This window comes from Acanthochromis polyacanthus, chromosome 2 (genome assembly GCF_021347895.1).
Source record: "Acanthochromis polyacanthus isolate Apoly-LR-REF ecotype Palm Island chromosome 2, KAUST_Apoly_ChrSc, whole genome shotgun sequence".
NCBI lineage: Eukaryota > Metazoa > Chordata > Actinopteri > Pomacentridae > Acanthochromis > Acanthochromis polyacanthus.
The window spans coordinates 47,523,865-47,668,043 of NC_067114.1; the positions used below are offsets into that span (position 1 = coordinate 47,523,865).

General features: G+C 40.5%; 5 protein-coding genes and 2 long non-coding RNA genes across 13 annotated transcripts; 2 read left to right on the top strand and 5 right to left on the bottom strand.

The window, feature by feature from the left end:
* Nucleotides 1–21,341: 21,341 nt before the first annotated feature.
* On the bottom strand, nt 21,342–39,600 carry katnb1 (katanin p80 (WD repeat containing) subunit B 1). Its single transcript, XM_051938807.1, has 20 exons — nt 39,459–39,600; nt 37,294–37,455; nt 36,011–36,141; nt 34,525–34,642; nt 34,348–34,448; nt 34,205–34,246; nt 32,332–32,415; nt 30,895–31,010; nt 29,855–29,926; nt 29,587–29,737; nt 28,951–29,135; nt 28,553–28,701; nt 26,623–26,673; nt 26,450–26,514; nt 26,010–26,219; nt 25,793–25,942; nt 25,365–25,441; nt 25,155–25,229; nt 23,470–23,586; nt 21,342–22,484 (listed from the first exon to the last, which is right to left on the bottom strand). Exons 2-20 carry the CDS (start codon nt 37,331–37,333, stop codon nt 22,343–22,345), a joined length of 2,076 nt encoding a protein of 691 aa, XP_051794767.1. The 5' UTR covers nt 37,334–37,455; nt 39,459–39,600; the 3' UTR covers nt 21,342–22,342.
* A 1,288-nt stretch (nt 39,601–40,888) lies between these two features.
* Nucleotides 40,889–44,242, top strand: cog8 (component of oligomeric golgi complex 8). Its single transcript, XM_022221745.2, has 5 exons — nt 40,889–41,373; nt 41,628–41,835; nt 42,110–42,928; nt 42,999–43,167; nt 43,749–44,242. Exons 1-5 carry the CDS (start codon nt 41,045–41,047, stop codon nt 44,000–44,002), a joined length of 1,779 nt encoding a protein of 592 aa, XP_022077437.2. The 5' UTR covers nt 40,889–41,044; the 3' UTR covers nt 44,003–44,242.
* Nucleotides 44,243–44,792: 550 nt separating this feature from the next.
* Nucleotides 44,793–52,015, bottom strand: nob1 (NIN1 (RPN12) binding protein 1 homolog). The gene is made up of 10 exons (XM_051943281.1): nt 51,900–52,015; nt 51,187–51,319; nt 50,759–50,892; nt 50,611–50,682; nt 50,306–50,422; nt 49,783–49,914; nt 49,013–49,255; nt 47,614–47,711; nt 47,145–47,289; nt 44,793–45,515 (listed from the first exon to the last, which is right to left on the bottom strand). The coding sequence occupies exons 1-10, from the start codon at nt 51,966–51,968 to the stop codon at nt 45,246–45,248; spliced, it is 1,413 nt and encodes a 470-aa protein (XP_051799241.1). The 5' UTR covers nt 51,969–52,015; the 3' UTR covers nt 44,793–45,245.
* Nucleotides 52,016–52,927: 912 nt separating this feature from the next.
* Nucleotides 52,928–76,048, top strand: wdr59 (WD repeat domain 59). Of its 3 annotated transcripts, none has more exons than XM_051941422.1 (27): nt 52,928–53,032; nt 54,609–54,658; nt 55,546–55,681; nt 55,860–55,945; nt 56,198–56,278; nt 56,460–56,497; nt 56,912–57,000; nt 57,170–57,286; nt 57,469–57,546; nt 57,812–57,968; nt 58,093–58,172; nt 58,249–58,378; nt 59,227–59,321; nt 59,522–59,686; nt 60,002–60,097; nt 60,277–60,381; nt 60,462–60,583; nt 61,921–62,074; nt 64,095–64,151; nt 68,170–68,303; nt 69,990–70,071; nt 70,523–70,635; nt 70,810–70,960; nt 73,439–73,520; nt 73,611–73,731; nt 73,822–73,964; nt 75,281–76,048. In XM_051941422.1, the coding sequence occupies exons 1-27, from the start codon at nt 52,979–52,981 to the stop codon at nt 75,514–75,516; spliced, it is 2,952 nt and encodes a 983-aa protein (XP_051797382.1). In that variant the 5' UTR covers nt 52,928–52,978; the 3' UTR covers nt 75,517–76,048. The 3 variants fall into 3 exon arrangements, with proteins under 3 accessions (XP_051797382.1, XP_051797384.1, XP_051797387.1); XM_051941424.1 differs by having other exon boundaries at nt 64,098–64,151; XM_051941427.1 differs by lacking the exon at nt 64,095–64,151 and having other exon boundaries at nt 52,929–53,032.
* LOC127531663 (uncharacterized) lies at nt 55,627–56,452 on the bottom strand. Its single transcript, XR_007938806.1, has 3 exons — nt 56,157–56,452; nt 55,780–55,951; nt 55,627–55,739 (listed from the first exon to the last, which is right to left on the bottom strand). It is a non-coding gene; the product is annotated as an uncharacterized LOC127531663 (long non-coding RNA).
* LOC127531660 (uncharacterized) lies at nt 64,953–67,436 on the bottom strand. Of its 5 annotated transcripts, none has more exons than XR_007938800.1 (3): nt 67,201–67,436; nt 65,721–66,005; nt 64,953–65,074 (listed from the first exon to the last, which is right to left on the bottom strand). It is a non-coding gene; the product is annotated as an uncharacterized LOC127531660 (long non-coding RNA). The 5 variants fall into 5 exon arrangements; XR_007938803.1 differs by lacking the exons at nt 65,721–66,005; nt 67,201–67,436 and adding exons at nt 66,006–66,100; nt 66,158–66,570; XR_007938801.1 differs by lacking the exon at nt 64,953–65,074 and adding an exon at nt 65,608–65,720 and having other exon boundaries at nt 65,759–66,005.
* Nucleotides 76,049–80,164: 4,116 nt separating the features above from the next.
* On the bottom strand, nt 80,165–103,433 carry gpatch1 (G patch domain containing 1). The gene is given in 21 exon segments (XM_051944143.1): nt 80,165–80,307; nt 81,956–82,080; nt 82,152–82,258; nt 82,842–82,916; nt 83,009–83,309; nt 84,553–84,728; nt 84,966–85,054; nt 85,225–85,352; nt 85,797–85,975; nt 86,842–87,183; nt 88,316–88,532; nt 88,613–88,692; nt 92,483–92,548; nt 92,551–92,632; nt 93,024–93,266; nt 98,838–98,896; nt 99,628–99,725; nt 100,237–100,397; nt 100,487–100,572; nt 101,015–101,149; nt 103,295–103,433. Coding segments are annotated over 21 exon segments (2,853 nt in total). The 5' UTR covers nt 103,365–103,433; the 3' UTR covers nt 80,165–80,273.
* Nucleotides 103,434–144,179: the final 40,746 nt, after the last annotated feature.

Genomic DNA, 144,179 nt, shown 5'->3' on the forward strand with positions numbered 1-144,179 from the left:
CAAAATTCCTGATGATTGTTTTGTTCCATTTTCAGCTTTTTTTAGATACTTGTAGTGAAGGCAGACATAAAACAGGGTGAAGAGTAAAGAGAAGACATGCAGCAAAGGACCGCAAGCAGGAATCAAACCCGGGCTGCTGTGTCTGAGACCCACCCCCATACATGGGTCACCCGCTTAACCTGATGAGCTGTACGGGGGGCCCATGATGACTTTTTTTTTCAAAGAAAACTGCTCTATAGTGTTTTTCAGGGCCGACTTTACATTATTTCATCATATGGCATGTTTTTAAGACATGTTGAAAAAGTCACATTTTTTTCGACATACCTATGGCGTTTTTTGGACAAAATTCATGATGATTTTTTTTCAAAGAAAACTGTTCTGTAGTATTTTAAACAGCCTATTTTACATTATTTCATCATGTGGCATGTTTTTATGACATGTTGAAAAAATCCCATTTTTTTCGACTTTTTTTCCACATTTTTTCTGTGGCGTATTTTTTAGACAAAATTCACGATGATTTCTTTTTTCAAAGAAAACTGCTCTATAGTGTTTTTCACGGCCTACTTCACATTATTTCATCATATGGCATGTTTTTACGATATGTTGAAAAAACGGCATTTTTTCGACATAGTTAAATATGGCATATTTTTGGACAAAATTCCTGATGATTGTTTTGTTCCATTTTCAGCTTTTTTTAGATACTTGTAGTGAAGGCAGACATAAAACAGGGTGAAGAGTAAAGAGAAGACATGCAGCAAAGGACCGCAAGCAGGAATCAAACCCGGGCTGCTGTGTCTGAGACCCACCCCCATACATGGGTCACCCGCTTAACCTGATGAGCTGTACGGGGGGCCCATGATGACTTTTTTTTTCAAAGAAAACTGCTCTATAGTGTTTTTCAGGGCCGACTTTACATTATTTCATCATATGGCATGTTTTTAAGACATGTTGAAAAAGTCACATTTTTTTCGACATGCTATACTATGGCGTTTTTTTGGACAAAATTCATGATGATTTTTTTTTAAAGAAAACTGTTCTGTAGTATTTTAAACGGCCTATTTTACATTATTTCATCATATGGCATGTTTTTACCACATGTTGAAAAAATCCCATTTTTTTCGACATTTTTTTCGACATTTTTTTCTAAGGCTTTATTTTGGACAAAATTCATGATGACTTTTTTTCAAAAAAAACTGCTCTATAGTGTTTTTCACCGCCTACTTTACATTATTTCATCATATGGCATGTTTTCACGACATGTTGAAAAAATCCCATTTTTTTCGACTTAGTACTATGGCGTTTTTTTGGACAAATTTCATGATGATTTTTTTTCAAAGAAAACTGTTCTGTAGTATTTTAAACAGCCTATTTTACATTATTTCATCATATGGCATGTTTTTATGACATGTTGAAAAAATCCCATTTTTTTCGACATTTTTTTCTAAGGCATTTTTTTGGACAAAATTCATGATGACTTTTTTTCAAAGAAAACTGCTCTATAGTGTTTTTCACGGCCTACTTTACATTATTTCATCATATGGCATGTTTTCACGACATGTTGAAAAAATCCCATTTTTTTCGACTTAGTACTATGGCGTTTTTTTGGACAAAATTCATGATGATTTTTTTTCAAAGAAAACTGCTCTATAGTATTTTAAACAGCCTATTTTACATTATTTCATCATATGGCATGTTTTCACGACATGTTGAAAAAATCTCATTTTTTTCGACTTTTTTTCCACATTTTTTCTGTGGCGTATTTTTTGAACAAAATTCATGATGATTTCTTTTTTCAAAGAAAACTGCTCTATAGTGTTTTTCACGGCCTACTTCACATTATTTCATCATATGGCATGTTTTTACGATATGTTGAAAAAACGGCATTTTGTCAACATAGTTAAATATGTCGTATTTTTGGACAAAATTCCTGATGATTGTTTTGTTCCATTTTCAGCTTTTTTTAGATACTTGTAGTGAAGGCAGACATAAAACAGGGTGAAGAGTAAAGAGAAGACATGCAGCAAAGGACCGCAAGCAGGAATCAAACCCGGGCTGCTGTGTCTGAGACCCACCCCCATACATGGGTCACCCGCTTAACCTGTTGAGCTGTACGGGGGGCCCATGATGACTTTTTTTTTCAAAGAAAACTGCTCTATAGTGTTTTTCACCGCCTACTTTACATTATTTCATCATATGGCATGTTTTTAAGACATGTTGAAAAAGTCACATTTTTTTCGACATGCTATACTATGGCGTTTTTTTGGACAAAATTCATGATGATTTTTTTTTAAAGAAAACTGTTCTGTAGTATTTTAAACGGCCTATTTTACATTATTTCATCATATGGCATGTTTTTACCACATGTTGAAAAAATCCCATTTTTTTCGACATTTTTTTCGACATTTTTTTCTAAGGCTTTTTTTTGGACAAAATTCATGATGACTTGTTTTCAAAGAAAACTGCTCTATAGTGTTTTTCACCGCCTACTTTACATTATTTCATCATATGGCATGTTTTCACGACATGTTGAAAAAATCCCATTTTTTTCGACTTAGTACTATGGCGTTTTTTGGACAAAATTCATGATGATTTTTTTTCAAAGAAAACTGCTCTATAGTATTTTAAACAGCCTATTTTACATTATTTCATCATATGGCATGTTTTTATGACATGTTGAAAAAATCCCATTTTTTTTACTTTTTTTCCACATTTTTTCTGTGGCGTATTTTTTGAACAAAATTCATGATGATTTCTTTTTTCAAAGAAAACTGCTCTATAGTGTTTTTCACGGCCTACTTCACATTATTTCATCATATGGCATGTTTTTACGATATGTTGAAAAAACGGCATTTTTTCGCATTAGTTAAATATGGCATATTTTTGGACAAAATTCCTGATGATTGTTTTGTTCCATTTTCAGCTTTTTTTAGATACTTGTAGTGAAGGCAGACATAAAACAGGGTGAAGAGTAAAGAGAAGACATGCAGCAAAGGACCGCAAGCAGGAATCAAACCCGGGCTGCTGTGTCTGAGACCCACCCCCATACATGGGTCACCCGCTTAACCTGATGAGCTGTACGGGGGGCCCATGATGACTTTTTTTTTCAAAGAAAACTGCTCTATAGTGTTTTTCAGGGCCGACTTTACATTATTTCATCATATGGCATGTTTTTACCACATGTTGAAAAAGTCACATTTTTTTCGACATACCTATGGCGTTTTTTGGACAAAATTCATGATGATTTTTTTTCAAAGAAAACTGCTCTATAGTATTTTAAACAGCCTATTTTACATTATTTCATCATATGGCATGTTTTTATGACATGTTGAAAAAATCCCATTTTTTTCGACTTTTTTTCCACATTTTTTCTGTGGCGTATTTTTTAGACAAAATTCACGATGATTTCTTTTTTCAAAGAAAACTGCTCTATAGTGTTTTTCACGGCCTACTTCACATTATTTCATCATATGGCATGTTTTTACGATATGTTGAAAAAACGGCATTTTTTCGACATAGTTAAATATGGCATATTTTTGGACAAAATTCCTGATGATTGTTTTGTTCCATTTTCAGCTTTTTTTAGATACTTGTAGTGAAGGCAGACATAAAACAGGGTGAAGAGTAAAGAGAAGACATGCAGCAAAGGACCGCAAGCAGGAATCAAACCCGGGCTGCTGTGTCTGAGACCCACCCCCATACATGGGTCACCCGCTTAACCTGTTGAGCTGTACGGGGGGCCCATGATGACTTTTTTTTCAAAGAAAACTGCTCTATAGTGTTTTTCACGGACGACTTTACATTATTTCTTCATATGGCATGTTTTTAAGACATGTTGAAAAAGTCACATTTTTTTCGACATGCTATACTATGGCGTTTTTTTGGACAAAATTCATGATGATTTTTTTTTTAAAGAAAACTGTTCTGTAGTATTTTAAACAGCCTATTTTACATTATTTCATCATATGGCATGTTTTTACCACATGTTGAAAAAATCCCATTTTTTTCGACATTTTTTTCTAAGGCATTTTTTTTGGACAAAATTCATGATGACTTTTTTTCAAAGAAAACTGCTCTATAGTGTTTTTCACCGCCTACTTTACATTATTTCATCATATGGCATGTTTTCACGACATGTTGAAAAAATCCCATTTTTTTCGACTTAGTACTATGGCGTTTTTTGGACAAAATTCATGATGATTTTTTTTCAAAGAAAACTGTTCTGTAGTATTTTAAACAGCCTATTTTACATTATTTCATCATATGGCATGTTTTTATGACATGTTGAAAAAATCCCATTTTTTTCGACTTAGTACTATGGCGTTTTTTTGGACAAATTTCATGATGATTTTTTTTCAAAGAAAACTGTTCTGTAGTATTTTAAACAGCCTATTTTACATTATTTCATCATATGGCATGTTTTTATGACATGTTGAAAAAATCCCATTTTTTTCGACTTAGTACTATGGCGTTTTTTTGGACAAAATTCATGATGATTTTTTTTTTAAAGAAAACTGTTCTGTAGTATTTTAAACAGCCTATTTTACATTATTTCATCATATGGCATGTTTTTACCACATGTTGAAAAAATCCCATTTTTTTCGACATTTTTTTCTAAGGCATTTTTTTTGGACAAAATTCATGATGACTTTTTTTCAAAGAAAACTGCTCTATAGTGTTTTTCACCGCCTACTTTACATTATTTCATCATATGGCATGTTTTCACGACATGTTGAAAAAATCCCATTTTTTTCGACTTAGTACTATGGCGTTTTTTTGGACAAAATTCATGATGATTTTTTTCAAAGAAAACTGCTCTATAGTATTTTAAGCAGCCTATTTTACATTATTTCATCATATGGCATGTTTTTATGACATGTTGAAAAAAATCCCATTTTTTTTCTTTTTTTCCACATTTTTTCTGTGGCGTATTTTTTGGACAAAATTCATGATGATTTCTTTTTTCAAAGAAAACTGCTCTATAGTGTTTTTCACGGCCTACTTCACATTATTTCATCATATGGCATGTTTTTACGATATGTTGAAAAAACGGCATTTTGTCAACATAGTTAAATATGTCGTATTTTTGGACAAAATTCCAGATGATTGTTTTGTTCCATTTTCAGCTTTTTTTAGATACTTGTAGTGAAGGCAGACATAAAACAGGGTGAAGAGTAAAGAGAAGACATGCAGCAAAGGACCGCAAGCAGGAATCAAACCCGGGCTGCTGTGTCTGAGACCCACCCCCATACATGGGTCACCCGCTTAACCTGATGAGCTGTACGGGGGGCCCATGATGACTTTTTTTTTCAAAGAAAACTGCTCTATAGTGTTTTTCAGGGCCGACTTTACATTATTTCATCATATGGCATGTTTTTACCACATGTTGAAAAAGTCACATTTTTTTCGACATACCTATGGCGTTTTTTGGACAAAATTCATGATGATTTTTTTTCAAAGAAAACTGTTCTGTAGTATTTTAAACGGCCTATTTTACATTATTTCATCATATGGCATGTTTTTACCACATGTTGAAAAAGTCACATTTTTTTCCACATTTTTTTCTAAGGCATTTTTTTGGACAAAATTCATGATGACTTTTTTTCAAAAAAACCTGCTCTATAGTGTTTTTCACCGCCTGCTTTACATTATTTCATCATATGGCATGTTTTCACGACATGTTGAAAAAATCCCATTTTTTTCGACTTAGTACTATGGCGTTTTTTTGGACAAAATTCATGATGATTTTTTTTCAAAGAAAACTGCTCTATAGTATTTTAAACAGCCTATTTTACATTATTTCATCATATGGCATGTTTTTATGACATGTTGAAAAAATCCCATTTTTTTTCTTTTTTTCCACATTTTTTTCTAAGGCTTTTTTTTGGACAAAATTTATGATGACTTTTATTCAAAGAAAACTGCTCTATAGTGTTTTTCACCGCCTACTTCACATTATTTCTTCATATGGCATGTTTTTAAGACATGTTGAAAAAGTCATATACTATGGCGTTTTTTTGGACAAAATTCATGATGATTTTTTTTCAAAGAAAACTGTTCTGTAGTATTTTAAACGGCCTATTTTAGATCATTTCATCATATGGCATGTTTTTACCACATGTTGAAAAAATCCCATTTTTTTCGACTTAGTACTATGGCGTTTTTTGGACAAAATTCAAGATAATTTTTTTTCAAAGAAAACTGTTCTGTAGTATTTTAAGCAGCCTATTTTACATTATTTGATCATATGGCATGTTTTTACCACATGTTGAAAAAATCCCATTTTTTTCGACATGTTTTTCTAAGGCATTTTTTTGGACAAAATTCATGATGATTTTTTTTCAAAGAAAACTGCTCTATAGTATTTTAAACAGCCTATTTTACATTATTTCATCATGTGGCATGTTTTTATGACATGTTGAAAAAGTCACATTTTTTTCGACATACTCATCTATGGCGTTTTTTGGACAAAATTCATGATGACTTTTTTTCAAAGAAAACTGCTCTATAGTGTTTTCACCGCCGACTTTACATTATTTCATCATATGCCATGTTTTCACGACATGTTGAAAAAATCCCATTTTTTTCGACTTAGTACTATGGCGTTTTTTTGGACAAAATTCATGATGACTTTTTTTCAAAGAAAACTGCTCTATAGTATTTCAAACAGCCTATTTTACATTATTTCATCATATGGCATGTTTTTATGACATGTTGATAAAATCCCATTTTTTTCGACTTTTTGTCCACATTTTTTCTGTGGCTTATTTTTTGGACAAAATTCATGATGATTTCTTTTTTCAAAGAAAACTGCTCTATAGTATTTTAAACAGCCTATTTTACATTATTTCATCATATGGCATGTTTTTATGACATGTTGAAAAAGTCACATTTTTTTCGACATACTCATCTATGGCGTTTTTGGACAAAATTCATGATGATTTTTTTTCAAAGAAAACTGCTCTATAGTATTTTAAGCAGCCTATTTTACATTATTTCATCATATGGCATGTTTTTATGACATGTTGAAAAAATCCCATTTTTTTCGACTTAGTACTATGGCGTTTTTTTGGACAAATTTCATGATGATTTTTTTTCAAAGAAAACTGTTCTGTAGTATTTTAAACAGCCTATTTTACATTATTTCATCATATGGCATGTTTTTATGACATGTTGAAAAAATCCCATTTTTTTTACTTTTTTTCCACATTTTTTCTGTGGCGTATTTTTTGAACAAAATTCATGATGATTTCTTTTTTCAAAGAAAACTGCTCTATAGTGTTTTTCACGGCCTACTTCACATTATTTCATCATATGGCATGTTTTTACGATATGTTGAAAAAACGGCATTTTTTCGCATTAGTTAAATATGGCATATTTTTGGACAAAATTCCAGATGATTGTTTTGTTCCATTTTCAGCTTTTTTTAGATACTTGTAGTGAAGGCAGACATAAAACAGGGTGAAGAGTAAAGAGAAGACATGCAGCAAAGGACCGCAAGCAGGAATCAAACCCGGGCTGCTGTGTCTGAGACCCACCCCCATACATGGGTCACCCGCTTAACCTGTTGAGCTGTACGGGGGGCCCATGATGACTTTTTTTTTCAAAGAAAACTGCTCTATAGTGTTTTTCAGGGCCGACTTTACATTATTTCATCATATGGCATGTTTTTACCACATGTTGAAAAAGTCACATTTTTTTCGACATACCTATGGCGTTTTTTGGACAAAATTCATGATGATTTTTTTTCAAAGAAAACTGTTCTGTAGTATGTCAAACGGCCTATTTTACATTATTTCATCATATGGCATGTTTTTACCACATGTTGAAAAAATCCCATTTTTTTCGACATTTTTTCTAAGGCATTTTTTTGGACAAAATTCATGATGACTTTTTTTCAAAGAAAACTGCTCTATAGTGTTTTTCACCGCCTACTTTACATTATTTCATCATATGCCATGTTTTCACGACATGTTGAAAAAATCCCATTTTTTTCGACTTAGTACTATGGCGTTTTTTGGACAAAATTCATGATGACTTTTTTTCAAAGAAAACTGCTCTATAGTATTTCAAACAGCCTATTTTACATTATTTCATCATATGGCATGTTTTTATGACATGTTGAAAAAATCCCATTTTTTTCGACTTTTTTTCCACATTTTTTTCTATGGCGTATTTTTTGGACAAAATTCATGATGATTTCTTTTTTCAAAGAAAACTGCTCTATAGTGTTTTTCACGGCCGACTTTACATTATTTCTTCATATGGCATGTTTTTACCACATGTTGAAAAAGTCACATTTTTTTCGACATACCTATGGCGTTTTTTGGACAAAATTCATGATGATTTTTTTTCAAAGAAAACTGTTCTGTAGTATGTCAAACGGCCTATTTTACATTATTTCATCATATGGCATGTTTTTACCACATGTTGAAAAAATCCCATTTTTTTCGACATTTTTTTCTAAGGCATTTTTTTGGACAAAATTCATGATGACTTTTTTTCAAAGAAAACTGCTCTATAGTGTTTTTCACTGCCGACTTTACATTATTTCATCATATGCCATGTTTTCACGACATGTTGAAAAAATCCCATTTTTTTCGACTTAGTACTATGGCGTTTTTTTGGACAAAATTCATGATGACTTTTTTTCAAAGAAAACTGCTCTATAGTATTTCAAACAGCCTATTTTACATTATTTCATCATATGGCATGTTTTTATGACATGTTGAAAAAATCCCATTTTTTTCGACTTTTTTTCCACATTTTTTTCTATGGCGTATTTTTTGGACAAAATTCATGATGATTTCTTTTTTCAAAGAAAACTGCTCTATAGTGTTTTTCACGGCCGACTTTACATTATTTCTTCATATGGCATGTTTTTAAGACATGTTGAAAAAGTCACATTTTTTTCGACATACTCATCTATGGCGTTTTTTTGGACAAAATTCATGATGATTTTTTTTCAAAGAAAACTGTTCTGTAGTATTTTAAACGGCCTATTTTACATTATTTGATCATATGGCATGTTTTTACCACATGTTGAAAAAATCCCATTTTTTTCCACATTTTTTTCTAAGGCATTTTTTTGGACAAAATTCATGATGACTTTTTTTCAAAAAAACCTGCTCTATAGTGTTTTTCACCGCCTGCTTTACATTATTTCATCATATGGCATGTTTTCACGACATGTTGAAAAAATCCCATTTTTTTCGACTTAGTACTATGGCGTTTTTTTGGACAAAATTCATGATGATTTTTTTTCAAAGAAAACTGCTCTATAGTATTTTAAACAGCCTATTTTACATTATTTCATCATATGGCATGTTTTTATGACATGTTGAAAAAATCCCATTTTTTTTCTTTTTTTCCACATTTTTTTCTAAGGCTTTTTTTTGGACAAAATTTATGATGACTTTTATTCAAAGAAAACTGCTCTATAGTGTTTTTCACCGCCTACTTCACATTATTTCTTCATATGGCATGTTTTTAAGACATGTTGAAAAAGTCATATACTATGGCGTTTTTTTGGACAAAATTCATGATGATTTTTTTTCAAAGAAAACTGTTCTGTAGTATTTTAAACGGCCTATTTTAGATTATTTCATCATATGGCATGTTTTTACCACATGTTGAAAAAATCCCATTTTTTTCGACATTTTTTCTAAGGCATTTTTTTGGACAAAATTCATGATGACTTTTTTTCAAAGAAAACTGCTCTATAGTGTTTTTCACTGCCGACTTTACATTATTTCATCATATGCCATGTTTTCACGACATGTTGAAAAAATCCCATTTTTTTCGACTTAGTACTATGGCGTTTTTTTGGACAAAATTCATGATGACTTTTTTTCAAAGAAAACTGCTCTATAGTATTTCAAACAGCCTATTTTACATTATTTCATCATATGGCATGTTTTTATGACATGTTGAAAAAATCCCATTTTTTTCGACTTTTTTTCCACATTTTTTTCTATGGCGTATTTTTTGGACAAAATTCATGATGATTTCTTTTTTCAAAGAAAACTGCTCTATAGTGTTTTTCACGGCCGACTTTACATTATTTCTTCATATGGCATGTTTTTAAGACATGTTGAAAAAGTCACATTTTTTTCGACATACTCATCTATGGCGTTTTTTTGGACAAAATTCATGATGATTTTTTTCAAAGAAAACTGTTCTGTAGTATTTTAAACGGCCTATTTTACATTATTTGATCATATGGCATGTTTTTACCACATGTTGAAAAAATCCCATTTTTTTCCACATTTTTTTCTAAGGCATTTTTTTGGACAAAATTCATGATGACTTTTTTTCAAAAAAACCTGCTCTATAGTGTTTTTCACCGCCTGCTTTACATTATTTCATCATATGGCATGTTTTCACGACATGTTGAAAAATCCCATTTTTTTCGACTTAGTACTATGGCGTTTTTTTGGACAAAATTCATGATGATTTTTTTTCAAAGAAAACTGCTCTATAGTATTTTAAACAGCCTATTTTACATTATTTCATCATATGGCATGTTTTTATGACATGTTGAAAAAATCCCATTTTTTTTCTTTTTTTCCACATTTTTTTCTAAGGCTTTTTTTTGGACAAAATTTATGATGACTTTTATTCAAAGAAAACTGCTCTATAGTGTTTTTCACCGCCTACTTCACATTATTTCTTCATATGGCATGTTTTTAAGACATGTTGAAAAAGTCATATACTATGGCGTTTTTTTGGACAAAATTCATGATGATTTTTTTTCAAAGAAAACTGTTCTGTAGTATTTTAAACGGCCTATTTTAGATTATTTCATCATATGGCATGTTTTTACCACATGTTGAAAAATCCCATTTTTTTCGACATTTTTTTCTAAGGCATTTTTTTGGACAAAATTCATGATGACTTTTTTTCAAAGAAAACTGCTCTATAGTGTTTTTCACCGCCTACTTTACATTATTTCATCATATGGCATGTTTTCACGACATGTTGAAAAAATCCCATTTTTTTCGACTTAGTACTATGGCGTTTTTTGGACAAAATTCAAGATGATTTTTTTTCAAAGAAAACTGTTCTGTAGTATTTTAAACAGCCTATTTTACATTATTTGATCATATGGCATGTTTTTTCCACATGTTGAAAAAATCCCATTTTTTTCGACATTTTTTTCTAAGGCATTTTTTTGGACAAAATTCATGATGATTTTTTTTCAAAGAAAACTGCTCTATAGTATTTTAAACAGCCTATTTTACATTATTTCATCATGTGGCATGTTTTTATGACATGTTGAAAAAATCCCATTTTTTTCGACTTTTTTTCCACATTTTTTCTGTGGCTTATTTTTTGAACAAAATTCATGATGATTTCTTTTTTCAAAGAAAACTGCTCTATAGTATTTTAAACAGCCTATTTTACATTATTTCATCATATGGCATGTTTTTACCACATGTTGAAAAAAATCCCATTTTTTTCGACATTTTTTTCTAAGGCATTTTTTTGGACAAAATTCATGATGACTTTTTTTCAAAGAAAACTGCTCTATAGTGTTTTTCACCACCTACTTTACATTATTTCATCATATGGCATGTTTTCACGACATGTTGAAAAAATCCCATTTTTTTCGACTTAGTACTATGGCGTTTTTTTGGACAAAATTCAAGATGATTTTTTTCAAAGAAAACTGCTCTATAGTGTTTTAAACAGCCTATTTTACATTATTTCATCATATGGCATGTTTTTATGACATGTTGAAAAAATCCCATTTTTTTACTTTTTTTCCACATTTTTTCTGTGGCGTATTTTTTGAACAAAATTCATGATGATTTCTTTTTTCAAAGAAAACTGCTCTATAGTGTTTTTCACGGCCTACTTCACATTATTTCATCATATGGCATGTTTTTACGATATGTTGAAAAAACGGCATTTTTTCGCATTAGTTAAATATGGCATATTTTTGGACAAAATTCCAGATGATTGTTTTGTTCCATTTTCAGCTTTTTTTAGATACTTGTAGTGAAGGCAGACATAAAACAGGGTGAAGAGTAAAGAGAAGACATGCAGCAAAGGACCGCAAGCAGGAATCAAACCCGGGCTGCTGTGTCTGAGACCCACCCCCATACATGGGTCACCCGCTTAACCTGATGAGCTGTACGGGGGGCCCATGATGACTTTTTTTTTCAAAGAAAACTGCTCTATAGTGTTTTTCAGGGCCGACTTTACATTATTTCATCATATGGCATGTTTTTACCACATGTTGAAAAAGTCACATTTTTTTCGACATACTATACTATGGCGTTTTTTTGGACAAAATTCATGATGATTTTTTTCAAAGAAAACTGTTCTGTAGTATGTCAAACGGCCTATTTTACATTATTTCATCATATGGCATGTTTTTACCACATGTTGAAAAAATCCCATTTTTTTCGACATTTTTTTCTAAGGCATTTTTTTGGACAAAATTCATGATGACTTTTTTTCAAAGAAAACTGCTCTATAGTGTTTTTCACCGCCTACTTTACATTATTTCATCACATGCCATGTTTTCACGACATGTTGAAAAAATCCCATTTTTTTCGACTTAGTACTATGGCGTTTTTTTGGACAAAATTCATGATGACTTTTTTTCAAAGAAAACTGCTCTATAGTATTTCAAACAGCCTATTTTACATTATTTCATCATATGGCATGTTTTTATGACATGTTGAAAAATCCCATTTTTTTCGACTTTGTACTATGGCGTTTTTTTGGACAAAATTCATGATGATTTTTTTTCAAAGAAAACTGCTCTATAGTATTTTAAACAGCCTATTTTACATTATTTCATCATATGGCATGTTTTTATGACATGTTGAAAAAATCCCATTTTTTTCGACTTTGTACTATGGCGTTTTTTTGGACAAAATTCATGATGATTTTTTTTCAAAGAAAACTGTTCTGTAGCATTTTAAGCAGCCTATTTTACATTATTTCATCATATGGCATGTTTTTATGACATGTTGAAAAAATCCCATTTTTTTCGACTTTTTTTCCACATTTTTTTCTATGGCGTATTTTTTGGACAAAATTCATGATGATTTCTTTTTTCAAAGAAAACTGCTCTATAGTGTTTTTCACGGCCGACTTTACATTATTTCTTCATATGGCATGTTTTTAAGACATGTTGAAAAAGTCACATTTTTTTCGACATACTCATCTATGGCGTTTTTTTGGACAAAATTCATGATGATTTTTTTTCAAAGAAAACTGTTCTGTAGTATTTTAAACAGCCTATTTTACATTATTTGATCATATGGCATGTTTTTACCACATGTTGAAAAAATCCCATTTTTTTCGACATTTTTTTCTAAGGCATTTTTTTGGACAAAATTCATGATGACTTTTTTTCAAAAAAACCTGCTCTATAGTGTTTTTCACCGCCTGCTTTACATTATTTCATCATATGGCATGTTTTCACGACATGTTGAAAAAATCCCATTTTTTTCGACTTAGTACTATGGCGTTTTTTGGACAAAATTCATGATGATTTTTTTTCAAAGAAAACTGCTCTATAGTATTTTAAACAGCCTATTTTACATTATTTCATCATATGGCATGTTTTTATGACATGTTGAAAAAATCCCATTTTTTTCTTTTTTCCACATTTTTTTCTAAGGCTTTTTTTTGGACAAAATTTATGATGACTTTTCTTCAAAGAAAACTGCTCTATAGTGTTTTTCACCGCCTACTTCACATTATTTCTTCATATGGCATGTTTTTAAGACATGTTGAAAAAGTCATATACTATGGTGTTTTTTTGGACAAAATTCATGATGATTTTTTTTCAAAGAAAACTGTTCTGTAGTATTTTAAACGGCCTATTTTAGATTATTTCATCATATGGCATGTTTTTACCACATGTTGAAAAAATCCCATTTTTTTCGACATTTTTTCTAAGGCATTTTTTTGGACAAAATTCATGATGACTTTTTTTCAAAGAAAACTGCTCTATAGTGTTTTTCACCGCCTACTTTACATTATTTCATCATATGCCATGTTTTCACGACATGTTGAAAAAATCCCATTTTTTTCGACTTTTTTTCCACATTTTTTCTGTGGCTTATTTTTTGGACAAAATTCATGATGATTTCTTTTTTCAAAGAAAACTGCTCTATAGTATTTCAAACAGCCTATTTTACATTATTTCATCATATGGCATGTTTTTATGACATGTTGAAAAAATCCCATTTTTTTCGACTTTTTTTCCACATTTTTTTCTATGGCGTATTTTTTGGACAAAATTCATGATGATTTCTTTTTTCAAAGAAAACTGCTCTATAGTGTTTTTCACGGCCTACTTTACATTATTTCTTCATATGGCATGTTTTTAAGACATGTTGAAAAAGTCACATTTTTTTCGACATACTCATCTATGGCGTTTTTTGGACAAAATTCATGATGTTTTTTTTCAAAGAAAACTGTTCTGTAGTATTTTAAACGGCCGACTTTACATTATTTCATCATATGGCATGTTTTCACGACATGTTGAAAAAATCCCATTTTTTTCGACTTAGTACTATGGCGTTTTTTGGACAAAATTCAAGATGATTTTTTTTCAAAGAAAACTGTTCTGTAGTATGTCAAACGGCCTATTTTACATTATTTGATCATATGGCATGTTTTTACCACATGTTGAAAAAATCCCATTTTTTTCGACATTTTTTTCTAAGGCATTTTTTTGGACAAAATTCATGATGACTTTTTTTCAAATAAAACTGCTCTATAGTGTTTTTCACCGCCTGCTTTACATTATTTCATCATATGGCATGTTTTCACGACATGTTGAAAAAATCCCATGTTTTTCGACTTAGTACTATGGCGTTTTTTTGGACAAAATTCATGATGATTTTTTTTCAAAGAAAACTGCTCTATAGTATTTTAAACAGCCTATTTTACATTATTTCATCATATGGCATGTTTTTATGACATGTTGAAAAAATCCCATTTTTTTTCGACTTTTTTTCCACATTTTTTTCTAAGGCTTTTTTTTGGACAAAATTTATGATGACTTTTATTCAAAGAAAACTGCTCTATAGTGTTTTTCACCGCCTACTTCACATTATTTCTTCATATGGCATGTTTTTAAGACATGTTGAAAAAGTCACATTTTTTTCGACATACTATACTATGGCGTTTTTTTGGACAAAATTCATGATGATTTTTTTTCAAAGAAAACTGTTCTGTAGTATTTTAAACGGCCTATTTTACATTATTTCATCATATGGCATGTTTTTACCACATGTTGAAAAAATCCCATTTTTTTCGACATTTTTTTCTAAGGCATTTTTTTGGACAAAATTCATGATGACTTTTTTTCAAAGAAAACTGCTCTATAGTGTTTTTCACCGCCTACTTTACATTATTTCATCATATGGCATGTTTTCACAACATGTTGAAAAAATCCCATTTTTTCGAGTTAGTACTATGGCGTTTTTTGGACAAAATTCAAGATGATTTTTTTTCAAAGAAAACTGTTCTGTAGTGTTTTAAACAGCCTATTTTACATTATTTCATCATATGGCATGTTTTTAAGACATGTTGAAAAAATCCCATTTTTTTCGACTTTTTTTCCACATTTTTTCTGTGGCTTATTTTTTGGACAAAATTCATGATGATTTCTTTTTTCAAAGAAAACTGCTCTATAGTATTTTAAACAGCCTATTTTACATTATTTCATCATATGGCATGTTTTTATGACATGTTGAAAAAATCCCATTTTTTTTTCTTTTTTTCCACATTTTTTTCTAAGGCTTTTTTTTGGACAAAATTTATGATGACTTTTATTCAAAGAAAACTGCTCTATAGTGTTTTTCACCGCCTACTTCACATTATTTCTTCATATGGCATGTTTTTAAGACATGTTGAAAAAGTCACATTTTTTTCGACATACTATACTATGGCGTTTTTTTGGACAAAATTCATGATGATTTTTTTTCAAAGAAAACTGTTCTGTAGTATTTTAAACGGCCTATTTTACATTATTTCATCATATGGCATGTTTTTACCACATGTTGAAAAAATCCCATTTTTTTCGACATTTTTTTCTAAGGCATTTTTTTGGACAAAATTCATGATGATTTTTTTTCAAAGAAAACTGCTCTATAGTATTTTAAACAGCCTATTTTACATTATTTCATCATATGGCATGTTTTTATGACATGTTGAAAAAATCCAATTTTTTTCGACATTTTTTTCTAAGGCATTTTTTTGGACAAAATTCATGATGATTTTTTTTCAAAGAAAACTGCTCTATAGTATTTTAAACAGCCTATTTTACATTATTTCATCATGTGGCATGTTTTTATGACATGTTGAAAAAATCCCATTTTTTTCGACTTTTTTTCCACATTTTTTCTGTGGCGTATTTTTTAGACAAAATTCACGATGATTTCTTTTTTCAAAGAAAACTGCTCTATAGTGTTTTTCACGGCCTACTTCACATTATTTCATCATATGGCATGTTTTTACGATATGTTGAAAAAACGGCATTTTTTCGACATAGTTAAATATGGCATATTTTTGGACAAAATTCCTGATGATTGTTTTGTTCCATTTTCAGCTTTTTTTAGATACTTGTAGTGAAGGCAGACATAAAACAGGGTGAAGAGTAAAGAGAAGACATGCAGCAAAGGACCGCAAGCAGGAATCAAACCCGGGCTGCTGTGTCTGAGACCCACCCCCATACATGGGTCACCCGCTTAACCTGTTGAGCTGTACGGGGGGCCCATGATGACTTTTTTTTCAAAGAAAACTGCTCTATAGTGTTTTTCACGGACGACTTTACATTATTTCTTCATATGGCATGTTTTTAAGACATGTTGAAAAAGTCACATTTTTTTCGACATGCTATACTATGGCGTTTTTTTGGACAAAATTCATGATGATTTTTTTTTAAAGAAAACTGTTCTGTAGTATTTTAAACGGCCTATTTTACATTATTTCATCATATGGCATGTTTTTACCACATGTTGAAAAAATCCCATTTTTTCAACATTTTTTTCGACATTTTTTTCTAAGGCTTTATTTTGGACAAAATTCATGATGACTTTTTTTCAAAAAAAACTGCTCTATAGTGTTTTTCACCGCCTACTTTACATTATTTCATCATATGGCATGTTTTCACGACATGTTGAAAAAATCCCATTTTTTTCGACTTAGTACTATGGCGTTTTTTGGACAAAATTCATGATGATTTTTTTTCAAAGAAAACTGTTCTGTAGTATTTTAAACAGCCTATTTTACATTATTTCATCATATGGCATGTTTTTATGACATGTTGAAAAAATCCCATTTTTTTCGACTTAGTACTATGGCGTTTTTTTGGACAAATTTCATGATGATTTTTTTTCAAAGAAAACTGTTCTGTAGTATTTTAAACAGCCTATTTTACATTATTTCATCATATGGCATGTTTTTATGACATGTTGAAAAAATCCCATTTTTTTCGACTTAGTACTATGGCGTTTTTTTGGACAAAATTCATGATGATTTTTTTTTTAAAGAAAACTGTTCTGTAGTATTTTAAACAGCCTATTTTACATTATTTCATCATATGGCATGTTTTTACCACATGTTGAAAAAATCCCATTTTTTTCGACATTTTTTTCTAAGGCATTTTTTTGGACAAAATTCATGATGACTTTTTTTCAAAGAAAACTGCTCTATAGTGTTTTTCACCGCCTACTTTACATTATTTCATCATATGGCATGTTTTCACGACATGTTGAAAAAATCCCATTTTTTTCGACTTAGTACTATGGCGTTTTTTTGGACAAAATTCATGATGATTTTTTTTCAAAGAAAACTGCTCTATAGTATTTTAAGCAGCCTATTTTACATTATTTCATCATATGGCATGTTTTTATGACATGTTGAAAAAAATCCCATTTTTTTTTCTTTTTTTCCACATTTTTTCTGTGGCGTATTTTTTGGACAAAATTCATGATGATTTCTTTTTTCAAAGAAAACTGCTCTATAGTGTTTTTCACGGCCTACTTCACATTATTTCATCATATGGCATGTTTTTACGATATGTTGAAAAAACGGCATTTTGTCAACATAGTTAAATATGTCGTATTTTTGGACAAAATTCCAGATGATTGTTTTGTTCCATTTTCAGCTTTTTTTAGATACTTGTAGTGAAGGCAGACATAAAACAGGGTGAAGAGTAAAGAGAAGACATGCAGCAAAGGACCGTAAGCAGGAATCAAACCCGGGCTGCTGTGTCTGAGACCCACCCCCATACATGGGTCACCCGCTTAACCTGTTGAGCTGTACGGGGGGCCCATGATGACTTTTTTTTTCAAAGAAAACTGCTCTATAGTGTTTTTCACCGCCTACTTTACATTATTTCATCATATGGCATGTTTTTAAGACATGTTGAAAAAGTCACATTTTTTTCGACATACTATACTATGGCGTTTTTTTGGACAAAGTTCATGATGATTTTTTTTCAAAGAAAACTGTTCTGTAGTATTTTAAACGGCCTATTTTACATTATTTCATCATATGGCATGTTTTTACCACATGTTGAAAAAATCCCATTTTTTTCGACATTTTTTTCTAAGGCTTTTTTTTGGACAAAATTCATGATGACTTTTTTTCAAAGAAAACTGCTCTATAGTGTTTTTCACCGCCTACTTTACATTATTTCATCATATGGCATGTTTTCACGACATGTTGAAAAAATCCCATTTTTTTCGACTTAGTACTATGGCGTTTTTTTGGACAAAATTCATGATGATTTTTTTTCAAAGAAAACTGCTCTATAGTATTTTAAACAGCCTATTTTACATTATTTCATCATATGGCATGTTTTTATGACATGTTGAAAAAATCCCATTTTTTTTAACTTTTTTTCCACATTTTTTCTGTGGCGTATTTTTTGGACAAAATTCACGATGATTTCTTTTTTCAAAGAAAACTGCTCTATAGTGTTTTTCACGGCCTACTTCACATTATTTCATCATATGGCATGTTTTAACGATATGTTGAAAAAACGGCATTTTTTCGCATTAGTTAAATATGGCATATTTTTGGACAAAATTCCAGATGATTGTTTTGTTCCATTTTCAGCTTTTTTTAGATACTTGTAGTGAAGGCAGACATAAAACAGGGTGAAGAGTAAAGAGAAGACATGCAGCAAAGGACCGCAAGCAGGAATCAAACCCGGGCTGCTGTGTCTGAGACCCACCCATATTGGACGCGCATCGCGAGGTGTATTTCCTTTAAAACGACCGATTCGTGGATTATATACCGACTTCAAGACATGTTTTGGACAAAATAGTTTACTGGCTTGTGTCATCTGGATGTCCATGGTTGGATTATGGCCGTTTTTTGTGGAATATTTTTTTGTGTGTGTAATAATGAATCCGGAAATGTGAGTCGCGCTGTGTACGTTGAAGCCATGTACAGAGAAAGGATGGATGAATATTTGTTGTTTGTCGGACAAATGTGTTTATATCACCCGCTGTGGTAATCGCATCTGAAAGTGGTTTATACCGGCGGATTCATGAGAATCTAAGCTTTCCATCGGCGTATAATGTTTATATATTCGCGTTTGCAGTCTTCGGACATTCTTTAAATTCCTATGCAAATTAGTAAGTGTACCGCCGGCAGTACACTGAAGTTTAACGGGTTAAAAACGCTCGAGTTTGCGCTGCAAACTCCCAGTGCAAACTCTATACTCCCAGTCCCGCTTGACTTCTCGCTCAGCTTTTGCCTCCAGCATAAGCCCCACACACAAAAAACGTCACAATGTCTGTAAACAAATAAAGGGTCTATTGTCCCCATCAGACGCCATGGTCTCTCCGACGGGCAGCTTCACTCTTCAGCCCAATGACACGGTGAAGTATAACGCTGTGCGGACGCGTTCATATGATTGGCTGAACAGTACACCCACCCCCACGTGGGGTGAGTTTTTGTGATTGGCTGAAAGGAGGGAGACATCTGATTGGCTACATAAACTTCCGTGTTGAAAAAAATGCATTTGTGGATCGAGCTGACGGCAGAGCAGTCTCAAAAGAGATTCACACACAAAAGCAGTTTGTGAATGCAGAAACACATTTGTGAACTTTCTTAATTTATTTGTGGATTGCAGTTTAATTTGTGAACCCCAGTTCACATGTGTGAATTCTTCTGTGTGCATTTGTGGATTGCAGTTTACATTTGTGAATTCTTCTGTGTGCATTTGTGAATTATGAGACTGTTCTAACTCCATACAGCAACCACCATCTGGTGAAACCACACGGAATGACCCTCCCGCTTGCTCCCGTTCCAAGATGGCAGCGCACTGACACAAGGCTCATTGGCCGGTGAGGCATCTCGTTTCTATTTATATCTATGGCTGCTTCGGCTTTTAAAGGTCAGAGGCCCTGGGGGCGGAGCCAGAGGCAGAGGAAGCGAAATCCGCCCAGCAACAAGGATTCCCCTGTTTCACAGAGGAGGGGGCAGAGAGCTGAAATCATCAAGAATCTGTTAAAAATATAGTCTTAAATGCGCAAAACGCGATCTGTCTATTCCTTCACCATAATCCATTTAAGTAGACGTGACCACATGTTCCTAAATGTGCAGGTTAATACATATGGGCATCTTATGTGAATTATTATACATGTTTGTTCTGGATAAACTAAAAATATGTCACAGTGAAAATATGATAACATGTCATACATCTGGTCACGAATAAACAAGAATTCATCCTTTCAACCTAAATAGGAAGAGGGAAAATTCAGAGATTATTAATGGAATTCATTCCAAATCATTGTATCCTTTGGAAGAAATTGAATTAACATCATATTTTAATATCTGCACTTCAGTAATAGATAGAACCGTCAGATTTGGATATGCTTCCGTCAACAGATTTTCAGTAACTTTGGTAAACCTGTAAGAACAAAATAAATCTCAGAAATATGAATTTTGAAGAGGTTCTGGCTCCTTAAAGAAAGTCTCTCTGTGTTCATGTGCTCCAGCAGGTCATAAAAGTTTTTATGGCTCCCAGAGACAGGCAGAGATGTCTCCAGTGAGCATTCCAGGGGGGAGGAAGGGTTTGGTTAGAGCAGAGATAAGGTGTCTTTACAACAAAGCATTTAAGCATAAAGTGATAGTTATTGTCGCTCAAAAAGGGTTCTTCCAGGTGTATAATGTTCAGCAGGGACTCCATCTCTCTGTGAATGAAAACACACAGAAATACAAATGTCCCAATCTTCCTGTAGGGAGACAGGTCAGTGCTGGAGACAGAGCTAACGGTATGTCATAAAAACATCAAAATGTCATAGTATGTCGTAGTATATTCTGAAATACTGCTTTAAACAGACTCCAGGTGAATTCCATCATTGAGTTCTTTATTTAAATAAACAGTAACTGTACATTTACAGTGAATAAGAGTGGAAAGTAGAAAAGTGAAAACTTGTGCACATCAGAAAGTGTTTCTGAGTTTTTCTGGTTTCCTCCTCAGAGACGACCAGAGTTCATCGTTAACCAGAGACACCCTGAACATCATGAACATCCCAGATCCTCCAGAGGTTCTACAGCGTCCATAGATAGATCTGTAGGTACTGACTGGTCTCTACCATCAGCAGCTTAGCTTAGCTTAGCTTAGCATCCAGACAGAAACAGCCTTTGTCCAACAGGAACTAAATCCTCCTAGGAGCTGCTTTAAACTACTGAGTGTGATGGAGTTTTAATTCCACAGAAACTACAGGCCAAGCTGTTGGACTAAAACTGAAGCGTTTCCAGTTGGGCTGTTTGCTCAGTAAACGTTGACTAATGTGGATGTTTTCCTCAGATGTCCTGTTTCATCCAAAGATCTTCAGTTTAGGAAAGAAACCAGAAAATACTCACATTGAAGGAGCTAAAATAAAAGAATTTAGACAGTTCTTTTTATCAGATTATTACTTAAACTGATTAAAGTCATTGATTAATCATTGCAGCTTTCAGTCTGAAGGTGGACTTTATGGACTTTGTGGACTTCTGGACATCGAAGCTCCTGGTTTGTCTTCAGTGTTTAGATGTTGTCTGACTTCAGTCGTATTTCAGAGCTCCTGTTGTGTCTTTTGGTTCCGTTGATTGTCTGACGGCAGGTCATTGTGTTTTAGGATCAACAGGAAACAATCTAGAACTTTCAGGTGTTTCTGACTCGACATCTCAGCAGGATTCTGGTTCTTCTGGTGCCAGCAGGTTGTTCAGGTGGAGATCACACTCCTCCTCTGATTCTGAGGGAGATGAAGGACTTCCTGGCAGCAGATCAACATCTTTCTCAATGTTTCTTCTTCTGTGAGCAGAAGCCTCGAGGTTCTTCAGAGCAGGAACCCGTCTGAAGACCTCAGAGCGAATCGTCGAGTGGCGCCATCAGCAGCTGCAGCTCTCTGAAGGTGCTGCCGTGGCGACCGACCTGGGCCGCCTTGTTCTTCACAATGTTGCTGAGGTTCTTCAGCTGCTTGCAGCACAATCTGCACTTCTGGTGTCTGAAAGGAGACGAGGAACATCAGCAGTAGACCAGAACATCTCAGACATGAAGAGCTGAACAGAACCTGTGAACGGACGGTGGGTCCAGGTGTTGGACGGATGCCAGAACCGTAAGAACCTGATCAGTGGTGCCGTACACCAGCTTTCAGTCTTCTCCGTCCAGATGTGTCCACTGGTGTCCTCCAGATGTTGGTGGACGTTGAGTTCTGACCTGATCAGTTGGTGGTGGACGTGAACACAGATGTTTGTTGGGTTCTTCAGAACCTTCTGGAACATCAGGAACATCAGTGTCCCTCATGGTTCTCGGTCTTTGTGTGGTTCTGACAAAGATCCAGTTTGTTCCTGAGAGCCTGGATCACAGGAAGCTGGATCATCTGGGACACGGAGGAGGAATCAGACAGGAAGCACAGATGAATATTTCCTGTCTGATTCACTGGAGGTCATCAGAACCGACACCATCGGGTCAGAGAAAGAACTAAACCGTCAGAGAAGCTCCTAGAAGGTGATGTTCCCCAAACTGGATCTTTGTCAGATCCACACAAACCAGAACCATGAGGGACACTGATGTTCCTGATGTTCCAGAATGTTCCAAAGAACCCAACAAGCATCTGTGTTCACGTCCACCACCAACAGATTGGGTCAGAACTCAGCATCCACCAACATCGGGAGGACACCAGTGGACACATCTGGACAGAGAGGAGTGAAGGAAGCGACACCAGTTATCAGGTTCTTATGGTTCAGTTCTGAGATCCTCCACTCAGGTGAATATGAGCTTCAGCACCTGGAACGGATCAGAACCGAAACATCAACTAACTAAACAAGGTTTTAGTCCTGAGATCCTCCACAGACCTGGGATGTCTTCACCGAAGATCTACAAGAACCGGTTCTACATGAAAAGACTTCTGATGTGATGCTACTAGTCTAAACTGGTTCTACCTGCTGGTTCTGGTTCTACCCGCTGGTTCTGGTTCTGGTTCTACTCACCGCTCCTCTCTGCTGATGTCCACTCCTACAGACGGCGTGGCCTTCAGCGTGTCTGAGATCAGGACCCAGAAATGTTTCATGATGAGCTTCACAGATGTGCAGCCGGTCTGCATGTAGCTATGGAAACAGAGAGCAGGAAGCTGATTGGATGCATGTAGCTATGGAAACAGAGAGCAGGAAGCTGATTGGATGCTTCAACATCTCTACAGGAACCAGAGCAGCTCCACAGCAGGAACTGAGAGGATCTAAAGTCTGTTATTTGATCCTTTATTTCTGATAACAGACTCCATGGAGGAACCAGAGGACCTGTTTCTGCTCAGATCTTCTGTTTTATTTGTACATCGTTCTGATAACTACTAAAGTTATTGTACTGGTAACTAATTCTTCACCCCCTGGTGAGCCCAAACATGGATCCCCTGCAGTTTGCGTAACCTGGCATTGGGACGATGACGCCGTCCTCTACCTGCTGCAGAGATCACTGTCTCACCTGGAGGACACTAGAAACACCGTGAGGATCATGTTCTTTGACTTCTCCAGTGCCTTCAATACAATCCAACCCTCACTGCTGAGGGTGAAGATGGAGAGGATGGGGGTCAGAGACCATCTGGCTGCATGGACCATGGACTACCTCACAGACAGACAGCAGTATGTGAGGCTACAGGACTGTCTGATGTGGAGGTCGAGGAGCCCCCCAGGGTACCGTACTCTCACCTTTCCTCTTCACCCTCTATACATCAGACTTCTGCTACTCCACAGATAGTCGTCATCTCCAGAGGTTCTCTGATGACACTGCCATCATAGGATGTCAGAGGGGAACGACTGTGAGTACAGGAAGGTCATCATGGACTTTGTCTGCTGGTGTGAGCAGAACCACCTCCAAATGAATGCCAGCAAGACAAAGGAGATGGTGATGGATTACCACAGGAAACTCTCCACCGCTGAACATCCAGGGACTTGGCATTGAGAGAGTGAGGACCTACAAGTACCTGCTGTTCACCTAAACAACAAACTGGAGTGGACAGATCACACTGACTCTCTGTATAAGAAGGATCCGTGTCGTTTATACCTGCTGAGGAGACTCATCATTTGGTGTGAGCAGACCACTGAGGACCTTCTATGACACTGTGGGGACATCCATGGTCTTCTATGCAGTGGTGTGCTGGGGAGGGGGGGTGCTCTGAGAGTGATAAAAACAGACTAAACAGACTGATAAAAAGATCAGCTCAGTCTGTGGCTGATCCTGGACTCCATGGAGGTGGTGGAGTGTTCTATCATGAAAACTCCTCCCACCCTCTGCATCAGACTGAACTCCTTAAAAAGCTCCTTCAGCAACAGACTGGTCCACCCTAAGTGTAAGGAATGTTTCTGCAGGTCATTCATGCCAACATCAGTCAGACTTTATAACTCCTCCGTATAAACCGGTCTACCTCTGTCACTGCTGCACTTTTCTCCCTCACTTATGTGCAATAACTGTTATTTTTCAACCTCATGTAAACAGTCTTCTTTAAAACAAATCTTCTCTGTATATAATGTTCTCTGTGTTTTTGCACTGTGTGTTTCTATTCATTCTGTACTTAAACTACTTTCTCTCATTTGGAGCTGCTGTAACGGTGAACTTTCCCCACTGTGGGATCCTTATCAAATAAAGTTATTGTATTGATAACTGCAGTAATAACTAAACTCACCTCTCATATTTACTCTGCAGCAGTTTGTCGATCTGAGGAAGGACGGTGGTACACAGATCCAACTTCCATAGAGAGCTGAAACAGTAGAAACACAGTAGAGATGGCAGAGTATAGATTATGTGTGTGTTTTAGAGCGTTTCAGTGTGTTACAGTGTGTTATATTGTGTTACAGTGTGTTATATTGTGTGTGTTTCGTTGTGTTTTCCTCACGGCTGCAGGTTGATGATGTTCAGGATGTCCACCACTATGGACAGGTCGTTGATGGAGACAGCAGTATCCAGAGCGCTCTGCAGAGAAACAGCTCATCTATAAACACTGATTCACCCATTAATCAGCAGAATCAATCAGATGATTGATTACTGATCAGCTCCAAGAATTCATCAACATTTAAGTCACAGTTGTGTCGGTTCTCTGCAGCTTTATGGAGGAATAAATAAAGTAACACTCTCCATATTGTAGACATCCTTTCTGCCTCCAGCTCAGAGATCCACTGTTTATGTATCTGTGTTCTTTGCTACTTTGTAAAGTGTCCTGAAAAGGGCTCCATATTATTATTATTATTGGATCAGGAGTGTCTACGGTGAGCAGCTGATGCAGATGTGCTGATCCAGATGTGCTGCAGGTGAGCTGAGCCTCACCTTGATGTCCTCTCGGACCCACACGGCTCGGACCGTCTCCAGGTTCTTGTGTCGGCTGCTCAGCATCACACACATGGTGTCATGGCCCTTCTTGATCTGGGTCACGGCCTCGTCGTCGCTCAGAGCTCCTGGTCTGTGATTGGCTGGAGACTGAAACCAGACAGGAAGTTAAACAGGACCGACAGGAAGTTAAACAGAACCTCAGAGCTCCACTCACAGGCAGGAAGTCGGACACGTTGAGCCCGATGGGTTCGTTCCTGGTGCTCAGGATGATCTTGGGTTGTGGTTTCTGTTTGGCCGTGATGACCGGAGGCTGAGGGGGGTTCTGGCTGGAGGACGGGGGTCCGACTACCGAAGGACGCTTCACGTTAGAGACCACGGTGGGTTCCACCCTCTGGACCGGAGTGGAGGTGACCGGCTGAGCCGCCTGCAGCAGAAGAACAGGAAGAACTGGAGAAAGCTCAGAGCAGATGTTCTGGTTCTAGTTCACCACAGGAAGACTTTAAAGTCAAACACATCGTTAATAAAAGTCAAAGAGGCACAAAATGACCACAAAGAGACAAACTATCTGTGTGTCCTTATTTTCTCTGCTTTATAAATAAAAACAAAGACTATAAAATCAGAAGCTTCTCTACTGAAGCTGATGCATTCACTGACCTGCAGTTTGTCAGGAAAAGGAGACACCAGGTCCTTCAGCTGATGGCCGATGGCCAGAACAGTCTCTGAGGACGAAACACAATAAAACCAAGCAGACACGACGGTTTAACAGAGAACACGGTGGATATTTATTTACATTTCTGGTTAAATGGTGTGTCTACTGTGGGACTCACCGTCCTCTGGAGGAGCAGGGAACGGTTCGGACATCCTGGGAGGAGTACGAGCTGGAAGAGACCAGAACGGAGTCGGTACCGAGCAGATCAACCTCTCATTAACAGAACAAACAACACAGAACTGGGCCTGAAACACCCAAATAACAGGAAGCTTCTGGTCTGTCTTCATGTCCCTCTAGGACAAAAGAACATGAAGTAAAAATTAAATATTTTACAAATCTTTGCAGTAAAACACCTGTACAGAGTTGAAGCATCACACAGGTGAGTAGAACTCTGTCAGGTCCAACTGAATGCTTTCATTAGTCAGCATTTAGCAGGTCTGTCAGAGTGCAGGTAGAAAAACTCACCTGGTTTCAGGTAAATGTGACGTCAGAGCAGCTTATTTAAACTAATGTTTGTCTCTGAGCTGCTGCAGGAACTGACGGAGACTAGTGAGGCGTTCAGGGAACATCTGGAACCTACAGTTTCTACTGATGACTGTGAGGTGTTCAGGGAACATCAGTATATTTAAGCTGTCCCCAACTAATTCTCATTAAGAAACAATCTTTATTTCTGAAAAAATACACAAGGTAAATTTTCTTGAACACACAAATTCATTATTTTTAAAATCAAAAATTATGAAAGCTTATGAAATTGAAGAATTTCAAACTGCACAATTTTTTTTCAAGGTTGTTGCTAGAGGTACGGACCCGTACCCGTAGCCTGTGGACTACGGATACGGCACTTTCCATTTGCCAATCAGATACGCGGGATCTGGTCACATGACTCCCGGTAGACGCTAGCGGTACGGACCCGTAGCATCGGTACTACAGGTAGGGACCCTAAACCTGACCCTAACACTAACCCTAACCTTAACCTTTGCTTACCTTTCAACAGTTTGCAGTGGTTAGCAGCTTCTTGACTCGCGAGACTCGCGTACGGGTCCGTATCTGTCTGGCAAATGGCTACGGATACGGGTCCGTATCTGTAGACACTACCTTTTTTCAAAGTGAGGAAAAAATTGTTACCACGCCAAATGTAGAGTAAATTTCAGGAATGTGTTGGTGGTTCTGCACTAAGAGAAGAATTAAATTTTAGGATACCAAAATATGGAACAACAGGAAAGGTTTTAGTCCTACAGTAAACGGGGTATGGCTCTGGAATAATCTTGAGGTGGAACTGAAACTCCAAGCATCAACCACTTCAAATAGAACTAGACGAGCCCTCAGTAGAGGGCAGAACCACGCCCTCTACTGGTGAAAACCCTGTCCTCCCTATACAACTGATGCGATATGTATCAATTTTGATCATCCTACGTATCTCCCTCCCTACTTGATCTGCTGACCTGTAACTCCACAACTGAGCAGGGGACCTTAGACTGATCTTCAGTGCCAAGTTTGATTATCCTGACTTCAGCACCTGCAGATATATCGGACCGGACATAGTCACATACATACATACATACATACTTACCCAGCCAGATACCACACCGAACGCAATAACCCCGCCGATGTACCCGTCGGCCGTGGTTAAATACAATCTTTGGGAGGCATTGTGAAGACGAACATTATGACCACTAGGGGTGACAGTGGTACTGACTTTAAATTAACTGATGTATAGTGATGATGTGATTTGTCCTTTTGCCGAAGCAAAACTGTTGGTGGTGAATTTGTTTTTTCATTGCATATTTTATGGCATTGACTGTAATGGGTGAATGAATTTAGGGGTGGGATTAAATAGGATTTAACTTCTTCCCACTCCCTTTGGAACATGTTGAAGTTCTTTTTGTCTGATTTCCTCTTATTCTCCTTGTATGAGAAGCATGGTGGACTATTTTTGTTGTTTTGTGAATCATTTTTGATTGTTATTAATGACATGTTCGAAATAAATAAATAAATGAAATGGGTGGGGGGTAAACATATAAAAGGTGTGATGGCAGCGCTCCACCTACAGATGGCGTTCTTTGGCTGGAAGATCTCCCTGTAGTCCTCTGCGTTGTGGATCTCTGCTGACGACAGCTTCTCGTCTGCTTCCTCCTCGCTGGGGCTCCGCCTCTCTCCTTCGGGGCTCCGCCTATCAGCATCTGCGCGCTGCTTCAATCTGATGACATCACAGCGCGACTCAGTGACATCACAACATGTGGTCGAGAAAGTCAGTTTTCTGGTAGAAGTTTTCACCCCAGATCTATCTGATGAACGTTAACTCCATCATCTGTTTTAGCTCCAGGTGAGGTTCTGCTGTCAGAGCGCGACAGGTGAACTCTCCTTCCTTCCTGCTACAGGTGAGCTCTCCTTCCTTCCTGCTACAGGTGAGCTCTCCTTCCTTCCTGCTACAGGTGAACTCTCCTACCTGCTACAGGTGGTCGTCGGTCTCTCGTAGCTCCTTCGTATCGTGGCTCCTTTGGGATCCTTGGGCTCTGTGAGCGGCTGGTTGTGCTGGATGATTCCCTGGATCACGGAGCCGCCGCTCTTCTTCACCCGCTTCAGGTCGACCACGTAGGACGACACAATAGACAGGTGGTGGGACGCCGCGATCTGACGGAGACCAGACAGAAATCAGCAGGTCTGAGGCATCCAGGTGGAACCGTAGCCTGGTAGCTGGATCATTAGACTGTCATGAAACTATCAGGGTTTCTGGGAAACGTTTAGGGAACATCTAGAAAATGTAGCTTCAACTGATGCCTGTGAGACATTTAGGGACCACCAGATGCTGCGGTTTCCAGATGTTCCATAATCACCTCACAGTCATCAGTAGATGACATCTGGAAACTGTAGCTTCTACTGAGGACTGTCAGCCTTGAGGGATCACCAGATGCTGCAGAGGCCATGTGATGCATCATCACATCTACTGATGACTGTGGGGCGTTTAGGGAACATCTGGAAACTGCTGCATCTGAAAATGTTGGGCATGAACATTCCATTTATAAAACCTGCGTAGTATCTACAGCTGCAGTGCTGCTAGTGTCCTGCAGGCGGCGCTACACACCAGCTGCTGGTTGCAGATGGCCAGGTCGGACACCTTCCCCCAACCCACCGACACCATGTCGAAGCAGCGGTCTGGTTCCCAACCAAACACACGGAGACAATCTGTAGCTCCACTGTAGAGACAGCAGCCGTCCGGACTGAACAACATGCACCTGAAAGCACAGGGAGAGATCATCAGAGGTCACCAAAGGTCATCAGAGGTCACGACAGGTCATCAGAGGTCACCACAGGTCATCAGAGGTCACCACAGGTCATATGATGAAACTCACCTGACTGGAGTCGTGTTTCCCTCCAACGAGCCGATCATCGTAAATTTCTCCAGATCCCACAACTTGATGGTTCTGCAGGAAACATCAAGACAACGTAACAGTTACACAACAAACACACAAACAAACACTTCAGCAGGATGCTAAAATATATCAACCAGCCCCATAAAATACTCCAAACACGAACCAAAGTACCTCAAAACTCAGTGACAACCCCAAAGAGGCACAAAACAACCACAAAGAGACACAAAACAACCACAAAGAGACACAAAACAACCACAAAGAGACACAAAACAACAAATAGACACAAAACAACCCCAAAGAGGCACAAAACAACCACAAAGAGACACAAAACAACAACAAAGAGACACAAAACAACCACAAAGAGACACAAAACAACCACAAAGAGACACAAAACAACCACAAAGAGGCACAAAACAACCACAAAGAGACACAAAACAACCCCAAAGAAACACAAAACAACCCCAAAGAGACACAAAACAACCACAAAGAGACACAAAACAACCACAAAGAGACACAAAACAACCACAAAGAGACACAAAACAACAACAAAGAGACACAAAACAACCACAAAGAGACACAAAACAACAACAAAGAGACACAAAACAACCACAAAGAGACACAAAACAACAAAGAGACACAAAACAACCACAAACAGACACAAAACAACCACAAAGAGACACAAAACAACCACAAACCGACACAAAACTCTGTTGAGCGTCTCCCATTTCCACCAAACTTTCCAGTCTTATTTCTGTCTGTTAATTTTACTGAAAGTTTTCTTCACACATTCACAGCCTGATTCACAGAACACGCTTTTCCTTCTTTCAGGAAATCGTGAAGAACAGTTTTTCCTTTCTGGTTGTTGACAGACTTTTATGTTGTATGGAGTGATAAAACTTTGACTCTAACGTGCAGATAAAACCAAACCAGAAGTGTGAATGTGACTGATCCAACGTTCTGGGTTCTTCTCTGGACATTAGCGTCCTTCAGTGGATATTTAAATGTGACAGAGAGCGCACCTGTCGGAGCTGCCGGACGCCAGCAGGTACTCGTTGGGGTGGAACTGGACGGTGTTGACGGCTGCAGCGTGAGATCTGAACTCTTTGATGACTTTCCCCTGAGCCAAGTCCCACAGCTGAGACAGAAGAGACACATTACAGACACAGAGGACAGCAGGACGAGAATGAAACATGGGCGTTAGAGGACGAGTCTTCCTCGGGCTGAATCCTGTCTCCAGATGATCCTGGTTTCTCCTTCCATCGTCTCTACTAGTTCTGACCACCTACCAACATGCTGATCTGAGCCTTAAAGTTCACCCACAATGACCTTTGTAAACTTTCCTCCAGCCCCATATAATAATACTTCCACCTCCATGCTTCACTGTGGTAGTCAGACTCACATCCAGGGAACCACGGATTGTTTCCAGGACTCTAAACTGTTCACATTAGGATACATCCCATAATACTTAAGATCACAGCTGGTCCTAAAATTAAACTGACTGGATGTTTTTTTTTAATTTTCTAAATATTTTAGGACAGTTTTTGAGTTATTGTGAGCACTTCTTTACTTTATTATTTTTTAACCAGTTCAGGAAACATTTTGAATAATTCTGAACATGTTTTTGTCGTTTTAGTCAAATTTTGAGTCATTTTGGAGACATTTTGAACGGGTTTTTAGTATTTGGGGCAAATCTGTTCTCATGTTGGGAAGCTTCTGAGGCGACGTGCAGAAGTTGGAGGTGTTTTGGTAAATTCCTGGCTCAGTTTGGACATTTTTCAGGTGACTGTGGACACTTTTAGAAGTCATTCAGGAAAAGCTTTTGTCATTTCAGACAAACTGAGTCTTGTTGGACCATTTTCAAATGATTTTAAAGAGCCACTTTTTAAAGGTTCCTCTGGTGAACTATCAGAAACAGAAACACATCCAGGTTTCTAGAACTCTTCAGAGGCTGTAGAAAGTTTTTCTCTCTCTCTGGAAATGTTCCATGTTTGTTGTTTTTAACACTGAAGCATGGCTCATTTCATTTCATTTGTTTTATTAGATGAATTTCCTAAATGCCACTCTTTACGGAGACGTTTGGAGGCTCTGGATGTTTTATTTATTATAACTCAGAAACTAATACTGGAAACAGCTCTGACTGTTTTCTAAATAACTTCTGTGATAAATTCATAATATTCCACTGCTGTAATCGGCTGGTTTTATGGGTTCTCCTGCTTCCATCGGCTTGGACTTTTAAAGGCTTTAATGGAGATGAGAGCCTCTTTTTAAAAAAGCACTTTATTATGAAGGAATTATCTGAAAAACAAACTAATCCTTTAAAAACTGAGCTTCACAAACAGCAGACATCTGGCTGATAACATTTAATATCAGAGGCATTCATCGTTTCATCCTGGCCTCTACAGACACGTGTATTGATCCGTATCAGCAGCAGATCAATAGTTCTGATCGGTTCCTACCTTCACAGAGCAGTCGTCGCTGGCTGAGGCCAACCACTTCCCATCAGGACTGAAGGCCAAACTCCTGACGGCCTCAGAGTGACCCTGGAACAGCAGAAGAGAACGTTTTCTGAAGTCAAAGGGACAGTCAGACGTCAGAAAAACTAAAGCTAACGACTGTGAAGGAGCTTTTCTACTTCCTGCTTCAAACTCGTCACACAAACAGCTTTAACGCATTATCTGACTCCACTAAATCAGCCCAACATTGTGGGTCCTTTTCTGCCATTTTTTTAAGCATTTAAACAACCTTTTGTGTTATTTTAGCATTGTTTTGTGTCTCTGTCATTTTAGTGTTAAATTTGGCTTCATTTTTTTGTCATTTTTCTGTTATTTAAGCATCCTTTTGTTATTTTTGTTTCTTTTTTGAAGCACTGTTTTGTGTCTTCTGTTGTTTTTATGTTACATTTTGTGTCATTTTTTCATTTTTTTTAGTCATTCAGCCATCTTTTTTTCTTTTCCTGTCTTTTTGTGTCATTTTCTTGTTATTGTAGCATCCTTTTGTGGGATTTTTGTGTGTTTTTATACAATTTTTAGTTATTCTAGCATCATTTTGTATCTTCTGTCATTTTTGTCTTAAATAAGGCATCCTTTTGTGTCTTTTGTTGTCATATTTGTGTCATTTTCTGGTTATTTAAGCATCCTCTTGTGGGATTTTTGTGTCATTTTTGCATCCTTTTGTGTCTTTTTTTAGTTATTTCAGCAATGTTTTGTGTCTGCTATTTTAATGTTAAATTTGGCTTTATTTTTGTCATTTCTGTGCCTTTTTTTAGTTATTTTACCAGTGTTTTCTGTCTTTTTTGTCATCTTTATCGTTGTCTAAGAATCCTTTTGTGTCTTTTTGTTTCGTTTTTTAAAATTTTCTAAGGATCTTTTCTGTCATTGTTGTGTTATTTAAGCATTGTTTTACTTTTTTGTTATTTTGGTGTTATTTTGTGTTAATCTGGCATCTTTCCTCGTCATTTTTGTGTCTTTTTGTGTGAACAGGTTGTTTTAATGGAGAACATAAACATTTGTGACGGTAAAAAGCTGCTGCTGTCAGACTGGTAGAAAACTGTTGAACGTGTTGATGGGTTTATTTTAATGATCAAAGCAGCTCATTACTGATTACAGATTTAAATGTTCCAGTCCAGCAGTCAGTGTTTAGATGCTGGAGCAGAACCTGGACAGACGTTCATCCATCACATTTAGATTCATATTTAACTCGTTTCCTTTCACTCAAATATGATTGATCATTATTTTAGAGAATTAATTAACTTTATCTGTTATGTTTCTATTAAACCTTTTAGCACAATATTCAAGTATTTTTTCTAATTTATCATCAGTTTAGTGAAATATTCCAACTTGTTTTTTATCGATACATCACTACTAAACCTGAAGTCTATAAATCTGTTTGAAGGCCAGAAGCTGAATATCCATCATACTTAGTTGAATATTTAAATCTTCTTGCATTTACCTCGTTTAGAAGACTTTCAGCTTTGTTTACTTGTTACTATGAAAGTCGTTTTGGAATCACTTTTATTGTCCTAAATAATCCATAAACTAACGTATTCTGAGCGTTTATCTGCTGCTTCCAGCTGACTGAGTCTGAACATGACTTTTCTGTTTTAATGTTAAACAGTTTTCATGCCTCAGTGCAGTTTTGTTTTAACCAAGAATCAGAGTTTGTATTTATTTTTAAACAGGTGAAGAGAAAGGCTGAGACATTCTGACGCTGGTGAACGTTTTTCACTCAGACTGCCGCTATTAGTTTGGACTGAATGGACTCTGAAGCAGACTAGAATCCTCCTCATCGTGTCTTCATGCAAACATCTAAAACCATCCACAGAGTTCTTACAGAGAAACTGAAGATGTATCCTTTCCTCCGAACGTCCCACAGCTGACGGCAGGAACAGAAACAAACAGGAAAAACAAAGAGAAAGTCAATAAATGCAGATTTCTTTCATCACTAAACACAGTCCTCCTGGAACCCACGGCTACCTTGATGTTCATGTCCATGGAGCTGGAGGCGATGTATTCTCCAAACGGGTGGCAGCTCAGACTGGTGATGCTGCTTCTGTGTCCCGTCAGAGTCCTGAGAACTGCAGACAGAAGCACACTGAAGGACTGATTAATTAAAACACCTCGTTAACGAACACAACGGCTAACGGGTCTTACTCTTGGCCGCCTCCAGGTCCCAGACTCGGACCGAACCGGACTGAGATCCGGTGACGACCTGCTCGTCGGTCGAGTTGATCTCAACGCACTCCACCGGGTTCTTGTGACCCGTCAGACTCTGAGGACGAATCAGCAGCAAAGACGAGAATAAACAGAGAGAACCCGAAAGGTTCTTTACGAAAATCAGAGAGAACACTCCTTTAAAGATGCTTCTTCTAATATAAAAAAATAAAGTTTTAATGTTCATTATGATCATGTCTGTACAAATTCCATCATTATTTATTATGGAAACAATCACTTCTTAATAAAAAGGACTGAATATCACTAAAATATCATCTAAAAAAAGTCTGAATTTAACACCAACCACCTTCTAATGAGCTAAACAATAAACGAGCTGATCCACAAACAGTTTGGATTGGGTTCTTTTACTAAGCTGAGATAGTCAGGACAGATATTTCTTTTTTTGGTAATATGTCACATTTTACATGGAAAATAAGTTAAATAGCTTTCAGTAACCCGTTATAAAAACACCTCTCCAGAAGTGTTATTCTTCATTCTGATTCTCTGTGCTCACTTTAAGTCCGTTTTATGGTCACTTTGTGCATTTTTGTGGCCGTTTTCAGTCTGTTTGTGACCATTTTACGTGTTTTTTGTGGTCATGTTGGAGTCTCTCCTCATTTTGTGTGTTTGTATGATAATTATCTGTCTCTCAGTCATTTTGTGCCTTTTTGAGCCCTTTTTGGTCATGAAGTGTTTCTTTGTCAGTTTGTGTCTCTGTGGTCAGTTTTGGTCCTTATCGGTCTGTTTGTGGTCGTTTTGTCTCTTTTTATGACAATGCTGTCTCACTGACTCATTCTGTGTTTTTCTGTGGTCATTTTGTATCATTTTTTTGGTCATGTTCTGTGTGTTTGTCGTCATGTTGTGTCTTTTTGTGGTTGTTTTGTGTGACTTTGTGCTCATGTTGTTTCTTTTTGGTCATTTTCAGACCGTTTTGTGGATATTTCAGGTGCTTTTATGGTCATTTTGCGTCCCTTTGTGGCAGTTTTCAGTCTGTTTGTGGTAGTTTTAGGTTTTCTGTGATCATTTTGCTACTTTCTGTACTTATTTTGTGTTTTATGTGATAATTCTGTGTCTCATTGAGTCATTTTGATGTCATTTCCTCCTGAAGAAAAGACTGGTAGACTTTCTGACTTATTTAGTATAAAGCAGTCAACAGGTTTGCTACAATATCTTTAGAAATAGCTTTACATTTTACTCAGTTGTATTTAGAAGAATCTTTCTGTAAAATGCCGTGTGGTGTTTGGTTGATTTTAGGCCTGAAAACAGCAAAAATGTCCGCTATGATCCAAAGAGTCCTGCAGTTATATATTGACCCTGTTACTAAAGACACAGATGGTCGGTTGGTCGGTCGGTCGGTCGGTCGGTCGGTCGGTCGGTTGGTTGATTGACTGACTGATTGACTGATTGACGGCCCTGATCTTCTCACCATGATGCAGTTGGCCTTGCTGATGCTCCAGATGTTGACGCTGCAGTCTTCTCCTCCGGTGGCCAGCAGGCGGCCCGAGTGTTTGGCCAGAGCCAGGCAGGAAACCGTCTTGGAATGAGCCTCGAACTCGCCTGTACGGCAACACAGGAGGGACAAACTCAGGGTCACCTCAGCCTCTTTGTCCTTCCTTCCGCTGTCTGTGTTTTACTGCTTTCTGAGCTACGTGGAACGAAAACTACGACCTCTGAGCAGCAGCAGAAACACCGACGATCTAAAGTACTGCAGAGGACCTGGATCATAGAGACGCACCACCTCTGGTATTTGTTATGGATTATTGATTTTAATTACAGGGTTTCCCTCATTTAGACAAGTTTAGAGTCAATTTGAACACATTTGGAGTCAAGAAGTTTGGAGTCACTTCTGATAAAAATATGAGTCATTTTGGATGAGCGTCGACATGTTTTTAGTTTGTCACAACTTCAACAATTCTACGAAATCATGAAAACATTTTGAGGGTTTTAGACAAATTTTGAGTCTTTCTTGAACGGTCTGAAGACTTTTTGGTCGAGTTTTTGAGTTCCCCTCTTCCTGTTTAATCCTGTAGAGACCAGAGGAGGCGTCACTCAGACTACAGTCAAAGCAGAGAGCATTGTGGGAGTTTAGCAGCATCGGGCACCATGACAAAGACTAATGAGGAGGTTCATGACCTCTGATCAGAGTTTATGTTCTAAAGACATGATTCTAGTAGAGCTGAGATCTGCTGGTTGATGGAAACGAGACATTTCATCAGTTTTTATGCCACATTAAATGTTAAAATCTCATCACTGAGTGGTCAGGGATCAGTCAGAATCACATCTATTACTATAGAATGTCCATGAACCTTTTCTACTACCTGTCAAAGCCACTCTTATCAATAGATTCACTTTCATTTTTAGACTTCTGTGCTTACAAATGTGTAAATACTGTAGATTGAATTTTAATTTCACTTAGTACTCTGTTGATCTTAAAATTAGAAGAGTTGTACACACTAACCTCTTTGCTAATGCTAACTGCCTTTTGTTATTTATGTTGCTGTATGTACGCTGCTAAACATTTAAATTTCCCTCGGAATGAATAAAGTATCCGTCTATCTATCAAAATAACTGTCAGTATTTAGAATAACATCTGCTGCACTTCATTAATATTAACTATTGATTACTCATTGATGCCAACTATAAGTAAAAACTCTGATTAAATCTGCATCTCTGCAGTCTTCTGTGTTAGTGAACAATGTTTGGACTCACTGAGTCTCCATGAGATCTTGGTGGTGCTGGCAGCAGCCATACTGGTCCCACTGGTCCTACTGGTCCCACTGGTCCCTCTGTCTGAACAACGGACCAGCGCTGAGTTAATTCATGAGGACAGACATCAGTCTGTCATTCACTGTCGGCTCTGAGCTTCTTCACCTGAAACACAGAGCAGATAATCCGTTAGAAGAGTCAGAAAACACTGCAGAATGATCTTCCTACTGATCTGGAGCTCACACAACCACACGGAAACTAATCTGCTCTTTCTTCTTAGAAAAATTTCTCAGAAAAACTTCTCAGAAAAATCTTCAAAGAGCAGCAACGTCTAACTTACAACCCTCTGAGGCACAGAAACACTGATGTGAGATTTTACAGCTGATTTCATGAAAACCTTTCCTCAAACTTATCAGACAAACCGACAGAATCATGAACTCTGTTACGGTAAGTCTATGTGATGCTGTCCTTTTATTGTTAATCAGGTTTTTACTTCTTATTCTGGTGCTTATTTAACTTTGTCCTGTTATTTTCTGGGCCTTTGCTTTGCCTCTGAACACATTGTGTAAAATCTGCTTTTAAAGGATCTACATAGGTGGAGTTTTATTAAAGCTGCTGCTGCTTGGCTGTAAATCACAGGATGTTTGTTCATCTTTATAAAAACCATGATGGAACCTGACACCAGTTTATCAGCTATTGTTCACTGATCTGATTTACTGTCTAGTTTTCCTTCTTCAAATGTGCAGATGTATTAATACTGTAGCAGCTCACACTTTGTCCATTGTCCTTTAATTAATCCTAAACCGTCTGAGATTTTTTTGCTAAAACAACCAGCAGCTGATTGTCAGGAAATTATAGGTAATTTGTCCAAGAAACTATCATTAAAATACAGAACCTTTAAAATAAAGTGTTACCAATGCAGTGAAAACGGAGTACAAACACTACACAACAAGGAAAAGTGTGTATTGAAAATATTAATGAAGTAAACGACACAAGCACCCGATTTAAAACACAGCTGAAAAGAAAAACACAAATAATTATTCTCAGACAACATAACAAAATATAATACTTTCCTAGAACTGCAACAACTAGTAAACTAATCGATTAGCTGATCAACAGACAACGAAGCAAAAACTACTTCAGTATTTTGGTTTTACATCCCTAAACAACATTCATTTGTTTGTTTCTGGACTTCAGGGCTGCAACAAACTGTTATTTTCATTTTAGATTAATGTGTAGATTTATTTTTAGATTAATCGATCGCTTGTTTGGTTCTAAAATGTCAGAAAATTGCAAAAAATATGGATCAGAGTTTCCTCAAATGTCTTGTTTTGTCCAAAGATCTTCAGTCTACTGTCACAGAGGAAAGAAACCAGACAATATTCACATTAATTTAGACTAATTTATTAACTTCATGTACTTCGAATATCAGGACAACGTCGTCAGATTGAGATTCTGCTTCTCTGGATACTGAATATTAAATGACTGGAATCAGGCTGTGGTTTGTCGTCTCCTTAATTAATCGAATTTTTAAACCTTCAGACCTGTTAAGAGCACCGAGGAACCAGATGTTCTCAGATCCAGGATCTAAAGCAGATTTGATGGATTCTTCACAGCAGCTTCTCCTGATCTCTGGACAGTTTTAGGAACTTTAGAATGTGGATTTAAACAGAGCTCCACCCTGATTTCACCTTTTTACTGCCATTTCTGCTTTATTTTGTTGTGTTTCTACTCAGTTGTATTTTAGTCATTGTGTTTACTGTGTATGATAAGTTATTTTTGTGCTTATTATACAGTTGTAGTTGTTTAAAACGTGTTTTATGAATGGATCTGGCCTGACTTGTGATGATTTGATGCTAACTGCGGCTAACTGAGAGCTAAGTTCGTGTGTACTGATCTAATTAATTAACTCTTTGAGCAGCAGATTAACTCACGACTGAACTTAAAAGCCTCACATTAAACCACTGATGACCTGAGTCCGTTTACTGAGTCAAACTGCCGCTAACTGAGACGAACTAGTTCCCTGGACTACTAGCCGCAGGTGTTGAGCTAACTACCCAACTTAACGAGCACTAGCTACCGTTAGCTTATTAGCGCCGCCGGTTAGCAGCTAATTAGCCCCCGGTGCGGGCTCCGGTCCGCTCTCAGGCAGCTGTCCGTCGGTTTACCTCTGTGCGGCGGCTGCGGTGGGTCATGTGAACCGGAGCCCAGGTGACGGTTGAACCGTTAAACCGGTTGACTGGATAATAACGACCTGTTGACGGTCCGCTGCAGCTTAGCAACTGAAACACGTCACTGCCGCTTAGGTCACCCAGGTTGTCTGTTTTTACGCCAACTTTATTAACAAAAACAAACAGACACACACAACAAGAGAAAATGTATTGTTTTTGTTGGATTTAAAAGTCGTCTTTTTTAAAAAAAAAAAATCGGATTTCTTTAAAATCCTCATGACTTAAAGAATCCTATTTTATGTGGCTGAAGCACTTTATAAATTTTGGAAAGCTCACTAAAAAATGTGATTATGATTTTTATTATTGTTATTATTGTCGTTGTTATTTTTGTTATTATTATTATCATTGTTGTTATTATTACTGATATTATTATTACTATTTTTTATCATTATTATTGTTATTATTTTTGTTATATGCTAATCCTTCCAAATGAATCTAAATCTGTCTACTTTACATTCGTAAAAGGACAGCAGCTAAATTCATTCATATTCCTGCACATTTATTACATGTGAGGATGAAAATAAGAAAACTCTGCAAAGAAAGAAAAACTCTGAAAAAACAGTGATGGAAAAATCACAAATGTATATGATTATATAAACATTTAGAAATATTTATATAAGTAGAAGGGATTTTTTGCAAATAGCAGGACAGATTTGTTAATATTTATATAAATATTTGGAATTGATCACAAATATTTACAGATAAACAAGCCAAACAAGAAAATTATATAAAATAAACTATCTGGAAACATCAATAAATATTTAAAAATATTTATGAACATTTAATAAAGGTCTGGAATAACTGTAGATATCTGACTGAATGGCTGTAAATGTTTGTAAATAATTATCTAAATATGTTCATATTTGTGAGTGCTTGTGTTAAATATTAACCCTCCTGTTGTCCTCATTTACGGCACTAAAAAATATCGTTCCTTGCCCGAAAAAACAATCCAAAAATTCAGCACAACATTTGTCAAATTTATAAAACTTTGCAAAATCTTCAGGAAGAAAATTCTTTAAAAGAATCCTCAACAGTTCTTTTTAATCCCCAATTTGACAAGAAATAAAAATGTAAAAACATGTAAAAAATGTAAATATTTTCAAAAATAAATAAAAAAAATTCCAAAAAAATCCCCAAAATATCTAAAATGATTCCATATATGTCAAAAAAGTTCGAATATTTTTAAACAATATATATATATATATATATATATATATATATATATACACACACACATATAAATTTTTCCCCCACATTTTCAAACTTTAAACGGGTCCATTTGACCCAGGACGATAAGTGTGTTTACTCTGCAGTTCTGCTTCCATCCTTGCAGGGGACGATAACCAACATCAGCGTGTTTGTTTCCGGTAAACAGAAGAAGGAGAAGAAGAAGAAGAGGAACCAGGAAGTGGTTGTCAACAGTCCGGTTGGCAGCTCCGGTTCTCCGGTTCTGTTCCTCCAGACATCAGATTGAACGGCTCCGGTTCGGTTTCCGTGTAAATAAATAATCGGAAACCGGAAATATGGCGGCGGTGGACGTGGAGGATGAGAGCATCCTGGCGTCCATCTTCAAGGACAGCTTCCCGGACAGCTGGAGGGACAACCCGGACTTCGCGGCCTACTTGTCAGAGCTGAGCTCCTTCGGGGTGGAGAAGCTGAGCCGGGAGCCGGAGCGGCTGGCGGAGGAGCGGGCTCAGATCCTGCAGCAGACCCGGGAGCTGGCCTTCTCCAACTACCAGACCTTCATCCGCACCGCTGACTGCACCGAGCACATCTACCGGGACTTCGGCCGGGTGGAGAGCAGCGTGTCCCGGCTGCTGGACAAGCTGCCCGGCTTCGGAGAGAAGTGCAGGTCGGTGGTTCGGAGGCGGTTCTACGGGACTAAATACTGCAGTAGTAGTAGTAGTAGTAGTAGTAGTCTATGGGACAGTGAATATGTACTTAAAGTTTAAAAATAAGGTTTTATGGTAGTTTTACAACCGTCTCCTAAATATTTAATGTGTTTTTATTTACAACTAAATGAACTGCATCAGATGTTTAAATTCCAACTTCACTAAACGTGTGCTGAGTTAATAACGGGTCATTAATAACTGGCGGTGCGTTCAGGGGCTTCATGAAGGAGGCCGAGGACATCGGAGCGAGTCGTCGGATGAACAGCCTCACGCTGAACCGACACACGGAGATCCTGGAGATCCTGGAGATCCCTCAGCTCATGGACACCTGCGTCCGCAACGGATACTACGAGGAGGCGCTGGAGCTGGCGGCCTACGTCAAGAGGCTGGAGAAGAAACACTCCTCACTTCCTGTCATCCAGGTGAGGCAGACCAGAACTCACCTGAGAGGTTCGGACGGTTTGAGTCTGTAGATCAGATTAAAGTGTTCTCCATAAAATCAACCAAATCTAAGCACGTTCTGGGATCTTTTGTTCTGATCAGCTGACCTGAAATCTGCAGACGACCAGAGATAAACGTTTTACCAACATTTAGAGTTTGATGATAAAATAAGACGTGATCAGAAACGTCTCCTGGATCAGATGTATAAAGTTTATTTGAGAACTTTTCTAACCTCCAGGCTGTTTTCTGTTTTAGGGAATCGTGCGTGAAGTCCGTCAGTCGACTCAGCTGATGCTCAACCAGCTCCTTCAGCAGCTTCGCAGCAACTCTCAGCTTCCTGTCTGCCTGCGTGTGATTGGCTACCTGCGGCGGATGGACGTGTTCACGGAGGCGGAGCTTCGGGTGAAGTTCCTGCAGGCTCGAGGTACCTGGCTGAGCTCCATCCTGGCCGCCATCCCCGAGGACGACGCCTACTTCCACATCACTAAAACTATCGAGGCGTGCCGGGTCCACCTGTTCGACATCATCACACAGTACCGGGCCATCTTCTCCGACGAGGACCCGCTGGTGCCCCCTGCAGGCGGCCAGGTGAATGAGGGCGCCATCTTCCACGGCTGGGTGGTCCAGAAGGTGGCCGAGTTCCTGCAGACGTTGGAGCGGGACCTCCAGCGCGGCGTCGGCAGCCGCCTGGACTCCCTGCTGGGTCAGTGCATGTACTTCGGTCTGTCCTTCAGCCGGGTCGGCGCCGACTTCCGCGGCCAGCTGGCGCCGATGTTCCAGCGGGTGGCGGCGGAGACGTTCCGCCGGGCGGTGCAGGAGGCCGTGGACAAGTTCCAGGAGGACATGAACCTGTACACGCTGATCGCACTGCCCTCGGTTCTGGGCGGAACCATCCCCCCCGTGGCGCCGAGCGCTCAGCCCGGAACCCTGCAGCCTCCCATGGCGCTGCTGGACTTCCAGCCGCTCGCCTGCTTCCTCAACAACGTCCTGACCGCCTTCAACGACCTGCGGCTCTGCTGCCCCGTCGGACTGGCCAGGGACGTGTCCCGCTGTCTGGAGGACGCCCTGAAGACGGTGAGCGGTTCAGAGTCATGTGACCCGGCGGGTCGGAACCGTGTGCTGAGGTGGTGTTGTGTTTTATCAGGTGACCCGGCAGATCCTGGTGTTCCACCGAGCCGAGGAGTCGGCCTTCAGCAGCAGAGAAAAGGAGCTCTTCATCCAGTTCTGCTGCTGCTACGCTGAAGATCTGCTGCCATTCCTCAACCGCTGCCTGCAGGTTCTGTTTCCTCCGGCGCAGCTCGCCCTGATTCTGGGTGAGGATCCTCTGGTTCTGGTTCTGCTGGTTTAACTGAATGTAAAGGAGTTTAAGTGAAACTAAACTTTAGTTTAACGTCTCCATCCAAACTCTTCATCCATTAATCAAAGAACTAAACTGATTAATAGAATATCAAAAATCGCTCTGAGACAAGCTCCTCCTCATTACCAACAAAAACCTGAACATGTTTGATTCATCTTCAGGTGTTATTGTTCTAGATTAGGGGGTGTAGTGATGGACTGCAGCCTGTAGGGGTTTGGTTTTTCCCCTCTACACTCAAGTATCCTGGCTCTCAGGACATGTTGTTCTTTGGTGAAAGTAGCATTTTGGAAGCTTCTGTCCTGACAGATTTCATCAGCAGTTGTCAAACACACTTCCTGTTGGCTTTGGTGGTTTCAGACACGCTGATGAGGAACTGACAGAATAATTTAATGTCTTCTTCACTCTGATCTCAGACTACAGATCATAAAAATTGATTTTTCAGAGAACCAATCACAGAAATAAGATGCTGTGATGTAATGTGTGAGTCACAGCCTCCTCCCTCCTGATTGGCTGCTGTAACTTCCTGTTTCTCTGCAGGTGTTCCAGCAACTCACCTGCACAGGTACGGAGGTCTGGGCAGCATCGACATCACCGCCGTTCTGGAGCCGCTAGACTTTATTCTGCCTGAGAGGGAAAGTTTAGCGCCGGAGGTCGACGTCATGGAAGAACTGAGCAGTTTGGAGCTCAAAGAACCAGAACCGACCCGGTGGGACGTCAGAGAGTCTGGAGGCGAAGCGACGGAACAGAAGTCTGAGGAGGAGAACCAGGACGAGGAGTTCTCTCTGGAGTGAACGGAGCTTCATAAACATCTAGAACTCTGAGCTGAAGTTTAAATATTTCAGTTTAAATAAACTTTAACTGGAGATTGTTTAAAACGTTCTGTCCTTAAAGAGACATTGTTTCTGACTGTACGGTTTTCTATCCAATCATGTAAACATGGAAGTTCTTCTCCACGTAAAAGATCATCAGAACTGTTCTGATAATGAATCAGTTTGAGTATTTTTGTAATAAAAACACTTTAAATTCTCTGATTTCAGCTTCTTAATGTGAATATTTTGTGGTTTCCAAACACCAAATCAACTAATGCAGAAAACATCTCAAGTTCGTTGTGATTTTAGCACTAATGGGACTAAAGCTAACAGCTACTGTCTTTACTGAATCTTTCTTTGTTTTGTCTGTAAAATGTCACAGAATGATGAAAATACATGTCATCAGTGTCTTAAAGCTGAAGTTAAAACATCTTTAGCAAGACTGTAAGCAGAAAGAAACTGTTAGCCTAGCTTAGCACAAAGACTGGAGGCAGAGGGAAACTGTTAGCCTAGCTTAGCACAAAGACTGGAGGCAGAGGGAAACTGTTAGCCTAGCTTAGCACAAAGACTGGAGGCAGAGAGAAACTTAGCCTAGCTTAGCACAAAGACTGGAGGCAGAGGGAAACTGTTAGCCTAGCTTAGCACAAAGACTGGAGGTAGAGGGAAACTGTTAGCCTAGCTTAGCACAAAGACTGGAGGCAGAGGGAAACTGTTAGATTAGCTTCACCCAAAGTGTTAATCTCTGAACATGCATCAGTAACTGAATCGACTGTTTATAAGCTAACATTTATTGATTATTAATATAGATCCATTATATTGATGAGTCTGAATGTTACAGCTGCTGTTTAAAGGAACATTTCACCATTTCTGAACCGATAAGCTAAAAATTACATGTTTCCAAATCATCTGTCAGTTCAACAGTCAATCTTCATCAGAAATCTGCTTCAGACGCCGTCACTGTCGATCAAAAGTCCCACAAATCCGTCATCTGACGAAGACGAGCAGAAGATGTGAATTTTCTTTGATATTAATTGTAGTTTTACTGTAATTTTTTAATAATCTGTCCATCGTTTCCTTCAGTAACAAAATCCAGGCTGTTGATTGTTGTGTCTCAGATGTCCCAGTGTCCCTGAATGCAGCTATTGGTCAGAAACGAACTGAGGACTGTGGTGGGCGTAAAGGTGCGTTTTTATGTATCCAGGTGTGTTGGTGTGTCCTCGTGTCCTCACTTCTTCTTGACGAACTTCCTGCGGGTGGCGTTGGGGTTTTCCCGCCTCCTGCCGCCGCCGCTCTGCCCGTCTCTGATGTGCAGGTTTGCAGCTCGGCTATAGATGTCGTTCTGGCAGAACGGTGATGCTCCGGCTACGTAGTCGGGGTTGAAGACGTCGGTCTTCTGGCGAGCTTTTCTGGAGAGTCTCTGCTGTGGGAAGCGCTGGTCCTCCACCAGCTGGGGGTTGTTGGCGTGTTTTCCTCCTTGAGGCAGCGGCAGCGAGTGCTGAGGAAATTACCAATAGATAAAATGAAACTCTGTTAGCCTAGCTTAGCATAGACTGTAAACAGAGGGAAACTGTTAGCCTAGCTTAGCACATAGACTGTAAACAGAGGGAAACTGTTAGCCTTGCTTAGCACATAGACTGTAAACAGAGGGAAACTGTTAGCCTAGCTTAGCTCATAGATTGTAAACAGAGGGAAACTGTTAGCCTAGCTTAGCACAAAGACTGTAAGTAGAGGGAAACTGTTAGCCTAGCTTAGCTCATAGACTGTAAACAGAGGGAAACTGTTAGCCTAGCTTAGCTCATAGACTGTAAACAGAGGGAAACTGTTAGCCTAGCTTAGCACAAAGACTGTAAACAGAGGGAAACTGTTAGCCTAGCTTAGCACAAAGACTGTAAACAGAGGGAAACTGTTAGCCTAGCTTAGCACAAAGACTGTAAACAGAGGGAAACTGTTAGCCTAGCTTAGCTCATAGACTGTAAACAGAGGGAAACTGTTAGCCTAGCTTAGCACATAGACTGTAAACAGAGGGAAACTGTTAGCCTTGCTTAGCACATAGACTGTAAACAGAGGGAAACTGTTAGCCTAGCTTAGCTCATAGATTGTAAACAGAGGGAAACTGTTAGCCTAGCTTAGCACAAAGACTGTAAGTAGAAGGAAACTGTTAGCCTAGCTTAGCACATAGACTGTAAGCAGAGGGAAACTGTTAGCCTAGCTTAGCTCATAGACTGTAAACAGAGGGAAACTGTTAGCCTAGCTTAGCACAAAGACTGTAAACAGAGGGAAACTGTTAGCCTAGCTTAGCACAAAGACTGTAAACAGAGGGAAACTGTTAGCCTAGCTTAGCACAAAGACTGTAAACAGAGGGAAACTGTTAGCCTAGCTTAGCACAAAGACTGTAAACAGAGGGAAACTGTTAGCCTAGCTTAGCACATAGACTGTAAGCAGAGGGAAACTGTTAGCCTAGCTTAGCTCATAGACTGTAAACAGAGGGAAACTGTTAGCCTAGCTTAGCACAAAGACTGTAAACAGAGGGAAACTGTTAGCCTAGCTTAGCACAAAGACTGTAAACAGAGGGAAACTGTTAGCCTAGCTTAGCACAAAGACTGTAAACAGAGGGAAACTGTTAGCCTAGCTTAGCACATAGACTGTAAGCAGAGGGAAACTGTTAGCCTAGCTTAGCTCATAGACTGTAAACAGAGGGAAACTGTTAGCCTAGCTTAGCACATAGACTGTAAGCAGAGGGAAACTGTTAGCCTAGCTTAGCACAAAGACTGTAAGTAGAAGGAAACTGTTAGCCTAGCTTAGCACATAGACTGTAAGCAGAGGGGAACTGTTAGCCTAGCTTAGCTCATAGACTGTAAACAGAGGGAAACTGTTAGCCTAGCTTAGCACAAAGACTGTAAACAGAGGGAAACTGTTAGCCTAGCTTAGCACAAAGACTGTAAACAGAGGGAAACTGTTAGCCTAGCTTAGCACAAAGACTGTAAACAGAGGGAAACTGTTAGCCTAGCTTAGCACATAGACTGTAAGCAGAGGGAAACTGTTAGCCTAGCTTAGCACATAGACTGTAAGTAGAAGGAAACTGTTAGCTTTATTCTGTATTTTCAGGGTAAAAAGTGTTTCTCACTCTGAGGCCTTTGGAGTTCAGGACTTTGGGGTTTCTGGAGAAATGCATCTGCAGACTTCCGTCCTCGTTGAGCGTCACCGCCAGCTTCTTCAGAGTTTTATTCCCACAGTGAGGACAGAAAACTTTGTTCATGTTGCTGGTCGTCCTGGAAGTGAAACGGTTTGATTTAACTTCCAGTACATGAAGACCAACACTGGAAGCATCACTATCTGCTGATCATTTTAAATCATACCTGACAAGGAGACACACATTTAAGCAGTAAAAAAAAAAAAATAGATACACATAGGAAGAAAAATCTGTCCTAAAAATGTAAAATGTTTGTTGGTCAAAAGAAAATAAAATGTGACAGTACACTGTTAGAAACAGTACTGGAGTAAGATTTATAGTTTTCATGTAGATTTTACTAAGTCCCTGTGTTTTGCAGTATTATGAAGCAGTAGTACTTCATCTCTGGTGTATTTTTACTCACTTAAAGCAGGCGTGACACCTCAGGATGTAGCTCCTGGCCTGTCTGATCACCATCCCATTCACAGAGAGGACATGGAGGCCGATCTGGATGAGAACATTCTGGAACCAGGAGAACATCAGGGACACGTTTAGCAACATTATCCATCAGTGATCAGTAATTAATGACTGCCTGATGGACGCTTCAGCTCGTCTTCAAAATAAAAGCTCTGACTGGTCATTAATTCTATCATGGTGGCTGCTGCTAAACTCCCATAATCCTCTCTGATTTAATGTCTACTGTCCCAGGGAGGAGGCCGGCACATCACAGTTAACAAGTTTTCTGCTCTTCAATCATGTTCACGGCTTTATGAGTTTTGTGTCTGATCAGTTACGTCTCAAACTATTTCATGCATGCGTTAGTGCATTAAGAAGCTACAATGTGAGGCTAAAGTGTTAGCATGAAGTTAGCTCTGAACGGCCTGGATGAAGCCCGCTAGTTCAGATCAGAGTTTAACCACCTCTGATTACTGGTAAATAATGACATTACTGTAAATCTACAGCTATGTGTTGATAAATGACAGTAAAATTCATTCTGAACATGATTTTATTCCAAAATGTGTCCTCTGGGGCCTTTACTGAAGGAAACTGTTTTAAAGTTGTACATTTTGTCTTTAAATACAACTTTTAAGAGGCCATGTGTTGAATCTGTCTTACTTTGACATAGAATTATATGAGGTATAAATAGTTCAGGTTTTCTTTAACATAATTGATCTCACAATTTACCCCTTGCTGGGGGCAAGTAGAGACAGAAAGACATTTGTTTTGAAAAGTCACAGTTTTGATCCAAACATTCCTCTCCTGAAGCACGTTTTATTTTTAGACTCCACCGTAACGACACCTCTGGTAAAAAACAGCTCATCTGAGAAGCTTAGACTGAAAAATAAAATGCTGGCTGAGATATTTAAAAATAAAATCCCCGCTTCCAGCAGGTTTATTCTCACATTTAAGTCTGAGTCTGAACTATGAAAGACAAAAACCTGGAAGTTTCTCCTCATTGATTCAGAATCTGGAGTATTGGACAGTAGATCAATAATCTGATCACAGACAGAACTCGTTATCTTCTGATCAGCAGTTTTATGGTTAACGAGCTCAAAGACGGAACAGCTTCAGTGTTTTCACATTTCAACGCCCTCATATTCAGAGATTATTGATCTATTTGTCCGATACTCCAGACTCTGAATCAGTGACATGATGAGAAATGAGAGTGAAAGTTTCAGGTTTTTATCTTTAATATTTCCTCAGATGATGTCGTCTCTGAAACGTGAGAAAAACCTGCTGGACGTGTGCGACAGGAAGCAGTTAATAAAGTTTATTTTACTATGAACTACTGTGTTTGTTAACATCTGTTTATATTTTCATACCTGCATGGCGAAGTCGGTGGTCAGACACCCGACTGTGACATCAGCTGGAGCCGTCCAATCAGCCGAGTCCATCTTCACCTGTCGGATGTTGCTGGGAGTGATCCATCCTCCTCCATCATCTTCATCCTCCTCCTCTTCCTCCTCAGGCTCGTTCTCTTTGTCCTCGTCGTCCGATTGGTCGTCTGGTTGCTCCACCTCCTGCTGTGTCTGGGAGGAGTCTGACACTGAGACTCCGCCTCCATCCTGCAATCATCATCATCATAATCATCACTGCAGGGTTTTTAACTGGGTTTCTGGTCTGTGTTTTTATGGTTTTGCATCTTTTTGTGGTGGTTGTGCATCGTGTTGACAGGTTTTTGCATCGTTTTCACAGTTCTTTGACTCTTTCTGGTGTTGTTGCGTCTCTTTGTGGGGATCTGGACTATTCTAGCAGTGAATTCTTGTCCTTTTGTTCAGACTTTGCATCTTTTCTGCTGATTTTGTGTTTCTTTTTAAAACCGTTTCCTGCTTCTCTGGTGATTTCAGGTTTTGTGGTGATTTTGCCTCTTTTTGACAGAACTGTGTTGTTGTTTTACAGAGATTCTGTCGTTTATTTATTTCCACATAAAACCAGAGAACTGAAGGAAACCCAGTTACTTTGATGCTTCAGATGTTTGGACCGTTTCCTGAACCAAATCAGAACAAAGATCCAATCTGAAGCTCAACAACTGATCAAATACTGATCGATAACTGATTGATAACTAACCAGACTGACTGATGGTTAAACTCACCAGTAAACCCAGCAGGTCTTCGTCTATGCTCGGTACCGGTTCTCTCCAGAACTGGAAGCTGTTGAACTGGTCTCCAGACGTCTGGGAGCTCGTCTGGTTCTGTTTGTCGGGTTTTGAAACATCCTCTGGACCCTGAAAGCAGCACAAAGACACCAAACTGTGGCCTTAAAGAGACGAAGAGTCGACAGAAACACCAGGATGAAGAAAGTTTAAACCCAGGAACACGTTTAGGATCTGGTTCTGTAGACGATCAGGACCGTCTAATGGAGTAAGTCCAAAACTGGGGTTGATGGTTTGTCTTTCTCTTATAATTTTGACTTTTTATCTGAATATAGTGGAACATAAAAAAAGCACATGTAATTTCTCATGGTTTTGACGTTACTGTGGCTCTTTAACTCTTCAGGTGTTGAAGCATTTTCATTTGAATACGGAAAACATAGAACAGCTGGTAGATGGTTTCAAAGTGTTGTTCTGATGGTTCTCCTGAGACGACGCCACAGTTTCCGTGTGTCCCTGAACTCACCAGCAGAGCCAGGAGCTGGTCGACACTCGGCAGCGGTTCTCTCCAGAACTGGAAGCTGTTGAACTGATCTGGATCCATCGCCTCCGTCGGTTTGATGTTTGGACTCTCTGCTGGTTTCTGAAGAGACAGAAAGTCAAACAGTTAAGTTCTCTGGAGGAACACCGGATGGGTGGACGGGTAAACGGGTGGACGGGTAAACGGGTGGACGGGTAAACGGGTGGACGGGTAAACGGGTGGACGGGTAAACGGGTGGACGGGTAAACGGGTTGAAGGGTGGACGGGTAAACGGGTGGACAGATTCTGACCTTGGAGGGGAAGTGGAACCCTGCCACGTTGAGCGGAGTCTCCGGGTGGCGCCGTGTGCTCTGAACGTTGACCTGGAACACAGAACAACACCTGATCCAGCAGCTCAGAGAGAACTAGGACAAACTGGATCACCTGGACTTCAGGTACCTTCTGCTCCGGTTCCGTCTTCAGGTTCTGGGAGCCGACGTGCTCCAGCTGCAGCTGGTAGGTCAGAGCCAGAACCTTGATGTCGGTCGCCGACAGACTTGGATAATCTCCGGTTTTCTTCGAGAACTCTGTGACTGAGAACCAACGAGAACGTCAGAGATTAACGGAAACAGAACCGAGTAGAACCACAAACAGCCTGACAGGATGGGTTAGTTTAGAAAGTTACCGAGTCTGATGTGTTCTGGTCTAGGTTAGATTAGATCAGTTTAGTCTAGTTACCGTGTCTGATATTCTCTGATTTAGTCTAGTCTAGGTTAGTTTAGTCTAGTTACCATGTCTGATGTTCTCTGGTTTAGTCCAGTCTAGGTTAGTCTAGTTACCATGTCTGATGTTCTCTGGTTTAGTCCAGTCTAGGTTAGTCTAGTTACCATGTCTGATGTTCTCTGGACTGGGCTCCTTGAAGGTCAGCTCGTACGGCAGGAAGGCGAGGCTCCTTCTGGTCGGTTTGTCTCTGATCTCGTCCACAACGTCTCTCAGAGTGTAGATGTTCCTGCCGATGTCCTGAAGAACGGAGAACCAGAGACCGGTTAGTCTGGAACTGGATCTAACATCTGGAACCGGATTCAACATCTGGGACTGGTGCTAACACCAGACCCGGTTCTGATGTAAGGACCTGGTCTTAAGATGAGAACCGGTTCTACCATCTAGAACCGGATCTAACATCAGATCAGGTTCTACCACCAGGAACCCTCCTGCTGCAGTCTGATGTTCCATTGGACTGGTTCTGGTTCCGTTTCTACTTGCCGAACTGTTTTTTTTTGTTTGTTTTTTGTTTTAATCTGTGAGGGTGAATTTAAAGGCTGATGACGTCACAGTGTGTTCTCCAGGTGACCCGGGTTCAGCTCTAACCAATAAACGGCCACATTAACTCTGACCTCACCTGGACGGGTCCACCTGTAGGACCGGAAGCTGTTTAAACGCTCAGGTGAGTTTGTTCTCCAGGTGAGGCTTGAAGCAGGTGAGATTCCTGCTGCCGCCGCTCTGGAGCTTCACGTGCGGCTCAACCTTCCTCACCTGCCACTCATCTGTCGGAGCCTCTGACGTCAGCTCATCTGTTCACCTGTCGGACGGAGAAACTCACCTGGAGAGGAGCTTTCTTCAAAAACGCTCCAGCGTCCGCGACAACATGCTCCACCAGGGCCGGCGCCATCTTGGATTGATGACCAACTCCTGCAGCGACCAATCAGAAGACGAGGAGCGGTCCGGTGACACGAAGAGTTCAGGAACGCAGCACTGTGTCGGAAATTTAACAACTCGATTAAAGAATGATTTAAATGAGCAGCTGGAGGAGATTAATGCTGAGATTACTGTTCAGTATTTAGACTTTATGCATATTGTTTTACTGATTACACGACGTTTTAAACTGTTTTGTTCAGTTGTTGTGATTTAAACGGTCTGTTATTTTTGAAAAACTTTGAAAAATATAATAAAAAAAACTATCACAGCAACGGTATTTATTCTCTTTATTTCACAAAGTGTGAAATACATTTCTGCTGGAAAAACCAAAATTAAATAAATCTTAAATATAGTGACAGTAAACTGTTTGCAGTTCATCAGAATCTTGACTTTAAAAGTCCAACTGACAGTTAAAAGTGTAATTATGAACAAAACATATTTGTACTTATTAAATCAAAATTAGAAATTTAAAAATAAAATTGAAATTATATCAGATACAAAGAGTAAGTCAAAATTTTGAGATTTAAAAACACAAACAAGTAGAAAACAACCAGAAATAATGAGATGAACATTAACAAAACAAATAATTTCAACGTTTTGAGTTTAAAAATGAAATTTTATAAAATGTCAAAGTTGTGTCATAAGTTAATGGAATAAAAGAGATTAAAATAAATCCAAATTTGACACAAAAGCATAAAATGAGTTAGAAATGAAGAGATAAAGATTAAATATTAAATATAAATGAATATACTATAAATATTAAACGTAGCCTAAATAAAAACATTAAATCATGTATATGTGTATTTAAACGCCAGCAGACCCTGTGAGATGTTTTTATTTTCTATTATTTTCCATTTTTCAGCTTTCAGTGTTTTTTTTTCTGAGAATCACGTGTTTGATTGTTTGTGGGTTTTTTGGGGCCGCCTCTGAACGCAGCCTGACGTCACGTCCGGTCACGTGGTGTTTGTTGACGGTAGAGGGAAGATGGCGGCCCGGTGGAGCAGTGAGAATGTGGTGGTGGAGTTTCGGGACGCGCAGGTAAATCTGAGCTTCAGGTGGAACCGAAAAACCGGAAAGGAACACAGCCGCGGCTCGGTTCGGACCGGAAGTCCCGGTTCGGACCGGAATCTGCGGCGATTAACCGACTGTCCAGTCGAAAACAAGAGGATCGGTTCGGTCGTTTCTGCTGCTTTGAGGGGTTTAGTTCTGATTGATTAGTGGAAAACAACAACAACAAACAAACAACGTGACGTCAGACCTGAGTCACAAGAAAACACCAACAAACTGCAGCTTCACACTGAACCAAAACTATCAATAGATGATCAATCAGTGGATCAATAGATGATCAATCAGCAGCTGCTTCGATGATCAGATGACTGCATTTAAAACCATTTTAACCTGAAACAGTAAAATAGTAAAATGTAGCAAAGACTTACCACTGGAACGTTCCTTTATTATTTTAGGTTAAATCCCAAGAACTCCAGATTTAGATTCATGAGTTTTTATTGTCACAGACTAAAAATTACATGAAACAATTACTGGCAGTGAAATGCTTTTGTCTCTCATTCCCAATAACAGTGCAGAAAGAACACACAACAATCAAAATAGAATAGAATAGTATGAAAAGTGAACGACTTTTTATTGATATTTGTTTGTTACAAGCAAAAAGACTGATTGCATCGCACTGGATAAACATTAGCAGACCAAGTGTTGGGCGATGGCTTAAACAGACGCTGGCTCCACTTCCACTGGAACGGATCACTGACCTGCTGAGAGAAAAAAAGGACCTGTTTGGAAGCATTTGGAGACCTTTACAGCCAATGCAGAAGATTCTGACTTAACTGATGACCAAGAGGAAGATGACTCCTAAGAGCTGCTTAATGGATGATGATCTGCTTTATGAATAGTCTGTGTATACTGGTATTAGGAGGTACTGCTGTTATGTCAAGTATAATTGTGTTTGTGTCTGAGAGGTTGTTCTGTTAAAAATCGTATATGTCATTTAAAATAAACATGTTGGAAAAACATAGTAAAATGTGTCCATTTTAGGTTACCGTTTTTAAATGATTGGAATTTTTTTCCTCTTTTAGCCATAAGGAGAAAAACTAAAAAGATCGTATTCAACATTAAAAAAGTAACTTTGTGCTAAAAAACGTTCACAGTAAAAAGCTTCTTAAATTCCTGTTTCAGTGACAGAAGTTTACACAAATCTAAACCAAGCTGTCAAAAATGTTTAAGCAGGTTTTCCCTCACATTGTGATTCCATATTTCATGTTGAACACAACACAGAACAAGACCAGTAGATAAATGTTCGTGTTTGTAAAATAAAATCCTCACAGCAGGAACCTGAACGCATCACGGATCGATAAAAAATGACATTAAAGATTATTATGGATCAGTTTCCTGCATTTTTCTGGTGATTTCATCAAATTAACTTCATTTGTCAGGATGTCGGATCATTTAGAGTCGCTTTGAATTCAAGTTTTTACATCCGTTGATAATCAATCAAACATAATCGATCAGATGTTTGGTGATCAGCTGTGGTTCAGGTTGGAGGTTTTTGGTTCAATTAACGTCAAATAAAAACGTGTTTCTGCTTCTTCTGTGTTTTCAGGCCACCGCCATGTCTGTGGACTGTCTGGGCTCCAACGCTGTGCTGTCCGGGTGAGTCCAGAGCACCTGAACGCACCACGGGTTCACAACATTCAGGAAATGAAAGTTTAGAAAACTTAGAAGTTTCATAAAGTTCACAGATTCAGAGAAGTTTGTGAAAGATCATTAAAACTGTCAGAGTTTATTTTTTATTTTATGTGTCGTAATATTCAGATAAAAGTCAAAATTATAAGAAAACTGATACATTTGTAGAAATATGATCAAAGTTGAGATGAATTCTGTTAAAATCAGAGTTTCTATGAAGCTGTTCAGTAAAACATCCGTCGAATTCAGTGTTCCATAATACTGGCACTAAAAGTCAAAGTTAGGAGGAAAAACAACATTTATGTTTGTTTATTGTGTCACAGTGTTGAGATAAAATGTCAGAATTATCAGAAAAACATTAAAAATGTCGAGAAAAGTCCAAACATTTGGAGGAAAAAAGTCTAACTTCTGACTAAGTTTGTTAAAATTAAGAATCACAGAATCAGAATTTAACGTGAAAAATCTGAAGTTTGGTTTCTTTCATTAATATGAAACTAAATAATGAAGTTATAATAAAACAAAAACTGAGAGAGGAAAATATTTAGTGTTTGATTTAAAATAAAATATCGAGATAAAGATTCATGAACGATGTGAAGAAAAACGTATTTTTTGTTAAAATATTGAGATGAAAAGTCAAAATTCAAACATATTTAGTCAAAATTATTAAATGAAGTCAAACTGAGAAATAAAACAAATATTCAAAGTAAATTAAAATAAAAATAATGATCAGATTTATTAAAGTGAGACGGATTAAACTTCTGTGATCTTAAACCTCTGTGAGGCGTTTACTGTCAGGTTAAAATCCGTCAAATAAAACCTGTGAGTTGATGTGTTCCGTCTTTAATGCTCTGCAGGCGTCGGTTCCTCTACATGGTGAACCTCGAGGCTCCTTCAGAACCGCCAAAGAAAATCGGCCGTCACAGTAAATGGGACGTGGGGACGGTCCAGTGGAACCCGCACAGAACCGAAGCCCACGTGTTCGCCGCCTCGGTGGGTCCGACTCACAACACCAGAACCTCAGAACACCAGAACCTCAGAACATCAGAACCTCAGAACATCAGAACATCAGAACCTCAGAACCTCAGAACCTCAGAACCCGACAACAGCAGCAGGAAGGAAAGTAGAATATTGAAACTAGCTTTACTTCCTGTATTTCTGTGTTCCTCAGAGTAACCAGCGGGTGGATCTGTACTCATGGAGGGACGGCTGTGGAGAATCTCACACCTCGCTGCAGGGCCACACCCGGGTCATCAGGTGACGCTAAACAAAACAAACAAAAGAAACAAACAAAACAAGACAAACGCACAATAAAATAACTAAATATGGTCTGAACAGATTTTCTGTTTATTGACAGACTGTGATGCATTCAGGGACTCACTATGATGTGTTGAGGACAAATTCTGATGGCTTTAGGGACTCACTATGATGCATTCAGGGACTGACTGTGATGCATTCAGGGACTGACTGTGATGCGTTCAGGGACTGACTGCTCTGTGTTGTCCTCAGTGATCTGGACTGGTCCTGGTTTGAGCCGGAGTTTCTGGTCACCAGCTCGGTGGACACCTACATCTACATCTGGGACACCAGGTCAGAACCCGTAAATACGTCTGATAAATGTGTTGATGACGAGTTTAACGGTCTGGAGGAGGTAAAAGAATGAAGATCTGAGTCTTACTACAGATTCCTGCAGGCGTTCTGAACGTTTACATTCATTATATGTGTGAAATAAGAAATAAAGACTCTGATTTAAATTGTTTTTTCTCCTCAGAGACACTCGGAAGCCGACGGTGGCTCTGTCGGCTGTCGGTGAGTTTTAAAGGAACAAACTGAGATTAATTCCTGAAATTACCGGTTTGTAGATGAAATATTCATCCTGATACTTTCAGTTTAATGAATCCTGAACCTGAGATCATAAAAACAGTCTGAGCGATGCATTCAGGGAAACTCTGACATCTGAGAGTTACAGTTGATGAAAACAAGCATAATAAAAGTCTGAGAGTTTGAATCATCATAAAACAGAATTATTGAAACATTTGTGGTTGTTTTGTGATTTTCTGGATGTTTGATAAAACACCACAAACAGAGAGATGTCCCAGTGTCCTTGAATGCACCACTCCTGTTTTAATTTCATCATCATGAGGTGAACGTGAACCTAAGAACCTCGTTAGACCAGATTTAACGACCTTCAGTCTGACCCGAAGTGACCTTTTGTTCCTGCAGCCGGAGCGTCTCAGGTGAAGTGGAACCGGAAGAACCAGAACCTGCTGGCGTCCAGCCACGATGGAGACGTCCGGATCTGGGACAAAAGAGTGAGATTAAAGTCTGAACGTGATCGATGCCGGATCGATGGTTCTGATCAGCTGATCAGAAGCATTGATCAGCTGATTGACGGATCTGATGGTGTCGCTGTGTGTCTGTTGTGTTACTTTGTCGTTGTGTGTCTGTTGTGTTACTTTGTCGTTGTGTGTCTGTGGACAGAAGCCGAACACGGCAGCAGAATATGTTGCTGCTCATCTCTCAAAGATCCACGGCCTCGACTGGCATCCAGACAACGAGTTCATTCTGGCAACGTCCAGCCAGGACAACTCAGTGAGGGTGAGGACAGACGCACAACTACACAACACTACGCACAACTACACAACTACACAACTACACAACACTACGCACAACTACACAACTACACAGACACTGAACTGAGGTGTGAAACTGAGCTCACAAACAACCACAAAGACACAAAACGACTCCCCTGACATCATATTTCTTCTGGTTGTGTTCAGTTCTGGGATTTCCGACAGCCCAGGAAGTACCTGAACATCTTGTCCTGTCAGGTTCCGGTGTGGAAGGCCAGGTACACGGTGAGTTCCACCTGGAGGTCCACATCCTCAGAACACTCAGCTCTGGTAGTTACTGAAGATAAACTGGAGATGTTCTCCTATGTTCCTCTAATGTTCCTTTAATGTTTTCCAGTGTTCCTCTAATGTTCCTCTAACGTTCTCCAGTGTTCCTCTAATGTTCCTCCAATGTTCCTCTAATGTTCCTCCAATGTTCTCCAGTGTTCCTCTAATGTTCTCTGGTGTTCCTCTAATGTTCCTCTAACGTTCTCCGGTTCCTCTGTCTCAGCCGTTCTCCAACGGTCTGGTCACAGTGATGGTTCCTCAGCTGAGGAGGGAGAACAGTCTGCTGCTGTGGAGCACGTTGGACCTCAACAGTCCGGTTCACGCCTTCGTAGGACACGATGACGTCGTTCTGGAGTTCCAGTGGAGACCTCAGAAAGAAGGTGGAGCTATGACATCATCACACACGCTCAGTAGATGTGGAACCAGACGTTTGGATCCTGAACATCTGCGGCTTTAAGGAGATCACAGACAAACAGTTTCTCTGGATTATTTTTTTTTGTTCAGGTTCTAAAGACTTCCAGCTGGTGACGTGGTCCAGAGACCAGACTCTGAGGATCTGGAGAGTCGACCCTCAGCTGCAGAAGGTCAGCAGGACGCTCAGGATGACATCACACAGACGAGGCTCTCTGATTGGCTCACCTTGTTGTTGTCGTTGTGTAGTTGTGTGTCAGTGACGTGGTGGAGGAGCTGATGGAGGGGATGACGCTCACCGTGGAGACGGAGAAGTCTCTGACCAATCAGGAGCCTGAAGGTCAGCAATGTGGAGGAACCGCTGCAGAGAACCAGCCGGGTGAGACAGAACCACCAGAGACTAAAGAACCTCTAAATAACCACCAAAGAACAATTAGAGAACCATTAAGGAACTACTAAAGAACCACTAAAAACATTAAGGAACAACTAAAGAACCTCTAAATAACCACCCAAGAACCATCAGAACTAAAAAAGAACCCCTAAATAACAATTAGAGAACCTTTACAGAACCATCACAATGTTTATGGAGCCACCAAAAAACCACGAGAGAACTATTAGAGAAACATCAGAACCTTTACCGTCTGATAAAAAGATGAATTCAATCCAAACAATGGATTCTGTTTGACTTCTTTCATCTGCAGCAGCTTTAATGATCTGATTTGAGTTTCAGTCTAAAATCTGTTTTCTGGTTGAAGCTCCTGAATCTAAAGATTTGGTTCTGAACATAGAAACAGCCGATCAGACAGAGGTTCAGAATGTGAGAATAAAAGAGTTTAAGGTTGTTCTTTGTTAGTTTGTTTTAAAGTTATGCTTTCAAAATAACTACAAACTAATGAGAAATTCCCAAAATAACTCATTTCTGAGGACGAAAAAATCGAGAGAAAAAAGGAACTCTGAGAACAGAAATCTAAAATCCTAAAATAACCAGAAACTTTCTAAATGTCGACTGTTAGAATAATAATCATAGATCCTGAAACTTTGGGAACTTTCTCACTTCCTGTAGACTCACATCAGAGAAACCTTACAACTCACCTTCTGTTAGTTTCTACCTGTTTACTGTAAACAGTCAGTGGTTGCCGTGACAACAGTGACTCCAGGTTTTCTGTTCATACGTGTTCGTTAAACGTGGATCCGGTCTGACTCTGGTTCTGGTTCTGGTTCCCTCAGACCAGGACGGATCTCGTCAGGACTCTGGTCTGGCTCAGACGCTGCAGCAGGAGTTCTCATTGGTCAACCTGCAGATCAGAAACGTCAACGTGGAGGTGAGACTTCAGAGATGAAGACGTTAAACCAGATTCTGAGCTTTAGAGAACATTTACTCCTCTTCAAACTGTCTTTGGCTGAGCTTTCTTTGGGCTAATGTGTTCATTCTGGAGCTTTCTGATAGTTAAAGAACTTTGGGTCAGTCAGGAGAACCAGACGTTGTGGAGACTAACCCGTCCTGATCCGTCTGTTGGTCCAGATGGACGCCGTGAACCGGAGCTGTGTGGTCTCGGCTCACTTCGGCAGCCATCAGGTTCATCTGGTGGTCAAGTTTCCGGCTCAGTATCCGAACAACGCCGCTCCCAGCTTCCAGTTCGTTTCCCCGACAACCATCCCCTCCGCCATGAAGACCAAGATCCAGAAGGTACTCAGTTCTTTGATTAAAAAATCTTCTCCACATCTGGTTTTGTCTGAACAATGTGAATCACTATAATGTCAAACTTCACTTCTACGCAGACGACACACGACTTCATGTTTCTGTTTCACTTGAGAACTGCTCTTCTGTCTCTGTTTTTGTTGGAAGTCGTCTACTTTCCTGCAGCTTGTTCTCCTAAAAGTCTTTAAAGTTGATTCTGAGCAGAACAGAGATCCTTCAGCTGCAGTCACTGAATGCATCGTTTTGTATTTTAGTCTTTCCACTCGTCTATAAATCCTAACATGTCGTCGTCTTCCTGTCCAGATCCTCAGAGATACGTCTCTCCAGAAGGTGAAGAGGAACCAGAACTGTCTGGAGCCGTGTGTCCGACAGCTGGTGTCCTGTCTGGAGTCCGATATGGTGAGAATCCCTGAACCAGAACCAGAACCAGAACCTGATCAGTCTGTAGTGAACCTAACAAAACAACTTCACTTCTTCTCTTCACATTTAAATGAACCAGAACAAACTTCTCCTGTAGCTCTGTGGCTGTAACGACCACGGCAGCCTGCAGGAGGCGCTAACTCACAGTTCTGTCTCAGACGCAGGAGGACAGTCCGGCCTCGGGGCCCTTCGTCTTGTCCAATCCCGTCACTCCGGCGCTGCAGGCGTTTCCTCGGGTCACCAACACCTACGGATCCTACCAGGTAACCACCTTAACGCTCCGACCGTCAGATTCATGAACCGACCAGGAAAACAAACGGCCTCCGTTGTCTCTGTCCTTCAGGACGCCAACATCCCGTTTCCTCGGACTTCCGGCGCTCGTTTCTGTGGCACCGGCTGTCTGGTCTACTTCACCCGACCAATCACCATGCACCGCTCTGTCCCGCCCACAGAGCCCACGCCCAGGTAAAGACTCACCTGGAGATCTAGAACAAACCAGTTCGTTCCTACACCTCAGGTTCTCTAAGTGAGGGGAGATCAGAATAACCTCCATCAGTCAGAGCTGCTCTGCAACACTTCAACTCTGAAGTCCTGAAACACGTCAGATCATCTGAGACCATCGATAAACCAAGTCCAACCAGAGGAACTTCAGCTAGAATTTAATATAGAGGAAGAACAAAAAGTAGAAGAACAAGAAGACGACTGTGTTGGAGCGAGGAACTTCCTACATAATCAACATTCTGGGACACGATTCCATCGCAGTTCAGGTGGTAAGAATGCTGTTTCTCAGGACATCAGAGTGGAACTGTGCATCGACAGTTTGGTCCTGGGGGATGAATTCACGGTAACAACCACATGAACGTTGAAGAAAACATTGATTTTAAAAACTGAAATGTATTCAAACTGATTTAACCTCTGTTCAAAATGATAAACGTATTCTGGACCATTTTAAATGTCCAAAATAACAAAAACAGTCCAGAATTACAGAACATTCTCTAGATAGAAACTCAGGTTTGTCCAAAATAACAAAAAGATGATCAAAAGGAATCCAGCTTGGCCTAAAATTGCTTGAAACCTACAACTGTACAATTTTACAGTTTAATTTATCACTTTTATCCAAAGCGACGTACATCTGAGAGTCGATCCAACACCAGCAAGGATCCAGTCAGCAGAAGACACCCTGGATAGACCTGTCCAATAGGACTCCTTAAGTGTCCAAAAGGACCTAAACCGTCCCAACTGATTCATGCTTTGTCTGAAAAGGCTCCACCTTCAACAAAATGTCCATAATGACCTAAAATTGGACAGAAATACTCCAGATTTTTCCAAAATGACTCAAAACGTGTCCAAAGTCAGATAAAAATTGTCCGAAGTAACTCAGATTGTTCTACAGCAGTGAAGAACGAGTCCACGGTGAGTAAAACTGAGACAGGAAACACCCAGTAGATCCGTGTGTTGACGGTCTGGAGGACGTTCCTGATCTCCCCTCTGGATCTTCCACCGTTAAACTAGTCTCTGCATAGTAACCATGGTAACCACAGACCCTCCTCTGGTCATCACTGATGTCACAGACTCCCCACTTAGTCTGATGATGTCACTGCAGATGACATCATCAGTCCCATGATTTTTTGATCGCTGGTTACGGAGACCTGATTGGCCTTCGTCCCTCCTTCCTGTATAAGTTAGCATTTTACTGTTAGCACTCAGATCATGTGCTGTCGGTGGAGCTCGGCTAACAGTTTCCACCCGTTTCCAGTCTTTATGCTAAGCTAGGCTAACAGTGAGCTGTGTTTGTGTCTCAGGTCGCTGTCAGCGCTGTCGGCCTATCACAGCGGAGTCCTGACTCCCATGAAGATGCGTTCAGAGTCTCAGAGCACATTGAGGCTGTACAGCGGCAGCCCCACTCGGTCCGACAAGGACACCGTGTCCATCTCGTCCTTCTACTACAAAGAACGGGTGAGACCAGCACACAGTTAGTAGGTAACACCACAACACTGCAGCGTTAGCTCGATGCTAATGACCTTACCATCAGTCTGGAGGTGAAGAAACAGAACAGAAAACCAGAGAACCACTAGTGATGGTTTCTGTTGGTCACTCAACATAAAACAGTTTAGTTTTAGTTCAGCTTCACAGACTCCACAGCAGCTGCTTCTGATCGCTTGTTTTGTGAGAACAACAATCTGCTTCACAGCTGCTGACAGATGTTCAGGCTTCAACCCTGCTGATGCATGAAGCTTCAGAACATGCAGACGTTCTTCACCAGATTTATAAAGCTGCTTCTCTTTTATAAATCTGTCAGTGTTAAAGCAGCTGAAAAGATGGACGAAGCCTCTGAGCTGCGTTCTGACCGGTGGTTGATTGTATAGAAAATGAGCAACTTCTGAATAGATGTGACGTTTTCCTAATGAGTTTATGGTCTCAGTTTTTATCTTGAAGCCTCCTCCATCACAGCACCGTGTTCTGATTCCATTTAGAGGAAAACAGACGATAAAACAGTGGATGATTTAAGACGTAAACAGTTCCAGTCAGAACATCAGATCAGCTGGTGTCTTCATCCATCTTTTATTCAGTCTGTGAACTCATCTTCATCCCAGAGTTCACCACCAACAGATGCAGACAAACATCTGGAGCATCTGTTTGGTTTAACCCCTGTAGCTGTCCGTCTTCTTATCGTCTGATGGAAACTGTTGATGTTTTCCACTACGCCGAGTTAAAACAGACGGAAGGAGTGTTGATGTCTGAGAACATCTCCAGGTTTCTAAGGAACCAGGGTCAGCTGGATCTGAAGCTCCTGGTGTGTTTAAGGAGAAGAAGTTTGGTTTCCTTCAGAGCGACTCGCCTCAGTTTGTTTCCAGCTTCGTCCTGTAAAGATCCAGAATCACTTATAGTTGGAGGTTGGAGCATTTTTAAATAATTCTGATACTTTTTTATAGATTATGGTTCTTTAAGATTGTAGATTCTGATTCTTTATTTTGATTCCAGTTCCTAAAGTTCCTCAATTTTGATTTCACTGTTTGAGTTCTTTTATTAAAGACTCTTATTCTAATTTATTTACTCGATTCTTAGAGACTCTCGATTCTAGTTCTGTTTATGAATTTCAGTTCTTAAAGATTCTGGATTCTGGTTCCTAAAGATTACGTTCCCGTTGTCCAGTAAACCTAGACCTAAATCTGAACTTATCTCGTTAACCTCATTCTAATTTTTTCTGATCTGTTCCATTTCTTAAAGATTCTTTTTTCTGATTCTGTTAATTGATTCCAGTTCTTAAAGATTCAGTTTTGATTCTTAGATTCTCAAATCTGATTCCTAAAGATTCCTGATTCTGATTCCAGTTATTGATTCTGTTTCCCTGAAGGTTCTTTATTTCGTTGTCCTTGTCCAGTAAAGTTGTCTCATTAACTCTTTGTTGATTCTGCTTGTTGATTCCTGTTCTTGAAGATCTCGATTTCAACCACACCAATCGATTCCACTTCTTAAAGATTCTCCGATCAGATTCCAGTTCTTAGATTATTGATTTTCTTCTGCTTTTGCTCATTGATTCTGGTGAACCATCGTCGTTTTCCGATAAACCCAGAGTTAAACCTGAAGTTGTCCTGCTAACCTCCAATCCTGCTTCAGACCTGTAGTGGTTAGTTTAACCAGAACTTCTTGAGTGTTGATGAGGATCTTCCAGCGGTTGTTGTTTTTATTCGTACGGTTTCTGGTTCTTCTCTGCAGGATTCTTTAATCTGATAGACTGTTTCCGTCTCTAATGAAGGAAACCGTAGAATAACGCTGGACGTGAACATCCCTCAGCAGAAACCAGCTTCACCTCCATCTTTCTCTTCACTTGGTGTTTCCTCCTCTCTCATTGGCCGCTTCCTTGATGAGCTTCTGTTTGTTTGTTTGTTTTTCCTGTTGCTGTTTTTCTCTCCGACCAATCACCTTCCCCCCTGCCGCTGTGGGCCACTCCTCCTTCTCACCCTCCTCCAATCAGAAGCTCCCAATCTCAGCCTCCCGCCGCTGGTCTGTCCAAACCCTCCATGATTGGCCGGTACTGAGCTCCTCCCTCCATCACAGCATCCCTCCAGCTAACCTGCTTTCTTGCATGTGATTGGCTGCAGCTGCTCCACTAACAGACGGAGATTATGTGTTCCGAATTTAAACGAGACTCAGTGATGCTGAATGTTTTCCTTTATTAAATTTGTATATTTCTAAAGTTGGCGAGTGCAGCGTCTGAAGTAAAGAAGAAGAAAATACAAAAGAGACACAAAACATTCTCAAAGAGACACAAAACGACCACAAACAGACAAAAAACTGTGACAGACATAAAAAACAACGATAAAGATACACAAAACAACCACAGAAAGACATAAAGTGACCACAAAAAGACACAAAAAACCAACAAAGATGTTTCATTCTAGTTCTTTATCAACTAAAAAGATGAAAATGTAAATTACTGTTTGTTCTGTCTGTTGAGCTGAACACGTACTGAGCTGTGGATTCTGTTTCCCTAAAAAGAGACAAAGTGATCACAGCTGACGTTAAATAAAGGGACGGTTCCAGGAGTTGCTCTTTTGTTCTCATCACAGACGGTGTGTCTCTGAACCAAACGGAAAATTCTGAACACATAACTGAATGTTATTTTATCTTCTTCTGTTGTTACATTAACTGCTGCTGCTGCATTTAATGTCCACTAACATCTGCAGGTAAGTTCCCATCATCACAGCTTTATTTAGGGATATTTGAGGTAATTTGGCTGTTCAGGCTCCACATTAGTTTGTTAATAAACTGGAAACTAACCGAGTTCACACTGAGACCTGCTGATGATTCAATCAGGACGGACTGGTTCTGGAGGAAATAAATGATTCATCCTGAAGGACTTTATGAAAACACTGCAGGCAGAAAGTGTCCCTTTACCCTCTAATACTACATTTACCCTCTAACACTACATTTACCCTCTAATGCTACATTTACCTTCGAATGCTACATTTACCTTCTAATGCTACATTTACCCTCTAACACTACATTTGTCCTCAAACATAACATTTACCCTCTAATGCTGCATTTACCCTCTAACACTACATTTACCCTCTAACGCTACATTTACCCTCTAATTCTACATTTGTCCTCAAACATAACATTTACCCTCTAATGCTGCATTTACCCTCTAACACTACATTTACCCTCTAACGCTACATTTACCCTCTAATTCTACATTTGTCCTCTAACATAACATTTACCCTCGAATGCTACATTTACCCTCTAACACTACATTTACCCTCTAACGCTACATTTACCCTCTAACGCTACATTTACCCTCTAATGGTACATTTACCCTCTAATACTACATTTACCCTCTAACACTACATTTACCCTCTAATACTACATTTACCCTCTAATGCTACATTTACCCTCTAATGCTACATTTACCCTCTAATTCTACATTTACCCTCTAATTCTACATTTACCCTCGAACATAACATTTACCCTCTAATGCTACATTTACCCTCTAATGCTACATTTACCCTCTAACACTACATTTACCCTCTAATGCTACATTTACCCTCTAATGCTACATTTACCCTCTAACACTACATTTACCCTCTAATGCTACATTTACCTTCTAATGCTACATTTACCCTCTAATGCTACATTTACCCTCTAATGCTACATTTACCCTCTAATGCTACATTTACCCTCTAATGCTACATTTACCCTCTAACGCTACATTTACCCTCTAATGCTACATTTACCCTCTAATTCTACATTTACCCTCGAACATAACATTTACCCTCTAATGCTACATTTACCCTCTAACGCTACATTTACCCTCTAACACTACATTTACCCTCTAACACTACATTTACCCTCTAACACTACATTTACCCTCTAATGCTACATTTACCTTCTAATGCTACATTTACCCTCTAATGCTACATTTACCCTCTAATTCTACATTTACCCTCTAACGCTACATTTACCCTCTAATGCTACATTTACCTTCTAATGCTACATTTACCCTCTAACACTACATTTACCCTCTAATTCTACATTTACCCTCTAATACTACATTTACCCTCTAACGCTACATTTACCCTCTAATGGTACATTTACCCTCTAATACTACATTTACCCTCTAACGCTACATTTACCCTCTAATTCTACATTTACCCTCGAACATAACATTTACCCTCTAATGCTGCATTTACCCTCTAACGCTACATTTACCCTCTAATACTACATTTACCCTCTAATGCTACATTTACCCTCTAATTCTACATTTGTCCTCTAACATAACATTTACCCTCTAATGCTGCATTTACCCTCTAACACTACATTTACCCTCTAACGCTACATTTACCCTCTAACGGAACATTTACCCTCTAACGGTACATTTACCCTCTAACGCTACATTTACCCTCTAATGCTACATTTACCCTCTAATTCTACATTTACCCTCTAATATAACATTTACCCTCTAATGCTACATTTACCCTCTAATGCTACATTTACCCTCTAATGCTACATTTACCCTCTAACACTACATTTACCCTCTAACTACATTTACCCTCTAATGCTACATTTACCTTCTAATGCTACATTTACCCTCTAATGCTACATTTACCCTCTAAAACTACATTTACCCTCTAACACTACATTTACTCTCTAATGCTACATTTACCTTCTAATGCTACATTTACCCTCTAACACTACATTTACCCTCTAACACTACATTTACCCTCTAACGCTACATTTACCCTCTAATTCTACATTTACCCTCTAATTCTACATTTACCCTCTAACATAACATTTACCCTCTAATGCTGCATTTACCCTCTAACGCTACATTTACCCTCTAATGGTACATTTACCCTCTAATACTACATTTACCCTCTAACGCTACATTTACCCTCTAATTCTACATTTACTCTCGAACATAACATTTACCCTCTAATGCTACATTTACCCTCTAATGCTACATTTACCCTCTAACACTACATTTACCCTCTAATACTACATTTACCCTCTAATGGTACATTTACCCTCTAATACTACATTTACCCTCGAACATAACATTTACCCTCTAATGCTACATTTACCCTCTAACGCTACATTTACCCTCTAATGCTACATTTACCCTCTAACACTACATTTACCCTCTAATGCTACATTTACCCTCTAACGCTACATTTACCCTCTAATGCTACATTTACCCTCTAACGCTACATTTACCCTCTAATGCTACATTTACCCTCTAACGCTACATTTACCCTCTAACGTTACATTTACCCTCTAACGCTACATTTACCCTCTAACACTACATTTACCCTTTAATACTACATTTACCCTCTAACATAACATTTACCCTCTAACGCTACATTTACCCTCTAACGCTACATTTACCCTCTAACGTTACATTTACCCTCTAACGCTACATTTACCCTCTAACACTACATTTACCCTCTAACACTACATTTACCCTCTAACATAACATTTACCCTCTAATACTACATTTACCCTCTAACGCTACATTTACCCTCTAACGCTACATTTACCCTCTAACACTACATTTACCCTCTAACATAACATTTACCCTCTAATACTACATTTACCCTCTAATGCTACATTTACCCTCTAACACTACATTTACCCTCTAACTCTACATTCACCCTCTAACACTACATTTACCCTCTAACTCTACATTCACCCTCTAACACTACATTTACCCTCTAACTCTACATTTACCCTCTAACGCTACATTTACCCTCTAACACTACATTTACCCTCTAACGCTACATTTACCCTCTAATACTACATTCAGACAGTGTCCTACCAGAGTTTTACTCCAAGGTTCCTGAACACCTACAGAACATCAGGTCATGAATATTCATGGACTGATCTGATCAGGACATTCTTACCTGAAACTCTCCGGTTCCTGCCATCAGTTTCATCTCTCAGTGTGAACCTTCTCTTCCAGTAATCTGCCATCAGACCACTTTTAATCAGGTGGGGCTTTGTCTCTTGTTGGCTGCCGTCTTCCTCCTGCTGTCCGTCTGTCTGTCTGCCAGAAATCCCGTCGCTTTAAGACGAAGCGAGAAGGAGCCGACTACGGCAACCGTCCCATCAAACTGGCCGGTAAAGTGATCATCCAGGAGATCTCCTGCCTGCTGCCTGTCCACAAGTCTCTAGGAGAAAGCTACATGTGAGAGAACCAAACACATCTGGTCTGTTTTAATATGCTATAGTCACAAACATTCGTCCATCCACGGACTCCTAATATTCTCGATTTAATATTCTGCAAACAAAAATGACAAATTCCACCTCCTGTTATTTGATCAGAACAGAATATTCTGATATTTTATTGACCAAATGAGAAAATCCTCATCAGATTAATCAATAATGAAAGTATTTTCCATCAGAAATCATGACTTTTAACAGAAACTGATGCTTCGGTTCACTCAAAATGTCCAAAAAAACACTAGTTTTGGCTTCATGTGCCCACAAGTCACCCAGACAATTCCATGTTTTCTATTAAACTCCCACTTTTATCCATGTGCTAACATAACTGCATAAAGGTTTTCTGATCATCAATGAGCCTTTCAGCACCATTAGCTAACACAATGTAGCATTAGAACACAGGAGTGATGGTTGCTGGAAATGTTCCTCTGTACCCCTATGGAGATATTCCATTAAACACATTACTACATTAACAATGTCTACACTGTATTTATCATTCATTTAGTGTTGTCTTCATTGGAAAAAATAAGGACATTTCTAAGTGAGCCCAGACTTTTGAGCCTGAATGTCTGAGATTTCTGCCTCCATGAATACGTTTAGTTCGTACAGTTCCTATAAACGCTGTTATTCTGGATGGTGCTTAAAGTGTTGTGTCGCTGGGTTGGGAACAGTACAGCAAAAATGGCTTAAAACTGAAAAATCAAAGCTGCTGTTGCAGAATTAAACAATTAATGCTCCAAGCACCACTCAACAGGTCCTTGCATCTTTGCTGGTCAGCAAATCCAAGCATGCCCACCAGGTGGCGCTGCGACTGGGAGTGTATTTGGGCCTGAGGCCTTTTTGATGGTGACCTATCAAAACTGTCCACTCGGTGGCGCTATCACTGTGAATGTATGTCGGCCCAGGTCTGTTATCAGGGTTGGACGCTGATGTCACGTAAAGTTTGAGACAGATTGGAGCATGTACAGTCTGGTTATACATCACTTCCTGTTTCATGGCGAAACGTCAAAATTCCACCAGCCTCCACTTCCACACCATCAGACATTTTGATAACTTTTGATTACCCATGCCTGATGTACATCCAAGTTTGAGCTCTGTTGGAGTTACCCTGTTTGAGTTTATAGCTTTTGAAAATATGCAAAAATTGGTCCAGATTCATCCAAAATATGAGACATAATTCAAAATGGCCGACTTCCTGTTGTGTTTTAGGTCTGGTTGTCATTACATTTTAGTGTGTCATAACGAGGGTTAGGGTAAAAGTTTCAGACTCCTAAATATCATGAATTAATTTTAACCTTCAGACAGCCTGAAAACTCAAACCTTTAGTTCATGGAGATCAGATTAATCTGTGCATCCTGACAGGTAAAGCTCAGGGCATTAATACTCCTGAATAACCTGCAGTCATAACTCAGGGCAAAATGTTCCTCAGAGCTCAGCCAGGAAAGATACGAATATTTGGATTAAAAATCTAATTCAAGAGCTGTCCGACTGAACATTTGTTGAATTAGACCAGAACAGACATCAGTAAACCTCCGGTGAATGTGTTCGGTCTGGTTTTTATTAAATAGAATATAATATTAGTATAATGTAGACCTTTGTATTTGTTGGGTGTTAACAGTTGTGTGTTTGTTGTGTCTGTTGTGCTGCTCAGCCTGAACATGAACGACATCCAGGAAACGTGTCAGAAGAACGCTGCGGCGGCGCTAACGGTCGGACGGCGAGATGTGGCGAAGGTGAGTTCAGTGACGTTTTATAAAAATCCGTCTTTAATGACTATCTGGTAAAGAAGGATACAGGGCAGAAGAACAATCATCAGGTTTTAGAAGACCTTTACAGTAAAGATCAGGATGAAACCGCTGCTAGTTATCACTTAAACTAGTTTTTCTTTTTTATTAAAGTGTTCTACAGACAGAAATTGATCTGGTCGTTGGTGTTTAGACCCAGAATAAAGCAACTAAACACTCAGGACGGGTTTTATCTAGTGAGTTGTCGTGTCGATGTGGAACCTGAACTAAGATGATTCTGACTCAAACGCAAATAGACACTAAATGACCATAAAGACTTTACAGTTTACACATTGATTCATGTTTTTAAAAGAATTATCGTTAATGTTCAGTCACATCCTCCAGGACTTTTAGATCCAGGATAGAACTGACTTCCTGTTTCTACCTCCTCTGTCTGCAGGTCTGGGCTCTGGCATCTGCAGCCACCAGCCAGGACCTGAGTCCAGATCCAGACCCGGACACTGAGACTCCGTGGGCCAGACACCCGTTTGGACGCCACCTGTTGGAGACTCTGTGAGCTCTTTGTTTAGTTTATTTAGAAACAGCTGATTGGATTTGTCACTTCCTGTCTGTGTTTACATCAGAAAACTTCCCTTTACAGCAGAACGACGGTTTCATATTTAACGGGATAAAAACTGTAAAGAGGAAGAACCGTTCTAAAGCTCTGGTTCTGTGTTCACTCCTCAGACTGGATCATTACAGTCACATGAGCGACGTCCAGACGCTCGCCATGTTGTGCAGTGTATTCAGAGCTCAGGCTCCGCCCCCTGACGGATACTCCCTGTACGGACAACACCAATCACGTTCCTCTATGTTCCCGCCACACCACTCTCGATACGTAAGTCAGCTACAGCTACATTAGGGTTAGCCTAGTTTAGCACAAGCACTGGCTGCAGAGACAAACTGTTAGCTTAGCTTAGCACAAACACTGGTGGCAGAGGGAAACTGTTAGCATAACTTAGCACAAACACTGGCAGCAGAGGGAAACTGTTAGCCTAGTTTAGCACAAGCACTGGCAGCAGAGGGAAACTGTTAGCCTATCTTAGCACAAGCACTGGCTGCAGAGACAAACTGTTAGCTTAGCTTAGCACAAACACTGGCAGCAGAGGGAAACTGTTAGGCTGACTTAGCACAAACATTGGCAGCAGAGGGAAACTGTTAGCCTTCCTGCAGCTGCAAGTCTGTCTGAGTTCTGTTAAGGTAGTGTCTACAGATACGGACCGTACCCGTAGCCTGTGGCCTACGGATACGGCACTTTCCCTTATCATAAATATTAATGAGACGTACATGAATATTAATGAGTCGGCTGATGAATGCACTTTGTGATTGGCTGGTAATCCGACGTACATAAATATTAATGAGCCGGTTTGGTAATCCGAGTGATGAAGGCGCTTCCGTGATTCGAGGTGAATCTGCGTGTCGAGCCTGTCATGTCAGTCATCTGCTGTTCTCTTTTCTATCATGCATAATGTCTTATAAATATCATTATCTGACTTTTTCACGGACAGCGATTTGGGGGTTGAAATCAGCACTACTATTAAAAATAGCAAAACTTTTTATTCACGTGACCCTGTTCTAGTAAAGCACAAACAGCAAACAAAACAAATGGCGGAACTAACAGCCAGCAAACTACAAGTATTTTTTTACCTTCAAAAGTAGACAGACTATCACATATTAACAACCTAAACAAAACCCTGACGTATTTTCTGCGTCTGTCAACACAGACACTGCACGTCAGTCACTTTAATGTTAGCGGACTCTGTTGAATGGCTAAGTTACATAACCACAAACAAATCTCACAATATCACAGTAAATAGAGTTTGTGGGTTTTTTTAATTCATGCCGAATTAAAGAGCTGCTCCTCACCATTCACCAGTGTTTGTTTCATATTCGACATCCTTAACTTTATCTTGTAAATTAGCGTCCGAAATTAAATGGGAACATTTGCAATGGAGTTCGTCAGCCGCTTCCACCACTGAACGCGGTAAACTAATTAATAGGAACTGGACTTCAAACAATTTAGACACGGCGTCTAAAAGCGTAAAAACTACATTGTATAAAGTATGAGAGGAGACGGTGTATTTTTGGTTAAATTACACAATGTTCGCCGTCAAAGTCATTCATATAAACTGCCTGTAATGTGCAGCAAATAGTAGTTAATTGGCGCCACCTCTTCAGTGACCTTAACAGGTCCGTACCTCTAGTACAGATGCTACAGGTACGGGTCCGTACCCGTAGCATCAACCTTCTGTTAAACTCAGATGGAGACATGATCCAGAAAAGCAGGAAGTTAAAACGCTGCTGCATTTTTAACCTGAACGGGGGTGGGGGTGGGGGTGGGGGTGTCTGCGACATCATCTTTCGCCAATTTACAATCAGGTCCTTTCAAAACTCCCCAAAAGCAGTACTCAGCGCAGACTCGTGCTAATGACCACCATTAGCACACGAGGGCTCAGTGACATCTGTGCATTTCAACGACCCCCACCGATACTCACAACAACCATCATTGACTAGTCAGATGAGTTTTGGTATCGGTCGTTGGAATACTAGCCCTGGACACACCTCACAGAGGTTTAAAAGCTGAAGCAACACCAACCACCACCAGAACTGAAGAAGCCTCTTGGATGAGAGGTGAAACGTCTTCAAGGAACTTTCTTAAAGTCCAGTGGATTGAGTTAAACTACTTTGGATAAACATCGACAAGTAGAAAAACTGCAGGTTTTCAAAATGAATAGAAATAGTTTACATGTTTAAAATAAAGCTCAGCTAAAATTAAACATGAGTTTAACTCAGATTAACCCTTTAAGCTTCAGTCAATTCCAGCCGTTTTCAGTACAAAAAATCGCTAATATTCTATTTTTAAATAAAAAAAATGACGAAAAATACGGGGAATATTGGACGGGCATCGCGAGGTGCATTTCCTTGAAAACGACCGATTCGGGGATTTTATACCGAATTTTTTTTGTGTGTAATAATGAACCCGGAAATGTGAGTCGCGCTGTGTGCGTTGAAGCCGTGTATAGAGAACGGATGGATGAATATTTGTTTTTGTCGGACAAATGTGTTTTTCTCACCCGCTGTGGTAATCGCATCTGAAAGTGGTTTATACCGGCGGATTCATGAGAATCTAAGCTTTCCATCGGCGTATAGTGTTTGTATAATCGTGTTTGCAGCCGTCGGACATTCTTGAAATTCCTATGCAAGCGGTACACCTACGACGCACTGAAGCGTAAAGGGTTAAACCAGCTGTAAGTCAGGTTTACCAGGTGTGTGTGGATGCAGCTACAGTAACCCTTGTTCTGACCTGTCCTTTCAGCCCAGCTACACCTCCAGCTCCGTCACCTCGGGTTCCTGCTCCAGCACCTCAGACTCCATCACCACCACCACCTGGAACACAGGTGAGGCTCCACGGCGCCGCCTGCAGGCCGACACCGTGGATGTCCAGGTTTCTGTCTCCGCCCACTCAGATGTTCTCTTGCTGTTTTCAGGTAGAGACTCCGAACACGGAAACCCCTGGGGGGAATCCTCTCCTGACGACTATCGCTATGGTAACCAGGGCTACACAGATCCACGGGAACGCGAGCGAGAGCAGCACGACATGAACAAGAGGTGACGTAGCTCCGCCCCCTGGTCAGACAGACGAGTCAGTGTTGTGATGTCGCTCTGATGTCGCTGTGATGTCATCTCGTCCCTGTGCAGGCTGCTGGATCCGGCCAACACACTGCAGTTCGATGACTTTAAGAAATGTTACGGTGAAATCTTGTACCGATGGGGGCTCAGAGACAAGAGGGCCGACGTGCTGAAGTTCGCCTCCTGTCCTCCTGAACCTCACAAAGGCATCGGTACGATCATCCACCTATGTTCAAACTCTGCTGGGTGTCTGGAGACAGGATCAGACCATAAGAGACAGAAACGATGTTAAGAATGATAAAATAACTGTCAAATGGTCAAATTAAATCAACTTCCTGTTTGTGTCTTTAACATCCAGTCTCTGTTAAGCTCCAGTTTAAAGTCTGAGACCTGAGACGACTCGGTGACGGTGTTTATTTGCTCCGTTGGCATATATACAAAACTCTTAAACAAGTCCCTCAGCTGAAGAGAAATGAAGCCTTAAGGCCTCTACACACTGTGTGATATTCAGCATCACAGACCAAAGATACCAACAGTGAGAGAATGGTGGTGATATCTGTGGTCTTGGCTCTGAATTGGTGGTCCTACGTCGCACTGTGGGACAGGTTCAAGGACGGCCGTTGTCATGACGACCAAAGACAAGCTGCTACTACGACCGACAACAACTAACCAATAGAAATGCAGGATGAAATGAGGTAATGATCAATAAACCCACGTAGATGATTTATGGCGACAAAACGCATCAGAACAAGTATGTAGGATTTAAACAAAGAAGACAGCCTAGTGGCCTTTTAGACGTGTCCTCCAGCTTGGACCACAAACGGACAAAAAAGGTCAAAGCATGGAAGGATATAGCGGCGGAACTGCAGCTTCGACTGCATCCATATTCTACGACTCCTTTTTTTGGGATTTTTCTCCAAACACATAAATGTCAGCAGGGCGAGGGCTCCGTTCATGTTTGGCTAGTTTCCCTGTGATTGTAGGAGCTCAGTTTATGCTTCGGTTGTTTATTTTTCATGGATTTTATGGCACACGCTGATGACATTATAGTCTTCGTTGACGTCAACTCGTACATCGTAGGCTGAGGTTCAGCTGCGTTTTTCATCGTCCAATCTGCACAGAGCAAACTTCACGCCCAAAGATTATTAAAATCATGTCATACAGCGGAGCAAACTGTGAACTTATAAATTGTTGAAATCCCACAGTGTGTAGAGGCCTTTAAAATGTTCTGAAGGAGGAAACTTGATGTCTTTTGTGCAACAGCTGACCTGAAGAACAGAACCCTTGGAATCAGTCTGGTTAGATCCTCAGTCATCCAGGTCAATCCTACTAGGAGCTTCAGTAGGAATGTTGGATGAAGGTGAAACGTCTTCAAGAACCTACAGGAAATGTCCAGCTGATTTCTGCTGAAGCTCCTACAAGAACCTGTGGAACCGTCCACATCCTGGCAGTCAGGACTGGTTTGGGTTGGTTCTAATCAGGCGTCTGCTGGTCCGGATGACATCTAACATGTGTTGTCTCTCTGCAGAGTTCGGGGTCTACTGCTGTCACTGTCGTAGTCAGGCTCGTGGGACTCAATGCGCCGTCTGCAAACGCCTCACCTTCCAGTGCGCCATCTGCCACGTGGCCGTCCGAGGATCCTCCAACTTCTGCCTGAGCTGTGGTCACGGCGGACACACCAGCCACATGATGGACTGGTTTCGGCGGCAGGACGAGTGTCCGGCGGGTTGCGGCTGCCACTGTCTGCTGCAGAGCACCTTCTGATGGACCTGCTGCTGCTGGGACTGATCCTCCATCAGCTGGAGGCCTCAAACCAAACCGCTGCTCTGCTGGACTTCAGTCCGTCCAACACTTTCCTCCACAGACCAGAAATCTTCTGTGGAGGTTCATGTTCCACAGAGGACGGACACTCCTCTCCTCTGATGTCAGAATTTACATGAAATCTCACAAAGTCCAGCAGCTCTAATGAAGGAAAAACATATTTGTAAAGTTTTGAGTTTGTTGGAAAACTTGTTGATAAAAGCAAAATGCATCACAGTCCAGTGAAATAAGCGACTAAATGATCAATGAAGCTGTGAGTTATTAACCTGTGAGCTCAGCTTGTTTCCTACAGCAGCTCACTGCCTTAGAAACGGGGTTTTGGGCCGATCAGAGGATTGGTGCTCAGAAATGAATGGAGATAAACAGCTGGAGGCCTTTCAGACGTGATCACTGGACTGGATGTTTCTGACGTGTGAACTCTTTCAGATGTACTGTTTGTAATAAAGGTGTGTTTGACATTAAATCTGGAACTGATCATTGATGTCAGTGCTTTCCTTCACAGGTAAAAAAACTTGTGTTTAATTGTGAGCACGTTTACACCGGTGAGCAGCTGAGATACGTGTTAATTTGAATGTCTGAAAAATAAATGGTGAAAGAATTAAATATATAAGAATATCAGTAAAATATCCTAAGTCTGAAACAAACAAATCTGGATAACAGTTTAAGTAATGAAACTGCCTAAAAAAACACAATAATCTGATTATCACCATAAAATTACGAATAAATCGCCCCCAAAATATGGTAAAATGTCAGAAAAAACATTACATGTAGTTAACTGTTTTTGGAAAAATAAAATGATTTAAATATGTTCAAAAAATTACAATTGGTGCCACCTAGATGAAGGTAAAACAGCTTGTTTTGAGTAGAGATGGGATTTATGGCTCTTTGAGGGGAGCTGGATCTTGGTGAGCCGTTCCTTTCAAAGAGCCGTTCAAAAAACTGGCTCATTTGGCTCATTTTTATATTTATTAAATTTTAAAAAGCCAGTCTGGCCTTAACTAATTTAATCTTGGAAATAATCACTGGGAGGAATGAGTTTAGATATCCCACCAATATGAGTTTGAATTCTTCTGAAATATTGATTATAACCTTATTTGACACGTGTGAATTAGATTTTAAAGTCTGCCACTTTTACTGTTGAATGTTGAGTTTTCAGGTGTCTGTGCAAATTATTTGTGGAGCCTGACTTAGAAATATTTTTTTTGACAGATACTGCATTTACCCTTACTGTCTGCCACGAGAGAAAAGTGCATCCAAATGCTGCTTCATTTCCTCAATTGGCTCATTTTGTCAACGACGACGGACTGACTCTCCCGTGGGCGTAACCACCATGTCAGAAGTGAGGGGGACAAATTTTTCAGAGCGATTTATCATTCTTTTACATTTAATTGCACCGTCCTTAGTGGCTAAAGAACCACATAATCCCTAACAGCCACAGTGCAATACCAGGGGACCAACTAGGCTAGTTCTTTAAACTATAAAGTATAAAACTTTAAACTATAAAATCTAAAGTTTTAGTGGCCAAACTCTAGTTGAGTTGACAACAATGTCCCTTGAACATCTACTGGACGAGTAGCCAAAGGAGCCAAACACTGAACATGAAATGATCAGTACTGCCTGGTTTCTCCCTGCAATAGATATCTTATTTTCAGGAAGTTATAATCTCTCCTTACCTGTAAAGACCCTACACCCTTGTCCCTGCTGCTGGCCTCTGATCCATCTCCTCCCTGACTCTGCTCTTTCTGTTATGGCAATAAACATAAAAAATGTGGTAAGAAAAATTCTGAAATAGCATTAGGAAGAGTAAAAACTGCAGTAGAATTTAACCTCAAAATCACTTTAACCCATAGATACATATTTTTTCCCCCTCTGCAGACCCTGCATGGTCACATTACTGCCTCTGGTCCATCTCCTGCCTGACTCTGCTCTTTGTTATGGAAATAATCATTAAAAAATCTGAAAATCAAAATTCTGAGATAGAATTAGAAAGAGAAGCAGTAAAAATAGTTGTAAATTTATACCATAGATAGTCTATTCTTTTTTCTCCTCCCTGACTCTCCTCTTTAGGGACCAAAAGACTTAAATACATGGAGAGCAATTGTGAGCACATCTTCTGCCCAGAAATGAAAGAGGACTGGGTTTATTCCAAGAATAAACTAATTAGCAGTAATGTAACAGAGGCAACCACATTTAAATTATTGTTAACTAGCTTAACGTATTGATATATTGCCACATTTTACCTTGTCATCATTTAGCTAACAAGTCTAACATTGTTGTCACACAACTTACACGGTTTGTTTGGAAAAAACTGTGTAAAGTTTTTTGCTTCTTGCTAGCTCTGGCTGGTTTGCTAAACATTACTCCAGACGCACGTTCAGCACTGCTCAGCACAGCAGCACGTCTCCTGTGGAACACCTGCGTTAGCATGCGCTCATGGTGCATTCAAAGACGGCTCGGGAAAACACGTTACTGGATGCTAATAACGGGTTTAGCTGTTGTAAGGGCTGAAAAAAAGTGCGGGGGACAGAGGGGACAGATGTGGAAAGTGCGGGGGACATGTCCCACGCGTACCCCGCGTCCGTTACGCCCATGGACTCTCCTCCTCCTCATTCAGACCGCTCGCTGCTGCTGCTGCTGCTGCTGCTCTCCAAGGCAGGGGGCGTTCACTGTTTCTGTGTTGTTGTTGTTGTTGTTGTTTTATTTTTTTACTGGCGCACTCACGTGAAGGCAGCATGCACAACGTGGCGTGACGCTATTTGCATATCTAATAAGCACCGCGCAGCTGGGCTGTGCTTCTCCCCATGTAACTGGGGGAAAAAAGAACGGTTCCCAGCTGCGACTGGGTTCCCATCGTTCATGTTAACGAGCCGTTCAAAAGAACCAGTTCGTTCATGAACGTCACAACACTACACTGGTCTGTGACGCGCTCAAGCCAGGCAAGATCAAAAACCCGGACATTTGAAGGACTTTATAAACGCCGGCCGGACAGGCCGGACAGCCTCTCAAAAGAGGACATGTCCGGGCAAAAGAGGACGTATGGTCACCCTAACTTTATGTGTATTTGTAATACACAATATAAAGGCTGTCTGGTCCCCAGGCAAAAGTTTTCCGGTGTTCTACCTGTGGCTCAGGGCTCCACCCTCCGCTCTGCTCCTCTCCACCTCCTGAAGGATCCTCCACCGACAGAGGGTCCAGCTTTATAGACGACATTAATCCAAACTTTTGGGAAAAAAACAAAAAGTTTTTGAGCTTGAAGACACCGCTAGTTGTTAGCGGCGGCAGTTACCATGGCAAGCTGATGTACCATGGGCAGTGGGACAAACGGCTTCTTACTGCGTAGTGAAGGATTCAGGGAGAAACGGAGCCTCCACTGATAAAGACTACTAGTTTAAATTAATTTCACTAAATATCAGTCCTCCACCAATCCTTCATTTCCTTCCTTCTTGTATTTAACAGAAACTACCATTAAACATTAATAATATTTTGTATTTTCACTGAGTACATTTTTAAGCATCATTAGTCCTGATCATAACCACCAAATATTTATTTTATTTTATTTAAATGCCAGTTTCTATGTTAATGATTAACAATAAAACATATATTCTACTTGCACTGAGCAGATTGTTCCCTCCTGATCACACACTTCCAGATATTCAGTCATTTAAAGACTGAAACCTTTTTAAATGTCTGTTAACAGATGAGGACAACGAAAACAAAAAACATCTGACAACAATCTTTTTAGACATTGCAGTCTGGAATTTATCATTGATTACCAATAGCACTGATTCTGATCCATTATTATTTTCCTGCAGTTTCACGTAAATTTTAAAAAGGACAAAAATCATGAAACTAACATGAGCTCTGATCAGAACGACCAAATGTTCATTCATTTTCTCATTTTGAACTCGTTCATGGCATTTTTTACAGAAAGCTCCGGCTGTTTTTATGACTAAAATGTAAATAAAAAATGCTGGTGAAATAATGCAGGTTAAGGGAATTCATTGAATCATCAGTGTGTCAGTTATCACCGATTCTGATCAAAAACTTCACATCTACGACCTTCAGGACAGAATCTGAGCGTCACAAACTGCCAGAAGATTATTATTATTTTAGTAAAGAACAAAAAATGAATTCTCTTCCACACACTGAATGCTGAGATGTTTTTTCCCCCCTTGTGTCGTCCTGTGGGTCAAACTGACCCGTTTTAAAGTGTGAAAAATAGATATTTTCACAGTGAAACGTCCACATTTCCAACATTTTTGGGAAATCTCTGAACATTTTCTGGTGGAAAAAAATAAATAAAAATGTTTCTTCAGAATATTCACATAAAAATCAACCAAAATCCAGCGAGTTTCGCTGGATTTTGGTTGATTTTTATGTGAATATTCTGAAGAAACATTTTTTCCATTTCTTTAAAAACGTTCCATCAATAACGATATTCATTCATTCCAGGATTTAAACCCTCTAAATACCAGTTTGTCCACATTAAATCCCTGTTGCTTCACGTTAAAGAACCTTCTTTATGTTCCGTGGAGGATTTTCTGATGTGATTTTTGTGCAGCATCAGATAATAAAACCTCAGACGTCACCATGAGGGTTAATAATGAACGTTTTATTCATCGTTTAAAACTAGAGCAGGCTGTTAAAACGATGCCGGTCAGCTGATGGACGGTCCTCACAGAGGACAAACTGCTGCTGATTCACCAGCTCTGATGGGAACGAATGTTCTTCAGTCTGGAAGGAAAGAAAACACGAAGACGGAGATTAAAACGATTCAATCTGAAACCAAACACAGATGCTTAAAAACTAACAGTGTGAATGTCTGGAAGCAGCAAAAGACACTGAAATCACTGCTTTGTTCTGTTTATTTGTGGTTTGAGGTGAAATTCTGTATTTAGACACTAAACACAATCAGGATAGTCAGAGAATTTATCCTGTTTTTATTTTTAAAAACGACTCAAACTAATGAATCTGCATCAGAACAGTTGATATTAATCTAAAAGTGGACGACTGATTGGTTCATCGTTGCAGCTCTACATCAGACAGATAAACTCCATCATGACTGATCTCAGGAGGACCAACAATCACTGGGCAGGAAACAGCAGCAGGAAGGAGCAGCGCCCCCTGGTGGTGGACACGAGCTCTGGTGGAACGTCACCTCGCTGGGGGGAAGGAAGCTGAGCTGGTGGAGGTGGAGCGGTACCGGCTAGAGTGCCTGTATATCAGAGTGGTGACATGACGGGTCCAAAAAAGTTTGGTCATGTGATCTATAGGAGCCATTTTGTTTCCAATTCATGAACGCCGGGTTTTCCTGTTAACGTTGTTTACACCGCAGAGAGTAATTCTAGGTCTTTTTTGGCTTCATAAATACCTGAAAAATGACGGGCTGTTGTGTCTTTGGGTGCACAAATCGATCAGAGAAGGGATCACACATGTTTAGATTTCCCAGTAATAGTGAAAGAATGAAACTGTGGTAAAATAAAGTCCGGAGAGTGGGATGGAAACCGACTTCATGGTTTTTGTGCCAGGTTAGTCCCATGTATGTGCTTTCATGTTATGATGTATGGGTGAATGACAGATAGAAAAGTTTCATGTGATTTTAGGCAGCTGTGGTTATTTTGACTTTGACCATTTTCATGCATGGAAATGTGTTACTGGTGACTGTTGGGTACCGTAACCCGTTAAACTTCCGTATTCGGGCCGTCTTGAGATGTGCAAACGTATTTTGCTAAATTGACCGAAGCTGCAAACTCGATGATAGAAACATTATACACCGATGGAAAGCTTAGATTCTCATGAATCCGCCGGTATAAACCACTTTCAGATGTGATTACCACAGCGGGTAATATAAACACATTTGTCCGACAAACAGCAAATAACGTAAACAGCACAACTCACCTTTGAAGGCTCAAAACTAGTCACAGATGAAAATATTCCACAAAACGGCCATAATCCAACCTTGGACATCCAGACAAAACAAGCCAGTAAATTATTTTGTCCAAAACATGTCTTGAAATCAGTAAACAATCCATAGTTTTCGTGAATGCGCACCTCGCGCTGCGCGTCCCATATTGAGTGAATGGAAACAAAATGGCGTCAAATCCCCAGTTGTCGGTACTCTGGTTATACAGGCACTCTACGGAGCAGGAAGGAGCAGCGCCCCCTGGTGGTGGACACTAGCTCTGGTAGAACGTCACCTCACTGGGGGGAAGGAAGCTGAGCTGGTGGAGGTGGAGCGGTACCGGCTAGCTATAGCTGGGTTCACCTCCATGCACAGCAAAGGTTCTGGCAAACCATTGGACGCCTCAGAATGGAGGCGGGGCTTTAAGGCTGTGAACAGTCGGAGGGAGAACTGTTGTGTCCAGGTTCAGATGTTTCTTACCTTTTCAGCAGCTCGTCCGTGGACACCTGTCCATCGTCCTCCTCCTCGCTGTCCTCTGAGCTGCTGTCCGTCTCCTTCTTCTTCTGCTGCTTCGCTTTGTGTTTGTGCTTCTTGTGTTTCTTCTTCTGCAGAGGAAACAGAAGCTTCAGTGGCCGTAAAGAGCAGCCGCTGGTTTGTGATCGTTTCATGTCTCTACCTTCTTATCCTTCTTGTGTTTGTGCTGCTTCTTGTTCTTGTGTTTCTTGTCTTTGCTCCTCCTGCTGGGTTTCTGCTCCTCGCTGACGGAGGTGGCGCCTCCTCTGGCTGAACAGCAGAACAGCAGGTTAGTCCACATTTTATAAACATTCAGTGTTCCTTTAAACGTTCCTTCACTTTGGTAGATTTGGTGTAAAGTTAAAGAGGAATCATTAAATATTGAAGTGAACATTTTAATCTGATGCACAAAAGACTTGAAGAACCAAAGTAGAACAGAATAAAGTCTTCCTGCAGTCGGTAGAAGTTCATCCAGTGAAAGTTTGTTCCAGGAGGATAAATTCTGTTTCTAGTAGAACTGTGGTGAGTTCTGCTCTGATGTTCACCGTTCTGTTTCAATCCTGTTTCCCTGTTTTCAGGTATTTTCTGTACTTTGCTTCTGAGGTCTTTAACTTGAAGGAATCCTGAATCCTCTGAACCATAAAACCAGCCGGTCAGTGTGAAAGCTCATACCCTTCATAAAAACTAAAGACCACTTGTTGAACTAGTGACGTATGATGGAAACCTTAAACACTGCTTTGACCAGCAGCTTATAAATGAAGTTTCTCCTTCACTAACGCTTCAACTCAAACCTGGAGGACAAATGAAGAAGCTTACAGTATGAATGAAGTGTTTTCTGCTGAGATAAACTCACTGAGAGCAGCTGAAGGAGGCGGCAGCTTCGGACCAAACTCCTCGTCGTCCTGCTGAGTCGAAGCTGCAGAGGAAACTGGAGGAAAGAGGAAAGTTAGAGTCTGAACAACACCTGGTAGCAGCATTCAGACAGCAAAAAGACGACAGAAGAACCTGAAGGTGGATCACCTGGGAGCTGACTGGAAGCAGCAGAGGAGGTGATGGAGGAGGAGGTGATGGAGGAGGAGGTGATGGAGGAGGAAGCAGCTGAAGAGGAGGTGGCTGAGGAGATGCTGAACAGGTTCAGAGGCTGTGAGTCCATCTTTCCATCCTCTTCGTCACTCCCTCCCTCCGATGAAGACGAGGACTTCTCCTCAGACGAGCTGGCAAAGATGGCCTTAAACAGATCCATGGGAGGCCTGTCCTCCTCCTCCTCCTCCTCCTCCTGGTCTTCATCACCTTCTTTCTTCTTCTGATCTGCTGCTTTCACCTGGATGAACAAAGTCTTTAGAGTGAATCACGGCCCTTCAGGTGCATCGATCTTCACCAGGTCAAACAATGTTCTGCCTTTAGAACTAAAGAATTCTAACAGCTCTTCATGATCAATAACTACATAAATCACTGATCTAACAGACAAAAAAACTTCAAAAGGACTTAAAATCTATTCAAAATGACTCAAAACTTACTCAGAACGACCCATAAAATGACCAAAACCAGCTAAAATGTGCATAATGACTCAAAAATCATCAAAAATTACCCCCCAAAAAACAGCTAAAATGACATAAATTTGACTCAAAACTAATTCAGAAGGACCCAAAAACTGTCCACATTGAGCCAAGACGTGAAAAATGACTCTGAACTTGTTGAGAGTGACTCAAAAAATGAGTTAAAAATGTGTATAATGACTCAAAATCGTCCAAAATGACAACAATATATCTAAAATGACTTAAAATTAGTCCAGAGTGACTCAAAACTTCCCATAAAATAACCAGAATCAGCTAAAATCATCCAAAATGACAAAAAAATGCTAAAACAACTTCAAATTGGTCTAAACTGACTCGAAACTAATTGAAAAAAATTGTCCAAAATGAGCTAAAACATGCATAGTTACTCATTGCTCAAAATGACAGAAACAAAAATCTAAAATGTCCTAAAATTGATCCAAAATTGCTCAAAATTTCTTCGGAATGATCCATAAAATGACCAAAACCAGCTAAAATGAGCATAATGACTCAGAAAATGATCCAAAACGACTGAAAGTTTGTTAAAAATCAACCAAAACTTTCCAGAATGACCTAAAATTTGTCCTGAATGAGCTTAAAATGACTCAGACCTTCTCCTTTAACGACATAACGCTGATCTTCTCTCTGTGTTTTGATGCAATAACAGAAATATGTAATTAATATTCTGTCTAAACACAACAGACGTGTCCTTCAGGTCATACGTGTAAATATCCACACAGAGATTCATCGAACATCGTCTTCATGACACTTTTAATTTAAACCTTAGTGTACTTTTAGAATGCTTTTTTATTAGATATTTATATTATTATAGAAAAAATCAACACGAGACACGACTAACAACTAGAAGAGACCAAAACTAGTTAAGACATGAACTATCCAAGTCAAACAGCTGATGTTAAACCTTCCTGTCCTTCAGTGACGGTTCATCTGCTGCAGTAACGGACGCTAACCCTCTGAAGGACCCATAAGTTCACAGTTGGTTCCTCTCACCTCCGTCTGCTCGCTGCTGGACCGTGAAGCTGCTACAGATGCTGGTTTCTCTGCTCTGGTCTCAGTCTGGCTTCGTGCAGTGCTCAGCATCTCACTCAGAGGGTCCTCCTCCTTCTTCTGCTGCTCTGAAACGTCCCACCTGGACTTCTTCATGGACTCTGGAGGCTTCAGAGGAGCTGAGAACATAGAGGAGGAGAAGTCAGTGGTCAGAGATGTAGAGGACAAACACGTCAAACACGACTTTTTACAGAGCTATAGTAAAAACAGATGGATTATTTTACGTTACTTCATAGAAACCTGCTTTCAGTTTGACAGGAAACAGTCGATCCGGTCACTTCCTGTAAACAACCGAATCGTCCAATGACAGAGCAGCTCATGTAGTGACATCACAGCCACACCTGAGGAGGACTCACCTGTCGGCTCTCTGCTCTCAGCCACAGTCAGGAAGTTAAACACAGAGAACTTGTCTCTCTTCACTTTGGGCAAACCGACCGTCCCAGACCTGCAGAACCATCAGAACCAGAATCAGTCCAGACTCAAGCACACGGCTGGGTTTAGCTTCTGTTCTGTTGGTTCTGTGTGATGTGTTTGGTTCTGTGTGATGTGTTTGGTTCTGTGTGATGTGTCTGGTTCTGTCTGCTATGGTGGTTCTGTTTGGTTCTGGGTGGTTACCCTGGAAACGGGTTGGGCACATTGAACCTCTTGCAGAGCAGTTTGTCTGGATGCCACTCGAACGTCTCTCTGGTCAGTTTTCCAAACATCTTCATCGTCACAGCGGCCTGTTTGTCATCAACGTCGCCCTGGCAACCAAACACACCTGATGTCTAGTGCTGGTACAATCAATCAATCAATCAATCAATCAATCAATCAGACTGACTAAATATGACTAAAAATAGTAAAGACATGAACTAGATAAGACCAAAAGTAGATAAAACCAAAAACTAGATAGGACCATAAGCTAGTTAAGACGAAACCTGGAAAAGACCAAAAACTAGTTAAGACCAAAACCATAAAAGATTAAAACTAGATACAACCAAAAATTAAAACTAGTTAAGACCAAAACCTGAAAAGGCTAAAGACTAGTTAAGACAAAAAATAAACTAGTCAAACCTAAAACTAGGTACGACTGCAAACTAGTGAAGACAAAGCCTAGTTTATACCAGAACCAGAAACAGATGAATCAATAACTCCCATCACTCTGAGATCAATAATAACCAATCATAACCCCGATGACGTCCTCCTACCTCCTGGTCCCGGCTGACCTCCACCGTGTCCTCGTCCTCCTGGTGCTGGGCTCTGGTGAAGCGGGTCGACAGTGAGGAGGAGCTGGGTCGGTACAGGATGGAGGCCCGGACAAACTCGTCCCTCTCCCTGCTGCGCTCCCACTCCGTCATGGCCGGGTCCAGACTCCGGTCCAGAGCGTCTGAGGGGGACGGATCAGGGTTTAACAAAACGTAAACTAAAGACAACATCTGGAAAAGACCAAAAACTATTTAAGACAAAAACTTGTTAAAATCAAATCTAGTTAAGACAAAAACTAGTTAAGATTCAAACTACATGTGACTAAAAACTACTTCAGACAAAAACTAGATATAATAAAAAGTAGAAAAGGCCAAAAATTTGTTAAAACTAGTTAAGACCAATGGTGGATAAGACCAAAACTAGATACTATTAACAACTAGTCTAGAACAAAACTAGAAAAGGCGAAAACAACTGATGACAAAAACTAGTGAAGACAAAACATATGAGACAGAAATTTGAAAAATCCAACAACTAAATACGATGAAAACTAGTTAAAAACATAAACTAGAGACAAAATCTGGAAAAGACCAAAAAATATTTATGACAAAAACTTGTTAAACCAAATCTATTTATGGTAAATTAAAAAAAACTAGTTAAGACAAATAGTACAAAAGATTAAAACTAGACATGACTGAAAACTACTTAAGACACATAGAAAAGTCTAAAAAGAAGTTGATAATGAACTACAGACACAAATCTGAAAAGTCCAAGAACGAGATAAGATGAAAACTAAAACATGAAGACAAAATCTGGAAAAGACCAAAAACTCCAGTTAACATAAAACCTAGTTAAGATAAAAACCTAGTTAAGATGAAACTTAGTTAAGATAAAACCTAGTTCAGGGTTGATCTGAGGCTTTTAGTTCACAGACTGTTTTGTTGATTGAGCGTTTGGAACTCGTCTAAACTTCGTCTTAGTTTCCATCAATCCTTCTTCAGTCTCCTCCTGAACTCCAGCAGTGCATTCTGGGACATGTGGACGTCCTACCTTTGTCTCCCTGCTTGAGGCGGTTCAGGTAAAGTTCGTATCGCTCCTGCTTGCTGGGGTTCTTCTCAAACGGTCTGAAGGTCTGTGTAGATGTTTGGACTCCTCTCCAGGCTGCCAGAGCTTCCTGCTGCTGCTGGAGGCCGGAGGACACCACCGACACCCGAGACTCAGGGGTGGAGGACTGGATGGAGGACTGGTTGGAGGACTGGTTGGAGGACTGGTTGGAGGACTGGTTGGAGGACTGGTTGGAGGACTGGTTGGAGGACTGGTTGGAGGCGTTGCGGAGGTTCAGTAGACGCTGCCGGTCTTCAGGTCTCAGCAGCTCCATGACCGAACTAGGACCTAATCAGGACAAAAACAGGATCTGGTTCTGATTCTGGACAAACACCTTCAGAGCTTCTGTCAGATTTTCTGCTGCTGAAGGTTTCCAAGAAAGTTTGTGAAACGTGTCCTGAAACCTCCTGGTGAGATGTTGGTTTAAAGGCTGGATATGAAAACTCAGGAGGAAGGATTTTTATCAGACAACACAAACCAACTACTTCATCACAGCCTCTAAAGTTCATCTAATCTTCACCAAACCAGGACAGGAAATGTTTCATAAAACACACGTCAAGTACCACAGATCAGCTGTAGTTCCTGGTTGTTCCACCAGGTGGAGCCTCTTCCTGTTTAATGCAGTAGAGACCAGAGGAGGTTAAAGCAGAGAGCACTGTGGGAGACATTTTGGACAAGTTTCGAGTCACTTTTGATATAAAACACTGGAGTCATGTTGGATGAGTGTCGAGATGTTTTTAGTCTCTCAATTTCGACAATTCTGAGAAAAGAAAAAGTTTTGAGGATTTTAGATCAATTTTGAGTTTTTCTTGAAAAATTGGAAGATTTTTTTGGCCAAATTTTTGAGTTTAGCAGAACCTGGTTCCCCTCTTCCTGTTTAATCCTGTAGAGACCAGAGGAGGCGTCACTCAGACTACAGTTAAAGCAGAGAGCATTGTGGGAGTTTAGCAGCAACGGGCACCATGACAAAGACTAATGGAGTGATTAATGAACTGAAATGTTCCACCTTGTAATTGTAGGAGCTTTGGTAGAAACTAGCTGGACTTCTAAAATCACCAGGACCTGGATGAGTTTAGCTGTTGAAGGGGCACCATGACCAAGACTTCCGAGGACGTTAATGACTTCCGACTAGACTTTATGTTCCTATAACAGTTGACGTAACAACTGATGACCTAAACAGGGATATCAGCCAAAGACAAATGTCACCTGTGCTCAAAATGAGTTCTCAATTAACTGATTATTGATCAATATTGCTGTTGATTAATAGCCCCCTTACTGACATCAGTGTAACAGCAGATACAAACAGAGAATCAGGTTGAGGTTAAAGCTGATCAGTTAAACTCATGTCCTGATCAACCCTCATCCTGGTCAGACTGTGTTGTAATGCCTTGTGCAGTCTGTAGGGGGCGACCTGACCCACCTTGCAGCGCGTCCTCTCCCAGCAGTGTCCTCCTCTGTCCAGAGTCCAGCTGGTGTCGTCCTCCCTGCTGAGGTTCTTCTTTCACCATGTGGCCTCTGGAGGTCCTCAGTGCTTCGGCCAGAGCAGGACTGACGCCGGACAGACGAGAGACTTCGACCGCCGGACGGAAACCGTGGACCGGACGGTAGTCTCTGGGCAGCGACGGCGGAGGGAAGATCTGGAAAAACACCGAGCTATGAGCAGAGCTTTGAACCCAGATACAGACGGAGATGTTTGAAACATTCTGGAGATGCTCACGGTTTTCTCCTCTTCTGGTTTCTGGGCCAGAGTGAATCCTTCCAGGATCTTGCCGAGGTACGATGCGTCTTTGCTTCTGTCTGGGAACAAGAAAAGGTTGAACTTTGGTCAACATCGGTAAACTCTGTATTCAGGCTAATTCAGGGACGTTACTCTGTCCTTCCTACACACAACCCACGCCTTTGGTTTGATCTACATTTACAAGAAGAGTTAGGTTTTGGGTTTGAAGGATCTCACCGTTAGCAAGGTAGCTAACGGTGAGATCCTTCAGCTAGCTAGCTAACGGTGAGATCCTTCAAACCCAAAACTTAACTCTTCTTGTCAATGAAGACTCAATTTAAATCTGCTGTAAAAATATTATAAATAAAAAAACAAAACTGCAAACAGAAATCAGAACATAACCAAAACAGAGAAAAGACAAACCACAACTATGAAGAACTATGAAGAAATTAACTAAGTTCTAGAGCAGGGCTGTCAGAATCATCTCAATCCAGGTTCCACATCCAGTCCAGTCTGATCTCCAGTGGACTGGACCAGTAAAAGCAGTAAAAGCAGTAAAAGCAGTAAAACCACAGCATAATAACCTCTAATAACCACAACTCCTGATGGTTCCTTTGTTTTAGTGCAGAATGTTCACATTTAAGGAATTATCTTTTTACACAACATCATGAACAACCTGAAATTTATAAAGAAAAATAAATTCAGTTTGATCAACATTCATCCTCAGTTTATCATTTCCACATTACAACTTCCAGATCACAGTGTGTCTACAAAGGAACACAATTTAGTCACCTGGACCTGAACCATGGAGGATTTACTGGAGGATCAGAACCACAGAAGACAAAAAATACAAAAAACAACAAAAACAAGACAAAAGTCAAAAACGACACAAACGAAGAAATGACACAAAAAAACCCAGAAAAAAACGGACAAAAAGTTACAATACTACAAAACAATGGACAAACGACAAAAACAAGAATGGCAAGCAGGAAACAAAATGACAAAAAAGATAAAAACAACAAGTGAGACAAAGAAAACATAAAACGACAAAAACATGAGACAAAAGATATGTCGGTCAAAAAAAAAAAAGAAACAAGACAAAATATTCTAAAAATGAGACACAAAACAACCAACGAACAAAGAATCTAGTATTTTACTTTATGATCCAAACAACCTGTTATGGTCTAGAAATGATTTTAAATTTATAGTTTTACTAATTTACAATCTGCAGTTAATGTCTTCTCTGGAATTTTTACACTTTGAGGGCCGGATTGGACCCTCTGGAGGACCACTTTTGGACCACGGGCCTCATGTTTGACACCCCTGGTGTACCCTAAACACAACAGCTAGAATTGTTGGCTACACCTTTATTCTTGGTGTACTGCAGCAGTAGGGGGCGTTGGTTTACCTTTATCCTGTAGGGGGCGCTGGTTTACCTTTATCCTGTAGGGGGCGCTGGTTTACTTTTATCCTGTAGGGGGCGCTGGTTTACCTTTATCATGTAGGGGGCGCTGGTTTACCTTTATCCTGTAGGGGTTGCTGGTTTACCTTTATCCTGTAGGCGGCGCTGGTTTACCTTTATCCTGTAGGCGGCGCTGGTTTACCTTTATCCTGTAGGGGGCGCTGGTTTACCTTTATCCTGTAGGGGGCGCTGGTTTACTTTTATCATGTAGAGGGCGCCTGTTTACCTTTATCCTGTAGGGGGCGCTGGTTTACCTTTATCATGTAGGGGGCGCTGGTTTACCTTTATCCTGTAGGGGGCGCTGGTTTACTTTTATCCTGTAGGGGGCGCTGGTTTACTTTTATCCTGTAGGGGGCGCTGGTTTACCTTTATCATGTAGGGGGCGCTGGTTTACCTTTATCCTGTAGGGGTTGCTGGTTTACCTTTATCCTGTAGGCGGCGCTGGTTTACCTTTATCCTGTAGGGGGCGCTGGTTTACCTTTATCCTGTAGGGGCGCTGGTTTACTTTTATCATGTAGAGGGCGCCTGTTTACCTTTATCCTGTAGGGGGCGCTGGTTTACCTTTATCCTGTAGGGGGCGCTGGTTTACTTTTATCATGTAGGGGGCGCTGGTTTACTTTTATCCTGTAGGGGGCGCTGGTTTACTTTTATCATGTAGGGGGCGCTGGTTTACTTTTATCCTGTAGGGGCCGCTGGTTTACCTTTATCCTGTAGGGGGCGCTGGTTTACTTTTATCCTGTAGGGGGCGCTGGTTTACGTTTATCCTGTAGGGGGCGCTGGTTTACTTTTATCATGTAGGGGGCGCTGGTTTACTTTTATCATGTAGGGGGCGCTGGTTTACTTTTATCCTGTAGGGGGCGCTGGTTTACTTTTATCCTGTAGGGGGCGCTGGTTTACTTTTATCCTGTAGGGGGCGCTGGTTTACGTTTATCCTGTAGGGGGCGCTGGTTTACTTTTATCATGTAGGCGGTGCTGGTTTACTTTTATCATGTAGGCGGCGCTGGTTTACTTTTATCCTGTAGGCGGCGCTGGTTTACTTTAATCATGTAGGCGGCGCTGGTTTACTTTTATCCTGTAGGGGGCGCTGGTTTACTTTTATCCTGTAGGGGGCGCTGGTTTACGTTTATCCTGTAGGGGGCGCTGGTTTACTTTTATCATGTAGGCGGTGTTGGTTTACTTTTATCATGTAGGCGGCGCTGGTTTACTTTTATCCTGTAGGCGGCGCTGGTTTACTTTAATCATGTAGGCGGCGCTGGTTTACTTTTATCCTGTAGGCGGCGCTGGTTTACTTTTATCCTGTAGGCGGCGCTGGTTTACTTTAATCATGTAGGGGGCGCTGGTTTACTTTTATCATGTAGGCGGTGCTAGTTTACTTTTATCCTGTAGAGGGTGCTGGTTTACTTTTATCATGTAGGCGGCGCTGGTTTACTTTTATCCTGTAGGCGGCGCTGGTTTACTTTAATCATGTAGGCGGCGCTGGTTTACTTTTATCCTGTAGGCGGCGCTGGTTTACTTTAATCATGTAGGGGGCGCTGGTTTACTTTTATCATGTAGGCGGTGCTGGTTTACTTTTATCCTGTAGAGGGTGCTGGTTTACTTTTATCATGTAGGCGGTGCTGGTTTACTTTTATCCTGTAGAGGGTGCTGGTTTACTTTTATCATGTAGGCGGCGCTGGTTTACTTTTATCCTGTAGGGGGCGCTGGTTTACTTTTATCCTGTAGGGGGCGCTGGTTTACTTTTATCCTGTAGGGGGCGCTGGTTTACTTTTATCATGTAGGCGGCGCTGGTTTACTTTTATCCTGTAGGGGGTGCTGGTTTACTTTTATCCTGTAGGGGGCGCTGGTTTACTTTTATCATGTAGGCAGCGCTGGTTTACTTTTATCATGTAGGCGGCGCTGGTTTACTTTTATCCTGTAGGGGGCGCTGGTTTACTTTTATCCTGTAGGGGGCGCTGGTTTACTTTTATCCTGTAGGGGGCGCTGGTTTACTTTTATCATGTAGGCGGCGCTGGTTTACTTTTATCCTGTAGGGGGCGCTGGTTTACTTTTATCCTGTAGGGGGCGCTGGTTTACTTTTATCCTGTAGGGGGCGCTGGTTTACTTTTATCATGTAGGCGGCGCTGGTTTACTTTTATCATGTAGGCGGCGCTGGTTTACTTTTATCCTGTAGGGGCGCTGGTTTACTTTTATCATGTAGGCGGCGCTGGTTTACTTTTATCCTGTAGGGGGCGCTGGTTTACTTTTATCCTGTAGGGGGCGCTGGTTTACTTTTATCATGTAGGCGGCGCTGGTTTACTTTTATCATGTAGGCGGCGCTGGTTTACTTTTATCCTGTAGGGGGCGCTGGTTTACCTTTATCCTGTAGGGGGCGCTGGTTTACTTTTATCCTGTAGGGGGCGTTGTTTTACCTTTATTCCTGCTGTACTGCTGCGGGGCCGTCCATCCGTACAGTCCGTCTCCAGGCTCCTCCCCCCCAGCTCCGAGTCGTACCGGGACATGGAGTCTCGGTGGTAGACGTCTTCATCATCGTCATCCTCCAGAGCTCCGACGCCGAAGGCCTGCAGGTCGGACACGTGATACGAGTCATCCAGATAGGAGGTAATGACCTGTTAACTACCTTTTATTATCTCAGAATTACCACTTAAGGATCATAATTTACATTTTTTAAATTCATAATATTGAAACTTAACTTTTAAATCATTATTTTACATTTTTATATCATAATTTTGGCATTTTACATTATTGTTTAGCACATTTACCACATAAATTAGAAATTTGTGAGTGAAAGTTCTTCATACATTCATGTTCTTCCTCTAGATTTTGTGAACATTTGACCGCATTTTATGTGAGGAGCTGCAGCAGAAAACAACCTGGACTCTTTTCTGTACAAGTGTCCAGGTGATTCCAAGGAGACCAGGTGACAGGTCTACATCCAGGTAAGAACCTCACCTGTCCGGCCACGCCTCCTCTCCTGGTGCCGCTGCGTTCGTCTCCAAACAGCCGACTCCTGGCCTCAGACTGGGGTTTGAACAGGTCGATGTGTTCTGGAGCTCCACGGCCCAACAAGGCCAGACCCGGGTCCAGACCACGGTACCCCAGACCCTGGACCCCCGTCCTGGGACTGAAGTCCACCGGAGTCACGTCCTTTGGGGCAAAAGTCACATTTTCTGGAGCAAAGTCCTCGTCATCGTCCTGAAAGGAGAAGAAAACAGGAAGTAAGCAGCAGAAACGTGTCCATGTCTTCAAAACCGACAAACCTCAGAGACACAAAACCGACAAACCTCAGAGACACAAAACCACAAACCTCAGAGACACAAAACCCACAAACCTCAGAGACACAAAACCACAAACCTCAGAGACACAAAACCGACAAACCTCAGAGACACAAAACCGACAAACCTCAGAGACACAAAACCGACAAACCTCAGAGACACAAAACCACAAACCTCAGAGACACAAAACCGACAAACCTCAGAGACACAAAACCACAAACCTCAGAGACACAAAACCGACAAACCTCAGAGACACAAAACCGACAAACCTCAGAGACACAAAACCACAAACCTCAGAGACACAAAACCACAAACCTCAGAGACACAAAACCACAAACCTCAGAGACACAAAACCACAAACCTCAGAGACACAAAACCACAAACCTCAGAGACACAAAACCGACAAACCTCAGAGACACAAAACCACAAACCTCAGAGACACAAAACCACAAACCTCAGAGACACAAAACCGACAAACCTCAGAGACACAAAACCACAAACCTCAGAGACACAAAACCGACAAACCTCAGAGACACAAAACCACAAACCTCAGAGACACAAAACCGACAAACCTCAGAGACACAAAACCGACAAACCTCAGAGACACAAAACCACAAACCTCAGAGACACAAAACCACAAACCTCAGAGACACAAAACCACAAACCTCAGAGACACAAAACCACAAACCTCAGAGACACAAAACCACAAACCTCAGAGACACAAAACCGACAAACCTCAGAGACACAAAACCGACAAACCTCAGAGACACAAAACCGACAAACCTCAGAGACACAAAACCACAAACCTCAGAGACACAAAACCGACAAACCTCAGAGACACAAAACCACAAACCTCAGAGACACAAAACCGACAAACCTCAGAGACACAAAACCGACAAACCTCAGAGACACAAAACCACAAACCTCAGAGACACAAAACCGACAAACCTCAGAGACACAAAACCACAAACCTCAGAGACACAAAACCACAAACCTCAGAGACACAAAACCACAAACCTCAGAGACACAAAACCGACAAACCTCAGAGACACAAAACCACAAACCTCAGAGACACAAAACCGACAAACCTCAGAGACACAAAACCGACAAACCTCAGAGACACAAAACCACAAACCTCAGAGACACAAAACCACAAACCTCAGAGACACAAAACCACAAACCTCAGAGACACAAAACCGACAAACCTCAGAGACACAAAACCGACAAACCTCAGAGACACAAAACCGACAAACCTCAGAGACACAAAACCGACAAACCTCAGAGACACAAAACCACAAACCTCAGAGACACAAAACCGACAAACCTCAGAGACACAAAACCACAAACCTCAGAGACACAAAACCGACAAACCTCAGAGACACAAAACCGACAAACCTCAGAGACACAAAACCACAAACCTCAGAGACACAAAACCGACAAACCTCAGAGACACAAAACCACAAACCTCAGAGACACAAAACCACAAACCTCAGAGACACAAAACCACAAACCTCAGAGACACAAAACCGACAAACCTCAGAGACACAAAACCACAAACCTCAGAGACACAAAACCGACAAACCTCAGAGACACAAAACCGACAAACCTCAGAGACACAAAACCGACAAACCTCAGAGACACAAAACCACAAACCTCAGAGACACAAAACCGACAAACCTCAGAGACACAAAACCACAAACCTCAGAGACACAAAACCGACAAACCTCAGAGACACAAAACCGACAAACCTCAGAGACACAAAACCACAAACCTCAGAGACACAAAACCGACAAACCTCAGAGACACAAAACCACAAACCTCAGAGACACAAAACCACAAACCTCAGAGACACAAAACCACAAACCTCAGAGACACAAAACCACAAACCTCAGAGACACAAAACCGACAAACCTCAGAGACACAAAACCGACAAACCTCAGAGACACAAAACCACAAAACCTCAGAGATACAAAACCACAAACCTCAGAGACACAAAACCGACAAACCTCAGAGACACAAAACCACAAACCTCAGAGACACAAAACCGACAAACCTCAGAGACACAAAACCACAAACCTCAGAGACACAAAACCGACAAACCTCAGAGACACAAAACCGACAAACCTCAGAGACACAAAACCACAAACCTCAGAGACACAAAACCGACAAACCTCAGAGACACAAAACCACAAACCTCAGAGACACAAAACCACAAACCTCAGAGACACAAAACCACAAACCTCAGAGACACAAAACCACAAACCTCAGAGACACAAAACCGACAAACCTCAGAGACACAAAACCACAAACCTCAGAGACACAAAACCGACAAACCTCAGAGACACAAAACCGACAAACCTCAGAGACACAAAACCGACAAACCTCAGAGACACAAAACCACAAACCTCAGAGACACAAAACCGACAAACCTCAGAGACACAAAACCACAAACCTCAGAGACACAAAACCGACAAACCTCAGAGACACAAAACCGACAAACCTCAGAGACACAAAACCGACAAACCTCAGAGACACAAAACCCACAAACCTCAGAGACACAAAACCACAAACCTCAGAGACACAAAACCACAAACCTCAGAGACACAAAACCACAAACCTCAGAGACACAAAACCACAAACCTCAGAGACACAAAACCGACAAACCTCAGAGACACAAAACCGACAAACCTCAGAGACACAAAACCACAAACCTCAGAGACACAAAACCGACAAACCTCAGAGACACAAAACCACAAACCTCAGAGACACAAAACCACAAACCTCAGAGACACAAAACCACAAACCTCAGAGACACAAAACCGACAAACCTCAGAGACACAAAACCGACAAACCTCAGAGACACAAAACCGACAAACCTCAGAGACACAAAACCACAAACCTCAGAGACACAAAACCGACAAACCTCAGAGACACAAAACCGACAAACCTCAGAGACACAAAACCGACAAACCTCAGAGACACAAAACCACAAACCTCAGAGACACAAAACCGACAAACCTCAGAGACACAAAACCACAAACCTCAGAGACACAAAACCGACAAACCTCAGAGACACAAAACCACAAACCTCAGAGACACAAAACCGACAAACCTCAGAGACACAAAACCGACAAACCTCAGAGACACAAAACCACAAACCTCAGAGACACAAAACTGACAAACCTCAGAGACACAAAACCACAAACCTCAGAGACACAAAACCACAAACCTCAGAGACACAAAACCACAAACCTCAGAGACACAAAACCACAAACCTCAGAGACACAAAACCGACAAACCTCAGAGACACAAAACCACAAACCTCAGAGACACAAAACCGACAAACCTCAGAGACACAAAACCGACAAACCTCAGAGACACAAAACCACAAACCTCAGAGACACAAAACCACAAACCTCAGAGACACAAAACCACAAACCTCAGAGACACAAAACCGACAAACCTCAGAGACACAAAACCGACAAACCTCAGAGACACAAAACCGACAAACCTCAGAGACACAAAACCGACAAACCTCAGAGACACAAAACCACAAACCTCAGAGACACAAAACCGACAAACCTCAGAGACACAAAACCACAAACCTCAGAGACACAAAACCGACAAACCTCAGAGACACAAAACCGACAAACCTCAGAGACACAAAACCACAAACCTCAGAGACACAAAACCGACAAACCTCAGAGACACAAAACCACAAACCTCAGAGACACAAAACCACAAACCTCAGAGACACAAAACCACAAACCTCAGAGACACAAAACCACAAACCTCAGAGACACAAAACCGACAAACCTCAGAGACACAAAACCACAAACCTCAGAGACACAAAACCGACAAACCTCAGAGACACAAAACCGACAAACCTCAGAGACACAAAACCGACAAACCTCAGAGACACAAAACCACAAACCTCAGAGACACAAAACCGACAAACCTCAGAGACACAAAACCACAAACCTCAGAGACACAAAACCGACAAACCTCAGAGACACAAAACCGACAAACCTCAGAGACACAAAACCGACAAACCTCAGACACAAAACCCACAAACCTCAGAGACACAAACCACAAACCTCAGAGACACAAAACCACAAACCTCAGAGACACAAAACCACAAACCTCAGAGACACAAAACCACAAACCTCAGAGACACAAAACCGACAAACCTCAGAGACACAAAACCGACAAACCTCAGAGACACAAAACCACAAACCTCAGAGACACAAAACCGACAAACCTCAGAGACACAAAACCACAAACCTCAGAGACACAAAACCACAAACCTCAGAGACACAAAACCACAAACCTCAGAGACACAAAACTGACAAACCTCAGAGACACAAAACCAAAAACCTCATTTGTCTAATTTTGAGAACTCGGTGTCTTATTTTGGCTGGTGTACGTCTTTTTTTGCGTCTCTTCTTGTTCATTTTTGTCTCAGTTTTGTGGTTTTTGTCTCGTTTTGGTTGTTGCGTGTCATGTTGGTTGTTTTCTTTCACGTGTTGGTTGTTTTTGTCAGGTTAAGTCATTTTGTTTCTCATTTTCGGGCATTTATTTGCCTTGTATTGGAAATATTGTGTCGTTCTTGGTGTGTTTTGGTTGTTTTTGTCTGTTTTTTGGTCATTTTGAGTTGGTAGAACATGTTAAAAATTCAGAAATATTCTATTTTTATGTTGTTTTATTTAATTAATTTGTCCTGTTTTTCTTTTTATTTGCCTTTTAAAGAGTCAGGAGCACAAAGTGATCATTTCATCAGCTGCTTTACACGAATAAAGCTGCAAGTAATAATAGATTCATTATTAATTCATACATTTATCTTCAGCTGTTGGATAACTGATTAATCCCTTTGATTGTTTTCTTTATTAAACGTCTAAATTCTGTGATTTCAGCTTCTTCAGTGTGGATATTTTCTGGTTTCTTTCCTCCTCTATGACCGTAAACTGAACCTCTTTGGACTAAACAGAAATTCTGATCGGCATTATTCATCATTTCCTGACAGCTGATAAATATTTGACATAATAATAAACAATTAAAGGAATTAACAGTCAGTCCTAGTCCAGTTCACCTCCATGTGATCTGGTGTGGTCTGTTTGTAGAGTTATGTCAGATTTTGTCATGAATTCAAGACAAATAACTATAAAATCTATATTTACTGATGAATCTACTGATTGTGACCGATTGTTTTGTTTTTGAAAACACCACAGACGTCTTTAAAATCATTTATTCATCATCCAGAGATGCAAAAAAGAACCAATGAGCTGCAAAATAATAAACAAACTTCCAACTATATTGATAAATGATTAATTTTGATGACTAATTTACAATAAAACCGCTTCAATCCTCTGACCGGAGCTTCTTCAGTGTGGATATTTTCTGGTTTCTCTCCTCTGTGACTAAAACACGAACTATAGATCCACATCTGTCACCGTTTTCATTAAACAGCTGATCTGTTCCTCTTTAGTCGTACCTCTGAATCCTCCGAACCAGCAGGGGGCAGCGCACAGCCGTACACTCTGCTTCCACCATCTGTCAGGAATAAGAAGACTGTTAATGTTAATGCAGGAATAAGAAGGAACAGATGAGATTCTGGATAAAGTGAACCGTTCAGAGCCTCCACTAGTTTTAGGACCACAGACTGTATATAAAGATGGACGCAGCATCAGGCTACAAAAATGAAGTCAACCCTGAAGTGTCAAAAACTTGCAATATCACGCCGTCCGCTAGGGTTGGCTCCAAGAAGCTTTTTCTCCATAGACCCCAATTCATTTCTGGAAAAAATAAAATTTGATAGACTGATGTTCTACAGCTCAGGATTTTTTCCCGTTAGTTTTCATGGTCAAAATGAGAGATCAGGTGGCCGATCTTAAAATAAATCAATACTGAATTTTAAATAAATCGTTAAAGTTGGCGGAGCCAGGGGGCGTGGCTATACTTGATTGACAGTCTTGTCTGGAATGATTGACAGATCCTTTAGAGGCTTTCAGCAGTCTGGCTTCAGTCTGCCCCCCCATAGACTGGTCCTGCCCCTAGTTGCTCTCCGGTCCAGTCTGTTTGATGACGCTTTTTACGTCACTGGCTCCAAAAAATCCAAAATGGCAACAAGGAAGTAGCAAAATCCGGGCTTCATTTTCTCAGCGTTCAAACCAACGGGTGACGTCACGGTTAGTTCACGCCTGTTCAGGACGTGGTTCTTCATTCTGGTTCTGCTGCTGAAGGTTTCAGGAACCTTTAAGACATTGGTTTGGAAAAAAACTCACCCGTCTGCTGTCGCCGAGCTTTCCTCTTCACTCTGGGCCCGACGCCTTGACCCTCCTTCCAGCCCATCTTCCTCAGAAGCTCCACCCCGATGGACAACCTGAGACACAAAACCAACAAACCTCGTTTGCCTCATTTTGGTAACTTATTGTCTTATTTTGGCTGGTGTATGTCTTGTTTTGCGTCTCTTTTCGGTCCGTTTTGTCTCAGTTTTGTGGTTTTTGTCTGGTTTTGGTCACTGTGTGTGTCATTTTGATGGTAATCTTTCTTTCTTTGGTTGTTTTTGTCTAGTTTTAGTTGTGTTGTGTCTCTCTGTGGTTGTTCTCTGTCTGACTTTCATCATTTGTTTCTTGTTTTAGTCATTCTGTGTCTTGCTTTGGTTCTTTTCTGTCTCATTTTGGTCGTTTCTGTCTCATTTTGGTCGTTTGTGTCTTCTTTTAGTCATTTTGTGTCTTTCTCAGGTTATTTTCTGTCTCATTTCAGTTGTTTCTATTTCATTTTGGTCATTTGTGTGTCTCATATTAGAAATATTGTGTCTTGTTTCAGTCGTTTTGTCTTTCTTTGGTTCTTTTCTGTCTCGTTTTGCATCTCTTTTAAACTGCGTTTGTTACCTGGCAGGTGCGATGAGCTCCTCCAGCAGCGTGTCTCCAGGTATCAGAGCGGCCTGAGCGCTGACGGCTTTCGCCTTCTCTGCAGCTTCGTCTCTGCGGCTGGACGAGAACTCGCTGCTGGTGGTGATTTCTCTGGGGGCGATTCCGTGTTCGCTGAAATCCTGACAAACAACAAACACCAGCTCCAGCATCACTCTGAACAGAAAAGATGCTTCAAGGTCATCAGAGAACGTTCTGCAGGAGCTTTTACCTCCTCGTCCATGAAGTCTTCTGGTCTCGCATTTTGTTTCCCCGCCTTCTGTTGCCGTGACGACACAAAGGATGATGGCGCCCAGCCTGAAGAGGAGAAGAAACCAAATTAATAAATGTGGTCTGGACCCAAGTTTTAAAGAAAGAACAAAAACAGCTGCAGACACTGAAGAACATCTGTGACTCTTTAATAAACACACTCATAAAAACAGTCTAAAACCAGTTTGAAACCCGTTAAAATCAAGTCTGAAACTAGTCTAAAACCAGCTCAAAACAGTCTAAAACCAGTTTGAAACCCGTTTCTAAACCAGTCTGTAACAAAGCATCTTGTGTTGATCAGTGAATTCCCTGTTGTGTCTTTTTCTTGTCTTTTTTTTAGACCCGCCTGCTTTTTTTTGGACGTTTTCTTTTCCATTGCTCCTCTGTAGAATAAATCAGTTTCTTCACCTCTTTTCTAATGTTTTTATCTGAATCTCTGCTGTTTCCTACGTATGTGAACTAAAAAGAAGCAGCAGTGAGAGCTCCTGACCTTCTTTAGAGCCGACCGTGTTGAAGTAACCGGCAGAGAAGCCTCCAGTGAACGCTCCATGGAACCTTTTGTATCGGCCTTTCTCATCCTTCACCGTCTGTTCGTGCAGCGGGATGGGCTTCTTCAGCGGCTCGTCTGCAGAGAAAACAACAAAGCAGACATTAGAACAGATAAATACGTCAAGTTCATCCTCTCACTGATCAACCTTTAACAGAAAATAAGCATCCGCTGCAGCTTTACTGATGTGGAGTCTGGAAAATATGGATTTATTAAAATCAGACCATTTCCCTCAGAAAAAGAATAAAGATGAAAATCCAGTCACGACTAAAATATATATTTAATTACTGTACATATTTTGACATACCAATAAATATATTCAGATGAAATTAAATATTCTGTGTAAAAAATGTACAATTATGACTTTAAATTATGGTACGAAATGTTAAAATACTGACTTAAAAATTCCACATTAAAAGAAATAAAAAGAAAATTATTATTTTTAGTCAAAATTCTGAGTCACAAAGTCCCAATATTCAGATAAAAATTCTAATTTCTAAACTAAAAAGTCAAATTATGAGTTCACAAGCTTAAATTGTACGCAAAAAGTTCAAATAAAATTTCTGAAAAGTGCAAAGTCATGATATAACAATGAAAACAATCTGACTCTAAAAGACAAACTGTGATAGTTTGGTTCTCTGGTTTAGCTCAATAATAGTCAGAGAGGAAAAAGCTTTTAACCCCGTAACACACAAATACGGAACAAATGAGCAAAAAATAAAGAAAACTAAAATTAAATATACATACAAACACAAACATAGAAAATACTAGAAAAATACAATAAAACAAAAATAAATGTTAATAATATATAAACTTAAATATAGAAAAATTTGCAAAAAATGAATAAAAGAAAGCTAAAATTCTCTTTCTCTCGATATCTATACATATATGTATATACATGTATAAATATGTATATATATACCCAAACATAGAAAAGATATCATAAAATAAAGCAGTAAATAAATAATAAGATATAAATTGAAATATAAAAAACATTTTTAAAAATGAAATAAATAAAACTGCACAAAATAAATTAAATATATCATAGTATGTATTATATGATAATAGAAAATGATAAAAAAAAAATGAGCAAAAATGACAGATAGATAGTTTAAAATGATAAAAACTTGTTGTATTTTTGCAGCAGTGGGTTTTACAGGCCTAAATGTTTGTTTATTGTTTATTTATAAAGATTCCCATTAGTCACTGAAAATCAGTGTCTATTCTTCCTGGGATCTAAACTCATCATTACACAAAGGCAAATACACCAACTCAACACAGAACAAGATGCACATACAACACAACATAACACCTTCACAAAGACAATCAATAACAAACAACACAAGCATAACAACACAATACAATAAGGTATAAACATATATGATAGCTCATCTCTCCCTTCCATGAAACAAAAAATCTGTCAGAAATAAATACATTCTTCATCAAACATAACAGCTCATTTACATTCTTCTCAACATTATTAGTTTTGCGTAAATATATACTATAAAAACAATCTCATTATTTTACATAAATGAGGTATAAAAGCCTAAGACAACCTAAGCCATTATGCAGTTAGTTTTGTGTATATATAAACAATCTCAGTCTTTTACAAAAGGTATTTGTATGCCTAAATGTCTGCAGTAAAGAGAAAAACAATCGATTAAATAAACAGTAAATAACTGCAAACATAGATCTGAAATATAACATCACAGATTTCTACTTACATTCAGATTTAAACTCGAACTAGTTTGTTCCCTTTTTAATAGACAGAATAAAAAAGTACAAACATTTAAATATATATAAATTATTTGACATTTCTGGTTTAATAATCATTCTGATGTGTGACTCATGATAAATAAATAAAGTTAGCTGTTAGGAGATGACTTGTAGCTTTGAGAATAACTTGCAACCTGAACTGATATTTCAACATAATAGATTCTTAAACATCTTAATCTTTAATCCGTACATTCAGCTGGTGTCCATGATAATATTAAATAATGATAATATTAAACGGTGTCCCGGGTAATACTATTAAATTAACTGAATGAAGTCTCCTTCACGGACCAGGCGCTCAGCTAGCAGCTCGGAGCTAGTAGTTAGCTAGTTGCTAGTTAGCTTAGCATCCCTAAATAAACCTCCACAGATCGTTTATCTTCAAACTAAACATCCAGAAAGTAAAGTTGCGCAGAAGAGCCGCTAACGGAGGCGGTAAACCAACTCTACCTTCCTCCAGAGGCTCCAGAGGAGTCCCGTAAGTCACAAAGTCCTCGTCGCTGTCGCTGTCCGACGCCATGTTTAAACTACAACTACGGCGTCTGCACACGGACAAACCCTGCTGTAAAAAGCGAAGTGTCGAAAATGCAGGAACAGGGCAGGAAATGGCGACACCTTGTGGCAGAAACAGGAAGTGACGACTGATGTTAAAGGAGCAGGTCACCAAAATAAACTAAAATTAAAACACATTTTCGTTATCATTTTCAAAAGTTTGAACCTTTAAATAAATTAGAACAAAGACCATTCTTCTAGATATTTTTAACGGTAAGAAGCTGCAGGGATAACTATTTTCTCTTTATTTATTTATTTTTTTTACTTAAAATGTTAACTACACTTGTTATGCATTTTATATTCATTAATTTTTTTTAATTTTTTTTATTTACTGCATATTTTTTGCTGTAAATCTGCATTTATGGTGGTGATAACTGGACTCTTTCTGCTGTAAAAACCAAATGTCCCCTCAGAGATTAATAAAGTATTTCTATTCTATTCTATTCTATTCCAAAAGGATATTGCCAAAGTCAATGAGTTCTTGAACATCTTTTATTAAATTTTATGTAAATTTAAGCAAATTGAGACAATATTTTTTTGGTTTTGTAACCAGATATTTTCCATTGACTATGAACATAAGCTTGAAAGTTAAACTTATGGGGAAACAAATTTAAATTAATAGTTAAGACATTGAAATTGTGAGGTAAAAAAATCTAAATTTTGTATTAAAAATGGAAAACAGTGATTTTAAAAAAAACTAAATTATTAGTTTAGTCAAAAATACGTAGCTAAAAACACAATGTTGATAATTTTTTAGAATAATGATTTAAAAGTCAGAGTTATGCTTTACAACATAAATATCGTGAGTCTAAAGTGAAAATTATGAGTCAAAGTCAAACATTTAGGATGAAATTCAAAGCTGACAGTTAAACATTGTAATAATTTACAGAATTAAAAAATGATTGAAATAAAAATCCAGAGTAAAAAAGCAAAATTCATGAGATGCAAAGGTCATTTCTGACATTTGTCTCTTTTTATTTGTTCATTTTTAATGTATTTTTGTGTAGTGGTTAGCGCTGTCGCCTTGCAGCAAGAAGATCCCCGGTTCAAATCCCGGCCTGGTCCTGGGATCTTTCTGCATGGAGTTTGCATGTTCTCCCTGTGCATGTGTGGGTTTTCTCCGGGTACTCCGGCTTCCTCCCACAGTCCAAAAACATGCTGAGGTTGATTGGTTACTCTAAATTGTCCGTAGCTGTGAATGTGAGTGTGATTGTGTGTCTGTATATGTAGCCCTGTGACAGACTGGTGACCTGTCCAGGGTGTCCCCTGCCTTCACCCGAGTCAGCTGGGATAGACTCCAGCACCCCCCATGACCCTAGTGAGGATAAAGCGGTGTATAGAGAATGGATGGATGGTTTCCAGTTCTTCAGTAGAATTTAAAACCTAAAACTGTCTGAAGTCCAGTAAATCCACAGCTTCACAGTGAGACCGGAGGACGTTAAATCAGCTCGATGGCGTTACTGAGGAGAAAGTTTACCTCTAAGGTTTTTAAATCTGATGTTTTGCTGCAGAAACACTAAAACAAATGAAAATATGTTGAAATCCTCTGACAGGATGATGCTTCCAAACCAAATAAAACCAAATAAAACCAAAACTATCTGCACAGAGGAAAGTGAACGTGTAAAAATGAGTGTTTTCTGCTTTTATGAGTGGAATCTCCAAGTGGTAACCAGACAGAAGGTTATTTAGTGAAGGGTCGGCAGCGGTCCAAACCAAGCAGAAGTTTGTCATTTGTTTTCTTTGAATCACGTCGTCCCCCTCAGAGATCCACTAAAACTCACAGCCATCAGCAGAAACTGAGGCCCAGAAAGATCCAATCTGAGACCCACCACGGCTCAGAAAACACAGAACCCCCGACCTGAAACCCGACCAGCTGCTAAACTTCAGGGGTTTGAACCAACCGGACCTGGACTGAACCGGACTGAACTCAGAGGGGAAACAGGGTCAGTGTGGAGGCTGAGGTGTTAGAACAGGGACAGAACCTGGACAGAACCAGGACAGAACCTGGACAGATTTAGAGCAGTGCTAAAACCAACATTGAGCAACATCCAGATTGAGCCAAAATGGAGACAAACTTCAGCCAAACAGCTGGAGATAAAGTGGAACCAAAATGGAACCACAATGAGACTAAAAGTAACATGGAACTGCAATAGAACCAAAATAGATATAATTGCCACCATGATGGAACCAAACTGGAGCCAAACTGGAACCAAACTGGAGCTGTAATGGAACCACAATGCAGAGTGAATCCACATAGAAACACAAACCAACTCCAGCAGGTTGCTAAGCGACAACAAGGACAGAAAAACAACCTGAAAGTTTTGTATGTTTTGGTTGTTATGTCTCTGGTCTGAAGGTCTGAAGGTCCAGGAGAAAATCCTAGAACTACAGCAACAGGATACGGTGGTGATGCTGTCTGGAAAACCGGTCCTCAAATACGTCAAGATCCACGGCCTTGGCCCGTCTGGACTCTATACTCAGCACTGTAGACCCCTGTAGACCTCTGTAGGCTCCTGTAGGTCCCCGTAGGCCCCTGTAGTTCCCTGTAGGCCCCTGTAGACCCCTGTAGGTCCCCGTAGGCCCCTGTAGTTCCCTGTAGGTCCTGTAGACCCCTGTAGGTCCCCGTAGGCCCCTGTAGTTCCCTGTAGGCCCCTGTAGACCCCTGTAGGTCCCCGTAGGCCCCTGTAGTTCCCTGTAGGCCCCTGTAGACCCCTGTAGGTCCCCGTAGGCCCCTGTAGTTCCCTGTAGGCCCCTGTAGACCCCTGTAGGTCCCCGTAGGCCCCTGTAGTTCCCTGTAGGTCCTGTAGACCCCTGTAGGTCCCTGTAGGCCCCTGTAGTTCCCTGTAGGCCCCTGTAGACCCCTGTAGGCTCCTGTAGGCACCTGTAGGCCCCCGTAGTTCCCTGTAGGCCCCTGTAGACCCCTGTAGTTCCCTGTAGGCCCCTGTAGGTCCCTGTAGGCCCCCGTAGACTCTTGTAGGCCCTGTAGGCCCCCGTAGACTCTTGTAGGCCCCTGTAGTTCCCTGTAGGCCCCTGTAGACCCCTGTATACCCCTGTAGACCCCTGTAGACCCCTGTAGGCCCCTGTAGACCCCTGTAGGTCCCCGTAGGCCCCTGTAGTTCCCTGTAGGCCCCTGTAGACCCCTGTAGGCCCCTGTAGTTCCCTGTAGGCCCCTGTAGACCCCTGTAGGTCCCTGTAGGCCCCTGTAGTTCCCTGTAGGCCCCTGTAGACCCCTGTAGGCTCCTGTAGGCTCCTGTAGGCCCCCGTAGTTCCCTGTAGGCCCCTGTAGACCCCTGTAGTTCCCTGTAGGCCCCTGTAGGTCCCTGTAGGCCCCCGTAGACTCTTGTAGGCCCTGTAGGCCCCCGTAGACTCTTGTAGGCCCCTGTAGTTCCCTGTAGGCCCCTGTAGACCCCTGTATACCCCTGTAGACCCCTGTAGACCCCTGTAGGCCCCTGTAGACCCCTGTAGGTCCCCGTAGGCCCCTGTAGTTCCCTGTAGGCCCCTGTAGACCCCTGTAGGCCCCTGTAGTTCCCTGTAGGCCCCTGTAGACCCCTGTAGGCCCCTGTAGGCCCCTGTAGTTCCCTGTAGGCCCCTGTAGACCCCTGTAGGCTCCTGTAGGCACCTGTAGGCCCCCGTAGTTCCCTGTAGGCCCCTGTAGACCCCTGTAGTTCCCTGTAGGCCCCTGTAGGTCCCTGTAGGCCCCCGTAGACTCTTGTAGGCCCCTGTAGTTCCCTGTAGGCCCCTGTAGACCCCTGTATACCCCTGTAGACCCCTGTAGGTCCCCGTAGGCCCCCGTAGACTCTTGTAGGCCCCTGTAGTTCCCTGTAGGCCCCTGTAGACCCCTGTAGGCCCCTGTAGGTCCCTGTAGGCCCCCGTAGACTCTTGTAGGCCCCTGTAGTTCCCTGTAGGCCCCTGTAGACCCCTGTATACCCCTGTAGACCCCTGTAGGCCCCCGTAGACTCTTGTAGGCCCCTGTAGGTCCCGTAGACCCCTGTAGGTCCCCGTAGGCCCCTGTAGGCCCCTGTAGGTCCCCGTAGGTCCCTGTAGGCCCTGTGTAGACCCCAGTAGGTCCCCGTAGGCCCTGTAGGTCCCGGTAGACCCTGTGTAGACCCCTGTAGACCCCAGCAGGTCCCCATAGCCCCTGTAGGTCCCGGTAGGTCCCCGTAGGCCCCTGTAGGCCCCTGTAGGCCCCTGTGTAGAGCCGCCACTGCCTGTAGCTGCACTGAAACAACTTCTAGTCAAACTGGAAGATTCACTGAAACACTCAGAGACGTTTCCCTGAAATAAACCTCCTTTAACCTGGAACAGAGAATAAAGCAGTGAGGATCAAACATCTGAATGAACCTGAATGTGTTGAGATGTTTCTCCTCTGACCAGCAGGTGTCGCTGTCTACCTGCAGTTCAGCTCTAAGAAAGTCAGAGGAAAATGATTTTTATTGTTTTTATGTCTTCATTCACAGAATCAACTGATGTGAGAGTTTTCATCAGGATGAAGATCAGAGAAGAAGAGCATGAAGACATCTACATGCGTGTAACGTGTAGCAGGAGAACACGGATTCTCCTCCACAGTCACTTTAGTTTCTCAGGTTTCACATAAAAATACAATCATCTGGAAACCTCAACTATTTATTAATGCCGAATGTTAATGTGATGGTTTTTATTTAAATTAATTAACAATTCTCAATTAATCAGATATTTGTAAAAGTCGGTTCATGATTTATTGTTTGATTATTGATCAGCTGTGACCTGCTCAGTTCACACAATTCTCATGATACAGTTTAATATTTCAGAAATAATTACAATTATTATAATGATAATAAAACAACAACAATAATAAAGCTAATAACAACAATAACAATAACTTGCAATTAAGTAGCGCCTTTAAATCTAGCAGTTTGTCTTTCAGGATTTGCTTGTTTGTTTATTTGTTTGTACACACAGACAGTAGCAGTAGTAACAGCAGGAGTAGTGGTAGTAGCAGAAGGCCTACTGATGTTGTCGTTGTGCTGCAGTGGCAGTAGCTGCAGTACTAATGTGGTAATAAATATGCAGAATAAGGCCCACTAGTGTCTCTGAGTATATTTTATTTCTGTGTTTATAGAAACTGACAGAAACAGAATTAAAGAGATGAAATGAAACAACTCCAGGGTTTAAAACCAGTTTCAGATTTATGCTGAACTTCCTGCTGCTCATAAATAAACTGACTTATTATTCAGGTCAGAATAAAGTTCCTCTTATTGTTTGTGTTTCTGACTGGATGATTATTGATTAGTTATTGATACCACTGCAAATTACTGTAAGCACCATATTTTTTACTAAACACTACAGAGACTCCACTCTGATGCCCTGAGACATTTTCATATATTTATAGAGCTAATATCTAATTCTGTTTTCACTCAAAGTTCAGTTATTTTCCTCTGTTTAATAAACTACAGTTTGTCAGACATTAATTATTCTTTATTCCTTATTCTTTGACAGGTTTTAGTGCTCAGAGTTCTGGATCATCAGTATTATTATTTATGATGTTTGTAATTCACATTTTACAGGTTTTAAAAGGAGAAAAAGTCAAAATTTCCAGACAGCTCCAGTTAAACTCTATCTAAATACAGAATAAAATTATAGTAAAGTCTATAGTTACAGAATTAAACAATGTGAATATGGTTAAAATATATATTAGTCATATATTGTACTGTGACGTGTCTTTTATTCTGTTTTAATATTTGTTGTAGTCGCCACAGACATGACAATAAGTAGTAGTAGTACTAGTATTAGTAACAGAAGTAGTAGTGATGCTAATGTTAGCTCTGATGGTAGCAGAGGACCAACAGGGAACCTTCAGGGTGACAGTATTTTAATCTAAACAGACACAGAGCACGTTTATGAATGTGATGCTGCCTTTAATACGACATTAAAACATTATTTATGAATGAAAAAACTGCAGCAGGTTTTTATTCTGTTTGTGTTTCCAGTTTCCAGCTTCATTCTAAGCAGCAGCAGAACGAGAAACTCTGGATCCACAGAGGTCTGGCTGAGTTTGGAGTTCAACTTTCTGAGCAGACTTTCCACCGGTTGGTTCACCCGAGGAAACCTGCAGAGGAAGCGGCTGCTCGTTGTTGTCGTGTCCTCGGGTCGCAGCGTTGCACCTCCTCGGCTCTAAATGTCATCATGGAGCTGAAATATTAAAGAGGAGCTTCGCTGCTGCTGCTCCTCTCAGACTCATGACTAAAGCATTAAGAGCTGCTCTGATCTGAGCTCTGCAGGATGAGGCAACAGCAGGCAACAGCAACCTGGGAGAGAAGAAGGAGACGGCTGGAAAACAGGATAAAAGCAGAAAAGAACTGAGATACCAGGCAGACTGAGGAGGAGGGAAGGAGGTAAATATAGGAGGCAAAAACAGAGGCGATGAGGAGGTGTAAAAGATGGAAGGGGATGGAAGGAGGTGAAGACAAGTGTGGAAGAAATGAAGGAAGGGACAAGAGGAGTAAAGAGGATGCAAAAAAGAAAAGTGTGGAGAAAGAGAAGGAGATAAGGAGGTGAACACAGGAAGCAGGAAAGGAAAGTTGGGAATGAGATAAAGAGGAGTAAAAAAAAGTGGAGAACAATGTAGGTGATAAGGACACAAGGAGATGAAGAAGAGGAGGCAGAAAGAGTGGATAAGGAAAGGAGGAAGGGAAGGAGACAAGGAGGTGAAAATATAAAGCAGGAAGAGAACAGAGGAGGTAAAGGAAGCAGAAAACAGAAATGGAACTCCTCCTCCTGGCTGTTCCCTCCTCCTCCTCCTGGCTGTTCCCTCCTCCTCCTCCTGGCTGTTCCCTCCTCCTCCCTCTGCTGCTTCTTATCACATCAAATTCCTCATAAATCAGATTATTGCTGCTGGACTTTGTCCTGGAGGCTGCAGAGTCTCAAACTGGACCAGAACCAGATTATATTTTCCTTTATTTTATTTTATCTTCTCAGTTTATTGTCTGCTCTTTAAACATCTGCTGCAGGTGAAACATCTGGACGGACAGATGTTCCTTCAAACAGCCACATGTTCAGCAAGAATAACCAAACTGATTATAAGAATATTAATAATCAGAAAGTGGATTTTTTAAAATCTCTGTAACCCAGTGGATGGATTAAACCCCATCCTTCTGATTAAAGTGTTTCTCTGAGGCTGTTTTCCATTAATGTGAGGCTCAGAGGCGTCTCTGCAAACACAAATCTCATTATTCAGTTTCTTTCTGCCTCCACTCTGAGTGAACAGTTTCTGTCCACGCTGACGACAAACGAGTTAACGGCATGAAGCAGGACCAGAGAAAGCAGGTGACTGAGAGCTCACCTCTGACCTCTGACCTCTGACCTCCCCCTGCTGCTGCCTCAGGAACAAATCCATGTTCTACTGGGATCAATAGTCAATAATCAGGATTTATCTGATCTCAACATGAGCTCAGAGACAAAAAAACATCCCGGAATGCTCAGAAACACATCTGGACTCAGCAGCTTCACATCCGGGTTAAAATGAATCTAAAAGACACAACAGTCAGTGATTGGTTCTGACTGTTTAGCATAAAGAAAAACACACAAACTCATTAAACCGTCATAGATGGACCCAGCACCACAGACACAATGACTCGTGTTAGACCTCTGTTAGACCTCTTTTTGGACCCCATCCTCCCCTGCAGGTTGTGACTCCAAGCTAAGATGTTTTGGGAAAGCAGGTTTTAGACCCCTGTTGCACCTGTTGTTACCCCGTCGGACCTCTTTTCACCCCGTTGGGCCTCTTTTCACCCCTGTTGGACCTGTCTTCACCCCTGCTGGACCTCTTTTTACCCTGTTGGACCTGTTCTCACCCCGTTGGACCTCCTTTCACCCCCGTCCGACCCCGTCCTCCCTCAGGTTGTTACTCCTCACTGAGTCGTGGTGGGAAAACAGGTCAAGGTAAACCCGTAGATTACTCCTTCATGACTGATCTCACACCGGTGGCCTTTAGGTTATCGCCTTAAGGTGCTGGAGCTGCTTACCCCCCACTGATCCACAGGTTGACCCGCGGTTGACCCCCAGCGCCGCCGAAGGTACGACTGACTGCAGCGGTCATATGCTGGGACGGGACTCGTGGAAATGTCACCCAAACAAACACGCCACTGTATGCTCCCACTGGCCCCTCCAATCACATGCTCGTTCCGCTCACTTTTAGTGCAGCTTAAGATGGAGGGATAATCACAGCTTTCTGCTGCTGCCGGCCTTCCTATGGAGAACGTACACGCTGCAGGACGAAAGCTGCTCAGGAATGAGTCTGACTATCAGGACTAAAGTCCACCTCCAAGCAGCAGGACTTCCACCTTCAGACGGCTGCTGGACATCAGGAAACACCAGAGGAGCTTCTGGAAGGAGAGGAGACACAATCGAGAACAGGAAGTCAGCTCACTGAGAACAGGAAGTAAAGTCACTAAGAACAGGAAGTAAAGTAACTGAGAACAGGAAGTAAAGTCACTAAGAACAGGAAGTAAAGTCACTGAGAACAGGAAGTAAAGTCACTAAGAACAGGAAGTAAAGTCACTGAGAACAGGAAGTGAAGTCACTAAGAACAGGAAGTCAACTCACTGAGAACAGGAAGTGAAGTCACTGTGAACAGGAAGTAAAGTCACTAAGAACAGGAAGTCAACTCACTGGGAACAGGAAGTAAAGTAACTGAGAACAGGAAATAAATTCACTGAGAACAGGAAGTAAACTCACTGAGAACAGGAAGTAAACTCACTGAGAACAGGAAGTAAAGTCACTGAGAACAGGAAGTAAACTCACTGAGAACAGGAAGTAAACTCAATACCAGAAAATATGTGTCAAACCAGGATGGAAGGGAAGGAAACAAGGAGACAGAGAAGGACATGAAGAGGTAGAGAAGGAAAGAAGAAGGTCAGGAAAGAGAGAAGGAAATAGAGACGGAAAGGAGGAGGTAGGAGAGGAGAACAGGAGGTAAGTAAAGGAAAGAAGGAGGTAGGAGAGGAGAAAAGGAGGTAGAGAAGAAAAGGAGGAGGTAGGAAAGGAGATAAGGAGGTAGGAAAGGAAAGAAGGAGGTAGAGAAGGAAAGGAGGAGGTCAGGAAGGAGAAAAGGAGGTAGGAAAGGAAAGAAGGCGGTAGAGAAGGAAAGGAGGATGTAGGAAAGGAGAAAAGGAGGTAGGAAAGGAATGAAGTAGAGAAGGAAAGAAGGAAGTAGGAAAGGAGAGAAGGAAGTAGAGAATGAAAGAAGGAGGTAGGGAAGGAGATAAGGAGGTAGGAAAGGAAAGAAGGAGGTAGAGAAAGAAAGAAAGAGGTAGGGAAGGAAAGAAGGAGGCAGAGAAGCTCCCTAATGTTTTGTTCAGGTCTGAAATTTTTTTTAGTTTAACTTTTAACGACTGGCTGCTCCATGTGATGTCACAGTGAGTTCTGTCTGTGTTTCCTCCAATCAGCTGCTTCTGTTTCCACCTTTAATGAGGTCAAATTTCAGGTGAACTCTGAATGAACTCTTGACTAGATTTACAGGAACATAGAACAGTATAAATACAAGAAGTCAACACTTCTAATGTGAACGTTAGAGTTCTTAAACTGATGCCTGACAGTATTTACTGGAACGTATGAGACAGAAGCAGAATGTAAACAAGATGGTGGATGATGGAAACATAAAGGGGAAAGGAAAGAACAAGTGAAAGTAAGACAGAAGAAAAGAAGGAGTAGAAGTCTCAGAGTGAAGGAAAGCCAAAGGAAGCAGATTGTCTTCTTCTGTCTTCTATTTGTTGACCTCCAGCTGAGCAGACAGAAGGATCCTGGAGATGATGAAGAGTTGGACTGGAGGACGATGAACCAAAACAGCAGCTGGGACACGTTTAGAGACCTTAGATAAGACATATATATGAAAATATTAACACTCAGTACCATGAAGAGTCTCAGAGCAGAGCAGAACTGAAACAACCAAACACAACATGGAGGATTACAGCAGAAACATCAGAACTTTACCTCTCAAATCTGCTTTAATTAACTTACAGGTTACCGTAGCAACCTGAGGAAAGAAGTGAAGGAAGCAAGGAAGGAAGAGAGGAGGTACGAAAGGACAAGAAGAAAAGAAGTCCTAAGAAAGTAGAAAAGACTGTACACAAGGAAAGGAGGAGGCCGGATACAAAGCGACAACAAAGGCACACAAAACAACCACAAAGAGGCAAAAAAGTAACACATAGAGACACAAAGCGACAACAAAGACACACAAAATTACCACAAAGAGACAAAAACCAACACATAGAGACACAAAGTGACCACAAAAAGACACAAAACAACCACAAAGAGACACAAAACAACCGCAAAGAGACACAAAACAACCACAAACAGACACAAATGACCACAAAACACACAGACATTCATCTTTGTGAATCAAATTTAAAGTGCTTAAATAAACTTATTTCTTCACTTTTAAAGATCTTTTAGAACCTGCAGATCCCTCCTGATCTCCTCGCTGCCTTCAGCTGAAAACATTTGTGTATTTTTTGTTGTCTGTTGTAGGTTAAATTTGAGGAAACGACAAAAAACCACAAAAACAAACAGACATGTCTCAGTAAAGGTCAGTCAGTCCGTCAGTTCCTTCATTAAAGGTCAGAGGTCGGACACACACACACACACACACACACACACACACACACACACACACACACACACACAGATACACACACACACACACACACAGATACACACACACACACACACACACAGATACACACACACACACACACACACAGATAGACACACACACACACACACACACACACACACACACAGATACACACACACACACACACACACAGATAGACACACACACACACACACACACAGATACACACAACTGTGTTTTTCTATCATTGTGGGGACATACCATTGACTCCCATTCATATCTAACCCTAACCCAGACCAAAACAATGTCTAACCCTAAAGAAATGTTTTTGCACTTTTACTTTTTTCAGTAACAACAACATGACCAAGAAAACACTGTTTAAACTTGTGGGGACTGAAATGAGGTCCCCACCGTGACACGAGTCCCCACCGAGATAATGTGGAGTCAGGTCAAAGTCCCCACCGGTATAGATAAACACACACACACACACACACACACACACACACACACACACACACACACACACACAGCTCTGACCAGACAGCCCCGCCCATACGCTGATGACAGACAGCTCATCGTCATGGCAACATGGTGAAGACTAAATCAAAAGGTCGGACGGATCAGAATAACGGGGAGCAGGAACCATAAACATCAGGTCAGTCGTTTAACAGAAGAAGTAACAAACCAAAGAATACAACTCCCATAATGCACTGCAGCCTCAGACATCCAGCAGGCCTGAATCTTCTACTGGCAGATTTCAAGAAGAAAAGTTAAACAAGTTTACTGCAGCTGACAGAATCCCAGCTGGACATGATAATGACTTACAGTGATATGGATCAATTAACAGATGAAATAACTACAAAAAGAGAGGCAAAAAAGAACCACAAAGAGACACAAAACAACACAAACAGACACAAAACAACCACAAAGAGACACTTCTGATGTATAAATTGGGCTTCCTGAGGTTTCATGTGAAAGTTTCAGGAACACATTGATGTTATTTAACGTCAGAGGAACCAGTCTGCTCTGAGCTCGGCTGGTGATGATGAAGGATCCAAACATGGCGTCTGTGTTTGGTGACGTCTCAGAAGCTGCTTTGTGTTTTTTGTTTTACCGTGTTTCATGCTGACTGGAGGTTTTTAAGCTCTTTATTCTTGAGCAGCAGCTAATTCCAGCTCTTATATAAGCAACGGTGGCACATGTTCCCTAAGAGGATTCAGAGGCTGCTGTCCATCATCATGTGTCTGCTCACAAAGAGGAAGTTACTCTGACCACTTCCTGCTTCTTCACAGTTTGACTTTTTCTGCTGATTCACTGCACAACAGTAGAAATAAACAGTCAAACCTCGAGCCACAGAAAACACGTAAAAAACTGAAATAATTCACACAAAACATACACAAAGAAACACAAAATGATCACAAAACAAACAAACAAACAAACAAACGGTGGAACACTGATGTGTTAAACAACTAGGAATGACTGCTAGCATTTATGTAAACATATATATTCACTGGATTTAAGCACATTAAACTTCACAGTCATGTGTTGTAAGAGAGTGAATTATTATTAAAGTAAAAATGTTTTAAATGTGGACATTTTATACAGCTTGGCCTGTTTTTCTTTCTTCTATGATTTTACAAAGTAATATTTGTAATTTACTAAAAGAGTGAGAGTGACAGCAAAAAACAAAAGAAAAGAAAACCACAAATAGACACAAAATATTCAGAACAAGACTGAAAACAAGAACAAAAAGACACAAAATGACCACAAAGAGACGACGGTTTCACTTCAGACGAATGTTAGACTGTGAATTAATTCAGACAAAATGATTTCAAATGTTAAAGCTGCAGCTTGACGAGGATTTACACCAAAAAGATCATTACTAACAACAGTAAACAACTGTGGAGGCACACAAAACGACCACAGAGACACAAAACAACTGCAAGGAGACACAAAACAACCACAAAGAGACACAAAATAACCACAAAGAGACACATAACACCACAAAGAGACGCAAAACAACCACAAAGAGACACAAAACAACCACAAAGAGACGCAAAACAACCACAAAGAGACGCAAAACAACCACAAAGAGACACATAACAACCACAAAGAGACACAAAACAACCACAAAGAGAAGCAAAACAACCACAAAGAGACGCAAAACAACCACAAAGAGACACATAACAACCACAAAGAGACACAAAACAACCACAAAGAGAAGCAAAACAACCACAAAGAGACGCAAAACAACCACAAAGAGACGCAAAACAACCACAAAGAGACACATAACAACCACAAAGAGACACAAAACAACCACAAAGAGAAGCAAAACAACCACAAAGAGACGCAAAACAACCACAAAGAGACGCAAAACAACCACAAAGAGATGCAAAACAACCACAAAGAGACGCAAAACAACCACAAAGAGACACAAAACAACCACAAAGAGACACATAACAACCACAAAGAGACGCAAAACAACCACAAAGAGACGCAAAACAACCACAAAGAGACACAAAACAACCACAAAGAGACGCATAACAACCACAAAGAGACGCAAAACAACCACAAAGAGACGCAAAACAACCACAAAGAGACGCAAAACAACCACAAAGAGACACATAACAACCACAAAGAGACACAAAACAACCACAAAGAGACACATAACAACCACAAAGAGACACAAAACAACCACAAAGAGACGCAAAACAACCACAAAGAGATGCAAAACAACCACAAAGAGACGCAAAACAACCACAAAGAGACGCAAAACAACCACAAAGAGACACAAAACAACCACAAAGAGACACATAACAACCACAAAGAGACGCAAAACAACCACAAAGAGACGCAAAACAACCACAAAGAGACGCAAAACAACCACAAAGAGACACAAAACAACCACAAAGAGACACAAAATAACTACAACGAGACGCAAAATAACCACAAAGAGACACAAAACAACCACAAAGAGACGCAAAATAACCACAAAGAGACACAAAACAACCACAAAGAGACACAAAACAACCACAAAGAGACGCAAAACAACCACAACACAACTACAAAGAGACGCAAAACAACCACAAAGAGACACAAAACAACCACAAAGAGACGCAAAACAACCACAAAGAGACGCAAAACAACCACAAAGAGACGCAAAATAACCACAAAGAGACGCAAAACAACCACAAAGAGACACAAAATAACCACAAAGAGACGCAAAACAACCACAAAGAGACACAAAATAACCACAAAGAGACGCAAAACAACTACAAAGAGACGCAAAATAACCACAAAGAGACACAAAACAACCACAAAGAGATGCAAAACAACCACAAAGAGACGCAAAACAACCACAAAGACACACAAAATAACCACAAAGAGACACAAAACAACCACAAAGAGACGCAAAATAACCACAAAGAGACGCAGAATAACACAAAGAGACACAAAACAACCACAAAAAGACACAGAACAGCTACAAAGAGACATTAAAGATCCACAAAGAGACACAAAACATCAAGGAAGAGACAGAAACGACCACAAAGAGACACAAAACAACTATCAAAAGACACAAAACAACACAACAACAAAAAAAAACAGATTTCAGGAGTTAAAGCTGCAGCTTGATTCTTGGATCTGTAACTCCAGGAGACAAACTTGTGGTGTCTGAGGAGCAGAACATTTGGATTCATGACGTCTGTTTCTGGGTTTTACAGCTCAGAGTTGAGACTAACCAGCAGGAAGGTTTCATAGAAGGAGAGGACGATCTGAGGCTGCTGATGGATTCTGCAGCTTTTCCTCCCTCCTCTGGATTTACGGCTCTGATAAGACGACTGATGATGCTTCCCTTCGTCCTCCTCCATTATCTGGAGCCTGGACGCCTCCAGAAGAAACACAGATAAATCCTGAACCAGCAGAACCAGAACTCTGATGACAGACAGAGGACTCGTGTGATATTTATTGATGTTTTTATCATTTAGTTTAACTCGGTGAACCACCAGCAGTGTTTCCTACTTGCTGGACACCTCAGAGAACCTTCTAGAAGAACCTGATGAATTAACGAGTTATTTCAGGTTCATTGATCCTGTTGGAACCATCAGAATAAAGCTTTAATGATCAGAGATGAATGATGGAAAATAGACCACATCCAGTCACTTCAGTCAGTTTCTTCTCTGTCCGTGGATAACAGCAGCCTGTTGGTCTGGAAGAAGCTCAGAAATCATCTTACTGGTGGGAGGAAATCCTCGGACAAGCTTTTGATCTGATGATGGAACATTACTGACAGAACAAAAAAGTTTCTGTCTTATAACAATGTTTTTATACAAACTCAGATTTTCTGTTAACTTCTGAGTCCTGTGGAGGTTTATCCATTAATCTGCACTAAATATAACAAATACTTCTTCTGAGACGTGAACTTATGAGGGCAGAAGCTCCTCGTGGACATCTGGGATCTTCAATAATTCTGATAAATACTGAACATCATCATGTAATACAGTAAAATCTGAACACCTGTAAAACATGCGTGATCATCCACCTGAAGGATAACCAGCTAACTAGCTAAATAGCTGACTTTATGTTAAACCAATGATGCTATGCTGTAGTGCTAGCTAGCTAACGAGCAGACATTACATTAAACTAATAATGTTATATTAGCCTGCTATAGCACCAGCTAACTAGCCGACTTATTAAACCTATAATACTATGCTATATTAGCTTGCCGTAGTGCTAGCTAACTAACCGACTTAATGTTAAACCAATAACACTGTGCTATATTAGCTTGCTGTAGTGTTAGCTAACTAGCCGACTTAATGTTAAACCAATAACACTATGCTATATTAGCTTGCTGTAGTGCTAGCTAACTAGCCAACCTAATGTTAAACAAATAACACTATGCTATATTAGCTTGCCGTAGTGCTAGCTAACTAACCAACTTAATGTTAAACCAATAACACTATGCTATATTAGCTTGCTGTAGTGCTAGCTAACCAGTTGACTTATTGTAACCTAATAATGCTATGCTTTAAGTAATTTGGTACTTTATTGATCTTGAGGGAAATTCTAGTCACCAGCAGCATATAGAAGAGATAAAAGCACACAGGGATATAGAGATATAAAAACATAATAAAGATATAAAAATACTATACTAGCTTATTATTAGCTTGTTATGATTTAACTACACTTGGGAACTAAAGCTCTCTGCTTGTGTTGACTGTCAAAATAAATGAACGTTAAAGTTCAGTTGTCATGTTTGAAAATATATATTTGGATTCTTTGTGATAAATTTTATATTTTGATACCAAACCAGCAAATCAGGTTATAAGATGTAGGCCATCTTAAAAACCACTTTTAAAATCAGTGGTTCCTTGATGAAACATCTCCTGGTGGAAAAAACACAGTTCTAGTGTCTGACAACATTAGGTTGTCGTCAGTCTTACTGTCCGGTCTTGTTGTCTTAATGTCTTTTTGTCTCGTCTTGTCGTCTTTTTGAGGTCCTCCTCAGCAGTCTCTGCTTCTGAAGCTTTCCATGAATCTTTATTTCGGTTTCACTTTGGTTTTTACTTCTTTGTCCTCCAGTTTTAATGAGTTTCGGTCTCACTTGTTCTTTGTCTCAGTTCTGCTTCTGTTTGGTTTCATGGGTCGTATTTCTAAACCAGACGAGAAGCAGAACGTCCAGATGTTCTGGAGGTTCAGGTTCTGTGAAAGTCCAGTTTGTTGGTTCCACAGATGAATGTAATGACGGCTGAAGAACATCAGTGTGATGGAGCTCAGTGGAGAGGCTGAACGTTGTGATTTATTGGTGTTCTAATGAGCAGATGTGTTTCCATCGGGTCCTTTATGAGCTGCTAGCTGACAGTAATAACCCTGCTATGTTGTTGTCATGTGGTAATGTCGCCGTGACCGCAGGTCCATTTAGAAAGGAGGAACTCTCTGACCACAGCAATGTAACGCTGAAAAAAGGAACACTGCTGGGATGTTGCATTATGGGCTGTTAGCTCCTCATTTCACTCCTAGAACATCTCTGCAGCACAACTCAGACGTTAGTATTGAAGCAGAACCTCCTCCACCTTCAGCAGAACCTCCTCTAAGAGCTCTAAAAAGTCAACATCCCTCCGATAATAACAACAATAACAATAATAATAATAATAATAATAATAATAATAATTTTTGGTAGTTTTTTGTGTCTCTAGTAGTTTAGTGTCTTTCTGGTAGTTTTGTGTCTTTCTGGTAGTTTTGTGTCTTTCTGGTAGTTTTTTGTCTCTTAGTAGTTTAGTGTCTTTTTCTGGTAGTTTTGTGTCTCTTAGTAGTTTTGTGTCTTTCTGGTAGTTTTTTGTCTCTTAGTAGTTTAGTGTCTTTTCTGGTAGTTTTTTGTCTCTTAGTAGTTTAGTGTCTTTTTCTGGTAGTTTCGTGTCTTTTTCTGGTAGTTTTGTGTCTTTTTCTGATAGTTTTGGGTCTTTTTCTGGTAGTTTTGTGTCTCACAGAGCGAATTACTACACTCTGTGTCTGGTCTGTTGTTACTGGTTCCGTCTCTCCTCCCAGTTTGTCCCAGTTGCTCCTAGTAAGAATTTAATCCGACCAGAATCCAGCCTTCAGGTGAACGTGTTGTCGGATTACATCGTCTCGCCGTCTGTGACACCACACAGCCCATAACGACGCCGCGTTAATCTGTCACCGCGGCAACACTCCCACATCTGTGTACACCTGTGCAGTGACATCACGCCTCCCACGCTCCCAATGGCACGTCAGAGCAAGCAGGCCCCGCCCCCTGCCTCCCCACAGCCCGCAGCTGATTGGCTGTCGGCCGCAGCTTTAATTAAAGAGCATCAATCAAACGCAGCTCGGTGTTGTGACGGGATAATGATCCAATCAGCAGCAGATTACAGAGCAGCAGCCACACAGCTCTTTATTTGTTTTCCACACATTGTTTCTGCACCACAATTACAGCTGTGGGGACGGCAGCGTCCAGGCCTGACGACACGATCACAGAAACAAGCTGCTGCTGCTCCGCTTCTATTGAGAGTTCTGCTGGATTAAACCTTCTAATTCCACTGCTGGATTAATGAGCACACAGAGCCCAGTGTTGGACTCACAAACACTTTAATACAGTCTACAGATGGACTCAGCATTACTGATATTTACCTTTATGGGACATGAATAAATGAACAGCAGATCTCCTGCCTCGTGTCGTCCTGCAGGTCAAACTGACCCGTTTCAAAGGTTGAATATATGGACAAAAATGTGTTTTCACGGTGAAAACTTCCACATTTTAAACAGTCTTCGGGAAATTTTTGAACATTTTTCTGGTGGAAAAACAGAAATGTTAAAAAAAAAATGTTTCGTTAAGAACATTCAGAAAAAAATCAACTAAAATCCAGCAAATTTCACTGGATTTTGGTTGATTTTTTTCTGAATGTTCTTAAAGAAAATATGACAAGTTTTACTGATATATGTGGAATCACTTTAGATATTTGTTTGATTTTTTTGGGAGATTTTTATTCATTTCTTGAAAATATTTATAATTTATGTGTTTAAAATTTTTAATGTCTTGTCAAATTTGGGAATTAAATATAAATAAATAATTAAATATTTTTAGGGAAATTTTTAAAGACTTTTCTTCCTGCAATGTTTTTTTTTATAAATATGGGGAATTTTTTGCTGAGTTTTTGGATGCTGTTCAGATAAAGGAACAGTATTTTTTGGTGCCTGTAAATGAAGACACTCGACACATGAAACACTTTATTTCCTGTCATTCTGACATTTGGTCGCTTTATGGTGTTTTAGAGCCACGATTTGTTTTGTTTTGAGTCTCCTTGTTGTTGTTTTGTTTGTCTTTGTGATTCTGTTGACTGTTGTTCCAGTTGTTTTGTCTCTTTCAGGTTGTTTAGTGTCTGTGGTTGCATCTCACTGATGTTCTTCTGAATTATTTTCTTTGCTTTTCTGCTGAAGTTGAGGCTCCCCTGTGTCCCCTCTATTACCCCTCTATTACCCCTCTGTTAACCCCTCTATATCTGCCTCTATAACCCCTCTGTAACCCCACTATAACCCCTCTATATTTGCCTCTATTACCCCTCTATAACCGCCTCTATTACCCCTCTGTTAACCCCTCTATATCTGCCTCTATTACCCCCTGTAACCCCTCTATAACCCCTCTATATCTGCCTCTATTACCCCTCTATTACCCCTCTATATCTGCCTCTACTACCCTTCTATAACCCCTCTATATCTGCCTCTGTAACCCCTCTATAACCCCTCTATATCTGCCTCTATTACCCTTCTATAACCCCTCTATATCTGCCTCTATAACCCCTCTATATCTGCCTCTATTACCCCTCTGTAATCCCTCTATATCTGCCTCTACTACCCTTCTATAACCCCTCTATATCTGCCTCTATAACCCTTCTATTACCCCTCTATATCTGCCTCTATAACCCCTCTGTAACCCCTCTATTACCCCTCTATATCTGCCTCTATTACCCCTCTATATCTGCCTCTACTACCCTTCTATAACCCCTCTATATCTGCCTCTATAACCCCTCTATAACCCCTCTATATCTGCCTCTATTACCCCTCTGTAACCCCTCTATAACCCCTCTATATCTGCCTCTATAACCCCTCTGTAACCCCTCTATAACCCCTCTATATCTGCCTCTATAACCCCTCTATTACCCCTCTATATCTGCCTCTATAACCCCTCTGTAACCCCTCTATAACCCCTCTATATCTGCCTCTATTACCCCTCTGTAATCCCTCTATATCTGCCTCTACTACCCTTCTATAACCCCTCTATATCTGCCTCTATAACCCCTCTATAACCCCTCTATATCTGCCTCTATTACCCCTCTGTAATCCCTCTATATCTGCCTCTACTACCCTTCTATAACCCCTCTATATCTGCCTCTATAACCCTTCTATTACCCCTCTATATCTGCCTCTATAACCCCTCTATAACCTTTCTATAACCCCTCTATATCTGCCTCTGTAACCCCTCTATTACCCCTCTATATCTGCCTCTGTAACCCCTCTATAACCCCTCTATATCTGCCTCTATAACCCCTCTGTAACCCCTCTATATCTGCCTCTATAACCCCCTGTAACCCCTCTATTACCCCTCTATAACCCTTCTATGTCTGCCTCTATTACCCTTCTATAACCCTTTTATAACCCCTCTATATCTGCCTCTATAACCCCTCTACATCTGCCTCTATAACCCCTCTATAACCCCTCTACATCTGCCTCTATTACCCCTCTGTAACCCCTCTATATACCCCGCCCTGCTGGCCTGTTTCGTGTTGAAACGTGGTGTTGAAAGCCGGGTGAGGACAGCCGTTCTTCGGTCGCTGTGGTCGGGTAGTTCTGCAAACCTTTACGGGACGCTGCGATTGGCCAACGGCCTCCAAACAGGAAGCTGTGGGGATTTCTCGAGCGGCGTTCGTTGAAGACGGCCGGATCGTGTCGGAGGACGGTTACCTAACAGCAGGACGGCGGCCAGGTGGAAGAATCAGATCCTTCACGGCTTTACAGCCATAAATACGTCACTTAACCCTCTGCAGCCCGACCACCATCGGCTCTGGAGACCCGTAGTCCTGCATGAAGAGGCTCCATGTTCTCTAGAAACTCCTCTATCCTCTGAAGGCTCTTCTAGAGCCGGTGTAGGTTGTTAAATATTAACAGAAATGTAATGCTGCCTATAAACAGACGTGGTGGATCATTCAGGTTCTAATAAACCTCCAGAGGGTTAAACTGGACCAGGAATGCCCAAAGATCTTAATACTCTTATATGAGTGCCAACTGCAGCCCGCTGTGCCACTCCAGGCTTCATGAGGCTCTGGTGACGTTTCTAATGGAATTAAAACTCCAAAGTTCAGCTGTTTGAAGTCCTGAAACTGAAGGGAACGTTCAGATTACAGCGCTTTGTTATTTGCTCAGATGAGGACGGATTAACAGAACCACAAACTGATGGACCGATGCAAAACGATGGGCAATCACTAACAAGAGGCAGAAATTACCACAAAAAGATACAAAATCGCCATAAACATGAGAAATCACCACAGGAAAGAGGCAAAATTACAAGAGAAAGATGCAAAAGTACTAAATTAGAAGAGAAATTACGACAAAAAGGTGTAAAATCACAACAAAAATGGCAAAAACACCAGGAACACAAATAAAATCAGCACAAATGAGGGTTAAATTATCACAAAAACATGTAAAATCAACACAAAATGGGAAACTGCCAAAAAAAAGAGCGAAAAATTACAACAAATAGATCAAATTACTACAAGACAAGGTAAAATTACCACAAAAAAACTACATCAGCTCCACAAATACGGCAAAACTATCAAAAACTTAAGCAAAATCTGCACAAAAAAATGAAATTACTGCAAGACGAATGAAAATCACTGGAAAGAAATCACCTCAGAAAGATGTAAAATCACCACAAAAATGTGAAATTATAACAAAAGAGGCAAAATTACAAGAGAAAGGTGCAAAAGTACCAAATTCAAAGCAAAATTACAGCAATTACAAAGTTGTCTTGTTTTTGTTGCTTCATGTCTCATTTTGTCATTTCGTGCCTTAATTTGGTTCTTTCGTGTCTTGTTTTCTTGTTTCGTGTCTTGTTTATGTTGTTTCATGTCGTTTTTGTTGTTTCGTGTCGTTTTTGTTGCTTCGTGTCTCGTTTTTGTCATTTCGTGTCTCTTGTTGCTTCATGTCTCATTTTGTCATTTCGTGCCTTGATTTGGTTCTTTCGTTTCTTGTTTTCTTGTTTCGTGTCTTGTTTATGTTGTTTAATGTCGTTTTTGTTGTTTCGTGTCGTTTTTGTTGTTTCGCGTCTCGTTTTGTTATTTCGTGTCTTGTTTTTATACTACAAACATTTGACTGATTTCATGTAAAAATGAAGAAATGCTGAAAAACCAGAGATTCAAGAACAGAAACCGTATTAAATACCTGCAGAGAACGCATCAAAAACCTCCAGAGAACGCCTTAAAAACCTACAGAGAACGCATTAAAACCTACAGAGAACATAATAAAAACCTACAGAGAACGCATTAAAAACCTGCAGAGATCGCATTAAAAACCTGCAGAGAAAGCATCAAAAACCTACAGAGAACGCATCAAAAACCTGCAGAGAACGCATTAAAACCTACAGAGAACGCATCAAAAACCTGCAGAGAACGCATCAAAAACCTGCAGAGAACGCATTAAAAACCTACAGAGAACGCATCAAAAACCTACAGAGAACGCATCAAAAACCTACAGAGATCGCATTAAAAACCTACAGAGAACGCATCAAAAACCTGCAGAGAACGCATTAAAAACCTACAGAGAACGCATCAAAAACCTGCAGAGAACGCATCAAAAACCTACAGAGATCGCATTAAAAACCTACAGAGAACGCATCAAAAACCTGCAGAGAACGCATTAAAAACCTACAGAGAACGCATCAAAAACCTACAGAGAACCTAATAAAAACCTACAGAGAACGCATTAAAACCTGCAGAGATCGCATTAAAAACCTGCAGAGAACGCATCAAAAACCTACAGAGAACGCATTAAAAACCTGCAGAGATCGCATTAAAAACCTGCAGAGAACGCATCAAAAACCTACAGAGATCGCATCAAAAACCTACAGAGAACCTATTAAAAACCTACAGAGAACGCATCAAAAACCTACAGAGATCGCATTAAAAACCTACAGAGAACGCATTAAAAACCTGCAGAGAACGCATCAGAAACCTGCAGAGATCGCATTAAAAACCTACAGAGAACGCATCAAAAACCTGCAGAGAACGCATTAAAAACCTACAGAGAACGCATCAAAAACCTACAGAGAACCTAATAAAAACCTACAGAGAACGCATTAAAAACCTGCAGAGATCGCATTAAAAACCTGCAGAGAACGCATCAAAAACCTACAGAGAACGCATTAAAAACCTGCAGAGATCGCATTAAAAACCTGCAGAGAACGCATCAAAAACCTACAGAGATCGCATCAAAAACCTACAGAGAACCTATTAAAAACCTACAGAGAACGCATCAAAAACCTACAGAGATCGCATTAAAAACCTACAGAGAACGCATTAAAAACCTGCAGAGAACGCATCAAAAACCTGCAGAGAACGCATTAAAAACCTACAGAGAACGCATCAAAAACCTGCAGAGAACGCATTAAAAACCTACAGAGAACGCATTAAAAACCTGCAGAGAACGCATCAAAAACCTGCAGAGAACGCATCAAAAACCTACAGAGAAAGCATTAAAAACCTGCAGAGAACGCATCAAAAACCTACAGAGAACGCATTAAAAACCTGCAGAGAACGCATCAGAAACCTGCAGAGAACGCATCAAAAACCTGCAGAGAACGCATCAAAAACCTACAGAGAACGCATCAAAAACCTACAGAGATCGCATTAAAAACCTACAGAGAACGCATCAAAAACCTGCAGAGAACGCATTAAAAACCTACAGAGAACGCATTAAAAACTTACAGAGATCGCATTAAAAACCTGCAGAGAACGCATCAAAAACCTGCAGAGAACGCATTAAAAACCTGCAGAGAACGCATCAAAAACCTACAGAGAACGCATCAAAAACCTGCAGAGAACCTATTAAAAACCTGCAGAGAACGCATTAAAAACCTACAGAGAACACATTAAAAACCTACAGAGATCGCATTAAAAACCTACAGAGAACGCATCAAAAACCTGCAGAGAACGCATTAAAAACCTACAGAGAACGCATCAAAAACCTACAGAGAACGCATCAAAAACCTACAGAGAACCTATTAAAATCCTGCAGAGAACGCATTAAAAACCTGCAGAGAACGCATCAAAACCTACAGAGAACGCATTAAAAACCTGCAGAGAACGCATTAAAAACCTGCAGAGAACGCATTAAAAACCTACAGAGAACGCATCAAAAACCTGCAGAGAACGCATTAAAAACCTACAGAGAACGCATCAAAAACCTGCAGAGAACGCATTAAAAACCTACAGAGAACGCATCAAAAACCTGCAGAGAACGCATTAAAAACCTACAGAGAACGCATTAAAAACCTACAGAGAACGCATCAAAAACCTACAGAGAACGCATTAAAAACCTGCAGAGAACGCATTAAAAACCTACAGAGAACGCATTAAAAACCTACAGAGAACGCATTAAAAACCTACAGAGAACGCATCAAAAACCTACAGAGAACGCATCAAAAACCTGCAGAGAACGCATTAAAAACCTACAGAGAACGCATCAAAAACCTACAGAGAACCTATTAAAAACCTACAGAGAACGCATTAAAAACCTACAGAGAACGCATCAAAAACCTACAGAGATCGCATTAAAAACCTACAGAGAACGCATTAAAAACCTACAGAGAACGCATCAAAAACCTGCAGAGAATGCATCAAAAACCTGCAGAGAACGCATCAGAAACCTGCAGAGAACGCATTAAAAACCTACAGAGAACGCATCAAAAACCTGCAGAGAACGCATTAAAAACCTACAGAGAACGCATCAAAAACCTGCAGAGAACGCATTAAAAACCTACAGAGAACGCATCAAAAACCTGCAGAGAACGCATCAGAAACCTGCAGAGAACGCATCAAAAACCTGCAGAGAACGCATTAAAAACCTACAGAGAACGCATCAAAAACCTGCAGAGAACGCATTAAAAACCTACAGAGAACGCATCAAAAACCTGCAGAGAACGCATCAAAAACCTACAGAGAACGCATCAAAAACCTGCAGAGAACGCATCAGAAACCTGCAGAGAACGCATCAAAAACCTGCAGAGAACGCATTAAAAACCTACAGAGAACGCATCAGAAACCTGCAGAGAACGCATCAAAAACCTGCAGAGAACGCATTAAAAACCTGCAGAGAACGCATTAAAAACCTGCAGAGAACGCATTAAAAACCTACAGAGAACGCATCAAATACCTGCAGAGAACGCATCAGAAACCTGCAGAGAACGCATTAAAAACCTGCAGAGAACGCATTAAAAACCTGCAGAGAACGCATTAAAAACCTACAGAGAACGCATCAGAAACCTGCAGAGAACGCATTAAAAACCTGCAGAGAACGCATTAAAAACCTACAGAGAACGCATCAGAAACCTGCAGAGAACGCATTAAAAACCTACAGAGAACGCATCAGAAACCTGCAGAGAACGCATTAAAAACCTGCAGAGAACGCATTAAAAACCTGCAGAGAACGCATTAAAAACCTGCAGAGAACGCATTAAAAACCTACAGAGAACGCATCAAATACCTGCAGAGAACGCATCAGAAACCTGCAGAGAACGCATCAGAAACCTGCAGAGAACGCATCAAAAACCTGCAGAGAACGCATCAAAAACCTGCAGAGAACGCATCAAAAACCTGCAGAGAACGCATTAAAAACCTACAGAGAACGCATCAAATACCTGCAGAGAACGCATCAAAAACCTACAGAGAACGCATCAAATACCTGCAGAGAACCAACAGGACTTGTTGCTGCAGAAACGTTTTTATCAACTGACAGAGAAGATCAGAGACTGGTGGAGATAAAGATCACCTGGAAGATACTAAACACACACACACATAAATACACACATACACACGCACACACACACAAACATAAAATACACAGACACACACACCTAAATACACACATATATGCACACACACACACACACACACACACACAGTAACATCCCCCATGATGACTCGTCATGATTTAGGGGACAGCTCTGCTGATTGATGACTCGGCGTTCTCCAGCTTCATTCACTTCGTTCTTTTAAAACCACAGAAGCAGAAAAACATGAAGACTGCCAAACCAGCAGAGACACCCAGTAGGTGAGGAGGAGGAGCAGGAGCAGGAGGAGGAGGAGGAAAAGGAGGAGGTTAATGAGGACACCACCAGGGAGGTGGTCTAACCTCAGCTGACAGTGAACACAAACCACAGATCATCACTGCTGCACCTCCACACCAGCTACTGCACATGCTCAGTGAGGACCAGCTCTACATCCTAGTACATGCAGTAGTTGTCCATCCATCCATCCATCCATCCTCTATCCACCGCTTTATCCTCACTAGGGTCATGGGGGGTGCTGGAGTCTATCCCAGCTGACTCGGGTGAAGGCAGGGGACACCCTGGACAGGTCACCAGTCTGTCACAGGGCTACATATACAGACACACAATCACACTCACATTCACACCTACGGACAATTTAGAGTAACCAATTAACCTCAGCATGTTTTTGGACTGTGGGAGGAAGCCGGAGTACCCGGAGAAAACCCACGCATGCACAGGGAGAACATGCAAACTCCATGCAGAAAGATCCCAGGACCAGGCCAGGACTCGAACTGGGATCTTCTTGCTGCAAGGCCAAAGTGCGAGCCACTGCTCCACTGTGCAGCCGCTGCAGTAGTTGTGTAAATGTTATTCTCCTCAGACCAAATCTAAAAAACAAAACAAGGAGAAAAGAATGATTGAAAATACTTTAAAAACCAAATCAGTCTGGAGTTCCCCTAAAATGACATTTTTCTCTTTTCCACCCCCCTGATGACCTCCTTGTTCTGTTATTATTTTGTTCATTGATGTCTCCTGTAATGTGGGAAAAATTTGATATGAGCCGATGTGGGCCGAAGGAAGACAGTAACACCAGGTAAGTTTAACATAAAATGTAAGTACTACTTACAGACATGTGCTCTTTAAATGAATGAGGAATGAAAAACAATAGCTAGCTTGTAGCCTTTCTTCAGTGGAAAAACGAAGCTAACTACGGCAAGTCTACATGGACAAAAAAGCGCAGCAGCATTCACCTAAACCTCATAAAGATGCAGCACAACCTGTTATTGATGAATATGGAGCAGAAAACTGTAAAAGAGAAGGTTTATTGTTGAAACATTTGGACGCCCAGATGTCCTCCAGTCCTGGAATGAGCCACTACTAAAATCTAAATGTATTTAAAGTTTGATTTTCCTCTTTATTTTGAAACATGACAACATAACTCCTATTAAAACTTATTAAAGCATTTATTAAACGTTGTTCACTGTGTTTGTGAGCATAAATATTAATGTCATGGTGGGTTTGAAGCACCTGATCGGCGGCCATCTTGGGTGTGTTCTTGTGCTTTGGCTGTTGCTAGGCAACACCCTCCCATGTTCCAGAGTGTGATGTCACACATGGAGGTCCAGATTGTGGAAGGACCTTCTGTTGGTGAAGATCAGAGACGTTCCAGGAGCAGATGTGATGGAGATAAACGTGTTGTTTTCATCAGAAGGTGAGAAAACGTTTCAAATAACGATGCTGTGGAATCAGTGCTTAATTACTCTTCACATCCCTCAGACTGTCAGAAGGTAACGTTCAATCTTCAGCATTTATTACACAGAGAATAATTATTTTTAGTGTTTTCTCTATAAAACCGTCACCAGACTGGAAGGTAAAGGGTTAAATCCTGAACATTCATCTCACTGATGTTGGTTCAAACCACAAGTTCTCTGAAAGTAGAAAGGTTTGAATATATTCCATGTTTTTACTGTTTTTCTCTTTAAGATCTGACAAAATCCTGCAGCAGAATTAATGCTGTGAAATTAAAAACCTGTTCATTATGAGGAAAATAATCACGCGTGTGTAATAAAACCAACACGGTGATGTCATCAAAGTGTTTTTAAAGGACTGAAAGTTCATGAATGTCTGATCAGGACTGAAACATTTACTCAGTCAAAGTGGAAAATCATGTTAATATTTCATCTTTTATTGTCATTTTTTAGCATGAAGACTTAAAACACAACAATCTTAACCCGAGTTTAGTAAAAACTGACTAAAGCTCGACTAAAATCTAAACGTATTTAAAGTGTTCATTCAATCTTTACCTCATTCCTCCGTTGTGTTCATTTTTAGCTGATATGTGAAAGTAGAAAACGTCTGTTAGCTGAACAACGTGAGAAAAGTCTGATTGAAGCTGAAACCTGAGAGACAGAAGATTTAAACCAAACCCACAGAGATTCTGTTGATTTCTCATTTTATTTTGAATTTTTATTTTAAGGTTTGTCTTATTTTTAATATTTTTTATGTTTTTGTTTTAAATATATATATTTTTTAATTTTCTGTAGTTTTAGTTCGAATTTAAGTGTTGAAAAAATGAACTTATTAGATTAGTCTTCTAAATTCCTTCCTTTGGACACTGCTCGTGGACTTCAGCTCTGTGAGAAGGTCCGTTCATCTAATCGGACCTTCATTTAGAAGGAAACGTCTTTTCTATGTCGCTCTTGTTGCCTCCACCTCTGAGATGAAGGTGTGATGTTTCTCCACCTGGTGATGAGAAGAAGACCTGGAGGAGATAGATGGTGGTTCAGTGGTGACGTTTGAAGGGTTTTGAGAAGAACCTGGTGACTGCAGACTTCTTTTTTGGATGATTGAAGATGTTCAGATGCTTCTGTATAGTCTCAACAACAACGTCATCAAAAGTTCAATCTCCTGATATCGTTGCTGTTTCCAGCAGAACTTCTGCTGAACCAAACTTCTTGTGAAGATCTTTCTACAAAACAACTCAAAAAGACACAAAACAACCACAAAGAGACACAAAACAACCCAAAAAGACACAAAACAACCCAAAGAGACACAAAACAACCCAAAAAGACACAAAACAACCACAAAAAGACACAAACAAGCCACAAAAAGACACAAAACAGCCACAAAAAGACACAAAAAAACCACAAAAAGACACAAAACAACCCCTAAAAGATGCAAAACAACCCCTAAAAGACACAAAGAGACACAAAAAGACACAAAACAGCCCCTAAAAGACACAAAACAACCTAAAGAGACACAAAACAACCCCAAAAAGACACAAAACAACCCAAAAAGACACAAAACAACCCAAAGAGATACAAAACAGCCACAAAAAGACACAAACAACCCAAAAAGACACAAAACAACCCAAAGAGACACAAAACAACCCAAAAAGACACAAAACAACCCAAAGAGACACAAAACAACCCAAAAGACACAAAACAGCCACAAAAAGACACAAAACAGCCACAAAAAGACACAAACAAGCCACAAAAAGACACAAAACAGCCACAAAAAGACACAAAAAAACCACAAAAAGACACAAAACAACCCAAAAGACACAAAAAAAACAAAAAGACACAAAACAACCCCTAAAAGATGCAAAACAACCCCTAAAAGACACAAAGAGACACAAAAAGACACAAAACAACCCCTAAAAGACACAAAACAACCTAAAGAGACACAAAACAACCCCAAAAAGACACAAAACAACCCAAAAAGACACAAACAACCCAAAGAGACACAAAACAACCCAAAAAAGACACAAAACAGCCACAAAAAGACACAAACAAGCCACAAAAAGACACAAAACAGCCACAAAAAGACACAAAAAAACCACAAAAAGACACAAAACAACCCAAAAGACACAAAAAAACAAAAAGACACAAAACAACCCCGAAAAGATGCAAAACAACCCCTAAAAGACACAAAACAACCCAAAGAGACACAAAACAACCCAAAGAGACACAAAACAACCCCCAAAAGACACAAAACAACCCAAAAAGACACAAAACAACCTAAAAGACACAAAGAGACACAAAAAGACACAAAACAACCCCTAAAAGACACAAAACAACCTAAAGAGACACAAAACAACCCCAAAAGACACAAAACAACCCAAAAAGACACAAACAACCCAAAGAGATACAAAACAGCCACAAAAAGACACAAACAAGCCACAAAAGACACAAAACAACCCCTAAAAGATGCAAAACAACCCCTAAAAGACACAAAGAGACACAAAAAGACACAAAACAACCCCTAAAAGACACAAAACAACCTAAAGAGACACAAAACAACCCCAAAAAGACACAAAACAACCCAAAAAGACACAAACAACCCAAAGAGATACAAAACAGCCACAAAAAGACACAAACAAGCCACAAAAAGACACAAAACAACCCCTAAAAGATGCAAAACAACCCCTAAAAGACACAAAGAGACACAAAAAGACACAAAACAACCCCTAAAAGACACAAAACAACCTAAAGAGATGCAAAACAACCCCAAAAAGACACAAAACAACCCAAAAAGACACAAAACAACCCAAAGAGATACAAAACAGCCACAAAAAGACACAAAAAACAAAAAGACACAAAACAACCCCTAAAAGATGCAAAACAACCCCTAAAAGACACAAAGAGACACAAAAAGACACAAAACAACCCCTAAAAGACACAAAACAACCCAAAGAGACACAAAACAACCCAAAAAGACACAAAACAACCCAAAGAGACACAAAACAACCCAAAAAGACACAAAACAACCCCTAAAAGACACAAAACAACCCAATAAGACACAAAACAGCCACAAAAAGACACAAACAAGCCACAAAAAGACACAAAACAACCCCTAAAAGATGCAAAACAACCCCTAAAAGACACAAAGAGACACAAAAAGACACAAAACAACCCCTAAAAGACACAAAGAGACACAAAAAGACACAAAACAACCCCTAAAAGACACAAAACAACCCAAAGAGACACAAACAACCCCAAAAAGACACAAAACAACCCCTAAAAGATGCAAAACAACCCAAAGAGACACAAAACAACCCAAAAAGACACAAAACAACCCAAAGAGACACTAAACAACCCCAAAAAGACACAAAACAACCCCTAAAAGACACAAAACAACCCAAAGAGACACAAAACAACCCAAAGAGACACAAAACAACCCCCAAAAGACACAAAACAACCCCTAAAAGACACAAAACAGCCACAAAAAGACACAAAACAACCCCCAAAAGATGCAAAACAACCCCTAAAAGACACAAAGAGACACAAAAAGACACAAAACAACCCCTAAAAGACACAAAACAACACAAAGAGACACAAAACAACCCCTAAAAGACACAAAACAACCCAAAAGACACAAAACAACCCAAAGAGACACAAAACAACCCCTAAAAGACACAAAACAACCCAAAAAGACACAAAACAACCCAAAGAGACACAAAACAACCCCTAAAAGACACAAAACAACCCCTAAAAGACACAAAACAGCCACAAAAAGACACAAAACAACCCCCAAAAGATGCAAAACAACCCCTAAAAGACACAAAGAGACACAAAAAGACACAAAACAACCCCTAAAAGACACAAAACAACACAAAGAGACACAAAACAACCCCTAAAAGACACAAAACAACCCAAAAAGACACAAAACAACCCAAAGAGACACAAAACAACCCCTAAAAGACACAAAACAACCCAAAAAGACACAAAACAACCCAAAGAGACACAAAACAACCCCTAAAAGACACAAAACAACCCAAAAAGACACAAAACAACCACAAAAAGACACAAAACAACCCAAGAAGACACAAAACAACCCCCAAAAGACACAAAACAACCCCTAAAAGACACAAAACAACCCAAAGAGACACAAAACAACCCCAAAAAGACACAAAACAACCCCTAAAAGACACAAAACAACCCAAAAAGACACAAAACAACCCCCAAAAGACACAAAACAACCCCTAAAAGACACAAAACAACCCAAAAAGACACAAAACAACCACAAAAAGACACAAACAACCCAAGAAGACACAAAACAACCCCCAAAAGACACAAAACAACCCCTAAAAGACACAAAACAACCCAAAGAGACACAAAACAACCCCAAAAAGACACAAAACAACCCCTAAAAGACACAAAACAACCCAAAAAGACACAAAACAACCCCCAAAGACACAAAACAACCCAAAAAGACACAAAACAGCCACAAAAAGACACAAAACAACCACAAAAAGACACAAAATAACCCAAAAAGACACAAAACAGCCACAAAAAGACACAAAACAACCCCCAAAAGACACAAAACAACCCAAAAAGACACAAAACAGCCACAAAAAGACACAAAACAACCACAAAAAGACACAAAATAACCCTAAAAGACACAAAACAACCCAAAGAGACACAAAAAGACACAAAAAGACACAAAACAACCCAAAGAGACACAAAACAACCCCTAAAAGACACAAAACAACCCAAAGAGACACAAAACAGCCACAAAAAGACACAAAACAACCCAAAGAGACACAAAACAGCCACAAAAAGACACAAAACAACCACAAAAAGACACAAAACAACCCAAAGAGACACAAAAACAACCACAGAGACACAAAACAACCACAAAAACACAAACAACCCCACAAAGACACAAAACAAGCATCAGTGACAGAATCAACTAAAAACAAATGTTTCTGTCATGTGAAGTTTTTTCTCCTCACATTTGTTCATCAAACCACAAACTATTTTACCAAAAAATTCCTTATCTAAATGTTTTCCTGAGGTCAGAAGGTCTGATTACAGCTGATGAAGCTTTAATAATTCCCCTGGTCTTGGTGATGTTTGCTTCATGTGAGTCAGCTTTTATTTGTTCAACAGCATTTCAACGATGCACTGAAATACAGAAACATAAACAGACGCTGAGGCAGAACACGTCGGTTAGTTCTGAAGAAATCAATCAGTTCACTCATTTAAATCTAATAAAGAGACGCTGTGTGGTGAAAGGAAACGTCTCTCATGTGTGTAGCTGCTGATAGTCGAAGCTCTGGCCAGCAGGGGGCGCTGCAGGGTCTAACCTCTGAGGAAGAAGCCAAACTCCCAGTGGAGCCGAGTGTTTTCAGACAATGGAGGGACGAGGCCAGTTAGCGGACCACAGCCTGGTTAGACGTTCACAAAGAAACATGTTGAAATGAAGTTATTCTGTGGCCACACTCAGCACATTTCTGCCGTTTTACACGAAGAAAACCTGCAGCGATTAAAAAAAAACAGACGAGGAAAAACAGCAGCGAACGTCTGTCAGTGGGAAGACACTGGAGTTAAAGCTCATAGACCTATTACATACCATAAACTTTACTGTTCAAACGTCTGGGATCGCTGAGAAACACCGTGGTTCTTGGAAGAAAAGCAATTTTTTTAAATGGTGATTTTTGCATTTATTTCATGTAAAACATGGAGTTTGGAGTTGTGTTAATAATGTTCATATTGTTACATATTGATGACACCTATGACCACAATTTATGCCAAAAATACATTTAGGACTGGTTTAGGACTGGTTTAGGCCTGGTTTAGGCCTGGTTTAGGACTGGTTTAGGACTGGTTTAAGCCTGGTTTAGGGCTGGTTTAGGACTGGTTTAGGGCTGGTTTAGGACTGGTTTAGGACTGGTTTAGGGCTGGTTTAGGACTGGTTTAGGGCTGGTTTAGGACTGGTTTAGGCCTGGTTTAGGACTGGTTTAGGGCTGGTTTAGGGCTGGTTTAGGACTGGTTTAGGCCTGGTTTAGGACTGGTTTAGGACTGGTTTAGGACTGGTTTAGGGCTGGTTTAGGACTGGTTTAGGACTGGTTTAGGGCTGGTTTAGGACTGGTTTAGGCCTGGTTTAGGACTGGTTTAGGGCTGGTTTAGGACTGGTTTAGGACTGGTTTAGGGCTGGTTTAGGACTGGTTTAGGACTGGTTTAGGACTGGTTTAGGGCTGGTTTAGGGCCAGTTTAGGGCTGGTTTAGGGCTGGTTTCAGACTGTCTTGGGCAGGTTTTAGACTTTTTTTTTTAACCCTTTGATTCCAGTCTTGGTTCTCCTGGTTCTGGATGTGATTTAAAGTTGGTTTAGGATTTATTTTAGTGTGGATCTGGTCCTGGATGAAGACTGGTTTAGGACTGTCTTAGGTGGGTCTTGGACTTTTTTAAACCCCAAGAACACCAAACCTACCACCAAGCATGGAGGTGGCAGCATAATGCTCTGTGGAACCGGAGCTTTCCACAAAGTAAATGCAATAATGAAGAAGGAGGATCACCTCCATGTTCTTCAGGAGAACCTAAAACCATCAGCAAAAGGTTGATCTTGGACACAGTTGGATGTTTCAACAGACAATGAGTCCAAACTCACATCAGATGTGGTAAAGAAATGGTTCCATCAGGATAGAATGAAGGTTCTAGAATGAAGGTTCCAGACTGGTCTCCCCAAAGTCCTGACTTAGACCCATCAAGAACCTGAAGAACCAAGTCAGAAAGACCAATGTAGTGGAACGGCACCAGTTCTGGTGCCGTTCCACTACATTTGTGGTCTTTCTGACTCAGACCTGATCACTTAAATTGATGGTATAATGACACCACCACCTCCATGCTTGGTGGTAGATACAGAGTCCAGAGGAGTCAAAGATAAACCAGAAGATTAAAACCAGAAGAAACGGACAAATTTAACCATGCATGAACATTTCTGTTTGTATATTTATGACCCAACAGCTTTTGACCTTGAATAAATATATGAAAAAAACAAAATTCTAAATATCTTCATAAGTTACAACTGTGTTCTAATGCTACATTGTGTTAGCTAATGGTGCTGAAAGGCTCATTGATGGTTAGAAAACACTTGTTCAGTTATGTTAGCACATGGATAAAAGTGGGAGTTTACATGGAAAACATGGAATTGTCTGGATGACCCCAAACTGTTGAACGGTGGCGTATGTAGGTGGATCACTTCAGAACTGAAGAACTTTTTACATCCCATAATCCACGTATTAAACCCTAGTACATGCAGTAGTTGTGTCAGTGTTCTTGTCCTGAGGCCAAATCTAAAAAATCTAGGAGAAAAGAATGTTTAAAATATTTTAATACCAAATAAGTCTGGAGTTCCCCTAAAATGTAATTTTCCTCTTGTCCACCTGATGACCAAACTGAACCTCTAAAAAAACCAGCTGAAGTTTAATCTCCTTTATTTGGTTTTATTTTATCATTCATGTCTCTGTAATTGTGGGAACATTTTTCAATGAACAAAACATTTTAAATAGTAATTATTATTCATGAAGGTGTCCACAACGTGTTAGCAGAACCTGGTGATGACATTTCTGTTATTTTGTGTCTTATTTTTGTCATTTTGTGTTTTGTTTTTGTCGTTTTGTCTTGTTTTTTTCATATTGTCTTATTTTCTTGATTTTGTGTTTTGTTTTTGTCATTTTATATCATTTTTGTCATTTTAAGTCCTGTTTTTGTCATATTCTGTCTCATTTGTGTCATTAACATCATCAGCCAGTTTTCCTAAAGAATGTGCAGAGCAAACAACACAGAAAACATGGAATACAAATGCTACCACTAATGTGGAAGCTGAGCCAATCAATACCTATTATTGATCACTGTGGAGCAGAAACCTGGAAAAGAGACGGTTTATTTTTAACATTTAGAAGCTCAGATGTTCTGGAATGATCCGTGTGAGCCTGATCTGATCAGTTCATATTTAATTGATTCATATTTCATTTCTCTGTCAGGTCCTTCTGAATGTAAACACATTAAAGCTTCCTGACGGTGACTCATTTAAGGGTGGATGAACTTTAGTGGAGACGCTGATGGAGAAGTGAAGCTGCTCAGAGTTTCCAGCTGTGGTGACATCATCATCATCATCATCATCATCATCATCATCATCACCTTCAGGTTATATTTAGCTGCAGTCAGCTGACTGACAGTCACAGGAAACAGCAGCAGCTCGTGGTGGGAGGATGACTGATGTTTATCACCATGTAAACTCAGATTATAGCTCTGATTAGGAATAAATAACCAATAAGAACTTCTAAATTATTATTTACTGATCACTCTGTGGACTTTCATTTCCTGCTGCAATGTTCATTTCTAGAGTCCATGCATGTAGTTTTCTATGCAGCGTTATGTTTTTAGGATATTTTTCTTCTGAGGCTGGGAAAGGAGCAGCTGGAACATCAGGATCAGTGAAGTATTGATGAGTCTGGTATGAATCAATCAGCCTCCAGGGTTCACTTTTGGAGATAAAGACGGCCGAAGGATGTGTATGGTCTGAGGAAATCAACCACAAAAATGAAAAGAGACACATAATTACTATAAAGAGATACAAAACAACCACAAAGAGACAAAACAACCACAAAGAGACACAAAAACAGACACAAAAAACTACTAAACAGACAAAAAAGTCACAAGAACACAAGTAATGACCTCAAAACAAAGAAGACTTGTCCTCCTGCAGTGTGCGTCTGTGTGTACTTCGAGGAAGTCAAACAGATGTAAACTTGTGTATTTCTGAGGACAATCTCATGCTCCTGCTGGTTGAACACATACATTCAGTGTCATTGTGGATTCAAACCAATAGAATCTATTAAAACTACAAACCTGCAGCAGAGTTTATGTCGGTCACATCTCAGGCTGATAATCGAGGTTCTGTCATTAATCTGGCTTCATAAACACAGCTGCAGAAACAAACAGTCCAACAGAATCACAGGAACAAGAAGGAACCTGCTGCCATCACAAGACACGACCTGCAGCCTCCAGCATGACGACAGAACCAGCCCCGACCGCTTCAGACGGCCTTACACTTCCTCTGATGGAGAGAACACAAGTAATACACAAAACAATACAGCTAATGCACAAAACGACACGGCTAACGCACAAAACGACACGGCTAACGCACAAAACGACACGGCTAACGCACAAAACGACATGGCTAACGCACAAAATAACACGGCTAATACACAAAACGACACAGCTAATACACAAAACGACAGGGCTAACGCACAAAATAACACGGCTAATACACAAAACGACATGGCTAACGCACAAAACGACAGGGCTAACGCACAAAATAACACGGCTAATACACAAAACGACATGGCTAACGCACAAAACGACAGGGCTAACGCACAAAATAACACGGCTAATACACAAAACGACACAGCTAATACACAAAACGACAGGGCTAATACACTAAACGACAGGGCTAATGCACAAAACGACACAGCTAATACACAAAACGACAGGGCTAACGCACAAAATAACACGGCTAATACACAAAACGACAGGGCTAATACACTAAACGACAGGGCTAATGCACAAAACGACAGGGCTAATGCACAAAACGACACGGCTAATGCACAAAACGACATGGCTAACGCACAAAACGACAGGGCTAACGCACAAAATAACATGGCTAATACACAAAACGACACAGCTAATACACAATACGACACAGCTAATACACTAAACGACAGGGCTAATGCACAAAACGACAGGGCTAACGCACAAAATAACACGGCTAATACACAAAACGACACGGCTAATACACAAAACGACACAGCTAATACACTAAACGACAGGGCTAATGCACAAAACGACACAGCTAATACACAATACGACACAGCTAATACACTAAACGACAGGGCTAATGCACAAAACGACAGGGCTAACGCACAAAATAACACGGCTAATACACAAAACGACACGGCTAATACACAAAACGACACAGCTAATACACTAAACGACAGGGCTAATGCACAAAACGACACAGCTAATACACAAAACGACAGGGCTAACGCACAAAACAACACAGCTAACGCACAAAACGACAGGGCTAATACACAAAACGACACGGCTAACGCACAAAACGACACGGCTAACGCACAAAACGATACAGCTAACGCACAAAACGACAGGGCTAATACACAAAACGACACGGCTAATGCACAAAATGAGACGGTTAATGCACAAAACGACAGGGCTAATACACAAAACGACACGGCTAATGCACAAAATGAGATGGTTAATGCACAAAACGATACGGCTAATGCACAAAACGACACGGTTAATGCACAAAACAACAGGGTTAATGCACAAAACGACAGGGCTAATAGACAAAACGACTCGATTAATGCACAAAACGACAGGGCTAATAGACAAAACGACACGGTTAATGCACAAAACGACAGGGCTAATAGACAAAACGACACGGTTAATGCACAAAACGACAGGGCTAATAGACAAAACGACACGGTTAATGCACAAAACGACAGGGCTAATAGACAAAACGACACGGCTAATGCACAAAACGACACGGTTAATGCACAAAACGACAGGGCTAATACACAAAACGACAGGGCTAATACACAAAACGACACGGCTAATGCACAAAACGACAGGGCTAATGCACAAAACGACACAGCTAATGCACAAAACGATACGGCTAATACACAAAACAACACAGCTAATACACAAAACGACACGATTAATGCACAAAACGACAGGGCTAATACACAAAACAACAGGGTTAACGCACAAAACGACAGGGCTAATAGACAAAACGATACGGCTAATGCACAAAACGACTCGATTAATGCACAAAACGACAGGACTAATAGACAAAACAACACGGTTAATGCACAAAACGACAGGGCTAATACACAAAACGACACGGCTAATGCACAAAACGACAGGGCTAATGCACAAAACGACACGGCTAATGCACAAACGACACAGCTAATGCACAAAACGACAGGGCTAATACACAAAACAACACGGCTAATGCACAAAACGACACAGCTAATACACAAAACGACAGGGCTAATGCACAAAATGACACGGCTAATACACAAAACGACACGGCTAATGCACAAAACGACACAGCTAATGCACAAAACGACAAGGCTAATGCACAAAACGACAGGGCTAACACACAAAGCGACACGGCTAATGTACAAAACAATACAGCCAATGCACAAAACGACACAGCTAATGCACAAAACAATACAGCTAATGCACAAAACGACACAGCTAATGTACAAAACAATACAGCCAATGCACAAAACGACACAGCTAATGCACAAAACGACAAGGCTAATGCACAAAACGACAGGGCTAACACACAAAACGACACAGCTAATGCACAAAACAATACAGCTAATGCACAAAACGAAACAGCTAATGCACAAAACGACACGGCTAACGAACAAAACGACACGGCTAACACACAAAATGACACGGTTAATGCACAAAACGACACGGCTAACGCTCAATACGACACGGCTAATGCACAAAACGACACGGCTAACACACAAAACGACACGGTTAATGCACAAAACGACACGGCTAACGCTCAATACGACACGGCTAATGCACAAAACGACACGGCTAACACACAAAACGACACGGCTAGTACACAAAACAGCACAGTTAATACACAAAACAACACAGCTAATACACAAAACAACACAACTGGAGACACCTTCAGTCTGTAGTCCTGCTTTTAAATCAAGCTGGAGACACAAAATGATCACAAAGACGTACAAAAGTCAGAAAAACTTCATGTATGACACTAGTAATGATAATCACAATAATCGTAATAAAAGTTTTATTCATAATGTAGTTTTCAGACTAACTGCATCCCTGTTTCTGTCTGATGGAGTTTCTGGGTTTTATTCAGAGTTTCTCAGTCTGAAGTAGTTTGGGAGAAACTGCAGGTGAATTTTAACATTCTGACTGGAGGCTGAAAACTCTGGGAAAAAGAAAAGCCTCCTCCTCTCCTTCTTCTCCGTCGTAGTGCAACCTGCAGTCAGATGATGACAGCGGCTGAAATCCTGAACGCTTCTTTCCCAGGTTTCCTTCCAGCAGCAGAGGAGGATTTATTTCAGGGGGCTGCTGGGAAAATGCTGCCTTAAAAGATTAGTTTCTACAGACGAGTGTAACGTTCCTGTTAACGGGACGCTAGTCTGGAGCTCAGAGCCAAGAACAGCTACGAGAGCTGGACGTCTGGAGGAGGAAGAGGAGGCAAACGGACTAAAACCACTGACATGTCACATTAAAGTAGAAAATAATAATAATAGGATATGACGAATTCATGTCAGAGACACCAAAAACAGAATTAGGCACAAAACTACAAAGAGATGCTGAACAACCACAACAAAATATACAAAATAAGAGAAATGACAGAACAAAAAACAACCACTAAACACAAAACGACACAGAGACACTAAATAAAAACACAACACAAACATAGAATGACTACAAAAAGGTACACAACAACAAATAGTGACATAAAACAACCACAAAGAGACACAAAACAACAACAAAGTGTTACGGCAGGTTCACAAAGGCTCAGGAGCAGGAAATGAAGCAGCACAAGTACAAACGTTTTAGACAATGCTCTATTCACAAGAAGACACAGGAACCAGAACTCATAAAACCAAAGACCTAAACTAACAACTGACCTGTGAAACCAGAAACCCTCTACTGGTATGGAGGAAAAACTACACGAGTATGGAAAAACTGAAACTATGGTTAACCCGCGTATGGTAGCACCAAGGCAGGGAAACAACGGAAAATATAAAACTAAAGCCAGCCTAAACTCTCAATAACAGATACCCCAGACCAATAACTATCACATGCAAAGCATAAAACACAAACAACGTTTAGTTGTTTAGTTTAGCCGGCGAGAGGTGGAAATCCTCCAGTAGGAAACGGAATCCGAAGCAGAGTTGAGAAGCAGCAACCCAAAGGATTTCAGGAACGCAGCAGGCAGGAGTCAGAAGACAGGATTCATAAAAGTCTGGCAAACACAGTTCTACTCCCCAAAGTGGCTGGAGATTAGACAGCGGTCCATCTGTGAATGACAGGTGCAGTCTACTTTAATGGAGGCTCCAGGAGCCAATCACACAGCCCCCATCTGCAGCTGATTAACACGCAACACACCTGCAGCTGATTAACACGCAACACACCTGCAGCTGATTAACACGCAACACACCTGCAGCTGATTAACACGCAACGCACCTGCAGCTGATTAACACGCAACGCACCTGCAGCTGATTAACACGCAACACACCTGCAGCTGATTAACACGCAACGCACCTGCAGCTGATTAACACGCAACGCACCTGCAGCTGATTAACACGCAACGCACCTGCAGCTGATGAACACGCAACACACCTGCAGCTGATTAACACGCAACGCACCTGCAGCTGATGAACACGCAACACACCTACAGCTGATGAACACGCAACACACCTGGAGCTGATTAACACGCAACACACCTGCAGCTGATTAACACGCAACACACCTACAGCTGATTAACACGCAACACACCTACAGCTGATTAACACGCAACACACCTGCAGCTGATGAACACGCAACGCACCTGCAGCCAGCTTCACCAAACACACACCGAGGACAGAGAGAGCCTAAAGGTGTGGGCTGTGGAACAAAGAGACACAAAACAACCACAGAGACACAAAACAACCACAAAGAGACACAAAACAACAACTTTCTCTCTCTGTGTCTGCGTGTATCTGTGTGTGTGTGTGTGTGTGTGTGTGTGTGTGTGTGTGTGTGTGTGTGTG

What these genes read in the sequence shown, in the direction of transcription:
- katnb1 (XM_051938807.1), bottom strand. Translation starts at nt 37,333, where the DNA reads ATGGCTGCTGCCAGCACCACCAAGATCTCATGGAGACTCA. An exon ending in GCGTCCGGCAGCTCCGACAG is followed by an intron (nt 29,927 to 30,894) that starts GTGCGCTCTCTG and finishes TGTTTCCTGCAG; the next exon opens with AACCATCAAGTTGTGGGATC. An exon ending in CTGCAGAGTAAATATGAGAG is followed by an intron (nt 23,587 to 25,154) that starts GTGAGTTTAGTT and finishes CTGTTTCCATAG; the next exon opens with CTACATGCAGACCGGCTGCA.
- cog8 (XM_022221745.2), top strand. Translation starts at nt 41,045, where the DNA reads ATGGCGGCGGTGGACGTGGAGGATGAGAGCATCCTGGCGTCCATCTTC. An exon ending in GGCTTCGGAGAGAAGTGCAG is followed by an intron (nt 41,374 to 41,627) that starts GTCGGTGGTTCG and finishes CGGTGCGTTCAG; the next exon opens with GGGCTTCATGAAGGAGGCCG. An exon ending in CCTCACTTCCTGTCATCCAG is followed by an intron (nt 41,836 to 42,109) that starts GTGAGGCAGACC and finishes TTTCTGTTTTAG; the next exon opens with GGAATCGTGCGTGAAGTCCG.
- nob1 (XM_051943281.1), bottom strand. Translation starts at nt 51,968, where the DNA reads ATGGCGCCGGCCCTGGTGGAGCATGTTGTCGCGGACGCTGGAGCGTTT. An exon ending in TGAAGAAAGCTCCTCTCCAG is followed by an intron (nt 51,320 to 51,899) that starts GTGAGTTTCTCC and finishes TCCGTTCTTCAG; the next exon opens with GACATCGGCAGGAACATCTA. An exon ending in GGTTCCACTTCCCCTCCAAG is followed by an intron (nt 50,423 to 50,610) that starts GTCAGAATCTGT and finishes CTGTCTCTTCAG; the next exon opens with AAACCAGCAGAGAGTCCAAA.
- wdr59 (XM_051941422.1), top strand. Translation starts at nt 52,979, where the DNA reads ATGGCGGCCCGGTGGAGCAGTGAGAATGTGGTGGTGGAGTTTCGGGAC. An exon ending in CCCACAGAGCCCACGCCCAG is followed by an intron (nt 60,584 to 61,920) that starts GTAAAGACTCAC and finishes TTTGTGTCTCAG; the next exon opens with GTCGCTGTCAGCGCTGTCGG. An exon ending in CGCCACCTGTTGGAGACTCT is followed by an intron (nt 70,636 to 70,809) that starts GTGAGCTCTTTG and finishes TTCACTCCTCAG; the next exon opens with ACTGGATCATTACAGTCACA.